Below are 132,177 nucleotides of genomic sequence, written 5' to 3'. Positions count from 1 at the left end.
TTTAACTGGTCAGTTGAATTGGGAGGCTGCAGTCTGGAAAGTCGATTTGCCATTACATAGCCATTGCCAGTGTAGCTTGCAAATACAATTTGTCTCTGCCACAATCTATGCTTTTTCTTGTGCCTTCAGATTTCCTAGAAAAATGTGTTTGTCGCACACAGTCATAATAGTATTTTGACGTACCTGACACCCGACCCAAACCCCTCGCTAATAGCCTACTTTCAATTTGTAACAAAGTTAAATGACGGCGCACCTGACCATCCCAGATTCTGAGAAAGCATTTGTGCAAATGTATAGAGTTGAGGTACTCCGACTATATATATATATATATATATATATATATATATATATACAGTGTGATTTATATAGAACTAACACATTTCTTTCTTTCATTATTTCAAAACGAACGATGCTAGATACAATTTGTTATACCTCAAATGTAGAGTATCTTCGGGAGATTACTATCCTCTATAGCAAATGTTGAAAGTTCTCTATTTATTCGGCTGGAAATTCACTTAATGACCAGTTTTTAACGTCAAACTAAGGAGGAGTTTTGATTCCCTGTCACGAGATGCGCAGATGTTTATTCTTTATTCCTTATTGTTGGCAGCTGTTTTCGAAATTTTGTTTTAGCCACTGAAAATGCAGTACACTTTAAATCAACGGCTCTTCCTTGTGAAGCAATACTGGATTACGAATTCAATTACAGCTACCCAAAGGGCATACCAGAGAGAATTTGGTGTTCGTAATCCCCCCCCCCCAAAGAAACAATACTGGAACCGGTAAACAAATTGAAAACAATTGGATCTCTAAAAGAATAATATTATTTTGATGACAATAAATATACAGAATAAAGAGTAAACATCTTCTCATCTCGTGACAGGGAATAAAAACTCCTGCTTAACTTGACGTTAAAATCTGGTCATTAAGTGAATTTCCAGCAGAATAAATAAAGAATTTTCAACATTTGCTATAGAGGTTACTAATCTCCCAAAGATACTCTAAATTTTAGGTATAACAAATTGTGGCTAGTTTCATTCGTTTTGAAATAAATAAAGAAAGAAATGTGTTATTTATATATGAATCACTATATATATATATATATATATATATATATATATATATATGAAAATTTCAGTATACGGATTCCTCGCTGACAATTATATCTTGCAATACTAAAAAGAGCAGATTTGTCTGCGTTTGTCGAATGCGCATCATCATGCTTACGAAAAGACACTTTTCAGTGACAATAATTTATTTTTTGTGCACAAGGTTGGAATTTTGAAGTAAGAAGGAAAGGAAGGAATCCATGTTCTGAAATTTATCCATATATAGTCCTCTTGCTTCGAACTACTATGTTTTACAGACAAGTTGGAATCCCCAGTTTTATGTTTATTTTTAAAAGTACTATTCTCTTAAGCCAGCTTTAGAAATTGAAGTATTTTCTGTAGTTGTGAACAGAACATAACGACGTCATCCGGGTCCTCCCTCTTTACCAACATCGTGTACTGTAATGAGAACAAAAGGCGGCCCTCCAGGCGGTATTATGGGACAGGGACGTTAAGATTTATCTCCAAGTATATAAGAAAGAAAATTCAATACTTTACTCTGAAAAATAAAACGAATTTAATAAAAAAAACTCATTAATTGCCTAGATATGTACAAAAATGTTACATTCTTTACATAATAAGTAAAATATGTAATAGTACTAAGAATATGTAAAATGAAACAACTATAACCATATCAGAATCACAAATCGCCGACATTTATCATTTTCAGTGATCTACAAGTAAAGGAATGCAATATGTAATTACATATGAATCCAGGCCCTATTTATTACAAACCATCTGCAAGTTACTATATTTCTTAATATAATTATTATATTTATTCCTCTGTTTCGTGTATTCTACAGCTAAGTAAAGTGTGGCTTGGTAGTGTTTGCTTGCAAGTGAGTCAAATGATACTTTAGATGAGTGGTTGTCAGCACTCGCTTAAATGGGTAAGGAGTGTATTGCAATATGCACCGCCGTGCAGAAGGGAGAGAGAGAAAGCATACCCACCAGCAGATACGGATGCACGCTAGTGCAGTGTCTTTTCCGCGGGTAAGAGACGTTAGCCCGAGGGTGCACTGTGCTGATGACCGTTGCCCTAGATGAACACGGGAGCGCACTCAAATTTTCAAATGTCAGTAAATAAGATGTGGACATATTTACATTATTATTATTATTATTATTATTATTATTATTATTTGTGTTCAGTACAATGCTTTTCTTCTGGAGGAAACGGTGGTGGAACTCTATATAGAATATTTTATAGAGGATGAGGAAATTATTAGTGTCCACTGCACGGAAATTTTGTTGTTTTTAACCTTCCTTTCGTCCAACTAAGACTTTCAAGGTCTAAGCGAAATTCAAAGAAAAATTGTGTTGAAAACATAGTTATTCACACATTTTTCGATTCTATGATGGAAAATGCAACAAAAAGGTGCCAGAACAAAAAGAAATAAAAGCACTAGTTCAATGTACTGTAGGCAAAACTGACCACCACTTTTAAATGTGTTTAAGCAGTTTAAATATTTTCTCCCAATAGTTTATTTTTTAATAGTACGATCTCATATTGTCTTGAACATTAACGTACATTCTAGACTGATATTACACAATTTCTTCTAAATTTCGAAAATATATTTTCTTTGGCTGCAACTTAAAAAAAAAGTGTCAGTTTGGTACATACAATTGACATTTTTTTAGAAAAATAAGATGCGCCTGTTCAATATAATAGGAAAAGAAATTAATACACGTTTCTTCGCGAATTGAAATATGAGTCGTTCAGAGCAAAAGTGACGAAAGTCAAAATTGAGTAATGAGGTTTAAAGTAAAAATTCTGGAAAATACAGCGCAAAGTAGCAATTAATATGTCCTTCTTGCTATCCACTGACTACTAATAGTTTAAATAAATTGAATATTAATTGCTACTTTGCGTTGTATTTTACAGAATGTTTACTTTAACCCTTATTACCCATTTTTGACTTACACCACCTCTGCTCTGAACGGCTCATATATCGTGTATCGAAAAGTGATTCTTAAAGAAACGAAAAGGCAAAATTGACGAATACGTGTGTTTGCATTGCATAGATAGTTAATATTATTTAATATATTTCAGTAATTATATCTTTATCTTACAAAGTTTGAGGGGTTTCCTCAATTCATGTCTAGACGAAATGTGGTGGCTCCTGAAAATAAAGGGGCTGGCTCCTGTTTTTTTTTTCTTTTAGTTTCGTCTATAGAACTGGAGAATACGCACGGTAGACCAACGTCGGTAGTGGACGTTGCTCGCTGGCCACTAGTCACCGGGCCGTACCGAGCCGTGTCAAACAAAAGACAATCGAAATGGTGGTAGTAAAATTCGCGACTATATTATTAAACATTTCACTCCATTAGTCAAGTGCAAGGTTTATACGGTGTTTTGATTGCACCAAAAGAAAATATAGATGTAGTAAGATCTTAAAGTAGGTTATCACAACGAAATAAAGAGGGAAAAAGGTGTGTTTCAGGGAATATCATTCAAATGAAGGAAAGTAAATTTTCGGTTAATGTTCGCCAAAGCGTTAAGTACGCAATTATGACCGCGTTGGCGTTTTATTTCTGATCTAGAGAAAATACCTTGTATTTTACGGAGAAAACTTTTAGCGCCCATTAATAGCTGTTTTAAGAGCGTTAAATTAACAGCTTATTGTTTTTCTGTTCTACTGGGAACGTAAAAATAATAGGAAACAATAGTAACTGAAATAATGACCGAATATTTGAGTTTCTGAAGTTATATAAAACTCACAAAGGCCTGTGGATTATAGAAACTGCAAAGTATCGTGACAGAAATACAAAGGAAGCTGCCAAGGAAGGAAGAGTTCATTGAAAATTGAACAGCAGAGATTTTAGCGTGGACACAGATGAAATATGAAAAACTATTAAAAACCATTAAACTGTAGATAGAGAAGAAGTGAGAAAGATATGACGGATTAAGAAGAGTGTTGCTTGAAGGGATGAAATTTATCGGTCGCAACTGGAATAGTTCAATGTGGCAGATAGATTTTTTTTGGGAACTGTAACAGCTTCAAGATAATCATTTTCAATTGTGGTAAATGAGACCTGCTTATATTTTATTACATTTACATCGAGAATTATTAAATCTGCTTAAAGATTCACTTATTCTATTTGTAATGGTCAATGGTCGTGTATCATTTCTCTTACTAATCTAATTCCTAACCCATACTGAACAACGCGATTTTTTCATTTCTTCAATTTATTTATCATTTGCCTGGTGGAAGCTTGCTACTACAGAAATTCCTAATTGCACAACTTCCATTGACGCCATTTTATCCTACTTGAAAACAAAATAACTTGAATATGTCTCAATTGCGACTTCAATTCAGGTTACTTGAAATCACGTGACTTGAATTCAAGTTACTTGAAAAGTGTGAACGAGGCTAACAGTGGTGCTATCTCTCAGTAATGCTCAGAACGAAGGAGGCAGAGAGAGAGAGAGAAAAAAATTCTCTTTCTAACGACGCCACAGACCAACGTCATGTCCTTACGTTGGCGACATTCTGTATTTAGTTGAATTTGGTCGTAACCGTAACAGCACGGTTCAAAGTTACCGTAGCAAATTCTCCAGTTTAGCGAAATCATCTTTTATTGCATATATTTTTTTATTTTTATTTTTTTTGGGTTATTTTACGACGCTGTATCAACATCTAGGTTATTTAGCGTCTGAATGAAATGAAGGTGATAATGCCGGTGAAATGAGTCCGGGGTCCAGCACCGAAAGTTACCCAGCATATATTGCATATAAACTACCTTTAGATATATACTTCTTAGCGCTGAACTTATAATCCTGTGGACCCGGGTTCCATCCCCGGTGTACCCCTGAGTTATAACTTGTGTTGAGAAAGCCCGTGATCCAGGTAACACAGGGGTTTTCTCCGGGAAGCTTCGGTTCCCCTGTGGCATCCCAACAAATCTCCATAATCATCTCGTCGCGGGTGTTATGTAGACCAGCCTCCTATGGCGCACTCTGGACAACGACTCTGTCGGTGAATTAATCTACATAACTGGCTTCATATGGGTGAATGACGTAAGTCAAGTACCCCGCATTTGAGTAACATATATATTTCTTTATTCTTGTTATTAAATCCTGTTGTTCACCGACTTAAACATAGAGGTACACGAATAAACAGATGTAGACACACAGTACAGGTGCATGAGGGAAGACTATCCGGTTCACTGAAGCGTGAATTGTAGATTTGCAACTTGCCCTCCGTCCGAAGCTAGTATCATCGATGCAACCTATGGAATGGAATTTACGGGATGGAGAATTATGGCCCATCACTGGGACCTGTTACGATCTAGTGCATAAACCTTCAAGCTAGCCCATTTCCAAACTCATACCGGCTGACTACACTAAGGTTCACTGCGTACCCAGGTTTCGAGCAGGCACCCTCCCTCGTGCCTAAGCCAGCTCCATCCGTGCGTCGCGTCGGGGACCGGTGACCCGAACAAGCCACTAAGCTTAAATCCTTGACTGTTTGGTGATAAATGTTATGGCATGATGACGAAATGGAGAAAAGGTGACGGAATGATATATATGCCTAATATGGGGAGAAAGGGAGAACCTCGAGAAAAACCCCAACTGCTACCTTATCAATATGGCGACCTGGACTCGAACCCTGGTCGTCTGCATGATAGACCGGAGGTCTGAACTCTCAGCCACTGCAGAGATGATGTACACATAACTTGCATTCAAAGTAACCAAACGCAGGACTACTCATGAGTTTAACTTGTATTCAAAGTAACCAAACGCAGGACTACTCATGAGTTTAACTTGTATTCAAAGTAATCAAACGCAGGACTACTCATGTGTTTAACTTGTATTCAAAGTAACCAAACGCAGGACTACTCATGAGTTTAACTTGTATTCAAAGTAACCAAACGCAGGACTACTCATGAGTTTAACTTGTATTCAAAGTAACCAAACGCAGGACTACTCATGAGTTTAACTTGTATTCAAAGTAACCAAACGCAGGACTACTCATGAGTTTAACTTGTATTCAAAGTAACCAAACGCAGGACTACTCACGAGTTTAACTTGCATTCAAAGTAACCAAACGCAGGACTACTCATGAGTTTAACTTGTATTCAAAGTAACCAAACGCAGGACTACTCATGAGTTTAACTTGCATTCAAAGTAACCAAACGCAGGACTACTTATGAGTTTAACTTGCATTCAAAGTAACCAAACGCAGGACTACTCATGAGTTTAACTTGTATTCAAAGTAACCAAACGCAGGACTACTCATGAGTTTAACTTGCATTCAAAGTAACCAAACGCAGGACTACTCATGAGTTTAACTTGCATTCAATGTAACCAAACGCAGGACTTCTCATGAGTTTAACTTGCATTCAAAGTAACCAAACGCAGGACTACTCATGAGTTTAACTTGTATTCAAAGTAACCAAACGCAGGACTACTCATGAGTTTAACTTGCATTCAAAGTAACCAAACGCAGGACTACTCATGAGTTTAACTTGTATTCAAAGTAACCAAACGCAGGACTACTCATGAGTTTAACTTGCATTCAAAGTACCAAACGCAGGACTACTCATGAGTTTAACTTGTATTCAAAGTAACCAAACGCAGGAATACTCATGAGTTTAACTTGCATTCAAAGTAACCAAACGCAGGACTACTCATGAGTTTAACTTGCATTCAAAGTAACCAAACGCAGGACTACTCATGAGTTTAACTTGTATTCAAAGTAACCAAACGCAGGACTACTCATGAGTTTAACTTGTATTCAAAGTAACCAAACGCAGGACTACTCATGAGTTTAACTTGTATTCAAAGTAACCAAACGCAGGAATACTCAAGAGTTTAACTTGTATTCAAGGTAACCTGACGCATGAGTTTAACTTGTATTCAAAGTAACCAAAACGCAGGACTACTCATGAGTTTAACTTGTATTCACAGTAACCAAACCCAGGGCTACTCATGAGTTTAACTTGTGTTCAAAGTAACCAAACGCAGGACTACTCATGAGTTTAACTTGTATTCAATGTAACCAAATGCAGGATTAATCATGAGTTTAAATTCAAAAGATAACTTTAGAAAAAGCGTGAGTTTTGTTCTAAGCATCCCAGGTAGGAACGCCCATTTAGATAGAATATTTTCTCTCATGAAGAGTAGCTAAGTAGATGGACACAAGTTCGAATGAAATCAGAATTGCAAATTGCAGTCAGTTTCAATACTGCAATGCTTGGGATAAATGGCATTAGTCAGTTTCCACAAACCATTTTTGATAATTTATTGACGACTTACACTTCTTTATGTCGATCTGATTTGTTCCTGTATGAAATATTGTAATGGGAGAAATACTTATGTATTTTTTTCCAAGCGAGCAAATGTTCCGTAAGATGTCAATAAATTATCAAAGAAGGTTTGTGAAAACTGACTTATGTCACTTTTCCCAAGCACTGCAGAATTATTCATGGAAGCAAATTTATAATTTGTTAAAAACAATGAAGAACTATTTCTCGACGCAAATTTTGTCTCAAAATGCCCTTAATTTAAGCCTAATTACCACAGTGATCGGAACAAGCCACTAGGCATAGATCCTTGATTGATGATAATTTCCGAAATATAGAATAAGGTTATTTTTGCCAACTGAACTGAAGAATTTATAAGTTTTCTATGAGATATATTGTCAATTCCTTTGTCTCCTGTATTTTTTTTAAGTTGTCAACCATACTAATATATATATATATTTTCATGTCCCTCGTTGAACACAGTGAATGTCCCAGAACAGTGGTACGGTATATTAACATCGCCATGGAGCCTAGAATCCTAGGTAGCTCTGTTGGTAGAACGACAGATTGTGAACTAGAAGAGACGAAGTTCAATTACAGTAAAGTGGAATAATTTTACCTCGCCGTAACTTCAAAAATACCTTCATTAAAATTAAGATCGTCACTTTTCCGAAGGTAAATGACGGCTGAATGTGGTGTTAACCATGTTGGTTCATTCTAATTCCGCAGTGTAGGTAGTATGTTTCTGTACGTCTCAGTGGCGGGTATGAACTATGACACAAACGTCGTGACTTTTGCAAGAAATAACTTTATATAAATTGATAACGTGGATGCAAGAAGACCGTTAACCTGTTAACGTTACTATTGCACAAATAACTGTTCTTAAATAGTAATAGTATACATTAGACATGGTTTCTTGGAAATAGTTCTTTTAATCTACCACAAAATATCTCAATATCCGGTAATTTCATCACTATAGAATTTTGTTATTGTAGGTTTAATTTGTAATTTAGTAAATACAAAAATATTCTTTGTTCTTAACTTCTATGATAAAATGTCTAGCTTTCATTAATCAGGTATTCTTGTCGTACTTTAATTTTTATTGTAATTGTAATTGTAAATTTAATATTAATTGTAATCTTATTGTTCATGTTATAGTTGTAATCCCCTGGTAGAGGGGTAGAGAAGGCCTGACGGCCTTATCTCTACCAGGTTAAATAAATAAATCTAATCTAATCTAATCTAATCTAATTATAAAATCTCTCATTTTATTACTACATAGCGTCTACTGCGCGGAGTAGTAGTCTGCATTTCGGACTGCGAAATTGCGATCCTGGGTTCAAGTCCTAGTTGGGACAAATTACGTGGTTGAGGTTTTTCTGGGGTTTTTCCTCAACTCAAAAAGAGCAAATGTTGAATAACTTAAGTCGATGGACTCTGGACTCAATTCGCTGACATTATCACCTTCATTTCACTCAGATGCTAGATAACCATTGAAGTTAATAAAGCATAGAAAAATAACCCCCAAATATTAATATAGACCCCCCTTAACATAATGTGACAGCCACCTCGAGACTCGAACACGCTTCCCGCAAGAGAGCAGGTCGCGCGTGAGTCGACACGGGCTCCGCGGAGCACTGGGGGACGGCGCTCGGCTTGGAGAGGAATGGGGCGGTTGCGACACGCTGTACTGCGGCAGAGAGGGGAAAGTAAAGCAGCTGGTGACTGAGGAGAAAGATCCAGAGAAGTCTGGATATCCGTTATCTTCTAGGCATCTGTCGACCGACCGCGAACTCTCGAGAAACTATGGCTTAGTTATAAATACAACGCGCAAGTGAACGCGAGTTATTCAGTCAGTCAGTAAGGCAGTGTTGTTAAAGTCAGTGGAGAGCAAGCCAGACAGTCTTGTGTAGCAGTGAAGCCAGCTTCGAGACCAGAGCGCGACTTGAGTTGTGTTCGTAACTGTGGAGCCTGAAGCCCGGAGTTCGAGTGCAGTGGACCGCAGTTGAGGGACCTGAGTTCGAAGTGCAGCGGATCATCTCTGAAGGTCTGGGGTTTGAGATTCTGTGAACGCAAGTGACTGAGCTAGAAGAACTAGCCAAGACAAACGAGCTGTGAACTGAGAACTGACCGTTCTGTGTTGTAAATAGTGCTTTGTAAATATTAGTTAAGATTAACAGTTCATTGTTGTTCGTAATAGTCCAAGTAAATTGTCATTGTCGTCAGTGGAGTGCACTAACGAATACTGTGTCACTGTGCGGAGAGCAAATCCCATTGTTGACGGGAATGAAATTAAATTGTAGAAAGTGAAGAGTTATTGTTGAGATAATAAAATTACATTGTTGTCTAGTACAAAATTTACAATAAGTTTACTTATTACCAAGTGTGAAGTTTTTTTTCCTAACAGTTTCAAAATTTCTATATAGTTTTTCGCAAAATCTATTGTTTTTATTAACGCTTTTATTTCACCCAGCTCTTCAATTACACCAGAATAGGTGCTGTGAGAAATTTTGAATTCTTACCTTATCTTTTGCTTGTTACTTATGCCACTTCTTGTTCTCCACTGTAAGGGACTAGGTTTACGTTAATACCAAAGTAGTTTACGTATATTTCTTTGAGACTTAAATTTAATATGTTCATCTTCAATCGGATGCATAATACTTTAAGCTACGGTTTGTCTACGGCGATCTTCGCCGACGATCATCGCTGGCGATCTTCATTGGGATTCTGTCTCGTTGATTTGAATGTGCATGGTTTCTTTACGGCGATGAACGTCAAGGAACATCGCTGGGCTCGACGAACATCGTCGGAGTTTGCCTTCGAGGCAAAAACCTGGCGATCATCGCCGAGAAACCAATTGTAAAATTACAGTAAGTGATGATCTAAATCATTTAATAACATGTGGTTTACGCATTATACAGACGTGGACAAATTATTAGACTAAAACATTTTCTTAGAAACATAATATATTTCGTCATATCAACTATCAGTATAATTCACAGAGTCTATATTGTTGTAAATATGATTTTTTACATCTTTGGTATATTTTTCCAATGTTTAAGTATATATTTTTTGGTTATGTTGGTACTACTGGTGTCTTAATTATATACTGCAGAAGATATTCTCCCATGGCCTGCAAGAAGACCGGACACGAACGAAATTAAAAATCTCTGATCTATACTGAAGAAGAAAGTGAACAAAAAGAGGCTTACAACAAAACATCGACTATTTAAGCACTGTGTGATATCTGGCTAAATGATGCTGATATTCAAAGAAAGTGTCAAACTTTGGTTTCCAGTATCCCTGACAAAATCAACGTGTTAATAAAGAATAAGGGAATGTTCACAAAATATTAGTGACCTCAAGACTCAATTTTCTGTTCATTATATCTGTGCACAATACATTTTTGTTCATTATTTCTACCGATAAATATAGCTTTGTTGCACATATAACTAATTTAGTCTAATAATTTGTCCACGTCTGTACATACCATAATGGCGGTAAAACAGAAATCTTTCTGCAATTTCTCCACTAATGGAGACGAGATATTAATTGATTATGTCTCTAAACACAAATCCCCGTTCGACATGAGCCAAAAAAAAGAATCAACGTAAACAGTAACAAATCTATATTTTGCAACAACCAGAACTGTTAATACAATTGAGTAAAATGATTCATAATTGAAGGATACACACAATGCGGCAGATTTAGCTACTGAAGCAAAAGTTTGAGTGTGAAATAGTAAGTGAAGTGGAATTCCGAGCAAAGGAGAGAAGTGCAACAACCTCCTACTCACATTATTTTTTTATTTGTAACATTATTTGCTAAATAAATGCTCCTAAATGAAAAAAAATAACATTGTAAAAAGTAAAAATAAAGTGTTTATACACTGGTTTTCACCTTAAAGTTACTGCTTATCTTTCAGCCGGGCTTATTGCTTTGTGAATATATTTTGTGAGTAATTTTACAATATCATTTTCAATTGAACTTAAAACAAAATGAAATTGTTCGGGAGAAAGTCTGAACTATTCCTTAAAATTGGTGGGATCATTTTCAAGATGTCTTAATATCAATGAATTAAAAGAGCCGTCTGTATATCTATTTCTAAACATAACATTTGCTACTTTAAAGATCCATACTTGTTTTTCAAGGCAAAACTTATATTATAACGGTATCATATAATCATCCACTTATCAGCTGATCAGACATGGTCAACTATATTAGCTAAAACAACTTACTATCTCATTTTTACTTAATTATGTTTATTTTTATTTTTAAGTTAATATTTTTATACCGGTATGTATTTTTCTGTATGTGATTTGATTCTGATTGAGCGGAAGAGAAGGCCTGATGGCTTTAACTCTGCCAGGGAAAACAAAACTATTATTATTGTTGTTATTATTATTATTATTATTATTATTATTATCCACATACGAAATTCGTCGGTAAAGAAACCACTCTCTGACGATGAACACTGGCGATTTCAATCGTCAGCGTTGATCGTTCGGCGAAGATCGCCGTAAACAAACCATAGCTTTAGATCGTTGCTTACGTGATTACGTGTGTTATCTCGTAAGCAACGCTTTAGATAATGGTTTCTGTAAAGTAAGCCTATGGCATTCGGAAAGACAGATATTTAGGCCGATGGCGTTAGTATTTCTTACGTACGAGGAAAATCAAGACGAAAACCTTTTGAGATGACTTTCACGTGCTCTTTTTTTTATATGTTATAGGTATATCCCGTAAGTCATTTTTGAATAGACTGACTCATAAATATTTTAATACGAACAGAATTCGTCTCAATTATTATGATGAAAATTAGCATACAGTCCCAGGAATAAGCCTGTCAAAAACCATATATTCTATATTATAAATTATAAATATTGAAAATTCGTGCAAATCTGGAAAGCGATTTTGTCCAGTATCAAAATACTCAATATTTTTATAGTATGAAATATGACGAACAAGAAAAGGACAAAGTAAGGTCTACATTATTTTATAATGTTCTAGTAAGGCCTATGATATGAAGTCGTGCGTAAATTTGCGACGACTATAGCGGGGCAAGAAGTCACGCACCCCACTTGAATTGAACTTCATGGGGCATATAAGTGGAAATTATTATTATTATTATTATTATTATTATTATTATTATTATTATTATTATTATTATTATTATTATAATTATCGCCGTCATAAACCATCATCGTCATCAACGTAAAATGTATCATAATCACGTCTGTAACTTAATATGTCAACTTCCTAAAACACCATAGTAACAATGCAGTATTTTCAAACCGTACTAAACTGGAATAACTGTTTATTGATGTATGGTGTAATTTCTATCAACAAACAAATAAAGGCGAACCGAACCCGCGAATTCGTTGAAAGGTGATGAATGGAAAACATTCTGCAAAATTTACTCCTATGAGTGAATGTGTAGGCAGGGCACACTGCACTGCTTTGTCCAGGGGCCTGTAATGCTGCTAAGACGGCCCTGTCCAAAGGAAGGCGCAGGGATCTATAGAGAAGCATTCGCACAATACCTAGAACTTAGTCCAAGATCTGCAGTATTTGAGAAAGAACTGATAGCAACTGCGACAGCGGTGAAACATCTTCTATATCAACCATTCATAGCAAAGAAAACAGCGATACTGGTGGACTTCAAATCAGATATAGAATAAAAGAATACGACAAGAAAACAGAAACTATAGACAAATTAGAAGCATGTATAAGATATTAATGTCACAAGGCAAAACAGTGATAATCTGATAATACAATAGCTTAGGCTACCTCTCATATCGGACTATATAGAAATGAACAAGCAGATCTTTTGTCTAAAAAGGTACTACAATAATACGAAGACCACAACAAAAAACAACAGAAAAGAGACTAAGGGGATTAAAACAAAATACCCATATATTAAGAAGACAATATAACGAGACTGAAATGAATGGTACTACTTACAGTAACATTGAAAACTATACAAAATGAATAATATCATAATCAAGAAAATCATTCACAGCTTTATTCAGATTGGCAACCGATCATGAGTGCCTCAATAAACATCTCAACAAATATGAATCATCACAACAAACCATTGCACCATCTGCCTCAGTAAAGATAATTATAATGAACAAGGACCACTTACTGCATTGCATACACCTAGACAGAGGAAAGCAGGAAAGAAGAAACCTTCCAGGACTCTAGTGGGAAGCGGGAGGATTAATGGCGTGAGCCAATCCCTAACAATTGGATACTAACCAACCGACCAACTATGAAAGGCAGACACAAGACATCATTACTGAAGGTGGTATCACAGTCTAGTATATACAGTCACGAAGCTCAATACGTAGTAAATATGCATCCATAGATATAGTTGCTAACCAGTAGGATCGTTTCTATCGCCTCATTACAGACAATGCGAAATAGTACCTGCACAGTCTATTGTTCCTACCACACTCACAACTCAAGCTTCATGACTGTATTTACTAGACTCTAGTTTCAGCCGCTCATATTGTTAACTCTGTTCACGGAAGCATTGTCAACCATCATCCAAATCATGTTTTCTGTTTTAAGTTTATGACTGACCAACAGATTTGTGTAGTAAATTACTGTAACATTGGTTGCAGTTCTGCCTTACTCTAATTCTTCTAAACCTAGAAATGTGCACACTAGTTTTTGCAATGTGACACTGAAATAGGATATACAACTGTCCAAAGGAGTATACAGCAGAGTCCCATGCTCATGTGGCACTGTGTACATTGGTATGACACAGTCTAGTACATAGTACAGTCACGAAGGTCAATACGTAGGGAATATGCATCCAATGACAGTTGAACTTTAGTTGCTAGCCATTAGGATAGTTACTATCGCCTCATCACAGACAATGCGAAATGATACCGGCACAGTCTATTGTTCCTAGTACTCTCAGTTGCTAACCATTTGGAGCGCTGTATCGTCAGAAATGCAAAAAATCACCTCAAGCTTCGTGACTGTATGATATTAGACTGTGACACAACGGAGTATCAAGACCCGGCTTCGAGAACATAGAAGAAATTGTCAGTTGGACAGATAGATAAATCGGCAGTGACAAAATATGTGTTCCAAGAAGGTGTTCATGACATCCGTTTCGAGGATACGGACATCTTCAGCAATACTTCACTTTTTTTTTTCTCTGGCTACTTCGGGAAGCTATTGTAATTCACAAATACCAGAACAACTTCAACCACAAGGAAGAAGGCCTGAAACTTAATAAATCTTGGCACCCAGCCTTAAGACGTACACACACACAAAACCTAATCACTTGGGAACGGATTTCTAGGTGCTAAAAAGAGAGCTTTAGAACTTTTAGGAGTTAAATAAAACTAACAATTGAGCACCTGGATACAATAACAGCGTAAGTCTACCCACGCTGTTATCATAGTCTAGTACACAGTCTAGTATATACAGTCGCGAAGCTCAATACGTAGTAAATATGCAAACATTAGATAGTTGCTCACCACTAGGATCGCTAATATCGCCTCATTACAGGCAGTGCAAAATAGTACCGTCACAGTCTTTTGTTTCTAGCACCCTCAAAACTCAAGCTTCGTGACTGTATATAGTAGACTGTGGTCTAGTATATACAGTCACGAAGCTGAGTTTATGAGGGTACTAGGAACAATAGACTGTGCAGGTACTATTTCGCATTGTCTGTAATGAGATGATAGCAGCGATCCTAGTGGTTAGCAACTATCTATTGATGCATATTTACTACGTATTGACCTTCGTGACTGTATATACCGTTGCTTACGAGATTATACAAGCTGGCGCATAGAGCTTGAAAAACGAGTCTGAAGTGGTTCCCTCGTAATGCCAATTCCGCCGCTCGCAGCGCTGTTCTGCCCTATATATTCATAGCAGAACACTTAAAAGACATTGACATTTGGGACATTTAAAGGACTCATCATTGCTTATTAAATGCTTCGTACAATATTTTATGGACAATAGACGTAATTTGAAAACTTCTACTCCTCAATTATATTACAATAAAAGGCTGTCATTCTTGATATTAAAACATATTACATATAAACTGAGGGACTGTCTGCTCTGTACTTCAGTTCATACACCAAACATTTCCGGAAATAAATTAACTTGACATCTTACATATACGCACTATAGCCTACCCTTTTCACCTAATATTATTAATATTGTTATTAAATAAGATATTGCAACTAATTAAGGTACTGCATTATCTTTAATTTCCTTGAATTCATAATTACGCATTTGCAAGAAGGCCTAACTTTTCCTTCTTTTTTTAAAAAAAATACGGACGTCACAAGAACTGAGAAGTATAATTATTGCGCGATTTTTTCTTGCAGTGGTGAAAACATTTCTATAGGCCTACTGATTAATCTATTGAGCATAGTAATAGTAAACGCTGTAGTATTTTAGTGCGTGTACGCCTACTTAGCTCTTGTAAAACGAAATTTTCACTTTCACTTTCAACGGAATACTCACTTATATTCAGTTATTGTATCTTGCAGTAAATTATCCATTTGGGATCATCTTTCCAATATAACCTCCCATTGAAACGACCACTTAAAATCATGAGCTAGAATTTATTATTTTAAAAACATTTCCACGTACATACTGTTATAATTGTTATGAACCACAATACAAAAGACAACACTGTGAAATTGGATTAATTTACCAAGATCAACATCAATACCGGTAGTATAAAATCACATATAGGCCTAGGCTATATTATTTCATTACTTTATGGTATTAATTAGAAGAATTAATTTTGAAGAATTTACAAATATGCTGAAATAATTTAGGACACCTCTTATAGAAATGTAAAAATATGTATGTACATTTTGAAACAATGGGTATAGCACCACTTGAAAATGTTGAGCATTTTAACAGTAACTTGTAAACTGTTCCATCACGTTGTCTATAATGTTCATTTATTGTAGCACTTTTAGAACGAACGTGGTTCACATACATAAGAAGAAATGACGATGGAATGAGTCGAACACATACAGTTTTCTTTAATTTTTAGCAAATGATGAAGTTGAATATATACTGTTACTTCATATCCTAACATAAGTGGAGTTGCCACCATAGATGTAACACTTGAAATGAATATAAAATAAATTAATGTATTGGTAATGATACAAGAATAAAAAGAAATTAGGCTAGACATAACCTCACAAAATTACAAACACATGCTAAAACAAAAAAAAAAAAAAAACTTTACGTATCCGTATATAATAAAACTAGATATTCCAGATATAATTTGTTTCACACGATAACCACCTCAGCCTATTTCGGCAGCAGCCATTATTAGTTACAGTTTGAGGTGCATTACCTAATCTCATACTAACCTTGTTAAGTTCTCTAACCTAATTCACTGATAATTACGTAACAATACACAGGTCTAAAATACAGACAAATACACATTAATTACCTAATAAGTACAGCATGAAGATAATTCATTACTTTTGTCGGTATTTTCTAAAAGAGAAAGGGAAAACAGTAACAACATTATCTTCAATGTTTACATCACGTCGTTCACATTTTCATTAGGCCTATATCAGTAATGCTTGGTAAGTGAAACAATGCATGAAATTATTTTACATTTCGGGTCACATCATTCGAGAGTCGGAAAATGCAATTCGCCACTTTTAACATAGCATTGCTTGTTATATGAGAGAACTTTGACATTTACCTTAACCTATAAAGATACGACCTGTTGGTACAGAGTTCTTCACATAGCAAAACACAGACAATTTTCGAATATAACTTAGCAGAACAAACTTCAAATAACACTGTAATATGCTTGGCGTATTTATAATATTCGTACTCAATCAGTAATGCACAATTAATCGAACTATTTTCACGATGCACAATGCTTTGTAATGGTACTATTCATCATTTCATAGGGCAGAGAGGCGAACCTAGCGGCAGAAATTGTCATGACTCACAGAGACCTACTCTCGATCGTGCTATGCGCCAGCTTGTATAATCCCGTAAGCAACGGTATATACTATAATAGACTGTGCTGTTATTGCATAAGCAGCGTTTTCAAAATCCTTACACTTTCTGCTCTCTGTCAAACCTCTTCTTAATTCAGTCCGGCGCTCCTAGGGGTCAGGAGCTTACAGAAATGGTTACCATGTGTACGGAACAAAATCGATACATCGGCTACAGCGTGATGGCGCTTACTAGTGAGACATGTGTGAGAACAGTGCATAAAAGTGATATTAATTATGAATCTGTTGTATCTAATTGTAGTGATTGAGATGTTTCAAATGTTGAACAAGATATAGATGAATGTTCTACATCTAGATGTAGAGGAGAAAAAGGAAGAGAGACATAGCATAACGTGAGCGAAACCACGGCAGAGGTTACGTTTCCCTCTCAATTTGAAATGAAGTGAAGATAATGTTTCGGAGAGTGAATAATTACTGCAGAAAAAGGTACAGTATATTTTGTTTTATTTTCTCCTTATTCAAGCCGCTTTTACTGTCCATATTCCTGATATCAGAGATGAGGTTAAGGACTGTACAGAATTCTTTGAAAATAGGTAGACCTAAGTGATTTTAAATCATTTACATATTTTGTCTTATCACAGTTATTGTTAAATGAGGAACTAAATGATTTTACTTCAATATTCCTTACAGATGGTGTTCTAGAAGAGCGTAGGGGAAAACATACCAATCGGCCAAGTAAAACAGCAGAAAATGTGTGGAAACTTGTGGAAGAACATTGGAAACCGATTCCTCATAAAGAAGCACATTATAGCAGAGCAAAGACACTCCGAAAATATTTCGAAAATCCAGAATTGAATGTTGTGAAGTTGCACAATGCATTCAAGCAGTATTTTTTATGACAAATCAGGTGAGCCATTGAAAATGTGTTGTAGTGCATATTACAAATATTTAAGAAAAAACAGTGAGTACTCTTTTCGATAGCCAAGAACAGACAATTGTGATTATTGTGCGGCATGTTAGATATCTCTGAAAGCGAACCCAGAAAGTGAGTGTAAATTTCAGTAGGCCTATATGTACCATAAGGAGCAAGTTGAGAAATATAATAAGATAAAATCAGATATTATGTCTGATATACGGTAGGTAATCACATTTCCAATATACTTGTTCTGGAATTTGATTATGCACAGAATATGCCATTGTCTCGTCTAAATGTTACTCCATGTAAATAGTTGAATGTAAATAGTTGATTAAATGTTACTGCTCAGTTTTACAAAAGGTTGTTGTGGATTTATACATTCGATGTACACTGTCACAACGATTCAGATAGTACTTTCTAATGCTACTTAGAATCCGAGTTCAAAAAAAATCCAAATTCTGTAGGCCTGTGTTCTTTTATATATGATTTCATTATTCGTAAACTAGAAAAAATTCCCAAGAAGAAAAATATCTTATTGCTATCTGATAACTGATTCATGTGGTGGTCAGAACAAGAATATTATCACAACGAAGCTTTGCAAATGACTGTCCACAATCTGAAAAGTAGAGATTGAACATCTTTTTTGTAGTGTTGTGGGATTTAATCGATTAATCGATCAATTTCTGTTGTAAGATTAATCGATCAAAAATACTTAATCGAATAATCGAATCGATTAAAATTAATCGGTTGTAGTTGATATTAATTACTATTTTGTTAATACAAACTCATACTAAAATTCCGACAATATTTCTCTCTCGGAAATTGCTTAACTGTTATTTTCTAACTGTAAACCAGGCAGTGTAGGGAAAACCTTTGCACATACACTTCAGAAAGAGATGGAGATATGAGGACAAGTGACCTGGACTACCCCTATTGAAATTTGAAACACAATCCGAAACCCTTATTAAGTTTTATGGTTTTCCAAGAAAATTTCCACCATGTTGTCAGCCCATCTTCCTAGCATATGAAATACATACTTTTCTGGGATTCGTCCCCCTCATCCCTTATAAAATAGCCATGTCTACACTGTGTGCAAGTGAGAGCTTAACTACCTTCTTCTCTTTCTAAAATCTGGTAAAATGGATTACAATAGGGGCCAGTCTTCTGTTTCGACTGCAGTTGCAGTTTCTGTACTGAATTTGTATATGAAGGTTGTGTGTTTAGTTTGATAAAGAAAAAAAAAGTATCAGTTTTCTGTGATTTGTGAAAAGTATAAACTCCATTATGTTATATGAGAATTTGAGAGGTAAACTTGGTGAAACGTTTGGATTTAAATTGCACAATCGCGGAGAAGTTCTTGATGGAAAAAAATTTTTTCGTGTTTAGTGATGCAGGAAACATTGTTACTAAACGTAGAGCGGCACTTAATTCGGAGCATGTGAATGCACTCATATGTTTAAAATCATGGATGAAGCAGTATTAACTAGATGAGTCTTCATAATTTTGGGATATTTTTTGTTATTTATGTTTTCTCAAAAATTCCCGGAGAAACTGACACAATAAATTATAAGCCTCATAATAAATATGTTAATAAATAATTACAATAGTTGTTTTGTAATATAACAATATAATATATAAAGATATACAACATTTAATACTTATGCTTATCACTGGATACAAGTTAAATTTAAAAATAATTGTGTATTACAGTATGTTAAAACATTTTTTCAAATCGATTAAAACTCGATTAATCTATCAATTAAACGATTAAATTCAAATAGTTAATCGATTAAATATTTTAATCGATCAGCAGCACTACTTTTTTCCTGTAAAGGAGCATTCTTTCAGTGAGTGTGACCGAAATTTTGGCAAATATGGCATTCTTCTGAAACAGGTTGAAAACAGAAACTATTGAAGAGTACATCAACATAATGAAAGTGAACAGAAAAATCCATTACCCTTTCTTGCATGTATGTCAGCCAACTTGATAAAAGAGGGCCTCAGCAATCAAACTATTGTTCCTAAGAGTACCTACTGCGAAAGGCTACACATTTTCAATTCAGAAATATGTGAAACTTTATTATCATAATGGCAATGTATCTGGGTTTTAAACATACACTGCCAACTACCAACCATTTACGTTCACAAATGAGGAGGTTAAATTTCTCTCTTACAATGATTTAAAATTAAATAATGTAAAGAAGCCAGGTGTAAAATCACAAAATAGAGTTGATGTACTCTCTTTAACAAAGTATTTGAAACCTGAAAATGTAGAGTGGTATGAAAGAGTCTTAACTGTATGCTGTGAGTCAGAATGTTCTGAAATTGAATCTGATTGTAACAATACATGAGGGAAATAAAAAAGTTAAACTGAATCATAATCATGTTAATTAATTCAAAGAATCATCCAAACCTGTTTTCCAATCACAGTGTATTCATGTTCATCTGATAAACTAGTCAAAACTTATATTTGAATAATATTTGTGCATTCCATGCAATAACAGCGTATGTTAAGAAAATTTAATTATTCATATCCTTGAAATCATGCAAGATATTCAAATACAAACTTCAGAAATGCTTTATCTGATTGTTAACAACAAACTCTGTAGGCCTAACATTTAACCTCACACTAGTGTTCATTGTTCAGTTATTCAAATTTAAAACTTTGTCTTTCAATTTCTCAAAATAACTTAAATCTACTTACGTTGTTATTGTATCTAGGTCTTCATTATTAACAATTTTAATGTTAGTAAATATTCCATTTTAGGTGGAATTTATGTACAAAGAACTGGTACTGAACTGAAGACTCAAATTCTATCAGTGAAAGAGACTGGTTGCTGAATGGTCAGTTTCATTTAGCATAACAGGGATGCATTGACGCGAAAACTAATACCTATGTAAGCTCTTGCCCAACCTGGACAACCTACCAACCCTTTTATGCTAGGATGGACTTTTCCAAATTAACTTCGTTTTCAGCAAATTAGGGTAAAATCTTCTTCCTTCCCCTTCTAAGACCAATATGAAACGAAATATTGCCAAGCTTGTGTTTCTCTGTAGGATATATATTTTTTTAACTATGCTACGGACAATGAAGTATACCACTTCGAAATTAGTCAGCTAGGTAAACTCCAAAAGTTAACACAGTAAACATATCATAGAGTCATTCAGTTTTGAATAGCATTTTTTTAGTTTTATTTTTGGGCATTTTTGCATTTTTAGTACCGTTTTTTTTTAATGTACACAAATACTAAGCGGCACTTTCAGGGACAAACATAGTTTTTAGGCATTTGTAGGAGTTCATTGTTCATTTAGGCTTTTTAGGTCCTATAGAAGTTTAACAGGGAGATCCTATGTACATGAAAAGTAGAGATATATGAATAACATAAGTCTAGGATGTAGCAAACAAAACAGGTACAGAACTAGAAATCCGTTCCCTACTAATCAACCACAACAACCTAACACCATTGCCCTGGATGAGAACTTTGGACCACACAGACAACAGTAAGCCACACCCTACCCACACCCTATAAATTTGGACGCACAACCAGTCACAGTATCAGTTGCGGGGGAGATCATTTTGTCTGAGTGTACCTCGCTACTGAAGATATCTGCCACAGCAGTGGACGAAATGTCTGGTAGCAACACCAACAGTAGACCACAGCTTGTCAGCTCGAAAAATCTTTGTTCCATCCTCTGTTTATCTTTGTGTACAAGGAGATAGTGAATTCTTACATTTTCGAAACAAAGAAATATACTAATTACTAAAGATGAGGGGTTTGTGCGCGGCACGAAAAACACGTTGACTCGACAGGGAGCATAGGTGGACAGGCAGGTGAACAACTACGACCAGTGCAACTAAAAGAAATGCAACTACACGCTATCCATTTGCCTACCTGCCGTCTTATCATAACAACACAGAATGAACACAGACCTTCATAGTCCAATGCACTGCAGTGGCGAACAGACGTAGTGAGCAGTAGTTACCTACAATGACAGAAACTAAGCAAACAATTGTATGTACAGTATGTGAGTATGAAATTAAAATTTTGTGTAGGAAGTATTACATAGAAAGACGTAACAGCAGAAAATATAAAGACAATATTTCACGCGCTTTAAAGGTGGTGATTCCCTCAACATCAAAATTAGTATGAAACGCAAAATCAGAATTTGCTAAGGATATATGTGCGATGATGATTAAAACACACATTCCATTCGAGGATTTTTCGAAAAATATACCAAGCAGCGCGTTCCGAATCAGACAACTCTCCATAAAGACTATGTATCTGATTGCATAGCAATAATAAAAGAAGTGTCAGAAAAAATCAAGGAAGGACCTCCAGGACCTTGCACACAGAGAATAAAGAATAAATAACAGAAAAATAAGAGCTATTTAACAATTTGTAACATGCTGAATAATGCAAAATCATCATACGATAGGATAGTATACTTGACATATGCACCGTTAACGTCCTGTGACATTGAAAGGAGCTTTTCGCAGTTCAAAACCTGTGTGAGTGATCGACGACGACGTTTGACATGCGATAATTTAAGAATGTTAGTAGTGGAGTGCAATTCGGCTTGTGATGGCTCTGAAGCTATGGATGAATCATAAAGGCAAGTTTCTTCTTCTAACTATACCAATGTTTCAACATATTCCTCATATTTGTATATTGTGATCTGCTAGACCTTAACGGAGTGTTGCATTTGTCATTTTTAGGCTGTACTCTTCGCATGGTTTGTTTACGTCGGAAGTCAACACAGGCACTGGGCACACAGCTGTATAACTTCTATGTACAGGCAACCTGACGACAAACCGCACAAATCCCTCATCTTTACTAATTACATATAGGAGATTTTATTATTTGCTGTATCACTATTTAAGTTAAGTGCAAAATATAAAAATTTTCAGTAGGAAGAAAAGACACATTTATTCATCCTATGGCAGCCTACTCGTCTACCGAATTCCCACTTTACTCTCAGCAACAAAAGAGGGATTTAAAACACTATGAACGTGGTGTTTCTCGAAATCTTTTCCCTGCACATCCCGCGTCTGTAACCCAGCCAGGGATCACCCGAATTCATAACAGAAGACCAGGAAATCCTTCTTCACGCTAGTAGTTCTCTATGTCTCTGTTAAATAGTGCCTAATATAAATAATGGAAAACTGGCTTCGATCCGGATCTTTGAAAGGAAAGGAACGTGATTATATGCTTCATTTAGGTAGTGCTAATAGTTCAGAAGCTGTGTGTGAAGATATTAATATCAGCGATTCTAGTGCCATTAAAGAAATATCTAGTCCTGTTCAAAGAAAAAATACTTTCGTAAATATTACAAGACTTATTTGGAACTTGGATTTACTTGGTGTGGCAATGAGAGTGAACCAAAACCTCGGTGCGTTGTTTGTTACGAAGTGCTTTCAAACGAGTGTATGAAACCCGCGAAATTGAAACAGCACTTAGAGACGAAACACGCAAGTGTAAAAAGTAAACCTATAGAATTATTAATATGAATACGGTACCAATATTTATTTATTTTGTTAATTAATAAGTTAAAGATTATCCAAACTCTAACAGCCTTGAATTATTAAAAAAACGAAAATAAATTTTCTTCTATGAACATTAACTTAATTAGTTAATACTAATATAAAATTAATTGAAATAAATTAATTTTAATTACGCATATCATATATTATTTCAATGTACCGAAGTACATATGATATTTCCATGCAGATATTCTGCGTCATCATACGATGAAAGAGTAATGGAACGGAGAAAAATTCTCTCCGGCGCCGGGATTTGAAAACCCGGGTTCAAATTCCGGCGCCAGAGAGAATTTTTCTCCATTCCATTACTCTTTCATCGTATAATTTTAATTAATTAATTCTATTTTAAAATATAGGTATACTGGTATTAAAATATGCTACCAAAATGATAAATTTGCTTTCGAAGGGAACAAGAGTAAGGTGGTCCGCGGAACTGTTCTGACTTAAAAAGGTGGTCCCCACTTCAAAAAAGTTTGAGAAACGCTGCACTAGAGCAATGGAAACGTAAACTGTCAATGGTAAGAGAAAAATAAGTACTGTATAGTTCCAAAGATACATAGGCCTGTTGATCTGGTTGGCGAGTTGGTATAGCGCTGGCCTTCTATGCCCAAGGTTGCGGGTTCGATCTCGGGCCAGGTCGATGGCATTTAAGTGTGCTTAAATGCGACAGGCTCATGTCAGTAGATTTACTGGGATGTAAAAGAACTTCTGCGGGACAAAATTCCGGCACATCCGGCGACGCTGATATAACCTCTGCAGTTGCGAGCGTCGTTAAATAAAACATAACATTTTTTTTTACATAGGCCTACCAGAGAGCTTTACAGGAGGTCAAGAGAAGGTGCGGTTATACTTGTTTTTTTTTTTTTTTTTTTTTTTAAAGATGGGCCATGACAGTGCCGAGCTTGAAACAACAGATTTCAGCATAGGCGGAGAGAGAACCGTTTCCTTGGGGGGGGGGAGGCAAAGTAAAACCAAAGAATCCTCATATAACAGGGTTGTGAGGGACATTATTTACCTCCTCCCCCATTATAGCTTAACCGTAGTACAGTATATCGGAATATGATCCTTTAATAAAGGTATTCTCGGGGGCATGTTTCTTACAGAGTTACACCCATATCCGCGATGTTTCGGACCGAGTTGTACAGGGCTTGAACTGTAGGTCTGCTACAAATTATAATAGCGCATAACTTAAAGCAATCTTCTTTTTGTCTTTCGTACAGAAACATATGCATGCATCAATAAAACTACGTAACAGTGCTAACAGAAACTTTCTTGTACGAAGCTTACGTTCCTGAAGATATCATATGAAATGTAAACATTATTTATTTAATCTCGTCTTTAAGTTCACACATTATACCGGGATCACTTTTTTTCTGCATTGTTGTGCATTATGTTATTCATATTTTTCCAAGTGGCAGCCTGGACACCTGAAGACTTGTAACACATGAGTACAGGTTGTTACAAAAGAAACAATATAATGATTCCATTCCTGAAATGAGGCATAAAAATTCTTACATATTCAGAAATTTAAAATAAATATTATATATAGTCCAGACACATGATCTGAAGACATTAATTCGCCAATTTAAGCATAGAAATTTAATCATAAACAAAAGCAAAAAATACATTTTGAATTCAATATTTTCTAACGTTAGTAGGAAAAAAAAAGAGTTGAGAGAAGTTTGGGGGGCAGTGCTCCCCCATAACTCCGCCTATGGATTTAAGAGAAGACGTCAGGATGCGACAAGGATGAGGGGTAAGAGATTATGCTTTCTTCACCACAGGGCAGTATTTTATCGCTGAAGGATAGAATTAAGGGCCAAAAAATTTACAAACTTAGAAGTCGGTGCATGAGCGGTATGAAGTAAATAAAATGTCAGAAAGGAATTGCAATATAGTAGTTTGGTGATTTAATGTTGTAAATCGTGTGTAGTGTGATGAAAGTGTGTTTAGGAGAACTTGGATATAGAGATCAATTAGGAAGTTATAGATTTGAAAATGATGTTAGGAAATTTAAAACTGTGGCTAGATAATTAATATAGATATCGGTAGAATTAAAGAAGTAAATTTTAGAAAGTGACGTCAGTGAGGGTAGTTACAATTTTTAGATGGTTTATTATGAGTGTTGCTGAGGAATGGATTATCATACTAAAGTGAACTTCTTACTCATGTCAATATCAGCAAGATTATTATAATGATGTGTATTAGGAAGAAGAGGATTTCTATGAGTAAAACCCTGTGAAGTGTTAAGTGTTAAATAGTAAATGTTAATATAAATAGGATAGGCAGTTAAAATTTAAGAACGATATTTTGAAAGAGTAATAATGATCAACACGAGTCCACACCTGTGGAGTAACGGCTAGCACGTCTGGCTGCGAAACCAGGTGGCCCGGGTTCGATTCCCGATCGGGGCAAGTTACCTAGTTGAGGTTTTTTCCGGGGTTTTCCCTCAACCCAATATGAGCAAATGCTGGGTAACTTTCGGTGCTGGACCCCGGACTCATTTCACCGTCATTATCACCTTCATATCATTCAGACGCTAAATAACCTGAGATCTTGATACAGCGTCGTAAAATAACCTACTTAAAAAAATCAACACGATATAATATTATCGTAAAGTAGGACGAGTAAGCAGTGGCGTGTGGTGATAAATAATCCTGGTGGTGCACAAATATTTATTGTGATTATAATTATTATTATTATTTTATTTTATTGGGTTATTTTACGACGCTGTATCAACATCTAGGTCATTTAGCGTCTGAATGATATGAAGGTGATAATGCCGGTGAAATGAATCCGGGGTCTAGCACCGCAAGTTACCCAGCATTTGCTCGTATTGGATTGAGGGAAAAACTCCGGAAAAAACCTCAACCAGGTAACTTGCCCCGACCGGGATTCGAACCCGGGCCACCTGGTTTCGCAGCCAGACGCTCTGACCATTACTCCACAGGTGTGGCCATTATTATTATTATTATTATTATTATTATTATTATTATTATTATTATTATTATTATTATTATTATTATTATTATTATTATTGGAAAAATTTTAGAACACGGACTGCACCTACCAAATTATATCTCAAAATACTAAAATGAGCAGATTTGTCTGAGTTTGTCGAATGCGCATCATTATGTTTACGAAAAGGCATTTTTCAGTGCCAATAATTTATTTTGTGTGCACAAGGTTGGAATTTTGAAGTAAGAGGGAAAGGGTGCAGTCCGTGTTCTGGAGTTTATTGTTATTATTATTATTATTATTATTATTATTATTATTATTATTATTATTATTATTATTATTATTATAGGTACTAACTACTACATAACTATTAACATATGCTACGTAGGTATAGATTTATATAATTTTGTTAGTCAAGAAATTGCAGTTAATCAGTTTCATATGTAGGTTCAGTAATAGCAAAGTAAAGTGTTCAATTTCTATTGCAGCACACCGTAAATAATATTGTTTTCGCTATATTGTGTTTTATAACACAGTTCACACGTTCACAAGCATTCGATACGTGTGTCGTCTCATCAGCCTTAACTGCTAAAAAGTCAGCAGCTTTCTCTATTTCTTTGAAATCTCATCATGGCATACATCAAAATGGCTTGAACGACTTCGTTCTGTATAGTGTTTGACGTGCTCTTAAACACTTTCCTCTTTCCAATTGTTCCTTAAGAGTGGGTCTAATTCAGAACTGAAATTGATGAGGCCAAGAAAAATACTAGCGTTTAAAGATGAGTTTCCGTCTTCGTGACCTCTTAAAGCCAACTCAAAGCTCCACAAAACCGCACGCACATATCTGTTCTTGGTAGCTTTATCATTGTGAAGTGCAACAATCCAATTGAATCTAATTGCGTCTATATGTTTGTTCGACCCAACACTGCTAATTTAACATTATTGTTGATGTGTGCAGCTGAAGAATCGTGTTTTTTAATTCCTTCATTCATGTGCTTCAAATCAATCATATCTGCAGACGATAATCAAAATTATGTAGTTACTACGCACAGTCCTAAATTCAAAGAGAAAAATAAATAAAATTCATAAAACGTACTTGTCTTATTTTTGTCAATAAATGTTCGCCGTCGAACAATAGGCAAGGAAAACAAAATACAGCGTCTTTTATATTGCAGCCGCATATTGCATTTCTCGTAAGTCCGAATGTTGAATTTTCTAGTAACTTCTCTATTACTGTTCTTCGTCACTTATAATTTTAATTCATGTGTAGGTCTACCCATCTTCTTTATTTTGATCTTTTCGTGTAAAGGTCTTATAGAAAATTACACATTTAAAAGATTTTACACACTATTCATTGTAACATTATGATGGAACGAGCTTGAGAACATATCTGAAAGTGCTCCTAACCCCTCCTACGCACACTGTACTGCCTCCCTACCATGCTCCAAAGCTGCCAGTGAAACAGTACTACTGCGCATGCTCGAATGGAGCAGTGTGCCGCAAGTGTCGAGCGGTAAACGTAAGTCCCAGGCGTCAACAAGAACAGTACACATGCAGTGTTATTTTTACATAGTATTATAATAAAGAATTATGTCGCTCACATAGTCTACTGCAGCTCATTGATATGTGTTATTTTAAGAGGTGGTGCACTGCTCCTGTGCTCCTTAAGAGAAATCGCCACTGCGAGTAAGATGGAATGTAAAAAGACCGTACTTATACTTATACTTTTACTTCAATTTTTATTGTACCTGAGTTTTTGAATGTACCTCACTCCCACCCCTTCTACGAATGAAGTTCAACCGTCTTCCACACAGATCCAAGTCATAGTAGCCTTACCGTCACAGTACGTTCCAAAAATATGTTCGCGTTTTCCAATGACGAAAGAGCTTTCAATATTGCATCATTTTCGCAAAGGTACTGTCGTCCATTTGCCTACGTCGCATTCCGGTTTTCCCCACCAGCTTCTATTCGCCTCTCGGTAAAGGCTAGTGGCTGGGCTGTCTTAGCTCTTTTCTGAGAACATTAATTTCTGTTAGGAATTGGACATATACGTAATATTATACCCATACAACTGTTTAAAATAACTTAAATAACAGGCCTCGTTAAGTAATTAACTGTCACGTGATTTCCCTCCTTTCTACGATCCTGCGACATAATCACTTGGACGGACAGTAGATAGAATGTCTGAGTAATTTTATCTTTTCGGATCGAGCAGAAGTGAAGATTGAATTTACAGTACGTAAGGTACTCTTTTATAGAGTAGGTACAGAATTATTTCAACATGAGTTAGGCCTACTAGTACGAAGGACGAAACTGGTAATTGGAATTACATACATTAATCGAAATGAACCGCCACCATTTTGAAAAATGTGTTTAAATATCCATATTATGATTATTTTTCAATTTAACTTCATTCTCTATAGTGTACGCTAATGTGCTATAGACACTCTAATATGCACTGCATAATGAATACGTCCGTATGGACAGCTCAGTTCGTGAGTAAAAACACTCATTGTTAATACTGTGCTGTATTCTGATTAAACAAAAACCTAATGAAAATTATCAAACTCAAAAGCTTCATATTTCATAGTTCACGTAAATGGATGAACTACTTTTCTTCCCTCCTATACCTAGTAAAATGATTTGTTTGTATATTACGCCATCGAACTCCAGTCATGGAAGGGGTTAGCAACCGTTGATTCAAAGGTATAGGCAGGTTAATATCATAAATGTTAGTAAAAATAAAATGATGTCCCTGTATATACATTTATGTTAGTAAGACTATAATGCTGAAGGAATGTAAGTAAAGTGTGGAACTAACAGATGGTAGATATTTAAGACCAATAAGGAGAAATGGACTGTTTGGAGTTAAGTTAGTAACGGAAGTAGAGGAGTTATTAGTTAAACAAACTGTCAGGATTGCATACTAATTCTATGTAAATGCAATAAAAAGTTATGGTGAAACTCGTATACAGAAATGTGGTGGTACACCATAACTGGTGTAAATTTTGATGACAATACAAATAAATAAATAAACATAGGCCTACCAGACTCATGAACATGGCCCCTTAAAAAATTTGTGTCCTATAAAAATTGGCAGTAAAGCTGCCATGTCGTAGGAAAAAACGAAGTAAGGAGAGGGTCACAATGTTTTCACTACGAACGCAAATGGATCCGATAAACTAAGGCCACTAGTTAAAAAAAATCACAAAAAAATTCAAGGTGGACACTTTTCTAAACGCGTCTAGAGAGAACAAGTATAAAATGAGTTTTTATGTTTAAATTAGATTTAATGTTTTTATGCTTAAAATAGATGAAATGCGTTTTATGCTCAAAATAGTTTAAATATATAGGCCTATATTCTGTTTCTCATTTCATGTGTATGGTGTCTGTTATTCTCATTTTTACGTTATTTCTAACGCACCCCTTAAAACCCTATAAACGGGGTTTTACTGTATTCCGCATCTATCTTGCACGCTAGAGTTCGAGATGACGTTATTGTCAAGTTTCCATGAAGCTGAAACTAGTTTCGCATTTAAATCACAAAACTGGGTAGAGATTTGCACAATTGAACTAAAAAGTCTAAATCAATAAGTTGGTTTATTGAAATTTGGTACTCTCAACATGAAAATGTAATGAATAGCGCCCAAAATAATAGCTATTAAAGTATTAATGTTGTTTCTAAATCTTGTAGTGATAAGGCCTACAGTTTCATGTCGAACGTCTGGCATCTGTGTTATGACTTATGACCTTCTGCTATTGATTTTAATGCATCCAGTATGCCTCCACAATAATTTTGAAGGCCCTGACGTTCTTGATGACGCGAAAACCATTGTGTTTTTGACAAACTTTGCAATGTTACATATGTTTCATTATTCACTAAGATTTCCCATCGATGTGCTCATGCAAAGAAAACGCTAGATTCTTCCGTGTACGGCAAACATTTAGTCTAAATTTTAAGCTCTGTACAATTCCCGTTTGTACGTCTTTAGTAGAAAAGTAACTTTCAGCACGAAAAGGAATAAAAAGTTACTCCTGGAATTCTGCTGGGGAAGGGAGATTATTTTCATCTAAGGGATAATTTTCGTTCAAGTGTAACTTACCTAGTACTATAGAAGAACTCAGAAAAAAAAGTTCCTCGAGGAATCGGTGGAAAAATGTTCTTCTCAGGTGAGAAGGATGGAATCAAAATTTCGTTGATGTTGTTGGAAGCATTTATTAAATGTGAGCTTAAAGATTGAAGTTTCGCTTGTTACTTTTTTAACTTAAAGATTGAAATTTGACATGTTACCTTTTTAACTTAAAGATTGAAGTTCGACATGTTACTTTTTTAACTTAAAAGATTGAAGTTTGACATGTTACTTTTTTAACTTAATGACTGAAGTTTGACATGTTACTTTTTTAATTTAAAAGATTGAAGTTTAACATGCTACTTTTTAACTTAAAGATTGAAGTTTGACATATTACTTTTTTAACTTAAAGATTGAAGTTTGACATGCTACTTTTTAAACTTAAAGATTGAAGTTTGACATGTCATTTTTTTAACTTGAAATATTGACGTTTGAGATGTTACTTTTTTAACTTAAAAGATTGAAGTTTGACATGTTACTTTTTTAACTTAATGACTGAAATTTGACATGTTACTTTTTTAACTTAATCACTGAAGTTTGACATGTCACTTTTTAAGCTTAAAGATTGAAGTTTGACATGTTACTTTTTTAACTTAAAGATTGAAGTTTGACATGTTACTTTTTTAACTTAAAATATTGAAGTTTGACATGTTGCTTTTTTAACTTAAAGATTGAAGTTTGACATGTTACTTTTTTAACTTAAAAGATTGAAGTTTGACATGTTACATTTTTAACTTAATGACTGAAGTCTGACATGTCACTTTTTTGACTTCAAGTTTGGCATGTTACTTTTTTAACTTAAAGATTGAAGTTTGACATGTTACGTTTTCAACTTGAAGTTTGAAGTTTGACATGTCACTTTTTTAACCTAATGTTTGAAGTTTGACATGTTACTTTTTAACTTAAAAGATTGAAATTTAACATGTTACTTTTTTAACTTAAAGATTGAAGTTACTTTTTTACCTTAAAGTTTGAAGTTTGACATGTCACTTTTTTAACTTAAAATTTGAAGTTTGACATGTTACTTTTTAACTTAATGACTGAAGTTTGACATGTCACTTTTTTGACTTCAAGTTTGACATGTTACTTTTTAACTTAAATATTGAAGTTTGACATGTTACTTTTTTAACTTAAAAGATTGAAGTTTGACATGTTACTTTTTTAACTTAAAAGATTGAAGTTTGACATGTTACTTTTTTAACTTAATGACTGAAATTTGACATGTTACTCTTTTAACTTAATAACTGAAGTTTGACATGTCACTTTTTTAACTTAATGACTGAAGTTTGACATGCTACTTTTTTAACCTAAACAAATATCCAGGAGTGTAGTCGTAAATAAAATAGTACCAGGGCTCAGGTAAGACGCTACCACGAGACCACAGCGGTGAACCATGAATACATACTGACATATCGGTTGTCGCAGGGGTGTTTCGGCAACTATGATAACTTAGCTGTACAGAGGGTAGAGTATCTTCAGGCGGAACATATGACCCTTACGATAAAAGAGAAGGAACTTATGAGAGAAACCAATATTACGCCCTATAACCTGTTACCTTCGAACATGAAAGTAGGTAGAAGGGATAAAGCTTGCTGAGTAGTGGTACCAGAATAAATCAGCTGGTGTCCACACCTGTGGAGTAACGGTCAGCGCGTCTGGCTGCGAAACCAGGTGGCCCGGGTTTGATTCCCGGTCGGGGCAAGTTACCTGGTTGAGGTTTTTTCCGGGGTTTTCCCTCAACCCAATATGAGCAAATGCTGGGTAACTTTCGGTGTTGGACCCCGGACTCATTTCACCGGCATTATCACCTTCATCTCATTCAGACGCTAAATAACCTTAGATGTTGATAAAGCGTCGTAAAATAACCTACTAAAATAATAATAATAATAATAATAATAATAATAATAATAATAAAATAAATAAATAATAAATCAGCTGATGCCGGGCAGAGAAGAGGCATCGTATGGACGTCGAGTATGGGAAGATCACTATATGAAGTAAACATCAGTTAGAGCAATTATTGATTTTTACATTATGAAATAAATTTTGATTAAAGCATGGGACTTTTGCATGTTCCGACAAACATTACGGGGACGCAGAACCTCTAGACCAAAAACAGGACTGTTCCGTTTTTACGGGATGTATGGTAAACTTATATAATGATGTTTTGTTTCAAATACTGAAAATTAAAGAAATTTTATTACTCTATGATGTCCTCACGGGGTTAGGTACAGCTTACAGCAGTAAAATTTTTGGAAATATTCAACATTTTTTTCCTCCATTACTGTATCTTGTACAATAATGAAAATTGGTATGTGTAAAACACTATCCTTCTGCTATATGAAAAAATACTTTTATGATTAAAAAAATATTTATGTATTTTTTTAGAACTCATAATGGTGGTAGTTCACTTTTCCCTCATAACTCATAAACTTGTTAACTTTTTCATCTTCTCTCCCTTTTATTTTATTGCTGAAACTCATGTTTGCAATACAACTACATACCTTGATAAATAATATTTGTTTTATTTTGTGTTAGAAGATAATACTGATATTTGACCATTTTTAATGAATTTATTTTTTATCAGACAATCTATCAAAGATAAAGAGTGATCTTGCATCATATTGTAGATATGGCATGCACGAATACATACAAAAATTTCATCACAGAATGTTGGATAGTTTTTGAGTTATGTGGGAAACGCTTCATCACTGCACAGTGAACTGAATTTTGAAAAAAAAAAAAAAAAAAAAAATAGGCCTAAATAATTTTTTTAAATCGTAAAAATACTTTTTCATATAGCAGGGTAGTGTTTTACACATACTAATTTTTATTATTGTACAGTCTAGAGTAATGGAGGAAAAAATAGTTGAATATTTCCAAAATTTTACTGCTGTAAGCTGTACCTAACCCCTTAACAAGTGTCTGTAATCTTTCACAGTGGAGCATATATTTATATATAACTTTTTGGTTCTGTTATATTTTATAGTTAGTGGGCATTTTATGTAATACTTGATAGGTGGGGGTGGGGTCATGCATGTAACTCGTTTTGTTTCCTTAACCATTTCATTGCAGGTGGGCTAATAAGTGAACAAATCTTTAGGATATTTCTAGCAGTAGCAGTATGCATAATAAATCAAGGGGATTGTTAAATTAGGATCTACCAAATTTTTTAACTTAATACATCCTAGTATAGGCTACCATTATATTCGTAATACATTGTATGTAAAGTACACTGCGTAATATTTTGCCCTGGATCAGCTGATCGGACAGCTCTGTTATTTTGGTGCCAAGTTCCTCCGGTAGAGTAGTATCGAACGCCCTCTCTATCTTAATGCTGAAACCTGTTACAATTCACGGTTGAATTTGTAACCCTACGTTTCATTGGATGACTTAGAAATTTCTTCCCGAAAATATTTTTCACTCTCCCCAAAAGAACATAGGCCTATGTAAATCTTGGAAATTTACAGCCAAACTATAAAGAAGAGTAGCATGTAACAACAATTCAACCTACTACTTTTTGACGCAAGCATCTTGCAAAGTACGAAAATATAAAAAAAATATATTTTAAGCTCGATTTTGTCTTTATCTTACCGTCCCTACGAATTTGCCGCCCTGGGCCCGAACTCATATGGCGCATGCGCAAATACGTGCCTGGTTTAAGTGATGCACTTACAGGTTCTAATTGTAATTCTTCCATTATGTCTTCATTAAGTTTATGATCCCATTTTGTATACCCTGCTGTGTATCTCATAATTATCATTTTATTAGCCGTTATTCTACTTTCGTCTTTCTTCCTTAATGCCTCAATACAGTAACAAAGTACGTTCTCGCCAACGTCTTGTATAGGCGAATTCTAGTATGGTTTATATTAAGGGGAGGTGGTACACCCTATCTCCGCAATGTTAAATTTGCTATCTTTATTCTTGATTTTCTCTAAAACTACCAATCCTAAGGCGATGAAATTTGGTACACTAATATATTGACGGTTTCTGTACTGATAGACATTTTTGTAAATGGATCAGGACACATACACATTATATTTTGTCCTGCCTTGGTGTACCACCTCCCCTTAAGGAAGATTCCATATTATTGTTAATTATTCCCATTGTTTTAGTGTATTTAAACATTTTCTCTGGACTGTCTACTTCATCGATGAAGTGTAATATGTATCCGAGATATGTAAATGTATTTACTCTTTGTACGAGTGTCATACAGGTCGTACTGAAAGTCATGAGCAACCCATTGTTATAAATATTAATTTTTACCTTTTAGAAAAACCAGTTACGTCATCTTAATCTACAGATTTTTCTGTCACTTTTCAATATAATCTACATTTCTTTGCATACATTTTCCCCACCATTCTGTAAGTTTGAAAATTCCCGTACGGTAGAAGTCCGTTCCAGTTTCCCGAAGAAATCGACGCACTGCCTTCCAGTTGTCCTCCAGCGTCTCGTAGCACTAGCCTTGCAGCTGTTCCTTTACAGAACCGAAAATATGGTAGTCTGAGGGTACCAAGTCGGGACTGTAGGGAGAGTGCAGAAGAGTTTCCCACCCAAATGTCCTGATTATCTACACGGTGGCACGAGCAGTGTAATGCCGAGCGTTATCGTGTTACAGGATGATCTTTCCAGGGCGTTTTCCGCGCAATGCATGACGAAGCTTCAAGAGTGTCTGGATATAGCGGACAGCATTTGTGGTCTGTCCAGGTTCAATAAATTCAACCAGAATGCATCCCAGAACTCATCAACTCTTTCCGAAAACATCTTCGTAGCGAATTTATTATTTTTTTACAACTGTTTCCTTTGTTGGTTAGGATTCTGTTCCAGTAACTTAGCTCGTAACTGTTCTTAGCAATATTTTTTATTATTAACTGAGTACTCTTTACATTTTTGATCTTCCACAAGCATGAATTATCATGATAAATTCGGATGAATTCGCCCAAAAAAGTATGGTTTACGACATAATGTCCTAGACGCAAAGTGCAAAGTCGAAACAGTTAAAATTGACGCTTGAACAGAAAACTCCACGCACACTCCAACTTGTTTGCAATCATGCATGTACTTACTTACTTACAAATGGCTTTTAAGGAACCCGAAGGTTCATTGCCGCCCTCACATAAGCCCGCCATCGGTCCCTATCCTGTGCAAGATTAATCCAGTCCCTATCATCATATCCCACCTCCCTCAAATCCATTTTAATATTGTCCTCCCATCTACGTCTCGGCCTCCCCAAAGGTCTTTTTCCCTCCGGTCTCCCAACTAACACTCTATATGCAGTTCTGGATTCGCCCATACGTGCTACATGCCCTGCCCATCGCAAACGTCTGGATTTAATGTTCCTAATTATGTAAGGTGAAGAATACAATGCGTGCAGTTCTGCGTTGTGTAACTTTCTCCATTCCTTTGCTGTGGTAGTGCCAGAGAATCAGTCCTATTCCGAGGCTTATTGTAGAGGTTCGTAACAAGCTGTTTTTATGGTGATGGGTTGTTAGCCCTTCGCCCAACCCCCAAGCTGGAGGAACACTCCTTATCGGCTGTCCACGACTGCTTATTCAATATATTCACAGCTACCCTCCATATCTGGAGGCCGTCTCCTCTATCCGCAACCTGAGGACGCGCCATGCCGTGGTGATAGGGTCCCACAATACATGGAATCATGCATGTACACGCACAGAAAATCAGTCACCTACAGATTCACTTCATGCCAAGTCTAAGATGGTACAGGAATGAAAATTCTTCCACACACGCCTCTTTTACTCTAATGCTTTAGACTTTTGACGCTGGACATGCGCAATGCTTAAATTTTCGACTTAAAAATATCCTAGTTGGACAATTTTTTTATCTATCATGCACTCCTCAAAATGGAAAATAATTATTTAATTATTTGGAATCGAACTAAATTTCTGTGAAAGTTTTGTTGATAATTGCTACAAAATTAAAATCACTCAGATTTTGCGAATGAAAGGAGACATTATGAACTGTTATTTACATATAGGCTTGCCTGTTCTGCAAATAATTTGCAACCAGAATCTTATTACAGGATTAAAAAGCCCCATAGACTGTCCGTCTTAGTGTCAGTTTTACCTGCGCAAGTCTAAGATGTCAAGTAAGACGGAATGAGAATCAGGCTCCAGTGTGTGCGAAGGGTTTCTGTAACTCATAATCACTAAACTAAATTATTATATGCACAGATATTGCTTGGGAATAAAATTAAGCCTCTTTTTTAATCCTGGACTGCTCACTCTTTTTTGGACTCATTACTGCTCACCTGGGGTATGTTGTCACCCAATGACTTTTCTCTCCTCCCTCTACTACAGGAAATTAAAACTTTTGTTGTCGTTGAATAGCCCAAGCTATTATTAGATTATTAGACTAAACTACAGAAGAAAATGGGGTCATTTGGAATAACGAGTCACCCCGGGAATCATTGCAGGGTTAACTGAAACAGAAGGCCTATTAATAACATTTTCAAACTTTCCCTTGTCCAAAATAATCAAAGCCTACAAAAAATTGGCGAGACCTATTCTCATGTATGGAAATGAAGCTTGGACCATACGTAAATGTGACGAACACCTAATCACTGCCAATGAAATGAAATTGTTAAGATTTACAGGCTATACTAAATTAGACTCGAAAAAAGGCTAGAGATATGTTAGAAAATTAAAAATGGATCCTATTTTAGAGAGAAAAAGAAATTATAGACAAATGAAATTCTCATGTAGGCGTACACAGAATGCCGCCTACAAGATTATCACGACAAATAATAAACTGCCGAACTTCAGGAAAAATAACTTTGGGTCGTCCACTGAAACGTTGGTGTAAGACCGCAACAGGCCATTAGGTCTAATACATGGTCGAAGAAGAAGAATAATAAGAAAAAAGCAGCTATAAGTTTACATTTATTTGCTCCGTTTCCACGTTTCTAAAGACATTGATGTTAATAAAAAAAGTGAATGTTCATTATCATAATTCTACAACACGATACTCGTACAAAGAGTAAGGAAAAACAAAATATAAATATAAATATAAATATAAATACTGGATTTTTAGTCTCTCGTATGGAGTTCATATAACACAAGTTCTTCAGTAGCCTGTTTCACAAAACTTTACCGCGGTAAATACTGCTGTAGGTCCAGTAAAACTACCGCGGTAGTCAAAAATATACTCCACTACAGCTTGTCCAAGTCAAGTCTGCGAGTGGGGATATCGGGATGGAATGTAGAGGCAAAACACAGTTGCCACATAGGTCACTTGACGCTCAGATTTCAACGTGTGCACATCGTTTAAAATACACTACGGAGCGCACGGATTTTTTGTCCTTATCTTCAGACCTCACTGTCAAGCAGAAGTAGAAGTACAGTCTATTTCAAAGCGTCTTAAATTGTTACCGCTCTATGAACTGAAGCGCAGTAGGAAAACTTTGCTGTCATATGAGACTGTACTGGTCTCCTCTCGTTACCGCCTCCTTTCACTAAGAACTGCCTCCAACTTCCCCTCTCGGCTCGCAGACTTAACTTGGTCGAGCTGTAAGCTGATTTTTACTGCGGTAAACTGATTGTTGTTTCATGATAATACTGTTCTCAGATTAACCGCGGTATTAAACAGATATTTCTACCCACCGCCCTAGCTGGGTAAAATATTTTCAATTGTGTAAATAATTTATTTCCGTAAGTCAAAAGTATATTGCATTTTGTTTTCGAGAGAATCTAGTGATGAAGATGTAGCCTGTGCAATACAGAAGACCAGTTGTTTTCAGACTAATGCTAGAATATGTTTATATGGAAAATACTTATGAATATAATTAACGATTCCAATTAACTGTCAACAGTTTCATACTGTATTACAAAGTATTGAGTCCTTCCTACTTCATGACAATAAAAGGAACCATTCATCATAACTAGGGACCGGATTTGTAGGCTTTTACCTATTTCTTCCTTGCTTCTGAACTCATAATTTCTTCAGTACTTTTCCGAATCATGATCGTAGGAGTCGTATATGTGAATTTTGTTGAACCTAAATTGGACCTTAGTACCTAAAAAAACCTAAATCATTGTTGATAAGCGTTAGCCTGTATTTACTGCGTTATATATTGATTTTTTTTTTTTTTTTTCATTTTTGAGAGAAATATCAATACATTTCGAGAGAGAAGAGAGAGAGGAAAGAACACACTCGACATGGAGGAGGCTACCTTAATTCCTAAGGCAAAATCTGTACTTAGCAGTAACTACATCTATGACTTCCTTCCTTTCCTCAAGGCACATTCCAGTGACCTTCCAAAATATATTGAGTACTTGGAACCTTAACGTCGCTACAACTGAAAGATGCAATTGGTGTCATTGACTCACTTCTACAGAAACAAGTACCAGGACCCGTGGGTGAAGCCGTCACATTAAAACTGAAGAAAGTATTGCAGAGGAATCCAGGGTTTGAAAATATGAAATGTGTGTGCTCCATTCTCCAGACGGAAAGCTTCAATTGTCAGTTACCGTGGGTACTTGCTGCATTTCCAGCAATTAAATTTGCACCTAAGACGTCATGTACTGTCAAAAGAACCTTTTCATCCTTCAAATGTATTTTGAGAGACAACAGAAAAAACTTCTCAATCGAGAATCTTGAAAAGTATTTGGTCATATATTGCAACCAGGAACAGTACCAGTAAATAATGTTGTTTTGTTTTTTTGTTACTTTTAAAATAATTCTTGACCAAGTTTGAACAAATTTAATTTAATTTTATCTATTGAAAATTGAAATTTAGGTAGTTATATCAAGGCAAATTATATTAGATAAAATGTTAATCGTTAGAATAATTTATTCAAACTACAAATAATGTTAAAGGGGAGGGAGCAAAAACTTCGAATGTTATAAATTTTGATAATAGCTTGGTTCTTGAAAAGGTCAGTTTCGTGGTCCATGTTGCCTTAATAAATATATATTTATTATTTAAGAATAACTGTAAGGATACATTTTTAACGATCTGGCAGTTTTTGCGACCCCTTTCACAGATTAGACATAAAACCTAAAAAAACCTATTCCACCTATACCAAAAACCTAAAATGGTCTTTTTAAAAACCTAAAAATCCGGTCCCTAATTACCTATCACCAAAGGCGCAACTTCAAATAACAATTCTTCACTGTTTCGAGACAAATGCCTCAGTCTGTCGTGTTTTTCGAAAGGTTGTCGATGGAATAAATAACACACTTTTCTTCAGCTTGTTAAATAGCCTAATCATTTAAATAACATAGTTAATAACTTTTATGAAATAGCTGGCATGCCATTATTATGGTGTGTGGCATAGTTGATGGAACATTAATTAAAATTTATGGTCCGAGTGAAATTGAAGCAATGTAAGTATGTTGATCGCCATAGTAAACATTCAATAGTTTTAACATTCCTTCTGCCATAACAGACTGCCTAAATGACAAAGAATACTATACAAGTTTAAATTTATTGATACAATGTTAGTCTTTAAGCCTGAGTACTGTAATAGTATTTATCATTTGTAACCAAATCTATGGAAACTGCGAAATCTCGCAGTTCCGCCCATTTGTTCTCCTTCAAATTCTTTGCAGTTTCCAAATAATATTTCTTTGTTATCAAGTGTTTTCCGTAGAAATGAGATTTGTTTCACGGGTTTTGAGTTTGTAATGCAAGCTATTTCTCGCATTGCTGTGCAAAAACAATATGAAACAAAACAAAACAGTAAGAAATAATCTACAGTGATGGCAAAGGTTATAAAACAGCCATTCTACGCTCTCCCAAGAAAATAACGTGGCTAACAAGTTTACCACGGTAGATTTGTTTACTGCAGTAAGAAAAGTTTTATGAAACAATAAATTTTACCCCAGTAGAAATGTGATATTTACTGGCGTAAGCTACCTCTGTAATTACTGGCCTTTTATGAAACAGGCTACAGGTCTCAAATGTCAAACATTTCGTACAATACGAAACACCTGGCAAGCCTAATCCCCTTCCATTATAATTCCATCGTAGCTATATTGTCGCATTATTTGCAGTCTTTCTTGTTCTAATAACATCATAAGAAAGTATTTTTCCTTTGAATTTATTCGTATAACAAAGTAATTAAATATACAATAGCCTCTTCCATATACGCTGACTTCTTATGTAGTTGCCATTTTGAGTCAATTGCATTGCTCTGCAACTTGCAATGGCGCCAACGCGCCAACAATCCCGCCTGTAACCCCTCTAAATGGACCATCCCCGCACTATATGCGCGGAGGATGGGGAATATCGAGCGCCGTCATCCTAATGACAAGCATCACGCCTTCGTTTGTTCGTAGTGACATCCCAGGTAAGTGCGTTATCATCGAAGAGTCGGCTTCATTTAATTATATCTATTTATTATTAGCATATATTCTTTCTGATGTTATAAACACTTACACAACATTCGCTACGTCGTTCTATCTGTGTTTATTAAATTGACAAAAGCTGGTTCTGCCCTAGATCAGAGTTCGTGACTTGTGAGTACATCAGAGTTTATTTTATAATCATTACAAAAAACTCGTATTTCAGTATGACGTTTCGCGTTTTAAGTTCGTGCAACAGGCTTGTCTAGGTAGATGGACGGACTTTCGCTACGATATCAAATGCGAACAGGTACTGTACAACGTAATTTATTGTGAAGTATCGCCGACGTGTGGTGAAATTAATAAAAAAGACTATTTCAATACGCAAACCTTCAAGACATTCTCTGTCATATCTATTTTCTTAAGCAGGATTCGTACTGATACCGGTACAGGTATATTAATTACAAAATGATTTAGCAAATTACGTGTCTTCCCAATTACATACAGCAAGCAATCTAAGCAATGTTTAAGAGGTCTCCTGAAATACGTAGTTACAAAACTTCAGTTTTGAACAAACAGTTTTTCATAGATTCAATTGTCGTAGACCTATAATATAATAAATGAACCGCAAAATTTTATGCACTCAGTGACGTAGGCAGGGGGGGCTCTCACTGGGTTGAAGCAACTCCCCCCCCATTTTTAAATTATGTTACATTTAAACCATGAAGAAATAATCTTCCATTTGCGTTGTGAATGCGACACTGAAAGAAAAATAATGTTTGTTTCTACCGACAATGACCAATATTCAGAATAACAAATCCTTTTTAACTATTCTGCTGACAGTTGTTTTAAATTGACCGATAATTTTCGAAGAAATGTTGAAGCTACCGTTTTCAACACAGTAACTACGTAGATTTATTTAGGGTCGGCGTCTGTTGATTCACTCTGTAACACGGAGAATGAGTTTTGCTTCATAACAACTTTTGGGGAGTCTAAATTAATTTCAAATGTCATAATATTAAGCAATAATTTCATATATTGTCTTTTAGATGTGTTGAATGTAAGTTACAGGCAAATTTGCCAAGTGATGTTCCCAAAACTTGCCCCTCCCCCAATCTTAAATTTCTAGCTAGATCCACTGGATTACAGTAGCTTATGTTTCATAGATTCTCTGCGGTTATCCGAGAAATTTGACAATACAAAAACGTTTGTGAGAATATATATATATATATATATATATATATATATCCTCTTGTCCACACCTGTGGAGTAACGGTTAGCACGTCTGGCCACGAAACCAGGTGGCCCGGGTTCGATTCCCGGTCGGGGTAAGTTACCTGGTTCAGGTTTTTTCCGGGGTTTTCCCTCAACCCAATACGAGCAAATGCTGGGTAACTTTCGGTGCTGGAGCCCGGACTCATTTCACCGGCATTATCACCTTTATTTCATTCAGACGCTAAATAACCTAGATGTTGATAAAGCGTCGTAAAATAACCCAATAAAATAAAAAAAAAATATCCTCTTCAGTCCTGGTGTATCGTATACTATACATAATTTTATTTTAAATTTTTTGCAGTATCTTGGATAGTTTTGAAATTTTGAATAATTAAATTTGATAGAAATGAAGAGTATCACTTTTGCAACATTTCTATGCCAGATTTATAAATTACATTCAAAATTTTGGGGCACAAAGAAGTCAAAATTTCCCCAAAATTTGATTTTCTGTGAAGACTTGATTTGGGATATTTGGAACCCCAGAATGATGTGACCTTTTTTTTCCCCCAAAAATTGTAAATTCGGGACTGAAAAGGATATATGTGTGTGTGTTTAATGTGTGTCATTGCAAGACTACTTCACTGACAAAATGAAATCGAAGTTCTTCTAATTTTGTTTGTCATTATTGGTAATTTTTCTTAAATAAGCGTGCAGCAATTTTCTTTTTCATTGGGAAGTGATCTGTGATTTCTTGTTAGGATGAATATTAAGTTGTGTAGCTACAATGGTTATGGCACTCGTAGTACTATCAAAGGTAACAGATAAAAATACCAGTTATATAACATTACATCTTAACACTAATGGGGTATAGCACAAATAATTGTTTCCAACAAGTAATATTTTTGTCAAATATATATATATATATATATATATATATATATATATATATATATATATACAGTCGACTCCGGATATAGTGAACCCCTGCGGACTTGCATATTTCGTTCACTATATCCGAAGTGTCTCTCTCCTAACCTTAAATGACAGAAATGAATGAAATTGTGAACAAGGAAATAAAAGATTTCATTTTTGTGGAATGGATTACACTGTACACTGTTACTCACAGTTGATTTACTTAAACTATGCGACCCACGTCCTCTTGGGAAAGACCACGCTCAATGCCACTTATAATATTCGCCTTATCTTTCAAGGAAACCACTTTACGCTTCGACATTTTTATACAGTACATGACTTGTATCGTCTCAAATGCAGGTAGTAAGGCCGTAAAAAGCATTACGAGAGGGGTTCGGCCGGCTCCGTGGATCGTGTCCCGGCATAGCTCAGTTGGAAAGAGCGCTCAGTGCGCAGAGCTGAGAGGTCCTGGGTCCGATTCCCGGTGCCGGTACGAATTTTTCTCGTATTAAATAGTAATAATACATATTGGCTACTTCATAGTAGCCGTGTAATATTCAATGAGATGGGCGAGACGTCATACAAAATGAATATGTGAAGTACATCCACTTTTTGGAACACTAGAAACAGACTGGTCAGGTAGAAATGACAAACGCTGTTATGGTGTGACTGTGTATATACTCAGCATTGGAATTTTCCGGGCCACTTAATGGAAACTGGAAGAAGGTTAATGGAGTTTGAAAGCCATCGAAATCTATCTTCATTTATGCTCTGGACATAATGTCCGTCCCCTTTTAATAAAAGAAGGCAATTTCATTTTCCGTTGTTTCGATGCTATCCGACATAATGGAAAAATTTCTGAGAACAAAAGGCAACCCTTTGACAGTGGAGGATTAGAAATAACAGTAGAGTGCCTGAGAACAGAATGTCAACCCTTCGACAGTGGAGTGAGGCAAGGTCATCACGCGTTGCCTGAATTTACAGTACAGCTCATTATCTAGGAATCACTAATTCTACCTTTGTCCTTTGACTAATGGAGTAAGAAACTTAGAATGTTATTCTCAACCCATTCTTACAATTTTACACAAGAAGGTCTGACTTCAAATACGAATTTGTCAGGATACAAGGTTCACTATAACCGAAGCGAGAATTCACTATAAACGGAAATATTAATGTACTTTTTAATGTATGCGGGTCGGGACCAAAGGTTTAGGTTCACTTTAGCCGAATGTTCACTATATCCAGAGTTGACTGTAGACCATAATGAATATTTTCTTATATAGGCCCTATCGTTCGGAAATAAGTCTTAGGTATCTTAATTTGATATATTATTTGCACTTTTGAAAATATTTCGAGCAAAAGAGAGTTATTTTTCGAACATATTGTTACTAATTACTATCCATAATCATTTCTGATACTGATAAATGTGGTTTAATTGAAATCGTGAAAACGAAATTTCAATATTTTGAAATGGAAAAAAAAATCTTATTGTAGAAATCCTAAAGATGAATTATTATCACGCTGGAAAAAGAATTAAATACCGATACTTTCATTAAAGAAAATAAACGTTTACAGCCGTGAATTCTGGCATACCGTCTGTTGTCTGTGTACAACTAATCCTTGTAATAATAATAATAATAATAATAATAATAATAATAATAATGTTTTATTTTCGCTGGCAGAGTTAAGGCCATAAGGCCTTCTCTTCCACTCAACCAGCCTTAATCAATACAATACATATTTAAATTACGAATGTTTACACTACACTTAAAAGGTTCTCCAGCAATATTCTCAGTTAAGTTTTAATGACTAGTAGACTACAAATTTATTTAAATTTAGATAAACCTATAAGGTAAAGTAGTAACTTAATTTATGAGCTAATTTAATTCAATCAATTATAATTAATTTGAGATTTGAGATAGCTAGTAATATGATGAAAATTAATTTAATATAAGCTTACTAGAACTATGTTACAGGGAGAAAAAATACATATATATAAATCTAAAATATATTTCTATAATGAGAATATTAATGTAATTGCCATTAGAGGTTTTGTAAATCTATTTAGAGAAATTAATGATAATAATAAGAATGGACAGATGTTAGTTTCATTATATGTAATAAATATTAATCACAATTAATTTGTTAAGTAAGAATTTATGTAATTTTGACCTAAATGAAGTTATTGTCCAACAACCCCTTACATCACTCGGTAGCGAGTTCCAATTTCTAGCAACTGAAACTGTATAAGATGGAGAATATAAAGATGTCTTGTGGTAGGGTATAATGAGTAAATTGTTATTTACACTATATACACTAACGGGTAGATTTCGTTGACATTCTGTAGCCTATAGAGTAGAGGTTATTTAATTCAACACTGGATAATTCCAAAAAATGTTTATCCCTCTTGAAATTCTTTTGTAATCTTAGGTTATCTCTAATTTATTTAGGATTTTCGAAAGTTACAAGTGGCTAATTCGAAGCCAGGACTTCATTGATTTCAACGAAAGTATGTACTGTGCTATTTGGAATTATAAATTCCGAAAGCGTTTCGGGTAAACCTCTGATATTAACGATTTTAACAATTCAAATTCTATTCTTAAACTTCGTATTGATTGACAGATTGAGGGAAAGAAAAAGATTGTCGCTGTTACTAGTAATAATAATAATAATAATAATAATAATAATAATAATAATAATAATAATAAAGCTTTATTTTTTTCTGGCAGAGTTAAAGCCGTAAGGTCTTCTCTTCCACTCAACCAGAGGATAAAAAAGGAAATACATGATAAAATAATGTTAATAGAAAAGGAAGTTATAAGTAAACCTAAGACAAAATCGAAAAGAAAAATATGCATAAGCCAGAGGATTATTTATCGAACTTGAAAACTTAAACTAGATGACAACTTAAGTTAAATGATTACTTATAACCTGCAGTGCTTGGGAAAAGTGACATAAGTCAGTTTCCACAAACCTTTTTTGATAATTTATTGACAACTTACGGAACATCTGCTCGCTTAGAAAAAAACACATAAGTATTTCTCCCATTACAATAATTCATACGGAAAAAAATCAGATCGACATAAACCAGTGTAAGTTGTCAATAAATTATCAGAAAAGGTTTGTGGAAACTGACTTATGTCACTTTTCCCCCAGCACTGCAGAACTCATATAAGACTGACTTCCTCTATATAGGACACCGAACGTTTTATTTATTTTTTTTTTTTTTACTTTGTTGTGTAAGATTTTCACAGTTGGCAACCATGATACCCTAATCTTTAGGTGTTATAAATTGGCTTCAATTTTTGTTCTTAAAGTTCAGTCTGTCATAGTCATTGTTGTGAATATATGTGTGTGAGTCATAGCTGTGAAGCAGAACGTGTTATTCTCGAAGTCGGTATATATCGCATGCTGTAGGTACAGGGACATCATTTTGTTTTTACTAACATTTCCGATATTAACCTGACTATACCTTTGGATTAAAGATTAAGAACCGGAAACACTGTTTACTTCCACAACCAAAATTTGACGACACTAGTGTAAAATGCAATACAAATAACTTTACTAGGTATAGGAGGGAAGAAAAGTAGTGCATCCGTTTACGTAAACTAGGAAATGTTACTATTTTGAGTTTGATCATTTTCGTCGGGTTTTTATTTAATCACAATATAGTACATTAACAGTAAGTGTTTTTACTCAGTAACTGAACTATCCAATCGGACGCATTTATTATGCAATGTACAGTATACTGTCTACAGCACATTAGCATACAATATTTACAGTGAATTTGAATTTTAAAAATAATCAAAATATGGATATTTAAATAAATTATTGAAAATGATGGTCGTTCATTTCGATAAAGACTTCAGTTCTTTTGTGCATATTATCAAAAACGTTTTCAAGCATATCTTCTGAAATTGAATGTATGGTTTCTTGAATGTAATTATTTAATTCTATTGCTAAAGGATGTTTAGAAAACACAATTGTTTTACAGTAACCCCAAAGAAATAATGCAAAGCACTCAAATCAGGCGACATGGGGGAGCCATATTCCTACGTCTATTGAAATAATTCTGTACCTACTCTATAACAGTGTACCTTACGTACTGTCATTTCAATTTTCACTTCTACCCGATCCGTATAGATAAATTTACTGATATATGCTATTTACTGTCCGTCCATATGGTTATGTAGGAAGGTCTTAGAAAGGGGGGAAATCACGTGACACTTACTTAACGAGGTCCTTTTATTTAAATTATTTCAAATAGTTGTATAATATTACGTAGAAGTCCAATTCCTAATAGCAAATGATTTCAGAAAAGAGCTAAGACAGCCCAGCCACTAGCCTTTACAGAGGAGCAGCAGAAACGGGTGGGGGAAGCCGGAATGCGACGTAACTAAACTGACGCACAGTACCTGTCGAAAATATGATTCAATAGTGAATGAATGTTCTTTCTTCACTGAAAAATGCGATCATATTTCTGGACACATACTATACTCACACACTCTGTGTTGTTTACCATGATCGTAGACTACTTTAACTGCATTAAATACAGTATTGCGGCTTTGGTTGTGTGTAGAAGTTTGCTACTGGCAGTGGGAGTGAAGTACATTCAAAAACTCAGTTACAATAAAAATTGAAGTAAAAATAAAATGATGTCCCTGTATAATGCCTTTGATATTGATAGGGCATACTCGTATGATGTACTTCGTATATAATAATGCATAATTGGATTCAATTTATAATTTAAGATTATCCCATATCATGGTAAAGTCAGGCGTACTACATGTAGTACGTCAGTCATAAGAGGGGACATTTCGTGAGACTGGTAGTACTTATTTTATTATCGGAGGTTTTCACTAAATGAAGCCTTACAAATGATTCAGGACGACCAAGTTGCTATACCCAAGTGTAATGACATTTCCATCACCATTTTAACACCAACAAATGCGTGTGGTAACGTAAGTGATGAGGATTCTGGTGATGAAAAGAACCCTACAATTGACAATATGCCTAGTAGTCAGTTGCGAGCTGAGACGTAAGTAACCCTCAACACACAAGGAAAGAGAATGGATGATTACAGTGGCGAAAGTTATAATGGTGATGATGAACATAGTAAAGGCGATGATGAGAATGACAGTAGAACTAGTGATTCAGCAACCGATATATCAAGCGCACTTCATACAGGAACTCTGATGACATTTTCTAACTACACAAATGGAGTAACAATTAAAGGAAATTTACTTTTTCTAATTAAAAAACGTGTTAGCTTTAAATAGGATTATAATTGATTGGACACTTTGGTTCATTTACCTTTATATCTAATATATAATTCAACTAATGGACACCGGTGACAGCAAAGGAAATAAGCGTAATGCATGGATTAAATCTGATATGTGAACAAATACAAGAATAAAATCAATTACAATTACTTACAAAATAGAAGAGCAAATAAGTATACACGTTCATACTTTAATCTCAAAATGCATATGCTACCTCTAAAAGAGTAGTTGTTAATATAGCCTATGTCTTTTAATTATTCTAAGTGGATGTATTATTACTTCACTAATAAATCGTTTTTAAGGAGACTATTACACTCTTACTACGTCATACTACTTTTGACCAATAAAACGGTACGAAAGGACGTATTTCAACCAATCATGGCTGCTTATCGCACAATTTTATCGCGTCCCTAGCATTTGTTTAATTTTATCGTGTCCCTAGCATTTGTTTCTTTGTTTGCCAACATTTGAAACTGCGCTGGTCTGGACGTCAAAAATATATATAAAATTACAAACCACTCCAGTCGATGCACAGCAGTTTCAAATATGACTCGCATTGGCATTCAAGAACAAGAATTAATAAAAATCACTGATCATACCTATGCATCTTCTGAAATCCAATTTACAAATAAATGAAGAGCACCATTCGGAAATCCTGAATAAGTTGAATACACCATGTAGGCCTAAATCAACGAGTTCCACTTCTATTATGCACACGTCCAATATAACAGCAATTGAATCACCAACCACATTCAAATTTGAAAATTGTACATTCAATAATTATTCCTTTTAAAATTATTCATGTTTATTTTTTATGTCATCGTCGTAAATTAAAACTTTTCTAACACTTGTGTATATTAGTTAGGTTATGTTATAGCTTCTGCTCTGAGAGGATAAAAAGAACTTCTGCTATATGATATTATGGATAGTCACGTATCAGAGATTGTTTAATATTTAGATTTATTGAATAGTAATCATTACAGTGTCTGTATAAAGACACTACTGCCATCTAGCATGCATCTAGCGTAATATCTGTAATGTTGAGATGGTGCAATAATACATTTGAAGACAGTTGTATTTTCGTAAGTCAATTAATATTTTATTGTATTGGAGTTTCGTTATTTCTAATCTTTATATACTTTCTTCTAATCGTGTAATAGTCAATTAAATCCCACTCGAGTTTTGATTTTCTCTAGATAAATCAAAACGTCTAGTGAGATTACTGTTGATAAAATGTTATTAACAAAAATAAAAGCACTATCAAGCTCTAGTAACTGTAGCTTCATGATGCGTGCTGTTGCAATACCTGGACTGCTGAATGAATGAATGAATGAATGAATGAATGAATGAATGAATGAATGAATGAATGAATGAATGAATGAATAGATCGATCAATCAATCAATCGATGGGAAGAGGAGGAAATATCAATTGAAAGGTACACGATGATAATCGCGTCCTTGCAACGATTCTTGGAACTCCTGGATGGCTCAACATTATCTGTCTTTCATGACCCAGAGCCGTCCACTCGAGAAAGACTCGGACAATCGTTTAACCGAACATTGGACTACTCCGCGAGATGGAAGAGCTTCGCATACTGTCTATAGCGCCAGGCGTTCAGTAGCAATATATCATTTCTATTTATCCGTAACCGGTTATGCACGACTCTAACCGATAGGCCAATCGCTCAGTTGTCTGTATTCTTTCAGTTGTTTCGCGTTTTGTGTCATTTCTAATTACTCAAGAACGCGAGTTCGATTCCCGCTTGAGCCAATTACCTGGTTGGATTTCTTCCAAGGTTATCCCCAATTGAAACTGAATGTTAGGTAAATCTACAGCGCCAAATACTACCCCGCTGTCACCAATTCCATCGACGTTAAATAACCTGGTACTTGCTACAGTGTATTTAAATCAGCGGCGACCAAAACTCGAGCTGCAGTGATTACATGCGACAGACAGCCTATGAAGTAAGGATACGGAGGAAAGGTACTTGGCACGAAAACTACAACCAGTGGTAGTTCCTGTACTAACATCTTGATCAATCCCGCGGATAAATATCTCAAGCTTTGTTGTATCAGTAATGTCACTGCAGTCATCAAGAGCCAGTGAATAATATACGATTTTTCTTGCTTCTTTTTTTAATTTTCCTCTTGAATATAATCAGGAATTTTTAAAATTCTTCTCTCGATACTTGGTCAAGAAATTCGTAGTTTTTCAAAATTAAAAACTTCTTATGGGCAAGTTTTAAACATATTTTAATCATTACTCTTTTGAGAAATTCTGTTCTATTAAAAGGCTTTAGAGCACGAGATATTTCAAACCCAATTAGGTAGCTGACTTCCTTACATCTATTTATCTTATCTTTCTCTTCCTGGCTATGATTTAAGACATGTCAATTCCTGGCGTTTAACAGTTCGTTGGCACATAATATTGAATCAGTTTTTCTACAATATTATTATTATTATTATTATTATTATTATTATTATTATTATTATTAAATGAATAACTAATAAATAGTGCTGTCATAGTAATTTTTCTCTTGGTCATACGCCCCACCCCTTGTTTTCTCACTTGAAATATAATTTACTCTCCCCTCTCTATCTCTCCGACTGTCATTTAATGATTGTTTTAATGTTAAAGAAGTAAAGAAATTGTTTTGCTCTACATTTTAATTGTACAACAAGTTTGAATTAAAGAATACGCCATGTAACCCCACCAGAGATGCACACTTGTCTCGAAGAATCTTGGAGTATTTATTTGTAGCACTTATTATTTTTCAACCATTATTTTATATAATTCTGGATTCCAGTGCTGCAGAGGTGGACAATCTTTGTTTATGAACATCAAACAAAATGGGAACTGCAAGAAACGATCTAAGATCTGTACAGGTCTCCGCGTACAAAACTTAGGCACCCATATGCCGTATGGTTCTGTATAGACAAAATTTTCTTTTCCCCATACGATTAATTAAAACAATTGTAGGTTCCCATACGATGTATGGCCCCGTATGGCCTCCATGACACCACTGCCCTCATGTAAAGATTAAGAAGATTAAAATTGAGATAAATCCTTATAATTTTATCCTTCTAGGGAGATCTAAAAATATCAATATTCATGCACGTACAGAAGAATTAAAGAAACACATACTTAGTGGTCAGTAATAATAATAATAATAATAATAATAATAATAATAATAATAATAATAATAATAATAATACATTATTCAGCGTGGCAATTAATGTTTCTATATAATAATAATAATAATAATAATAATAATAATAATAATAATAATAATAATAATCATACATTATTCAGCGTGGCAATTAATGTTTCTATATAATAATAATAATAATAATAATAATAATAATAATAATAATAATAATAATCCGTGGCGCTACAGCCCGTGGAGGGCCTAGACCGACCAGCCGGCTGCTGGCCTCACGCCCACATGTCGAAGCAGAGGTGGACGATCATCCAACCAGAATGAAGGTATCGTGTGGTTAGCACGATGATCCCCCCAGCCGTTATAGCTGGCATTCGCAACCGGATTTCGCTACCTATCGAAGGTCCCCAAGTGCATCACGATGCTGGTTGGGCACCGTTCCCATACACTGGCCGAAATTTCATGAGAAAATTTCTTCCCCCATGAGGACTCGAACCAGCGCGCATTCCGTAACGCGAGTCCTAGGCAGGATACCTTAGGCCACGACGCCACGGCGCGGGACAATGTTTCTATATACTCCTAATTAAACCGCTGAGGAAAGTAAACATATTGCATTTTGTCCGACAAAACAATAAAAAAGTCTCATTCTTTACGAAACCACCTCTTTCTGCTTGTAGCGCGACATGATGCCGCCACTGCTTGCCTTCATTACGTGAATGTAACACACATCAATGTACAGGAAACTCCTCGCTCCCGTTTGAATGTCTGTGATTACACGATGTAAATCACGACACCCGCTTTTTGTCACCGCTGTTTTAAATAATAAGATTTCGTAACCTTTTAACTGCCATAAATTACGCATCGGAAACACCGTGACCTACTACACAGCGGGTGAGACGCGCATGCATGCCATCACCCGGCCCGGACTCGAGCTGGACGCACTGTACTATTAAATAAATATAAACCTGGTAACTGATTGCATTGTGTTACCAAATGTATTGTGTCAGTCTGTAAATCTGCTTCTTCCAGATAACAAACCAATGGCGTCAACAGTTCAACAGTCTCCTTGTGGAAAGCAGGAATAATCGTGTGAGTATTGCCAATATTCACTACATTTTGTTTTCCTTCCGCTGTAACTTGTACCATTTGCCAAAGTAAAGAACTGTACAATAGAACAAAATCCAGTCTGGGAATATTTTATTTGAGAATAATAATAATAATAATAATAATAATAATAATAATAATAATAAAAACACTGAACATCAAATTTTTACTTTTTGTCTTGCTCCGAAATAAAAATAGGTGAATATTACTAATATGTGTGCCCTAAATCTGAATTTAAAATACAAATTGCCCCATCACGTACCATTTTCCGGGGAAAATGAATTGAATTTTTTAATGACAAAACTTATTTGTTTTTAATTTTTCACTGCTAGTGATAAAATTACAACACAATACGGATTCAAAATGCCTCATAATACTTGGAAAATGTGCACTGGATACAAAAATAATGTTACATAGTTTAAAACACAACAATAAAAATTGTTCATGCGTATAATGAGAAAAATCTCGGAATTTGAACTTACATTTAAAATAATTTTCTGGATGACTTCTATTTATAATTAGACCAGAGACTGTATTTTACAAGAAACCAACAATAGTCTGCAAGCATGCTGGATGATGATCTTCCTTTATCACGCCTTTCCATTTCAGATATTTCTTAATGAAATCTTTCCCCATGCTCGTCGCTTACCGCTCCAAAGTTAGGAGGAAAGGAATTCAAATAAGAATGTAAAAAGTATATTTTAGGGACATATTACACTCCATTTTGTCATATGCATTTAACATAGTTTCCACAACAAGTTCTATGTAGTTGTCTGCCCTACAATTCCCAGGGAAATTTGAGTAAACGTCTTTGAAAGCGCGCCATGCCATTCTTTCTGTAACGGAAAGTTTTTCTTCAAACAAAGTGTCAGCCATTAATTTGTGAATTTGTGGACCGATGAAAATGCCCTCTTTTAACTTGCCTTCACTCAAACTAGTAAACTTTTCCTTTAAATACTGAAAAGCACACCCTTGTTTGTTCATTGCATAGACCTCACTTTGAACCGTTATGAAATTTACTTAATAGAAGGGACCAATACCTGTTTATTTATTTGAAGTACTAAATAACTAGCCAACAACCATAAGAAACCGGAAATAAGTCATAAACTCATAAAATGCATTAGCTTTTGCTTTGGTTTATACCCCCAACCCTCGCCAGATGTTTCCTGGAGGAGCGCTTATCGAAAAGTGAAATCATAGTATATCTTACAAACCTTATGTGATACGAAGAAAAGAGACGCATCAGCGCACATCAAACCATAAGGGACACATTCTTTTAAGGCGGAGCAAAATTCTTGTTGTTCAATGTAATAATAATAATAATAATAATAATAATAATAATAATAATAATAATAATAATAATAATAATAATAATATAATAATAATAATAATAATAATAATATTTCTGCGAGAATATTCCCACATCCCAACACTATGTGTGATCGCTTTTTTTCGTATTCTTATCTCCTTCTATGTAGGCTATGACGTAACGATACAACAGTTCCAAGTAGGCTAACAAGCAAACATAGGGGTTCAGATAAAGTATTTTTTTCTTCCATCATGTTAATAATGTCAAAAGTACTTACACAAACTTTGACTACTCGAGCGCAATTACGAGAGTCCTCCAGAAAGTAAGTTTCCTTGGGGCCGTTTACAGAAGAAAACACAATTTCATGGAAAGATTTATTGGAACATATATAGCAATATTTTTTAGTTATTTTTAAACATATTCCCCACTCGAAATGAGACTTTTCTCATACCGTGGGATTAACAGAGAGGTGCAGATGGCTGTCACGCACTGGTTCCAATCACAGGCGCCAGAGATACAAAAGTTGATCCCGTGGTATGATAAATGTCTTATTCCGGTGGAGAATATGTTGAAAAATAGGTCAACAATAAATGTATCTGTTACAATAAATCTTTCCATGAAAGTGTGGTTTCTTTCTGTAAACGGCTCCAGGAAACTTACGCGCTCGTGTGGACAAAATTTGTATAAGTGCTTGTTTTGACATTAACATGGTAGAAGAAAAAGAATTAATATTTTTTATCTGCCCCTATGGGTATGTTTGCTTGTAAGTACTTTCGTCCGTTCACAGGTAACTGCTCCAGTCTTTTGGAAAACATTTAAGTTCTTGAAGCAAGTTGATGTGTGTGAAATGATTTTTTTTCTAACCAGTACTTGGCATATAAGTTTCGTTTACTTTTTTCTAGCAGTACACATGCGATAGCTGCATATGCAAAGAGTTCATAATATTTTAACAACTAAACTTAGTGTATCTGACCGTGAAACTAGCGGGTTCAGGTTGAAATCCTGGTTGGGGAAAATTAACTGGTTGAGGTTTTTTCCGGGGTTTTTCCTCGACCCATTAAGAGCAAATGCTGGATAACTTTCGGCGTTGGACCCTGGACCCACCTTGGTAGCATTATCATCTTCATCTCTACTCAGACGTTAGATAACCATAGCAGTTGATAAAGCGTCGTAAAATAAAAAAAACACCTAAATATAATCGCCGTCCACTCGGCGATAGCCTGAAAAACTGTTTATCTATGCCTTTATGGGGAAGGAACGTGAGAAGACAAACTATTAAAGTTTCGCCTGTCAGGTCGATCGGAAAACCAAACTGTGAGTATGGGGGATCTAAGGCTCTGTGCATCAGTGGTGGATTTTAGGCGACCAGCGAGAGCCGAAATTTCGTAAAAGCTATGATGCCCGCCTGATACAATCCGTCACTGACCATCCTGTCTGCACGTACCGTAATGTCTCAGCCGGACAACGTTTAGTGGGGAGTTAAGGGGTGGTCTGCAGTGACTCAATTCAGCTACTAGCGCCCAGTCCTGGTTCAAAGTGTCTGTCATTTTCTTGATTACACAACTCAAAAATCGTCTTCGAAAGGTGGTGCACCAGTGTAAAGTAAGGCTGTATAAATACTGGGTATAATCGTCCGCCATTTTGGCTCATTCGTTGCCGTTCACAGCAAGCAGACGAGAACGATCTTTATCATGTCGTAGCTCCCATGAAATTCAATCAATCGCGCAGTAATGCTTAGGATACATAGATAAATGTCTAAGGAAAGCATAGAAAAACATTCTAAATCAATATATATTTTGAAAAGTGAGAAAAAATACAAACTTCGAACTGATTCGTTAAAAATAAACAATGACACTCTCAAAAGTTTATAAGTGGCAAACTTTTTTATTTTTCACCTTAGATGGGGAGTTAAAGCGAGAGAAGTGTTTAGGAAGAATGGAAATTACCTATAAAAATGGCTGCTACTCAAAATCTTAACCGGTTTACGAGTTACGGCGAGTTAAACAAAGGAGCGTTTTTGCTTCATGGAGAGTTGAAGACTCAATTTTTATCTGTTAAAGTAGAAAAGACGATTGTTTCTTATAGAAATCTTCTCGCTGCTTTCATTGTTTACAAAGTCGTGGGCTGAGAGAGTCAAAGTTCTATTGGACATTTTTGGCGAAAATGAGTTTGTTTTATCGAAATGGATTATACTTTTCATGTACCTTTAACACACAGAATATTAGTAATATTCGTTATTTTGCTGCAATTAATATTTTTCCAGAATTTTCACGTTATTTGAGAAATAGAAGGTTACATCTCAATCTTTCTTGCATGAGCAAATTTCACAACAATACAAATTTTAATTCTGCGTTCTTATAGGAGCATTTGATTGAAATTACATAATTCCTGAAGCATTACATGCATTAAAAGTATTACCAAGTTATTGCTATTCAGTATGTAATATTAGTATATTACGTATTACGTTCACCTCAAAGTTTATGACGACCCAGGAGTAAATATCCGAATAAATTTTTTTCAGTCCATATATTACACTTTGACTTAATGTGTTCATATTTCCATACTTCTACTGCATATAAACCGCCATAGTAATAAATATATTTTTACCTTTCGCCTAAATAATTTGAATGATTAGAACCGAAGATAGATCCAAGGAATTGGTACGAACGATTTTTCGAAAATTTCGTAATTTAATATCCAACAAAATTAGGTTTCTAGAAAAAATATACATTGATCAAATTTATTTTAGGGTTAAATGTGCCCGAAAAAAATTAAAAAAAAATCGAATATAGTAATATCAATTCTTGATGGGTTTGCAGTGAAATGGCTCTTGTGCTAGAGCAGAAAAATTAAACAAGAGAGCTTCACTCCATATACTACTTAATTACAAATGGTTTTTAGAGAACCCTGAGATTCATTGCCGCCCATACATAAGCCCACCAACTCACAATATGTAATTTTCCGAATCTAGGTGAATACAAATCAAATTTCGACTTGTTTACTTAGGCATAGATGAATATGAATTCATGTTCTTTAACATTTTGAGAATGTTGTGAGGAATAGCTTTTACTGTTTTATCAGCAGCAAGCTATTTTAGAAGGATATGAACAATGAGTTCTTTCTAACATTTCTCGCTACTGTTCAGTCGTAGAAAGAGAGGCTTACAATGTGGGTGAAAAAGAGTAAATTGATAGTGTTTTATTGCATTGAGAAATATGGAATCTGTTCAGATATGAACGTTCTTACTAATGTAACTTCAATTTCAAGTTTGTAAAGTGTTTTTCTTCTTACAGTAGGATTTAAATATTACAATTGAAAATATATATATATATATATATATATATATATATATATATATATATAAAGATCTCCAAACATAATGTGAGTTTCAATCAAACTTTCAATTCTTTAATCATTTAATACAGCATCATTTAGAGTGTTGAATCTTTGTTTTAAACTTTGCGCGTTCTTGCGCATTTATCAGTATTTTTTTTTTCAGTCGTGAGGTAATTATACGGTAACGTGGCGGCAACTGTTTCATGTTTAGCTTTATAGCAGAAAAGAATAATGGAATAATGAAATTTTTAATCACTGTGTGAGTGTTTTAGGCCTGCAAAATTATTCACACGATATCGAACATCAGGTTAAACATGCATTTGACACATTTTTATCTAACCTTAACAAACGCACCGTGGATCAGAACGAAAAATCTAGTAGTTGGATAAAATTAATAACTTCTCTGCATTCTAACGGATTGTTATAAAATTTTGTACAGGCCTTACAGATGGCACATATTTTTTTTGTACAAACTCTGATTACGTTTGCACAAAAAACTACTTCTTTATAGCGGGTGAATTTTGACAAAATTAATAACTTCTCTCCTATCTAACACATTTTTATGACACATTGTACAGAAGTTATAGGTAGCACATATTTTTTTGTGTACAAAATAAGAGGAATTATCCCTTTAAAGAGGGTGAATTTAAACAAAATTAACAACTTACACAAACGTAATCACAGGTTCTGCACAAAAAAACATATGCCAGCTGTAACTCCTATAGATAGTTACACAAAAATCTGTTAGAATGGAAAGAAGTTATTAATTTTGTCTAAAACCACATCCTATAAAGGGGAAGTTCCTCTTACACAAGCATAAACAGAGTTTGTACACAAAAGGTATGTGCTACCTATAAGGTCTGTACAGTTTCATAACAATCCGTTAGAATGCACAGTTATTAATTTTGTCTAGCAAGATTTGCGTTTTTGCACACTCTGCATCGGTCCCTATCCTGAGCAAGATTAATCCAGTCTCTAGCATCATATCCCACCTTCCTCAAAAAATTTTAATATTATCTTCCCATATTCGTCTCGGTCTCCTTGAAGGTCTTTTCCCCTCAGGTCTTCCAACTAACATTCTATACGCATGTCTAGATTCACTCATACGTGCTAAATGGCTTGTCCATCTCAAACATATGGATTTAATGCTCCTAATTATATTAGCTGAAAAATACAATGCGTGCAGTTCTGCGTTGTGTAACTTTCTCCATTCTTCTGTATCTTCTTCCCTTCTGGCCCCAAATATTTTCCTAAGCACCTTATTCTTGAACACCTTTAACCTTTGCTCCCCTCTCAAATTGACAGTCCAAGTTCCACAACCATACAGAACAACCGGTAATGTAATTGTTTTTATAAAATTCTAACTTTCAGTTATTTGAAAGCAGACTAGATGACAAAAGCTTCTCAACCGAATAATGGAAGGCATTTCCCATATTTATTTTGCGTTTAATTTCCTCTCTAGTGTCATTTATATTTGTTACTGTTGCTCCAAGATATTTGAATTTTTCCACCTTTTCAAACGATAAATTTCCAATTTTTATATTTTAATTTTGTACTATATTCTGTTCACGAGACACAATCACATACTCTGTGTTTTCGGGATTTACTTCCAAACCTATCTCGTAAATGCTTCAAGTAAAATTTCCGTGTTTTCCCTAATAATTTGTGGATTTTCTCCTAACATATTCATGTCATAAACAAGTAGCTGATGTAATCCATTCAATTCCAAATCCGTCCTGTTTTTCTGGACTTTACTAATGGCATATTCTAGACCAAAGTTAAAAAATAAAGGCGATAGTGCATTTCCATGTTTTAGCCCGCGGTGAATTGGAAAAGCGTCAGATAGAAACTGGCCTATACGGACTCTGCTATATGTTTCACTGAGACACATATTAGTTAATCGAACTATCTTCTTGGGAATACCAAATTCAATAAGAATACTAAATGAAACTTCTCTCTCAACAGAGTTCCGTATAATAATAATAATAATAATAATAATAATAATAATAATAATAATAATAATATTAATAATAATAATAATAATACTTACTTACTGGCTTTTAAGGAACCCGGAGGTTCATTGCCGCCCTCACATAAGCCCGCCATTGGTCCCTATCCTGAGAAAGATTAATTCAGTCTCCATTATCACATCCCACATCCCTCAAATCCATTTTAATATTATCTTCCCATCTACGTCTCGGCCTCCCCAAAGGTATTTTTCCATCCGGCCTCCCAACTAACACTCTATATGCATTTCTGGATTCGCCCATACGTGCTACATGCCCTGCCCATCTCAAACGTCTGGATTTAATGTTCCTAATTATGTCAGGTGAAGAATACAATGCGTGCAGTTCTGTGTTGTGTAACTTTCTCCATTTTCCTGTAACTTCATCCCTCTTAGCCCCAAATATTTTCCTAAGCATCTTATTCTCAAATACCCTTAATCTATGTTCTTCTCTCAAAGTGAGAGTCCAAGTTTCACAACCATAAAGAACAACCGGTAATATAACTGTTTTATAAATTTTAACTTTCAGATTTTTTGACAGCAGACTGGATGTTAAAAGCTTCTCAACCGAATAATAACACGCATTGCTCATTTCCTGTGTAATAATAATAATAATAATAATAATAATAATAATAATAATAATAATAATAATAGTTTGAGGGGAAGAAAGGACTACAAGGACTAATGTGTTTGGTTTTATCTGGCAGCGTTATTATTATCATTATCATTGTCGTTATTATTATTATTATTATTATTATTATTATTATTATTATTATTATTATATTTATGTTATAAATTTTGTATTTGTATTAATTGTTGACCTGGTTCAGTAGAAGAGAAGGCCACAAGCACTTAACACTGCCAGATAAATACATTCATATTTCCATATTTTTATTGTAGGCTATATAAATTTCCATAGTATTAAATATATTTTTACCTCTCATCTGAGCCCAAGACTCAAGAAACTGTTAAACGTGTCCGAAAAATTTAAAAAAAGGAAGTCGAAGATAGCAATGTCAAATCTTGATCTGTTTGCAGTGGAATTGCTCTTCTACTAGGGCAGGAAAGTGAAACAAGATAGTTTCATTCCATGAAATAATAATAATAATAATAATAATAATAATAATATTATTATTATTATTATTATTATTATTATTATTATTATTATTATTATTATTATTATTATTATTATTAATTCCAGAAAACAAACGTGTTGGAGTGCGCTATGATCATTTGCAAAACCTACTCAGAAACCAAGCATTTCCGGACCCATGTTGATTGATGATATAACAATTTTTTCTTATATACATACAAGAAAACCATGCCTGACGTTTCGCCCACTTTTCTGGTTACACCATGTATAATTATATAAATTTTATAATTTTGCATCCAAAATTGGCTGATAAACGATTAGCACTCCCAGGGTGGAGGATGGCAGACAATACGAGTACAAATACAGTAACTGTCTTCACTCGATGATCTCGAGTTTAACATTAAGTTCACATGTCCAAATCCCGCCGAGAACAATGAATTTTAAATAAAAACTTTAGCATGATCTTTTCTAGAAAGGAAGACATTTTTGGGTTTCGTATCGTAGATTTACGGCACATAAAAGAATCCTGTCCTTTGTAGAGTGCTAAATCAAGATTTGGTAACCATTCGTTACTCGTTTAGATGCTGCATAAATACTTCAGTAATAAACGTCGTTAAGTTAATTAAAAACTTGGCTACTTTTAACACTATTTGGTTTGGCTTGGTTTTTAAGTGGGCTGGACCTGGAACGGGTCCGTGCTCCATACACTTAGACTCGGTTTGGCCCATTGAGCGCTCTTATATACGATGATTGCGATCGTAATGGCATTAGTGAATCCAACACTGACAGGTGGACCATCCTGAATCAGCTCCTGTTAGAGGCAGTCCCGCTTCGAGGACGAGTAGCCTGATAAGCCCCAGGGGCACTAAGCCCTTCCTGATCAGCCGACGCTGACAGGTGGGCCATCCTGCCTCAGTTCTGATGGAGCTAATTCCCGTCCGCATACGAGTAGCCTGATGAGCCCCAGGGTCCCGGAGCCCCAAGTCCCAAATCTTTCCTACATCAGCATCGGAAATACCCCGAAGACTTCACCTCACCGCATTTTTAATACTGCGGATGATAGATGAAACGAGAGGGAGTTGGAGTGTGTTGGTGGAATGATAAAGGGAAACGGGAGTACCCCGAGAAAAACGCTCTGCAACAACTGCTTTGCCCGCCACATTTTTCATCACGACCTAGCCTGGGATCGAACCTGGGTCGTCTGGATGGAAGGCCTACTACTGTCCAAATTTCACGAGAGGATTCCTGCGATGGGAGTATAGTCTTCGCGAGGTAAGAAGAGAGGGAAAGCTAGTAACTCAGTATCTTTTTTATTTTTAGTAGGTTATTTTATCAACATCTTAGGTTATTTAGCGTCTGAATGAGATGAAGGTGATAATGCCGGTGAAATGAGTCCGGGGTTCAACATCGAAAGTTACCCAGCATTTGCTCATATTGGGTTGAGGGAAAACCCCGGAAAAACTTAAACCAGGTAACTTGCCCCGACCGGGAATCGAACACGGGCCACCTGGTTTCGCGACCAGACGCGCTAACCGTTACTCCACAGGTGTAGAGTCTCAGTATCTTTGAAGGAGTAGATGGATGGGGGTAGCGTCATTGGCCGACTGGGACAAAGAAGGCTCAGTCAATGGCTGGCTGGTAAAAGCAAGGCTCAGTCATTGGCCGATCGGTTCCGTGTCGGACTTGGTTATAAGAGTGGGGGAAAACTCGCATTTCTTGCTCCGATCTTCTCCTGAAATGCGAACAGTAGTACTACAACAGTCTAGTATATAGGCCTACAGTCACGAAGCTCAATACGTAGTAAATATGCATCCATAGATAGTTGCTAACCATTACGATCGCTAATATCGCCTCATTACAGACAATGCGAAATAGTACTGGCACAGTCTATTGTTCCTAGCACCCTCACAACTCAATCTTCGTGACTATTTACTAGACTGCGGTACTACTACGATGCATATAAGCAACTAAGTCGTTGAGAGCAGAAGTGGTGTATGTCAAAAATAGGTAATGAGGGTTAAAGTGAACATTCCGTAAAATACAGCGCAAAGTAGCCATTAATATTCCATTTTATTGAGGAATTACTTCTCAATAAGTTTATTACGCACAATATATTTAACTTCATTTCAATCGGTAACTATGTATGAAATTATAGGATGGGGTAGCTCATTTAAATCCAATTTTAATCCACTTTATTTATTACAGAAGAAAATAATTAAAATATGTCTTCATAAACCTATTGATTTTCCATCTCAAAATTTGTTTTTAGACTTTAATGTACTTAACGTAAGACAAATTTATTATATTGTATTAATAAAATTCATACATAAAAATCGAAATAATTTTGAATTGTATTCTCATAGTTATGAAATGAAAGGTATGAATTCTTTAAGATTGTTTGAAACAAAATGCAACACTGTTAGAGTATTTAATCATAGTAGTAATTTAGACCCAAGAATATATAACAAATTTATATTTAAATATCCTAATCTTGTCAATTCTAATAGTTCTAGTATTAAATTTTAAAAGTTATGTATGGATTTTATAAAAATTGAAAAATTGTAAATTTAAATTTATATACTATAATTGCATAGTAGACATAAACAAATTGTATTGTATACTTATTAATTTCAATTCAGGAATCCGCCCCTGAGCACGAGTTCTCCTCTTTCAGGGGCGAGCTAATTTTTTTCTATATATAATATATGTTATGTTATAATTATTAGCAAAATAATAAATAAATAAATAAATATATTTATTTATTTAAACTATTAGTAGTCAGTGGATAGCACGAAGTACATATTAATTGCTACTTTGCGCTGTATTTTAGAGAATTTCACTTTAAACCTCATTACCCAATTTTGACTTAGCCTACACCACTTCTGCTCTGAACAGCTCAACTATACTTTACATCAAGAGTATTTCTTCTCTGAACAACCTCGTCCGCAGCTTAAAGCAACCAGTTTTGTTGTATTACCGACCATTTTTTTTTGTTCATACTATAGTGATACTTTTTTATGTTGCAGGACAAATAGCTATGTTGGTGCGGTAACACTGTCTTAATCCAAAATGGATTACATACGAGAATTTGACATACGATTGGATCGAGAGATGTATTATGCTGGAGAGACTCTTGTTGGTCATGTGGTTCTAGACACAGTTGAAAATTTTAAACTTCGGGGTAAGTACTTCGCATGTATAAGACAAAATATCTCTATGCTGTGATTAATGTATTTTATTGTTAAGGAACTTGGTATTATTAACAATCGCAAGACAACAAAATGTTATTTCAGTTTTATTGCATACATTATGAATATTAAAAAAAGTGATAGCCTACTTATTTTCTTTCATATTCTAATTCTTCTTAAACGGTTATACTATAGGCCTACTATCTGCTTGCATTTACGCCTGAAAACTTTTCATGAAACTCTACATCAGCCGTGGCGAGAACGTGACTCGCGAGACATTGTGGCTCGCAGTGATAGCTGTACATTTCGCTTGCTTCTAACCTCCGCCAGCCCCCACCCTCTCACTCACTGGAGTCAAACTCCGTTCCATTTGTATTTGTCTCTGACCTGCGAGTGGCATATGTCTCTCTCGAAACCATGTACGAAAGTTCCAAGTAGGATGGGAGGACGCATTTTTTTGCTGTCAATATGATGAGAATATTAAATGTATGATTTGTTCACAAGTATTACGAGGAAAACGGTTGTATAACATAAAACGGCATTATACTACATGTTACTGATGAAACATTAAAAGGTTAAGTGTTATTGTTGTTGTCATCATCATCATCATCATCATCATCTCTGTACGTCGACCCTTTTTCAGCAGATGTAGGAATAATGCGGTTAGCTCTTCAATTTGAACTCACTGATTTACTATGTGATGTCAATTGAAAGTTAGATGTAAGGACTTGACAAATGTTGAACTTTCAAATCTTTGCCAAAAAATAAATATCCGAAGCTTCGTTCTTTCGCTTGCTCTGTTGAAGCCATGTTCGCTACAACTTACGTTCGTGAAAAATTATTTTCAACATTTAAAATAGTAAAAATCAAATTTAGATCATGACTGACAGACAAATACCTTCGTGATCAACTACGACTGGCAGTAAGTGACATAATTCCTGATTTTGAAACTTTGTCGCAGAGACATTCTGAAGACAGTTAATTTTAGCTTATGATATTGTTCATTTATTGATCATTTCTTTCTTCCTTACACGTACTAAACATTAGTTTGTAGCCTTGTACTATATAAAATTATATTTAAGTGCTTGACGTAAGGAAAATGGAAATCCGTTAATAAGTCAGACAGTTGCTTCACTTTCCCTTCGGGTGTCCGCCTCCCTCCATAGGTGCTATGCACGTTGCAGGTAACACAGTGGCTCGGCGCACGATTACATTTTCGCCACCGCTGCTTTACATCAACTTTCTGGATTGCAGGAAGCCTTGATATCTTTATTTTATAATAGGCTACAGCCCAAAATGGCACGTGATCTATAACTGTAATACGTGAAAGTCACAGAAAGCTATGGATTTCATGCATTATTTGTAATAATGGTCAGTATTTGGTATATTTCGGATAAAACTATGCACACAATTTAAATTTTCACAGGACAAATACAACTTTGGTGATAATTATGACGCTATTTTGTAATTATATTAACAGGTTTTCAATGCATACCATCTTCTTGTATACAAAATGTATGGCATTTAATTTATCTTTCCCACTCCATCCTGTCTTCCGAATCCATTTCTTCCAATCCTCTCTCACTCATCCATATTCTGACCTCATGTAACCACGTCATCTTAGGATGACCTATCTTCCTTCTCCCAGGTGGAAACCAATCTAAAATTTTCCTCGGTAATCTTTGGTCTGCTTCATCTTACGTGCCCACATCATTCTAATTGAAGGGTTCAGAACCATAGTGGGCCAAGTGCCATTTACTAAAACCGTAGAAAACGAGGGTTAAGATGAAGTTATTACCATCCATTTACAGGAGAGCAAAATAACGAATTTTTGGTGTAAAAACTGCATTTCTATGTTTTGACATCTTGCGCTATCTGTAGGCTTTTTTACATACTAAACTAGGACATAGTTTTACACAGTGCTTCTTAAATACATAAAGCTTTCTTATAGTTGCTAAGAAAACAAATGAAAACTTTAATTTACATTTTTCTCGAAAAACACATAATGTAATATCAATGTTCTATAAGTAATATATTAAAAACTATAGCACCTAGAACCATGAATTTAAAAAATGCTCAGTATTTCATCCTCTCTTTAAAACCACAAACAAAAAATTAAAAATCCGACTTTAGGTCCCATTTCCTGCAACTAGTCACATATAGCAAATAATATAAAGTATACATATTAAAAGTAAATGATATGTCAATCTTCATTAACCTATTACATTTAATTAATTATATATTTTATTATGTAAATGTTTTACTGTTGTAAAAAAATATGCAAATTTGATATTATTTTGCATGTAATTATTAGCTATTTTAATATTCTGAATAGTGTTTTATAACGTGTAATGTACGGTATGTACAGTAATTCCGGATATAGTGAACCTCTGCGGACTTACATATTTCGTTCACTATATCCGAAGTATCTCTTCCCTAACCTTAAATGACAGAAATGAATGAAATTGTGAACAAGAAAATAAAATATTTCATTTTTGTGGAATGGATTGCACTGTACACTGTATACTGTTACTCACAGTTGATTTACTTAAACTATGCTGTTGATCCACTTCCGCTTGTGAAAGACCACGTTCAATGTCATAATATTCGCCTTATCTTCCAAAGAAAACACTTTTTTCGCTTCGACATTTTTATACAGTACATTCACTGTTCTGCATACTCAGTCTTGGAATTTCCTGGGCCACTTAATGGAAACTGGGAGAGGGTTGATGGAGTTTGAAAGCCATCGAAATCTTACCTTCATTTATGTTCTGGACATAATGTCCAACCCGTTTCAATAAAAGAAGGCAATATCATTTTCCGTTGTTTGTATGCTATTAGTCACAATGAAAATGTTTCTAAGAACGAAAGGCAACTCTTTGACTGTGGAGGGTTAGAAATAACAATAGAGTAGAGTGAGAACAGAATGTCAACCCTTCGACGGTGGAGTGAGGCAAGGTCGTCACGCGTTGCCTGGATTTACAGTACAGCTCAGTATCTAGGAATCACTAATTCTACCTTTGTCCTTTGACTAAAGGAGTATTAAGAAACTTAGAATGTTATTCTCAACACATTCTTTCAATTTTACACAAGAAGGTCTGACCTCAAATAAGAATTTGTTAGGATACAAGGTTCACTGTAACCGAAGCGAGGGTTCACTATAAACGGAAATATTAATGTACTTTTTAATGTATGCGGGTCAGGACCAAAGGTTTAAGTTCACTATAACCGAATGTTCACTATAACCGAGTTCACTATATCCAGAGTTTACTGTATATTACGCATAAAAAGTTTTGTTCGCTTAGCTTTATAGTAGATGAGATATAAAGAAACATTTATTTCACTACATTTTTGCAGGCCAATACAGTAGCGGCTGGTGGTCAAAATAATGAGTGTGCTACAATTTCTATATTGGCCTACTGTATACACTTATATGTATTTATCTTAATTTGAGACTCGCCTAGTGACGAATTATGAAATCCATACGACGTTCCTTCCTACTGCAGAACCTGTCAATTACCCTGGTGTTAAACCCTTCAACTTGGATATCATACTCTTTTCTATTGACAGTGTTACTTCACAGAATGGATCCTGTGAATTGTTGGAGGCTATGTATCGTAACAATTGAACAGCTCCATCTATATTCCGGAAGGCAGGTGTTCCGTATAGAACTCAAAGTTGCCTTTAACACTCTTTTGTTCAGTACAATATAGCTGTTGACAGCAATTTCAAGTTCGCGTTCAGGAAAATTAGGCTATCCAAAAATTGCCAGACAATTTGCTGTTTAACAATTTTGTTGCATCTAGATAGCTTAGAGACTGGAAACGGTGAGTAGTTTTCTGAATTATACGGTCACATACTTCCTTGGCTTCAGTTTTCTGGGATTCCATTCTCCTTCGCTTGCTGACTGGTTCAGGAGGAACCTCAAAAACCAGGTAGACGGCAGCAGCAGTAGGACACTTGAATTACCAAATAGGCCTACATTGTAAATAGTTCCGAGTTCTTCCACAAACAAGCATTCTCTCGTTACGCTTTACTTTTGCAATCTCCAAGCTGTGTTGTGCTGAAGCTGACTACAGCACTTCCCCGCGTAAAAATAGCCAATCAGGGCAGTGATTTCAGCTTCGCACATGCGCATTAATTGTCTACATTCTCATGTAGAGTTTTGAGTAGCACAACGTACCCCCTGAGGCACCGAAGAGCTAAGAGCGAAGACTAAACACACTATAACGCGTCATGAACATAACCACGGAAAATTGTCAAATGGCAGATCAGATACTATGGTGGTATTGCAAATACATTATTTGAGCAAAAATTATCATTGTGTTGTAGCACTGTAGCACATAAGGACGGGCCGCCCCTGGGCCAATGGTATACCTTCTCGCTTAAGTTAGCCGCGCCTATGACTATACAGTGTTCCGCAACCGGTGTGCCTTCACAAGATGAAAGTTGTGACGCGAAAATTAATTGAAATTAAAATAGTATGTTAATAAAACATGTCCAATCCCTGAGTGTGTTGTATGTGGTGAAAATCTCACTAATGCTATGGTTCCCAGTAAATTGAAACGACATTTGGTAACAAAACATTCTTTTCTGTCAAACAAAGATGTATATTATTATCGTCGGTTGTTGGAAAAAAAAAAAAAGGAAGACGATGACGCTCATGACGATGTCGGTACAGGTTTCACAAAATGTACAGAAAGCTAGCTATAAGGTAGCCGAACTTATCGTAAATGCCAAAAACACACACATACATAATAGCTGAAACATTGTAATGCCTGAAAATGGGTCGTTCAAGAATTCTTTGGAGAGAGTGTTCAAGAGTTTTTTACTGGGTTCGTGATTCATTCATTCTGAATTCAAAACATCTTCCAAATAATATACTCGTACAAGAGAACTAGCAGACTTAAAGCAGACAGAATATTGAAATTAAAACTTCTCGAAGTGCTTTTGGAATTTTGGTTGTCAATAAGGAGTGAATACCCGGCTGTCTCCGAGATGGTAGTTAATATGTTATTGCCAATTTCAACTACATATATGTTTGAAGTGGGCTTCTCGACGTTAACTGAAAATTAAAACATCAAAGAGGGAGAGACTCAAATCCAGTGATGAAGAAATGAGGCTTGTACTGTTAACGATTCCGCAACGGATCAGCCACCTGTGTGCAGCTAAGCATGCCCAAGTATCACATTGAAAGGTGTGAGTAAAGTTATTTACTTTAATATTAGTAATAAAAATGCGTATTTTCTACAGTGAATTAAAGTTCATAAATTCTTAATAAATGCAAGAGTCGATTTCTGTTTTATAATAACGACGACGACAACAGTAGTAGAAGTAGTAGTAGTAGTAATAATAATAATAATAATAATAATAATAATAATAATAATAATAATAATACATTTAATTACATTACGTGATTATATTAAGCAGTGGCGGCTCCTGCGTATTTCTTAAGAAGAGGAAAGAAGGTAACAGGACGAAATTACATCTTCTTGAATGAAAATGCCACAAATTAGCCTACATGTAAGACCAGGTAGTGTTGGGGTTGGTCTTCCCTTCTATATAGCAATAATCTGTTCTTGTAAACTGAGTTTCCTAAATTTTCCAAAATATATAATGTTTTCACTTCCATTCATTGTTGAATAATTGCACAAATTAACAAATACAAGGAAATTCACCTCACAGCATTTTTCGAGCAAACTACAGCATCACACGTGTTCGAAGAGACTATAGCTACTAAAACGTAATCGGAACCGCGGAAATGGGAATGGAAAATAATCTGAGGGAAGCGAGAACACTGCACCCACGCACGTGGTCTGTGTTGCCACATGTATATTTTACAAGTTCAGTATCACATGCTTTTGAAGAATGTCAGTTCTTGTAAAGTCATACTACCATTATTGTTCAAAGTTGCCGGTGGCCAATTAATTTTTATGTTAAAAATAATGTAGTTTGGAGTACTACTTTCAATTTCAAATATATATGTACAAAACTGACAACTTGGCTGTTGTCCTGTCTAGTACACAATGAATGGAAGTGAATTTCAGGGGCCAAAAATATCTGCGATACTAACGTAGAACTACTCCCTCTTTGTTTTATATAAACCCGACTTTAACTTTCAAATATCCTTGAAAGTTTCAAACAATGAATAGTAGCTTATATAAAGTGCAATGAATAATATTTGTGATTTATAATTAAAAAAAAAAAGTTTATATGGTGTCTTTCATAGCGTGCGTTAAAACTGTTTTCATTGTGCCTCCTCCTAGATGCGTTACAGTCTGGTTGAATGCAAGATCGTTAGATGGCAGTGGTAGCGAGCTTGCTGCACGATCAGTCGGTTCTATTTCCCGCCCATGCGCTGATTCAGAGGAGGATCTCCTCCCTCTCCGTTCATTTACTCGCTTTAAAACTCTGCTTCTTTCTCTGGCCGCTAGTGCGTTGTTGTCTATGTGTGCTAACTGCAGTAAAGGAGGAATGGATTGACTTTCCTCCACACAAACAATCTCGCATCTTTCTAGCAGCACATGAGCGAGCATCGTTTAAAACTCGATCAACCGAGGTTTTCTTATAGTTGTGAACTTAAAAATTATCGGATCTTCCTTGAATTTCAAGGCATATATTTTATTTGGTATTTACTTTCAAAATAAGAAAAATGTGAGGAGGACGTTCCTCCCTTCCCTCCCCCGAGGAACCGCCACTGATATTAAGAGAGTCACATCATATGTTTCTGAGGGGATTAATATTTTAGTGTGCCGTGTTAAGTCTAGGCCCATCTAGGGTGTGCCGCGAGTATAAAAAGGTGCGAACACTGGACTATAGTGTTAGGGTGCGGCCCGGGTTCGATCCTCGTCCAAAAGGTGGACAAAGCAGATGTTGCAGAGGATTTTTCTCGTGGTACTCCCGTTCCCTCTCTCATTCCACCAACACTCTCCAGCTCCACCTCATTTCATCTATCATCCGCAATAGTAAAAGTAGGCTGGGGTGAAGTCTTGGGGGGGGGGGGGTAGTACGGATTTCCGATACTGATATAGGAAGGTGTTTGGGGCTACTCGTATGCGGACGGGACGTGGCTCTATCAGAGGCCAGTGGCGGCTGATTGGCTGAGGCAAGTGAGACCGGGCCTCAGTCACTTGGCTTCCTTAAACTCTAAATTGTAGTGTTTTTAGTCGTACAGTATATAACATAATACAGTCAACTCTGGATATAGTGAACTCGGTTATAGTGAACATTAGGCTACAGTGAAGCTAAATCGCTGGTCCCGACCCGCATACATTATGAGGTACATTAATATTTCCGTTTATAGTGAGCCTAAAACTAAAACTTTCCCAAGAAAATGTAATTTTAAAATGGCCAAAATGATAATTTATGAAACCCTTCCTCCTATTAACTTCCAAAAATATGTTCAGAACAAAATCTCAAATCATATACTCGTTATAGAATGAATACAATATTTTATTTTCGCTGGCAGAGTTAAGGCCATAAGGCCTTCTCTTCCACTCAACCAGCCTTAATCAATACAATACATATTTAAATTACGAATATTTACACTACACTTAATAAATTCTCCAGTAACATTTTTCAATTAAATTTTAACGTCTAGTACATATTTAAATTTAGATAAAACTGTAAGATGAAGTAGTAAATTAATTTATGAGCTAATTTAATTTAATCAATTATAATTAATTTGAGACAGCTAGTAAAATGATGAGAATTAATTTAATATAAGCTTACTAGAACTATGTTATGGGGAGAAAAAATATAAATCTAAAATATATTTACTGTATAAAATGAGAATATTAATGTAATGACATTTTGCCATTAGATGTTTTGTAATCTATTTAGAAAAATTAATGATAATAAGAATGGACAGATGTTAGTTTCATTATAAGTAATAAATATTAATCAATAATTAAACTGTTAAGCAGAAATTTATGTAATTTTGACCTAAATGAAGTTATTGTCCAACAACTCCTTACATCACTCGGAAGCGAGTTCCAATTTCTATCACTGAAACTGTACTGTATAAGATGAAGAATATGAAGATGTTTTGTGGTAAGGTATAATCAGTAAATTGTTATGATGAGACCTGGTACTTAGCTGATGATATGCGGATAAATTTTGAAAACGAGAAGCCAAGTAGATTGGGGTAGCGGTGCGCAGAATTTGAAATAAGAGACTTATGTGCATTGAAAGACAAAGGATTTGTTCAGCTTCCTGGACAGCTTGAAACATGTTAAAGAGAATAGTGTACGCAGTGAGGGATAAGGGAAAGATTAGTTCTGACTCCTTTAAAAGAGGTTATTAGAAGAATAGGAAGAGAAAGTGTTTTCTTTTGTGAAAGGGAGTGGAATGATGACCGAAGGTTAAATACAAGAAGGATTACAAGGATTACAAGGATGATGGTCCTCAACCCTCCCTCCCGCATCTTTGTAAAAGTGAACCCGGGGAAATTCCGAGGCCGAGTACGCAGTAGGCATACCTCTATTGGGAAGAGGTGCGAAATCGGTCAGTGCCTACTACTACATGGTCACATTAGATGAGGAGCATCGTTTCAAATCGTATTATGTCCACTGTTGGACAAAATTGAGTTTGATACATTTTCGTATAGTTTCGGATACGGTATTTCACGTTGTGAACTCTGGTTGTATCAAATCGTATTCGCTAACAGTGTAAATGACTGCTTAAAAGTAGTGGTTGTTTCAAATCGTATTCAGTCCTTTATAGTGTTTGTTTCATATCGTATTACGTCCAATATTCATGTTACAAAATTGGTATAAATGAAATTAATTAATTACTTTCTTATGTTAGTTATACTGGCAATCTGGCGCACTTTTCTCGACAATGCTACATATTCAATACGGACAATACAGTCTTTTCCTTACGAGCTGTGTGTGATGGAAGTTGTTTCCAATATGGAACAACAACTATCGTAGGGACAGTTCAGGAAGACGCCAAAAGAAGCAAAACATGCACATAAACTGAAATCAGGGGCAAGGTACGTAAAAATAGATTTTAATGAAAAATGCAGGGATTGTGAGACTCTCTACAAAAATTTATCATACCCCGGCAATATTTTAATCAATGTAGAAATTCTATAATTTTAATTTAATTTAATTTAATACAATACTAAGTCAACATTCAAATCTTCAGGGTTTTACCTCTTTCTTACGCATCAGGGTATTTACCAATTCGTGGGGGGGGGGGAGTTGATGTCGGAGAAGTGAAATGGGCTGAAAATACCCTCGAATTTTTAAAATGTATAATTAATTACTTTTTCATTTTTTCTACAGTATGACCTATAGTAACTTACAGCAGAAAGGAATAGTTAAAAAAAAAAACAGCGGCTTATTTCAATTGCGTGAAGCTTTATGTTTCTATGCTATCGTCATCGATGAAGTTACTGTGGTAACTGACAATGAAGATGATAATAGTATGGCAACTTGTGACTTCTTAGAAGAAGGAGGATTCGAAAAAATGTGAAAAAGATTCAAACACCATGAATCCAGCCGGATGGATGTTATGAACACCCTGTAGGTCTACATCAAAATGTCTTTAATGTGTATATTTATTTTTTGTATTAACAAAATAATGTTTTCTTCAATAATAACATTTATAATGATTTGTATGCATTCATTTATCTCTTTAAAGACATTATGACAGCAGAAAGAACTTATGAACACTCTATATATCAAAATATTTAATGTGGAAATTGTAATTTTATATTAACAGATAGTGTTTCTCTTTAATAACAACAATAATTATTGGTTATTTTATGTATTTGCCTCATTAAGAATTTTTAATTAGAACATCTGTACAATTATTGGATCAAAACGTATTATGTCCAACACATTTTCCTTCAATTTCAAGAACAGAATTGAAAAGTGATTTCATTTTTTAAAGTTCCTTGAAGTATTCCTCAAGCATAATAACTTCACATTTTTCACTTTGTGAAAAATTACCCAGATTAAGAGTAATCAGTTTTTCGTTCTTCCTGTAAAATGTTGTTTTTTGGACATAATATGATTTGAAACGATGCTCCTCAGATTCAAGTTTCGAACTGTGAACATCAGGATGACGAAGCATAAAGTGTTTAAGTTGGAAGATAAAGTGAACATTATTACTGATATTGAACGTGGTCTGTTCCAAGTGCACATTAATATTGTATGTATAACAACGCCAATAGTATAAAAACACATTTCGGTTTTAGTGAGCCTCGGAAATAGTGAACGAAATATGCTGGTCCGCAGAGGTATAACCGAAGTTGACTTATATTAGTTATTTGAATGACGTGTATAGAGCAAAGACGTTATATAGTGTATAGAGTTGTAGAAGTAGAAAACTTTGTGATGTATATAGACCTATCTTGCAGTAAAATTTGTTCCTGAGGCCCGAAATGTTTTGGCTGGGTCTGGCTTCTATACATTTCGTATGTTTCCACGGGTTTTAAAAGGTTGCACCAAAGATGTTATATAGTATAGTTTGCACCACAGTCTAATATATACAGTCGCGCAACTTCAACACTCTTTTTGCCAACATTCACGACACTAGCGCTCAAGCGGCAGGCAAGGCACTGGTCATAGGGTTGATACAGCCAGCAAGTGCTTTGAAGGTATGCGAGATGTTATAATAACGTTTTAATCATGCGTCTGAATAAAGGCAATGTGTGCAATGACGAAAATTGCAGTAACAACAAGTTTATATCTCCGAATTTGTCGTTCTTCAGATTCCCTAAAGACCAAGAGAAAATCATAACTCAGTCATAACCTATAATCCACGCTGTAGGTAGCCTACGTATTGTGTTCTATAAAACATTTATTAGTTATCAGTTGCCTATTTGTATGTCAGGAAATTGAGTTTAAATAAAAACAAAGTAAATACCTGTTACAGTATATTATTGTTTTGCAGAGATCATGTGTAAATGTGTAACCATTCCGAGTTTGGATAATGTATCTACAGTTTTTAATGCAAGTAATTCCATAATTTTTGTATTCGTGTTTTTTTCTTTATATTTTTCAAAAGTTGAATGTTATATTGCATTCAAGTAGGGATTATGGTGTTAATTTTTCAAGAATTCATGGCGTATTATAATCCTTTAGCAAAATATTCATTTCTTGAATAAATCCAGACTATGTCGATAAATTTCTGATGTGTTGGTGTAGATTCATGTGACGACGTATTAGGTTCTCAAGATATAAAAGAGCCTTTTTAAATTTAATATAAAAAGCAATCTTTTCTGTAATAATTTGCATGACTGTTGTTGATGTTGATTTTACATTACCAGTGATTATTTGAGCTGTTCAGAGCAGAAGTGGTATAAGTCAAAATTAGGTAATAAGGTTTAAAGTAAAAATTCTTTAAAATACAGCGCAAAGTAGCAATATATCCTTCAGTAGTAGAAAAGTTTTCCGGGCTATGAGGCCGTGGTCTGTTGGTTGTGAGACCAAACGTTTCGTTCACTGCTGCGGTGAACATCTTCAGTGAACGAAACGTTTGGTCTCACAACCAACAGACCACGGCCTCATAGCCCGGAAAACTTTTCTACTATTGACGCCGGCCGTGAAAGCCTACACTCCAATATAATATATCCTTCGTGCTATTCACTGACTCCTAATAATTTAAATAAATTCAATATTAACTGCTACTTTGCGCTGTATTTTACAGAATGTTTATTTTAACCCTCATTACCCATTTTTGACTTACACCACGTCTGCTCTGAAAATAAAATTAGGCCTACATTTTCTGAGTTAATTGAAGTTACAATTTTTTCAACAAAATTGTGTATTCATTTGTTCTCACCTACGTCATAATAACAGTAAGTGGATGTAAATTACGTATTATATAGGTAGGGTAAGTTAAAATTAAGCTTATGTGTGAAAACGGGAAATGTAATGTAAAATGCGGCAAACTTTCCATAAAAATTTAAACCATAATATCAGCACTATTAGCGACTCAAAATAATAAAAAAATGAAAAAATAATGAACTTCATAAATCAATTTCTGTCAAATTAAGGTTTAAATCTTCCCCTTTTTCATTTTTAAGTTTACCTCAGCGGCCGAGTTTACCCCAATTTGCGGTATGGAAAATAGTGAATTTCTCAGGAAATAGAGAGAGGAGTTCACCACGCGATGTACCCTACGAGATATGCCCTACAATTTTGACTCTTCTCACAGGAAATATAGAATTCCAATGGTTTATAAATATATTTAGGAATGAATTGAATTAACCGTCCACGTACAAACAATTATATTATTTCAAACCATGATACGTGATCAGGGCCATGATTCAGTTGTAAGGAGCAGAAAGAATTACGTTTATTCCCAGCTTCTGAAACTTGTAAATTAACTTGCGTGTGAAATTCTTCCAGGATTCTAAAGTAGAATTAGTGAGAACCATATACACTTATTGTATAACATAAAAATATAAAATAAATTACGCAAAACCCGTTTTCTGATGTGTTATCATATGTCGTGTGCACACTTTTAACTTGCCTGCCGCCAGAGGGCTACTGTCGCGCCAGCTGTCAAATGTTGGCATATTTTATACGTATGAGTTGCGTGACTGTATCTATTAGACTGTGGTTTGCACTCGGAAAGCTATAATTGAGGCACGTTTCTGTGGCCTCGTGGCCTAGCAGGTATTCGCCCACTCATTAGCCTCCAATTCTCCCATTCAGAACCCGGTCTTTTGTCAATGCCGGGGTGAGAATAACAGTGGCGAATCGTCATGTGGTGCAGTGTAGTTATGTGTTTCCGGAAAATAAAAATCGAAAGAGATGCGAGAAACAATTATGATACTCGTAATTGTAATAAATTCATTGTTAGAGTAGTCTATCCTTTTCGAGAGGAAATAATATTGAAATAAGAGAAGTTTTAAATTAAAACAGACCTATGCCGTCACTGACAATTTTTCAGAAAGATTATATTACAAGTGCATGAGGGTTAAGTTGGCGTGATTTCTACTGTCCTTGTCTGCGGTTCTTTTCTACCGACCGTCAACAGATGTAACGGGGAAAAGGTTTTCTTTTGTAGAATTCTTGGAAGTCCCTTCCCTCCCTCTCCCTTAGCCCTTCAAGAACACACTTTTGCAAACCCAATTAGTGGATCTCTCAGTGGCCACTTGGCGTTGTTCGAGTTTATTTATTCGGTAATATTTTGTGAACAGTGAAGTAAGTGTGTGTCTTGTTGTATCAATTTAATATAACATAATTGAAGGGCTCAGAGCCAAAGGCGACTAACCCACAATTACAAAATGAGCAAATAAGGGGTGAAATTAAGAGGATCCTGACAAAAAATGATTGGTTTCACAATTTATTTTAATTGGTCTACATTGAATAAATACAGTGCTCTAACATTAAATACCTTACTCTACGCCGATGATCAAGTCATAATTTCCAATTCAGAGGATAATTTACAAAGAGGATTGTATACATTAAATAAAATATTAAAAGATTTTGGGATGGAAATTTCAGCACAAAAATCAAAAGTAATGGCATTTTTAGGACAAGACCCAGTCAGAAGTAAGATAATACACAATAACCAATGCCTCGAACAAGTGCAAAATTTCAATTATCTGGGTTGTGAAATATCTTATCAAAATGAAAAAGATGTGAACAAGAAAATTACCAAATTTACACAAATTCTAGGAATAATAAACAATGCATTAAAAGCTAAATTAGTACAAAAATCTACAAGAATAAAAATATATAATACACTAGCATTACCCACCCTTTTATACGGAAGCGAGATTTGGTCATTAAAGAAAAAAGACGCGAACAGAATCAAAGCAACGGAAATGAAATTTTTGAGGAGGACAGCAGGATATACTCTTTTAGACCGAAAAAGGAATGAAGAAATTTTAGAACAATTAGAAGTAGAGTCAGTAGAAGAAAAAATCAGCAGATAGGAATTCAATTGGCTAGATCATGTAAGAAGAATGGAAAATTCAAGAATCCCAAAAATTATGATGCAGTATAAACCTAGAGGACATCGTCGACCAGGAAGGCCTTTAAGAAGACTGCTAGATGGGGCCGAAACAGGTCTACAGAGGCCTAATTCGTGAAGGATGATGATGATGATGAATAAATACAAAAATATAGCATGAATCTATAACAACAATGTATAGTTTTGAAAAAAGGGTTACAATTAACAATACAAAATTGTGGGTTGGTCGCCTTTGGCTCTGAGCCCTTCAATTCACAATTTAAACAAAATGTTTTCGGAATTGCATTGTTTCCCTATTACCTTAAACATTGTAATTAGTGTTGTGCTCATGTTTTTAATAATCATGGTAAGCAATATGGGAAAACGCGGGAAAGCCTTGAAGTCGGACAGTATGAACATGGTTATTAATATACAGAAATTCTTTACCGAAGAATATGAGGCACAGAAATGCGGAAAGCAAGCAATATCTGTGTCGAGAGTTACCGGAAGAACTGCTGCAGCGACAGGTATATCGTCTCGTAGTGTTAGCAGGATTAAAAAAAAAAACAAAACAAAGGGAGGCGCTAGAAAGTGGAAGTGACCTGCGAACTCTAGGAAAGAAACGCCCAAACAGGACCCCTCAGAAAACTGCAATTGACTCATTTTCTGCCGCCACTATAAGACGAGTAATTTATTATTTATATCGGACTTATTTGTTGCCTAGTTTGAAGGATATAAATGACGCGTTAATTAAGGAAAACTTATTCACTGGAAGCATATGGAGTTTGAGAGAGAAACCACGAGGTGATGAACAGTACTGTATTTAAGAACTAGTTCATTAATCAATTATTACCAAACATTCCTCTCAATAGTATCATTGTTATGGACAATGCCTCCTATCATTCAACAGAACTCAATAAGGCACCGATTTCATCAACGTCGAAATCTGAACTGCAGTCCTGGCTTCGTAGCAATAATGTTGAACTTGATTTACGATCCATGAAACCTGTATTGTATGAACTTGTAAAAACTATAAAAGACAATTTCAAAACATACGAAATCGACCAAATTGCGACAATGCATTTCCATACTGTAGTGAGACAGCCACCATACCTTTGTCACTTACACGCGGACGAATTAATATGGGGACAGGTTAAAAATGGCGTTGCGAAGCATAGTATTTCGCTCAAAAGTAAAGATGTGAAATTGTTCTTTGAGAGCACTCTTGCAAAAGTGACGGAAGATAATTGGAGAAAGACCTGTGAATACGTAGAAAAAGTTGAACAATTTTATTGGGAAAAGGACGGACTAGTAGATGAAATTAGTGATCGGTTCGTAATAAATTTGGACAACACGGACACGGACGAGGAACTTTCTGACGGAGAGGAGTCAGAATTTGAAGAGAAAGAGAGTGCCGCCGCTGCTAACTCGTGGTTGTTGGAAGGAGTGTTGACCATATCGCCGTCACAATAAATGAGTGGAGAGAGATGGTGAGTATTCTTTCTCTTTCTAAAAGGGACTAGACAAGTAAATCCTCATGGATTGTAAAACGCGAACTTTCAATGCTTCCTGGTGTGGGGAACATAAATGCGTCTTTTTGGTAATGTGGCGCGAAATAAACTGTTCTGTTGTCCGTGCTTGTGTGTGTGAGAGACGGAGGGAGAGGGAGGGAGGGAACAGCGTGGCCTACCGACAGCTTCAACGATCGGAAAAATATTTCCAGGGGAATTTCAACACATGCTTCTTCAGCTGAGCATAATATGCGTTGCTTTATAAAAATTAAACCTTTACTGAAACAAACTCACAGCATAGAAAATTATTTGGTGAATGACATATTATTTTTCAATAATAATAATAATAATAATAATAATAATAATAATAATAATAATAATAATGTCAATCATAATAAAATATCATCAATAATAAACTTTTGTATGTGTATGCATTTATTCTCACTGCAAATGGGATATAGGCCTACCCTGTGGCAGTGGTAACTAATTACACTCGATAATGACAATTAATAATAAACACAATTAATAATAAATTAATAATAATAATAATAATAATAACAGGGAGCATCCTAAATTAAATGAAGCACGATTACTTAAGCTAACATTTAAAGTAAATCTAATTTGTATCTTAACTCTAAGTTCGAAATAAACCCACGAGTATGATATGTTCATACCTGCACAAGTACCTTTCAGCACTACACTCATTTCGCTGACAACTCACTCACTGCACTGGAACTACGACACATTTCACTGATTCTACCCTGATTTCACTAACACTTCAAAAACATTTTACTGTTCAAATACTTTGCACTGCAACTATAAACTATAAGGGCAGTATTCATAGACATTCTTAGTGCGGGCTTCCGGTGGATGATCAGCGAACTAACGTTTTTCGTATTCATAAACCAGTGTTAGCGATATGATATGATATGAATCCTGTACAAGTAACCAGTCGATAGACGGGGCTAGTTTAGCACGCTCGTAGCGCGGACTAGCGAAATGTCTATGAATAGCACTCTAAAACTTCACTGACACAAACACACTTCACTTACACAACACACTTTACTGACATAACACACTTCTTCACTGATACATTTCAAATAACAAAATATCAATTACACCCTTTAAATAATGTGTGTAATATAGGCCTACTACCGTCTATTAGTAAAGTCCTTAAGCCTATTTTTAAATACATCTTTGGTTATTGGTAAAGCCTTTAGTAAGCCTGCAGGTAAAGCATTCCAGTCCCTGATAGTACGATTGAGAAAAGAATACTTTCCAGTGTCCGTCCTCTGTCTTCTTCCCCTCAATTTATGTGAGTGGTCGTTCCTTGAAGAGTAATTTGGCGGCTGCAACCTATTTTTTATTTCTCTCCAGGCAGGCTCACCTCTGTATAATTTGAACATTGCGCATAATCGAATTCGCGTTCTCCTGTCCGTGAGTGTGTCCCATTTTATGGTGAATTATTACGACAACGCTTGAGAGTCCGTTTTTGAATCTTTTCCAGTGTCTTAACATGCAGCACCATATTCCATTACTGGACGAACTAGTGATTTATATGCAATCACTTTGGATTTATCAGAAGCTTTTCTTAATAACCTCATCACAAAGTGTAACGCTATCCATGCTTCTTCCGCTGTGTCAGTAACGTGTTCCCCCCAGCCAAGATCGCTGCTAAATATTGTATGGGAGATAGCCTACTTAAACTAATTACATCAGGCCTCACTGAGGATTTCAGTCACCGGCCGCTACTGGCTCCAACATAATGGCCTTCCTGTAGCTTCGGCTGAACAGGAAGGGCTTGGGGCTTCGTGCTATTCGTCCGCGAAACGGGACCTGGCTCTCTATCAGAGGCTGATTTAGGATGGTCGACCTGTCAGCGTCGGATTCACGAATGCCAACCAAGCCACATGTCGGACTAGGACAATCAACGCATATGGGCCAAACTGTGTCTAAGTATTCGGACCCGTCCCGGATCCAGCCCACGTAAAACCAAGCCAAAGCCAATCTTTAAGTTGATACTGTACATTTGTGCACCCCTGTAGCCCCGCCTCACGAGACGAGCCGTACATTCGGACGTATAAGATAATACCAGCATGATATTTTCTAAAGCGTAATCTCAGTAGATAATTTATACAAAGCCTATACAAGCAAGCTTAAACCTATTATGATTACACAACAACAGCAGGGATTACAATGCCTTTTGTGTATTGATATGTCTTTTGTTTCCCATCCGAAGTCCCCGTAAGACGATAATAATTCAAGTTGATATCGACTTTGACCGGGAATACTAATTAATGCTTCTGTAGTCCCACATTAGACCCACTGCCCTAAAGTATAGACCTGTTCAGGGCTCACAGTTATTACGCAAAAGGGGCTTTTAACAACTTAAAACATTCACCGCTTTGGCGTAACTGTTAGCATGTCTGACTTCGAAACGAGCAGGCCCGAGTTGAAATCCTGGTTGGAGAAGTTATTTGGTTGAGGTTTTTCCGGAGTTTTCCCTCAACCCATTTAGAGCAGATGCTGGGTAACTTTCGGTGCTGGACCCCGGACTCATTTCACCGGCATTATCACCTTCATCTCATTCAGACGCTAAATAACCTAAGCTGTTGATAAAGCGTCGTAAAATAACCTTAAAAAAAAGGAAGTTCGCAAGAACTTTCACTTTCAGTGAATATTCGAACCTAAAATTATTGTATTATTTGTGTTGTGTGATGTGTTTTAATAAAGAAAATCCACACAGTATAGTGCTCCAAAAGTACTATATGATATTCTGATTGAGGTTCTGACAGATACGTACTGTACAGCTATTACCAGGCAGTGCATCTCACTTATTGATATGTGTCAGAGGAAGAACAATTGTTTGTATACGTAACATCTTAAGTCTGATTAGTGAAATATGTTCCTGGTCAGCAAGGGGGAAAGGAACTAGCCACACTACCCCATTATCTCCGGCTTAGTTGCATCATGAGTGATGCCTTACTGGTGTCGCTTATGAGGTTCCAATCTGTCTTTGGACAGTTGACTAAACAATTAAGTTATGACCTAAATAAGGTTGTAGATTTGGATAAATTTGTTTTAAATTAAAAATAAAGGATAAAACTTTTGCTAGTGTAACTCTATTTCGAAGTGTCATTAGATAGGCTGTTTTTCTCCGTTTTATATAAGTATCATTACCTTTTGTCCAGTTTAATATTGTAAAATACAGTTGAAGACTGAACATAAAAAAGGCTGTAAGTGCCAAAGAGATCAACCATAGAAAACAGAGCTTTCTTGTGCAACTAGTAATGTAACATCATACGTTTTATAAGTCTGTGGGAGAAGCTAGGCTCTAAATAAGATGAATATGGGACTTAGCATTTTTCTCAATGGACTGAGCAAGGGACATACATTTTTTTTTCTTTGTAGGAAAAACTAATTTTCAAAGATATTGGCACTTACAGCCTTTTTATGTCCAGTCTTCAGTTGTTTTTAACAAACACCTTCTAAACTTGTCCTGTGTATTAATTCTTTTTTTTTTTTTTTTCTACATTTTGCGTTTTTATTAGTTCATTTTCTTCAGTTTGATTTAAATTTATTTCTTGTTGTTGTTCAGAGGGCCATTATCTTTTCATTTATTACTTTTAAAGTGTATTTCATAATTTTTCTTCTTTAATTATTTTTGTACCGGTACGCATCCCATTGTGATGTTATGTTTTTGACGCTTCTGGTTGGGTGAATGAGAAGACCTTAACTCTATCAGAGTAAAAGGTAAATAATAAATAACATAGTGTTATAGAAAATGTGGCACATTACTTGTCTCCCCCTCCAAATTTATGATGCCCCCCCCCCAAGTTTAAGAAGCTGGCTATGGACCTGTACTACTATATATTTAACTTTAAAATCGATTTTTCTCGGAACTTCTTTATGTGGACGTCGATTGTTATTCCCGTGTGTCTTCCATTTCTAAGTTTTTTCAAAGAACTTGATGATTCATATACCATATATACATAACCAGAGACCAGAACTTTGGCAGAATGCCTTATTAAATGTGTTAAATCTATCTTCATTTTGAAAGTAAATCTGTATCAATTATACCTTTGGGATTGAAACGTCATAGTTTTATGTTGTCCTTTTCTGCCTTTTTTAATATAAATGTCGAATTTACAAAATAAAAGCTTTTTTGCCTTTATTTGATTATTTATATATTGTTTATTAATTTATTATTAAAAATTGCCCAGGTATATTTTAATTTATTTCTATAACCGTTACAATGAAAGTGACTTCACTGAATGTATATTCTCTTTGCAACAATGAGTGCTGCCGTGCAAAAATGTATAACAGTAATCATTTTAATTACTGTACCAGTATCGTTTGTGTTTATTTGACAAGGCAACAATGAGTGCAGGTCTAACATTATTTTTAACGGTTATTTTTCTTTAAGTTTTCATTGCGACGTTGTTGTAGCTAGCTAAATATTTCATATTGCAACATATCAGTATAACCAAACACAAAAATGCACTTTCCAAGGCTACTGGGAAGAAGATTTCTTTGCTTCCAACGGTAATTGTAACATCGAGTCGAAAATCTCAATTTGAATTCGACTTATGTAAAGCTTTTCTTGCTGCCGAAATCCCTTTGTGGAAAGTGCAAGGTTGTGGGTCTAGTGCAAGGTTTTTGTAATTGCCTTTTATTGCGTATTTTAGCTATTTATAATGCCTTTTTGCCTGCCTATTTTAGCTATTTATGATGCCTTTTTGCCTGCCTATTTTAATGATTCATAATGCCTAAACTTCCGGTCTCTGTACATAACTATATAAAACATTTTTTCCAATCTATTTAAAAATATTCTGTGAGCTTATTGCGTGACAAAAAATAATTCTAATTTAACTTACGCTTTGTAGTTCTTTTAAAAAATATAAAACTACAACACGTTAACCAAAACAAATGTTAAATGCTAAGGGTATGATAAATACACTTTTTAAGAAATCATGCAATTTTCATTCGTCTCACATGTCAGTACTTGAAAAAATGTAAGCCTAATAAAATTGATGCTATAATAAAATTTATATTCAAACATAACTCAATGTACTGTCTTACTCAAGTGAATTCAGGATCACACATGATATTTCTTTTGTTCCAGCGGTTCGAGTTGTTTTGAGAGGAAAAGCTCACGCAGAGTGGAAAGTCGTCGTCAGTGGGGACAGGAGAACTGTTAAAGATGACCAGTACTTCATTGATGACAGAGCTATTATCTGGGGCAAAGGTTATTAGTCTTGTTTCTGTGAGAAAATGGAAGCATGAAACTCTTTAAGAATTTTATCTTACAAGCTACTTAATAGCCTATTAAAGATTTATTTTGAGTCCTAGTATTTACATTTTACGAAAAAAAGTACATGAGAATTCTATACCGATTAGAAAGACTGTCCTTCAGTACATGAACAGACTTAAGTCAACAAAAAGTGAAAGATCGCCATGAAAATCAGTTGTGTGTGTTATATAGGAAATCAGATCAATATTCCAAAATCTTCAGCATATCAACTAAGTTATTGAAACTAAAACCATTTAAAATAACATGTTTTTCTTTTTTTTTTAAGTATGTGCGATCCTGCTTAGTGAGTAAATTAGGTATTGTATCCAGCTTTCCGGAGAAATGTATGATGGTGAAATAGACTCCAATTAATATATTCTCCAATGAATCTTGGTTAACATTTCACAGATATGTAAATTCGCAAAATAGCCGATAATGGATTTCGGAAAATCCCAGCAAAATGAAATGTGTTTTGCGTACAATAAAATACGAAGAGAATAATTACTTCCATGCTTCTTATGGAAACCATCACATCCCCAAATACTAAACCCATTTTTATCATGCTTATGAAAGAAGAAAGATAATTTACATTATCTTCAACAAATGACAGTATGGCAATACTAAGAAATGTGTTTCATGACAGACTCAAGTTCACAACCGAAGGGGAGAGGATGGTATTTTTTTAAACTTTTTTCCTATTGGGTGTAAAATATTAATTTTTTGTATGTAGAGAGCTCATAACTGTAGCAACCCAACCAAATATAAATATTTTGAAAAAAAAAATATTTGGGGGCCCAAATTTGAAAAAATATATACCCATGCAGGATTGTACTAAAACCGATATATATAAACCGTTTTTAAAGATAGATTCAAACAGTTTTTTGCAATGTATTTGCAAAAGCATGTTCTACAAACTATCTGTAACAGAATTTTGATATTAGTCCCTACGTTTGTAAAATAAACAATTAAAATTTAATAACAAATTTCTGATTTCCTTTCTTGAAAACAAACGGACGTATTTTTAAAATGAAATCAAGTAACAAAATTCTGTTACAGAGAAAAATTTCCTAATAGTGTAAAGAATGTGTGTTCTAAATTTCATGCATGTATCTTTAATATATCAGAAATTATATCCATTTCTGTCTGGCAATGTAGCAAAAAAAATGAAGTTACTGAAAACCGATAAAAGGGGGCGTGTGATTTAAAAATCCATAGCGCAGGAAGTTTAAAAATAACGTCTCAACATCCGATAAGGGCACAAATACCCACAAAATGTTATGCAATGCATTTCACAAATATCAAAGAATATTTTAAAGAAAACATTTTTTTTTAAATTTAATTTACCGGAAACAACAATAAAAGTGGGCGAGTGATTTAAAAATCCATAACGCAGGAAGTTTAAAAATGACGACTCAACATCCGATAAGGGCACAAATACCCACAAATTGTTATGCTATGCATTCCACACATATCACAGAGTTTTTAAAGAATTTTTTTTTTTGAAAATTTACTCATTTTTCACCAAAAAATACCATCCTCTCCCCTGAAGGGGAGCATGTGTTTTCTGTGGTACCACTGCACCAACTTGTTTCTTGAGAAGTTGAATTCAATGTATGTACCAGTATTAGTTTGTTTTAGAAAATTGCACTTAAAGTAATACTGAACAGAACAGAAGTATTAAAAATGATTCTCTGATAAAATTTGAGTAACGCCACTGGTCCCACATTAAGTTGAGGACAATTACAGATGTCTGTTATTAGAGGTCTACTCTGAGAGAAGGTATGTGTAATTGTTCTATAATAGGCGATGCTCTATCTTGTAAATTTATATTGGCTCATGTTATCATTGTATTTCCTAATAAAAGTTTTAGAATTAGGCCTACTTTATATAAGGGGCTTAAATCCGTTGCACTTATGTGCCAAAAAATTAAATCAACAACATATAGCCTACAAAAACAATAAATTAATTTTAATATAAATAACAACATAAATAAATAAATTATATGGTCAATGTTCTGAAATCTGTGAAGTAAATCATAGATTTATACCTATTGTAATCGAAAGTATTTCAACAAATATTGCTTATACACGTGTTATGAAGCTGATGGCTAATTAAAAATCGATTTTCCTTATTTTCAGACAAACCAGAAGGCAATGTACCAATACTACCTCGTGGTCTCCATCAATTCCCATTTCAGTTTCAACTTCCTGAGAGTTCTCTCCCATGCTCATTCGAAAGCAAACCTGGCTTCATACGCTACTACATCAAGGTATTTGTTTTCATTTTATGTTCATCAATAATTAATTACTTAGATTGTCATCAACAGTTAGGTGACCAAATAATGGAAGAGAATAAATAATGGCAAGGTAATCTAAAGTAGGCTACTAGTTACAGAAAATCAATGACTGAGCATATTAGTGTACCATAATACATCATATTAATGGGCCAAGTCACTGCTGAGCAATAAGTAAGGTTGAGCATGCAGCATTGTGATTGAAATAAATTGAAATACAGTTTCATACTATAATAAGTCTTTTAGTAATGTTAGTTGCATGAGTTAAGACTATAATCAAAGTGATATCTAGATTTACGGAGGTTTCTTTTTGTATGTATTTATTTACACTGCAAGTGGGCAAGCACCCCATGGCAGTGGTATACACAATATAAACAATACACAATAAAATTATAAACAATACACAATAAAATTTACAATACACAATACAATAAGAATACACAATACAATTTAACACAATAATAATAAAACATAAATAAAATACCTAATTTTACAATACAACCTACATAATTAAGTACAGGCCCTACATAAGTTTCAATAGTCTTTCACTTTACTCTCATCTCACTCACTGTAGTGGCACTATGACGCATTTCACCGACACTTTAGGACACATTTCACTGACACTCTATAACACATTTCACTGACACTATAGAACACATTTCATTGACGCTATAAATTATCACTGATCAGCAGTGGCGTAGCGTCAATGTAAGCTAAAAAGCTTAGCTTCCCCAGTTAATAATAATTTCATAATAAACCTGCAGTTTATGCAGAAAATTATTTTTTAATTTTAATAGAATTTATATTTACGCGTTAAATATTGTGATGCGGCAGCTCAGGATGATTTGTGATGCAGCAGTAAACAAGAAGCCTGCACACACCAGCTTCCAAGCAGACCGGTTTCTTCTGTGTAATCCACCCCGCAGATTTTCCATCCCTTTCTAACTAAACTACCCTAGTCGCAAGGCTCACAAGAAGCTAGCTTTAACATTTAAAATAAGTAGTTTCCGAGTTATCCCTTTTCGTCAGTTGTGTTCAGTTGAAGTGTTAGTGTGCATTGTGGCTGATATAATAAATAATGAGCGAAATAACAGTTCCTGACACTAATTTACTTGAATTTTTTAGGACAATTGTATTATCAAGACTGACTTACGAACAAAAGTGTGATTTAAAAAACAAATGACCGACTCCCTTGCTGTCAATGAAGAACACAACCAAAAGACAGACGCATACTTACGTAATTATACTAATATTGTGATGTCTGTAAGTATGACAGGGAGTGAGCTAATGTTATACGTATATATGTCTATTTGTTAAGAGATATGTGTAAACCGTGAAATCATATTTTACTATGTATCATTTGAGGTCATGTCTTATTGGTGTTACTTACGATGTTCCAACCAATCTTCGACTGCTGACTTGACACTGACTACTATTTATTTTAAGACTGTATTTTTGTAATACGTTTTCTCATATTGCATGAAAGACAACTTGAGTTAGCTTCCCCTGCTCAAAATTTCATGCTACGCCACTGCTGATCGGAACTATTCACTGCACTGTAAAACCATAACTTCACTGACTCATCTCGCTTCACTGATACAACAGTTCAAATAAGTCAAATAATTACACCCTTATGCATACTTAAAAACAGAACTACATTTAAACTAAACATTTCTAGTCTAAGGCTCTCTTACATCCTATTTTTAAATAATTTACAATTCAAACCAAGGAAGTAACTCGTCAGGCTAAATAAATACATGTCACCTTAAAAAATTAAATGTTAAATGTCGCCTTAATTTTAATTTGCACTTTATACACAACTTTTTAAGTTATTCTTGAATCTCCTTAAGGAAGGACAGCCCTCAAAGACCGCTGCAGGTAGGTCATTCCAATCATTTATAGTTCTATTTAAAAATGAGAATTTACCTACATCCGTTTTCTGTTTCCTACATTTGATTTTAAAATCATGATCATTCCTACCATTAGATCATTCCTACCACTTGTATACAGAGAAATATTTTAAATAAACAAATTTGCTCTTTTCTGTTTGTCACATATGTCGCTTAAGTTTTCGTAACATATATTTAGTTTCCAAATGAGTTTGGAAGGAAATTTGATTTTCGTTGTCTAAAATATGACGTAGAAGAATAAAAGAAGAAATTTCCTTTCTAATCTAACTTTGATGTGTACCAGTACCATTATAAATTGTCGGCTAAGAATGAAAACCTCGTATCAAAATTCTTAACATACATACAGTACACAAGAATTATTGATAATGACATAAGTTATTCTGACAGGTGACAGTGGACATTCCGTATGCCTCTCCCCCTCAAGGCATGAAATATTTCACTGTGATAGGCCCACACATCGACTGCATGGACGAGCACTACTTGGTAAGCAGTCATTTTAGCTGTCATTATGAAATTGGATGTTTGATATTAAAAGTTTGTAATATAAAGAAAAAAATCCTTTCTTTTTCTATCCCAAACAAAATACCACTTTTTAGAAACCGATGGTGGGACAGGACAAACGAACTACGTGTTGCCTCTGTTGCGAGAAGGGTCCTGTCGTTCTTCGAACGCAGCTGGAGCGATCAGCATATGTCTGTGGCGAGTCCATAAAGTTGCGAGCTAGCATAGATAACCAGGGTGAAGAAGAAGTGAGACTGAAAGTCAAGTTAATTCAGGTGAGTAGAGTGCTAGGAAGCAAATACAGCGAGTATAAGTACAGTAGAACCCCGTCCGTTTATCCAAAAACAATGGGGGGGGGCAGAGGTTATTTTAGATAAGCAATTTTTCGGATGAACCACACATTCCAGATATCCTGCTTATCTGTGAAAGGAAAAAATGATAATTAAAGTTCTCTTTATTGTTATCCAGGTACTCTAAAAATTTATTAATTACGCCTAACAGCACAAGATCTACATAAAGTACAGTGAAACCTCGATTCTGGGTTTTTCGGGGAACTAGATAAATTACACCCAGAATCGAGAAAAACCCAAAATAGGGGTTTTGCCAAAATTGAAAAAGAAACACATCAACATATTTAAAAACTAATTTTTGTGGTCTAATCTCAACTAAAAGAACAAAAATGCTTTAAAGAGCTTCACAACATTAAGTACTTTGGTTGGTTACATCAAGTTTATCTGCTACTTCTTGAAGAAATCAAGAATGGATGTCTGTTTTGCTGGACATCTTTGATGGAGGAAGAGTAACTTCCTTTTCACCTGGATTCATCAATACTGAAGCTACACATATATCTTCATACAGCTTCCAGTCCTGCTAGCGTTCATTGATGCAGTCTTCTTCATTCTCCATGTTGTCACCACTGACAGCCTTCATAAAGCCTGCTTTTCTGAAGCAATTGGTGATGGTGGCTGCTGACACTTCCTCTCATGCATTGCAGATCATATGCATGGCAGTGAGGATGGAGATTTTGAAAACAGAATCTCCAGTTTGTCTGTCCACGGCAGCAATCTGTTTCTGCACCAGTGAACGTCTATACTTCCCATTGAGGGCATGAATTACACCAAAATTCAGGGGTTGGAGACAGCTATACAGTTAGATGGGAAGAAAGCAACCTTCACATTCTTCAGGAATGACGTATTAGGGGGATGTGGCAGACACTTACCCACTAAAAGAATTATCTTCCTGTTAGCAGCCCCCTTTTTGCACGTCCAGGCTGTCTCAGATAGCTGCTAAAAATGTTCATTATCATCCAGGCAGTCCTGTTGTTCTTGTAACTGCATGGCAGTGTGAGGACATTTTTAAAACACCTTGCTTTTTCATATTTGCAAACTACCAAGGATTTCAACTTCTCAGAATCATCTGCATTTGTACAGAGAAGAACAGTGAGCCTCTCCTTACTTTTCTTCCCACCATGGCAGGTCTCTCCTTTTATGTGGAGGCTCTCATCAGGGAGTAGAAGACCCCCATTTCATCGGTATTAGAGATATCTTTGGCATCATAGCCTTCAATGAGACGTGGCACATCGTCTTTCTGATGATCCACCGACTCATCTGGAACAGTTGCACCTTCATCACACACATTTTTGTATGTAATGTCATGCTACTTAAAGTGATGAAACCATCCATTAGAAGCCCTAAAATTGTCCATTTTCAGTCTTAATGCGATGCTTTGTTGTGAACTGATTCTCATGCACCGCAGCACATGATTAACACGTGGTTTCTGGCACTGTGTTGCATCAGGTATCTCACCTGGGTACGCATGGTAGATAAGGAGAGGGATAGGAACTGTTACTGAAACGACCTTGGACAAGGAAATAAGCATTTAGGGCTGAAAAAACACACAATCGAAGCTAATTTGCTTTGTTGGGACAAAAAATTTGTTTCTTAAATGCGGGTAAAACACTAAATCGGGGTAAAAATGCGTATAGGGGACTTCTGCCGGGACCGCAAATTAAGAACGCAAAATGCGGGAAACCCAAAAACGAGGTTCCACTGTACTCAGATACAGTATTTTGATCTGGGTTTTATTTTCGCGACACTTCTTCGCTGCTATGTCCCTCTGCTTCTTTATTAGTAAAACATCTGCTGGTGATGCCTCCTCACAGGCTGTAAAACAGTCTGTATTGGAGAATTTCACCACTTTTTATTCTGCTCGCAGCCTCAAGTCTTTCTTCCACTGTAATCTCTACAAGTTTCCGTTTATTCGACATTTCAATAAAAAAAACATACCATATACTGTAATGTTCGAGCAAAATACACTTGCATACTACTGGAATATTCTGTAAGTAATACTTCGAACTGCAGGTCAAGAATTCACATTGTTACTTTACTGAATTATGTTCGCTGAAAGGCTACTAGTTCTACACAATTGAAGCAAGTACCAGTAACTTATAGGCATTTCATGGGTGAATAATAGCGCCTCTAAGGCAGAGAGCCCACTAACATGATAGTGATACGACAAAAACACTGATCCAACACGAACTATGATAGATACATGACAGCAAAGTGACCTGGTACTCACTGGACTGATTGATTCATACAACATGTCGTCGGAGGATGAGGACGTTCTCAATCTAGTTAATTTAGCTAATATCAAATTACAGGGACAGAAAATATAGGAGACGATTCTGGGTGCATCCTTTTTGGCATGCTAATTTAGAACAACGCGGTGCTTTTAATCTGTTCAAAGAATTAAATATATACCCAGAAAGATTTAAAATATTCTATAGAAAGAGTAGAGAAACATTTAATCTGTTGGTACAGAAAGTTGGATCTGCATTTTATAAAACGAACACTAACTTCAGAATTTCAGTCAATGCTGAAGAACGCCTTCTGATAACTATCAAGTAAATAGGCCTATATGTTTATACATCAGATAAATAATAATTGTTCGTTTCTCGTCTACATCAAAGTAAACATGTGTTTACAATATGTTTATAGGGTAGAGGGGCCAATTACCGGACAGGTCCTATTTATGGACACTCCTAACATTTTGTCATTTTGTGCTTACACAGAATCCTTTATATATTCCTTTAGCTAGTCAACGGAAAGCAGTAATATTCTAGAGCTGATTGCGACACATGGGAGTGAGATAGTGTGTGAAATCCGAGCTCCAGACAGCGGAAAGTGAGCAAAGGTTATTAGAATATCTTTATATTTCGCCCTATTATAATATTGAGCGGTAAATTATTCTGTGTAAATAAGATAAAATGATTTTGCAATAGGTTTATTATGTTTTCAATCCGAAAAATAGATGTAGTATCAAAAGACATGGCAAATCTTTAATAAGTTCAATAAAGGCTATATTGAAATTAGGATCGTCTCTCATCTTAACCCTTGTATTACCAACTCACAACTGATACAACAGAAAGTGGAGCATACAGCACTGTGAGCGACACAACACAACACAGATAGTGTCGAGTTGTTGTCTGATGAGGTGAGTGGGCTTCCGTTCATTTCATATTATGGATTATATAAGAACATACACGTTAGCAACAAGCAAAGCATCAAATCCGTGTCGTGTTGCTGTTGCTTGTCATTCCAGTGGGCACTCTGCCTAAGGCATTGTCAGATGTCAATCACCTAATGAGCAACCCTATTTAAGAGTGAGAGAGGAGGGAAAGAGTTTTCTTAGTGTGTCCCGTTAGTGACTGGCAATCCTGGGGTTGCTGGTTTCTTCCCAAACCTTCCACCATGTTGCAGTACATTGAACTGAACAAGTAAAGGAATCAACAATCTGTAATAAAGTACAGATACTGTAGTTTCCTCAATCCTTCAGAAATTAAAGAGTGAGTACAATATGTATCTTGTGTGTGACAAAAAGATGTTTTGACTAACCCACGTTTCAGTGGACCAAAGTTCAGATAAACGAGGCTCTACTGTGTAGGTTATAGCATAACTTCTGCCTCACATTCTATACATGGACTTTAGAACTGTTAAACATAGTGGAGAAAGTATTATACAGTTTAGGACATAATGCAGGTGTGGAAAATCTCTAATTTATAGTGAATGCTTTCGTATGGCAGATATTCCTTTCAAATAGCTAAATTAGAAAGAAATTTCGCAGAAGACTAGAAACAATATTAACCCTTTCAGACCTGAATTTATATTAAACAAAATTGAAAAAAAAAAAAAAAATGGTCACATAATCATTCTGGGAATCCAAAATTCCCAAAGCAAGTCTTCACAGAAAATCAAAATTTGGGGACAATTTTGACCCCTTGGGCCCCAAAATTTTAAATTTTATTTTCAATTTAGGTATATAAATGTTTCAAAAATAATATTCTCCATTTCCATCACATTGAATTTTTCAAAATATTTAAAAGTATCGAAGACATTCCAAAAAAGAAAAAAAGTAACAATGTACATTATAATGTACATCAGGCCTAAAGGGGTTAATAGATAATGTAGATAAATAGAAAATCTTAAAGATGGATGTCATCAAAACTTATGCAAGCTCATTAATTATTGCTTGCTTCTTATACTTATACTTAATTGACAACTTGTTAATGAAATAAGATTTTTAGCCTTTAGCGTCTGAATACTGAAATGAAAGTGCATACCTCCTTACAAAGACAAAGAATTGGTTGAGAAGAATCATATATAGTATTTTAAATGAATTAAACACTGCTGAAAAATAACTGTAGTGTGAAATGTAATCTGGTGTTAATTTTGAAAATAAAAACTACTAATCTATGCTACAAGGTTTATGTACCATAGCAAATTCGGGTTCCTTCATAACCTTAAAATATTACATTGATATATCCATCCAAGAACTGCCGGGCTGTTACAGTATGTGGAGTACTTCATCGACAGAGGGGTTCTGGGAGTCAACAAGGAGGTGCAGCACCTCGTGCTCGAGTACAAGGGCGAGGCTGTGCGACCCAACACACGCTCCAAGTGGGACTCAGCACAGAGCTTGGTTGTACCAGTTATGCCTCCCTCACTCGTTGGTGTCTGCAGACTTCTGCAGATATATTATGTGCTCAAGGTAAAGTAGCTTCAGCCTAAACAGGAAGTAAGTCTGACCTCTTCTTGCTCACAAATTATATAAAAAATAATACGGAATGTAAGTCCGCAATGAAGACGAATGCCAGAATAATTAAGTTTATTTTCTTGTTAAAATTACGATACTGGGAAGCAAGAAGGCAAATGGAAGAACTCCAATATGGCGAGCATTTGCAACCGACCATTTTGTTGTTAAAAATACATTATGGCAGGCTTGTTATTGACCAATAAGTGAATTAATACAAATATAACAATAATAATAATTATCATCATAAATGTGCCAGTCTTCCCTCTAGCTCAGAGATGTCAAAGTTACCTACTGGTGGCTGTGGCATGTCTCGTGCTACAGCAGATTGCTGCTACCCCATCAGCACACCCCTTGGTCTGAAACTGAAGAAACTACTCCACGTTCAGTATTTGTACTTGTACAGTAACGACTTGTGCATGAGGTGCTATTAAATATATTGATCCTGTGGGAAAAGCTGTTGTATGTTTGAATTTTGGTACACAAGTTAAATGAAGTTTTTTGCTGCATAATCAAATGCAAGTAAATTAATAAAATATGTGCATATGGACTTGACATTATCAAAATATGGACTAAAAATTCTATAGAAATGACCCAAATAATGCAAATAAATTCCGCATTTTAACAGTTTATCATGTATTATTTTCATGCTATCAAATTATACAAAAAAACTGAAGAGCTTATTGCATAAAGATGACAAGTCACAGAATAGTACATTATGCAACGAGCCTATAATGAAGGTAATTAAGAAGTGAGTATGGATATTTATGAAATGAGCGCAAGCGAGTTTCATAATTTTCATATGAGCTTCTTAATTACCATTATAGGCGACTTTCTATGCTCGACCATATTTCTAACTTGATATTATTAATTTTATTGTATCTGACCTGGAGCAATGTCCCGTATGTTGTGAGATGTGCGCAGACGCGAAAGTATTGATTTTTTCCGAGGAACATATGTCCACATTGACCTTGCTAGGCCATAAGAACCTACAGATATAACATTGAAATAAAATGAGACATTGAAAAACGAGATGACAAATTGTATTTATTTGAATATTATTTACAATTAACGCTAATTATTATAGTAACAGAACATAACCTTCTGCGACAGTATTGGATTTCCAGCCTCCATGACTTTTCGCTAATTCTCTTTCGATTGCATATCCGAGAATAATCGATACTTGCGGTTTTATAACGGTAGAAAGCTGACCTGTCATTGGCTGAACAGTTGTAACCTGAGTCGTCATTGGCTGAAAGACCTGACCTTTAATGAGTAGGTGTACTTTAATGACATGCATTAAAGGTCTGCTACCAGGTGTATAATTACTACATTTCGGCATGGTCGAGCATAAAATAAGTTTAAAATAGCGACAATTTACATTAAAATATATGGGGTATTTTCTGTGCAATAGTTAAAATGGAAAAACCAAACCAATATCTTTGAAATTCTCATTCTAGTGAAGTAAATTTTAAATACTATGTGACAAGAATTTCGAAACAATAAAACATGGAAATAAAATGTTGAAATTTGTGGAGATAAGCGAGTTTTCCTCAAATAAGTAAAATACGCACTACATCTTAAATATGGCCTAATACGGAGAATAAAATGTATTTTATATCATTCCAAATATCAGTATTTGCAAATATATCATAAAATTTTAATGGCAATGGGTCAAACAAATATGTGTTCGCACAGAACTTGGGATGATACCTACCTTAATGCAAATAATGGTACCTATCACATTGATTAAAAATTGGCTTGATTCCAACCTACTTGTCTTAAATCGTACAAAAACTACAGTTGTGCCATTTTCGTTAACATCTGTTGGTATGAAATCTCCTCATTTGCTCTTATATTTAAAAATTCATACATTCAATTGTTTTTCTAATTATTGTAACTGTCCTTTTCTAAATGAATCTCAAGTTAAGTAGTATCTCGGAATAACAATCGACCAACATTTACGTTTGGATAAACATGTTATTTTTTTTTTTTGCAGTAAATTAAGGAAATTATTCATTATTATATTATCCTACGGAATTATTTGACCATCCATACTTTACGAATGATTAATCTCGCATTAGTACAAGCTATATTACAGTATGGTATTATATGATGGGGTTGTGCTTTAAGTATCTCCCTCTTCCAATAACACTGCTACAGAGAAGAAGAATAAAAATACCAGTATGTCTTAATAAGCCTCTTGATTATCTCTCAGAATTGTATTCTGAATTTAAAGTATTTGATATCCATCAAGTTTATAAGAATGTCTTATCGAATTTTATTCATAAAAACCGAAATATATTTAATTTGTATTCACATAAATATAAAACTAAAATTTCAGACAACCTATTGAGGTAGCCTTGTAAGATAACTAGATGTAAACATGTCCATTAAGAATGTGATATGCTCCACCATATTAGGCTCGAGACTGGAAGACTAGAGACAAATAGAGTGAGGAAATGGCGTGTGTTGTAATATTCAGTGCCAGCAATATTCAAGAGTTTTAGAAGCGATACAAAAAATTATAGAATGACAGCTACTTGAATTTATTACTTCTCTGAAGAAAAATTAAAGTTTTGAACACATGAATTTAGAAGAAACTATAAACATTTGCAAAGGACTGTTCTTATATGAACTATGTCCTTTCTTGTGACTGTACGAGATGCATTCAATCAGTCTAATTAAATATGTTTGTGTACACAGAACTATGCATTGAAGAATATAGATTCGAGTAACAAATGCAAAGTAATACATACTTGAGATTAAATCAGCTTTTCAGCTAATGTAACTGGCATATCTAGTTCCGAGTATACCATTTGTTAAAGTACTCAACTACTCATCTACCCTAAATTTTTTATTTTCCTTAAACAAATTTTATGCTTTTATTTTTGTCATCTGAAAGGAACTTAAAAAAAATAAATTACATTAAAATTATGGTTTATTTAATGACAATCGCAACTGCAGAGGTTATATATCAGCATCGCCAGTATGCCAGAATTTTGTTCCGCAGGAGTTCTTTTACATTCCAGTAAATCTACTGACATGAGCCTGTCGCATTTAAACACACTTAAATGCCATTGACCTCGGCCAGGATCGAACCCGCAACCTCGAGCATAGAAGGCCAGTGCTATACCAACTACGCTACTGAGGGCAACAAAAGGAACTTTGTAGTTTTCAAAATATATCAGTTTTGTCTCTATGATGTTTGGTTAATTAATTAGCTGAGTTTTTATTGATCGAAAGCACCCTTTCTTTAAACCGGAAGTGCAGTTTTGCAAGTATCAATCTGTCACATTCCATAAATTTTATACATTTTTCGTGTAATAACAATTCCAATTTGGCGGTAGAGTTGGACTGTATTATTTTTCATACATTCAGAAGCTGTGTGTTTGGTTTACAATTTTTCATAACCTCAGGATGTAATGACTTTTCACCCTTTCTTTAAACAGAAGTGCAGTTTTGCAAATATCAATCCGTCACATTCCATAAATTTTATATATTTTTCGTGTAATAACAATTCCAATTTTGCGGTAGAGTATGAATGTATTATTTTTCATACATTCAGAAGCTGTGTGCTTGGTTTACAATTTTTCATACCCTCAGGATGTAGATGACTTTTCTCCATGTTCAGTTTGACAGCATTTTACAACACTTATGCTAACACAAAGTGCACTAAGAATTGAGATATTTTCATCATTCTTGCACCAAAATGAAGCTGATTAACGTAGTTAAGTGCCAAAAAAAGGTTGATTGAAAACTCCAAGATCTTAAATTTTTATTTTTATGTTTGAAATTTTCAAAAAAATAAAATGGCATTTTTTCTTAATGGAATAAGATAGGGAAAAACTGTTTTCACAGCTTATTCTGTGTTCTTTTAGGAGTGAGAGAGTGAAAGAAATTTTGCTCTAACATAAAAACTGTGGGCCAAGGACTAAAACAAATTTCAGTTTTCAGTCTAAAAAATTGTCCACCTGTCCTCCCAAAAATATTTGAGGGGTTTATTTTGTGTGAAAATCCTTAATTATGTGTGAAGTAATCAGGGAAAAGTTTTAAAATTTGGATAAAAACTGCGAATTTTTCTCTTAAGGGTAAATAACAGGGGCATATATTGCGGATGTTCAAGGTGTGCGCTGGACACCCTGTAAATTCGGTAATCTCACTTTTTATTTTAAGTTGTTTTATATAATGCAACAATAATTTTAATTTATCACAATTTAAATGCGTGGTAATCTCATTGGAAGTTGATGTATATAGTTCAAGACTAATTTTAATTCATTACCATTTAAATATTTTAAATGTCTGCTGATTGAATGTGCACACCATCCCCAGAACGGCTTTTGTTTTATAACGTACACTCTGCCTGACGAAGTGGGATGAGTTCTGGTCTGGTTGTCCTGTCCGTACAAAAGAACATCCCCTGCTGAGAGTTACTGCTATAATTCTCTGCGAGCGCAAGGTGGCATGGCGGGGATACTCGCTTCCCTCAAGCTCGCAGGTCGTCCTGTGTACAGGCAGCTCAACTTGTCAATAGCGTTACAAAATATTGTGTTTGACGTGTGTGTTTACTGTTTGTGTGAGTGAATTTACTGTGTTTAGGTTTTACTAGGGTTCACAGTTGTGTATCAGCGCAGGTGAACAATTTAAATTACTTATTTAATGATAATAGCACTTGGAAATGTACACTGTAAAAGATCTTTTGCAAAAGCCATTCTCTTCTCGCCCACTAGGAGAGAAATTACATATAGTGAATAAGGGTAGACCTACCCCGCCACTTCCGAATTTAGTGCAACAATATAAAACAAAAAGTGAACAATATACTAGACATTTTTCTATTTCACAATATGAAAATGTAGAATAATTAGCGGGTTGTGGAACTTCAAACAGGTTATTTTGCTGGCCATGCTTATTGTTTGATAAAAAATAATGCAATTTTGAATAACGTTATTTGTAGTTGCCTCCTTTCTCCGGCATTTGCAGGGCAGTCATTGAAATAAGGTGATTAATTTTTAAGAAGTTGTGGTGCGAGTACTTTGAATAATATTTAAATGTCATTTTCTTTTAATTTTATGTCATTTTTCCTTTAGTTTAAAGGCACTTTAATGATCATTTTAAGTAGATTTTTAAGTCATCAACATTCGCTCCATAGTTATTATTTATAAATAATACTAAATTATATATTAAAAATGGCAGTTAATGTTGATCCGATACTTCACTTACGCCTATAATAATTTGTGAGATAGACCAACTATATATTTTTAACAGAACACCCAAACTCCAGGTTCAGCATACGCCACTGGTAAATAAGTATCTTAAGATTCAATTCAATTAATTTGGTGCACTGCAGTACGTGAAGATTAATTCAATTTTGTAAGTCGCATTTTCAGCTTTCAGCTACTGTCAAGCCCAACTCTATTTGCAGTTGTATTCTTTTTCTCACTTCTCTTGTTAACTTATAGGTCAATCTGGAGTTCGAAAAGTCTGGTGATGACCTACAGATGCACTTTCCAATCACGATAGCAACAGTTCCATTTAGAATACCCAACTCGAATCAGCAACCCAATATCCACTATGGTAAGTAAACAAATGATCTGCTGCTAAACAGTATGGCTGAGTACATGTATGTCAATTCCGTCTGTTGGTGTGCTTGCAGAAGTGAGTTGTGAACATGTCGAAGGAGGCCTGTACATCGGCCCAGAATTCCTCCTAGGTGAAGTGTATGATGGCACCAACAGTCATGACTCACAGAGGGAAACCGTAGTCTTGTATCGTCCGGTCTACGTGTCGGTTGTGAAGCCTGGAGCCCAGCAGGTCTAACACACGGTCTATGCTGTCTAGAGACTTGTTTTGATATTAGCAGTAGTGCATTTTAGCATTTCAAAATCGCGAAGAAAGCAATGAAGTCTGACAGCCAACTGTTAGGACAGTGGGTCCAAAGAGAATTGTAACAGAATATCCACTTCCCATTTCCTGATGAGATGTGAATTCTTCTTCTTAATCATCGGTTGTCACTATATTGTGGGTTGACACGAACATACATAATAACTGTTAATGGATCACTGTTATGCTACTTTAATTGGAGCCTCTCCAAACAACCATATTTATGTTGGTGTGGTGGTGTGAAGAAGTTATTATTTCGATGTTAGGTATTATGGAAATCAGTGTATATTTAACTGCCCAGAACACACAATCTAACAGGTTAAAGTGGTTTTCATGATTATGTCAGTATTTTGTAAGTTCTGAAATCTTTCACAATGTTAAATTTTCCTTAGAAGATGACGCGACTACGACACTAATAATTTATTGAATAGAAATTTGTTACATGAATAACACTACTGAGAACTTAGAAACATCCGTTACCTTTATTTTTATTTTCACGACTATTTCTTCATGTTTAGGCTATATTAATTTCAACTGCATCCACCACAGACCATTAATTAAATTTACATGAATTTGGAACACACTTACTTGCTTAACAACCCGTCTTTGTCAGCAAAAATACAATGGCACCACTGTCCTGGTAGGCTCTCCAAACAAAACAATTTTGTTATCAGAATATTTCTTGTAGCCTTCTGTAAATTAAATTAGTTGAGACCATATGACGTGCTTGAATCATAGAGCTATCATATTATAGACATGTATTCCTCATCTGCTACTCTCATATATGAAATTCTTTGAGATTAACTACCTCTCAATCATTGAAAACAAGTTGGGAGTATCATCTCACAGGTGCTGTATAAGAGACAGTTCTCTTAAGCACAATTTGCGTCAGTATCTTCTATCCCACCATTCATCTCTCAGTAATTGAAAACAAGTTCAGAGTATCAACTTACTGATGCCAAATAAACAGTTTTTGTCTACACAACTAGCATCAGTACCTGCTGCCCCACCATTTATCTCTCAATCATTGAAAACAAGTTGGGAGTATCATTTCAAAGGTGCCGAATAAGAGACAGTTAGCGTCAGTAACTGATGTTCCACCATTCATCTCTCAATCATTGAAAACAAGTTGGGAATATCAACTCACAGTTGCCAAATATGAATGTTCGCTCTTCCACCATTTATCAATCAATCATTGAAAACGAGTTAGGCGTATATCTCACAGACAGTTCCCGTTTGCACAATTAGTGTCATTATCTACTGTTCCGCCACTCATCTCTCAATCACTGAGTGTCATATTTACTGTCCCAACATTCATCTCTCAATCATAGTGGCAGTATCACTTCTCAATCACCAAGTGTCAGTATCTACTGCCTCTCCATCATCTCTCCGTCATAGTATGTCAGTATCTGCTGTCCCACCATTCATCAATCAATCATTGAAAGCAATTTGGGATTATCATCCCACAGATGCTAAATAAGAAACAGTTCCCAGCTGCACAATTTATGTCAGTATCTGCTGTCCCACTATTCATCTTTCAATCACTGAGTATCAGTATTGCTGTCCCACCATTCATATCTCAATCATAGTGTCAGTATTTACTGTCCCACCATTCATCTCTCAATCATAGTGACAGTATCACTTCTCAATCACCGAGTGTCAGTATCTACTGCCTCTCCATTCATCTCTCAGTCATAGTATGTCAGTATCTGCTATCCCAACATTCATCAATCAATCAATCATTGAAAACAATTTGGGATTATCATCCCACAGATGCTAAATAAGAAACAGTTCCCAGCTGCACAATTTATGTCAGTATCTGCTGTCCCACTATTCATATTTCAATCACTGAATGTCCGTATTGCTGTCCCACCATTCATATCTCAATCATAGTGTCAGTATTTACTGTCCCAGCATTCATCTCTCAATCATTGAAAACAGGTTGAGAGTATCGTCTTAAAGATATTGAATAAGGGACAGTTCCCATCTGCACAATTAGCGTCAGTATGTGCTCTTCCACCATTTCTAATTATTGCGTGTTTAATTTAAGTTCTGATCTGTAACCTTTAAAAAATTAAGTTTACACATTATATTAAATGTCCAATATTATACCGGTATATATTTTCCAAAGTAAGAATTCCAACATGAATAGAAAATTGTGATACATCACTATTCCAACTACAAAAGAGGATAAGGAATTGGATGTAGTCATATAGTTGGTAGGTTTAAGCACTGTGCACAATGAACAATTTCATTACATGAATGTAAGTTTTGTACAAAATTATTTTCATAAAAAAAAAAGAATATTTGTGAACTAGACTGTGTGCTTGCACATCGGCACAATAAAATGAACTGTGTTTTGATACACAATAATGGTGGGATTAATTTTATTAGTCAGAGCATTTTTTTCCATCAGCAAAGAAAGTTGCCAAACTGGAGTGAATCCATACAGCAAAGTTGGTGCCATATTAGTACGTTTTATTAAAGACCAGTAAATATAAATTTTTTACTTTAACATACATGTTTTAAATCAACATTGACAATAGTTTCATTTATGGTATTGAAATATACTGAAAGAAAAGTTGCTGTATGTTGCATACATCACAACATACAACTTATCTGCGATAATGATAAGTACTTGCTATGACAATAAGTTTATCATGTTTGCTTTCTTATTAAATATATATCACCTGTTCTTACCAGTCCGTGACGTCTGGTTTCGAAAATTTAACATGTTACAATAATTTGTTTAAAAACAGTAACGACAAAATCATATGAAGGACGTCAACATTTACTGGGTATCACTTAATATTTTACTGGATTGAAGATTCAGCATGTTACAGTTTGAAATGAATGACTTGCTTGGTTATTGTTTTAAAATCAATAAATTATAAATATATATAGCCAATTGTTATTTAAAGAAGTTGTTTGAAAATCTCTAAGAATTGTTACAGATAAAACCCTTGCTCATCAGCGAATCTGGGGTATCTTTTACTTAAATGCTGCTTGCAATTGTTTGCCACGAGAATGGTTAAGCAATCCTTTTACCCTTGAAACGTGAAGCTCAACATCTCTCCGTCTATATGGCAATGTGTGTTCCTACTGGTTATATTTGGACCCATCACACCATTTCGTCTCGTATTTTTTTCTTACAAAAAAGAATACTGGGTTCATCACACGACTTGTTTTATAATTTTATATTTTATTACTTTCCAAATCTACATTCCATATGCTATACAGACCTTTAGCTGCTTACTAAGTAATCTTAAAACAAAACATGAGGTGCTGTCATTACATGACACCAAGAATGTAGGTTATAAAACTGTCCATCTGCATTTTAACCATTAGAAACGTAATAGCGGAGTTTACAAGGTAGCCGTCATTTGGCACAGGCTTTCACGGTGCCTTTCTTGTGGCAAATGTTTTGAGTATTTCTCCTGTGTCTAGGAGAGAACTTCTTTAAACATTTTTTGAACAACTCGAGACAGTGTCTCCTTGGCAAGAACCCTACTGCCAATTTTTTGGCAATCTGTTCTGAACAGGCTGTAAAAATTTAATTGAAGTTACTTTCTTTGGAGAGGAGAGTAAGGGAGGAAATGAAAAATAACCCCAAATAATACTATGTAAACTTCGGTACTTAGAAATTTTTGTTGCACACATTAAGTTTATTTCCAAATATGTATCAAGTCGAACACATTCTCGAACATAAGTTGTAAAAATTACTGAGACATACAAAATTCATTTGACACGAACTAATTCAGAAGTAACTATCAAATAGATGCAGATTTTATTTTAGTAAATGTCCCTTAATTTAAAAAAAAAATGTTTGATACAAACACTGTAGAAATTAGCTAAGTATTTTATGTAATGTACAATTTTTTTATATGATGAATCGTTTTGTCGTAAATAAACAATCAATTACTCAAGTAATGCATTTGTCATTTAGAAGTTTTTCACATTAACATTCAGTTTCTCCATAAAACTTACCATTTCCACTTCACTGAAGTTTTATACTGAAGCTCAAGAAACAACTGATCCCTCCCACCATTTCACTAAATAATGTGATAAGCAACGTGCGTCATTTATAAAGAACTCTTACTGCAATCAGATGAATACTTCAAAACCTACAACTTGGGAATACTGAAATCTGTACTGAGCTCCTTTTAGTGTTCCTGAAATAACTGATAGAACAAGGAGAACAGACTATCATCACAGTCTAGTATATACAGTCACGAAGCTTGAGTTTATGAGGGTACTAGGAACAATAGACTGTGCAGGTACTATTTTGCATTGTCTGTAATGAGGCGATAGTAGCGATCCTAGTGGTTAGCAACTATCTATGGATGCATATTTTATACGTATTGAGCTTCGTGACTGTATATACTAGACTGTGCTAACATTACTTTTGTCTCATTTTGTGATTTGGTTATTCTGTTGCTTGTAATTTTTTTAATTTCAGTTAGACAGTGAAACCTTCATTAATAGAAAACTATGTTAAGTGATCCTTCGGTATAAAGATTTTTTTTATAGAACCTGAAAATAAATGAATCCGTTCTGAATACAAGCCAGAATGAAGCGATTATGAAACACATTCCTCAGGAACACAAGATTTCCAACACTGAATTTTGACACAGATCAAATGGAGATATTGCTCAAGTATTGAACGTCTGTGACACTTAACCAAGTGGATTTATGTTAAATAGCATTCACAGCCTGAAAAAGTGGACACGTGGCTTACATTACATGTGAACATCGGGGAATTATATTAATGTATTTTAGTAATGGTTAGTACCTGAGATAAATAAAAAGACCAACGTTGAAAGATAGATTAAGAACAATTTACAGAACTGAGGAGGAAATAACAGAATGCATATCAATGTGTAAAAAAATTGAGGATACATAGGTTCAATAAGTTTTTCAAGTGAATGAGATGCTGATAAAAATGATGGATGCAATGAATACTGTATAAATAAGAGGTCATAAATGCTGCTGGTTTTTAAGTGAATACTTGCATTCTAGTGATAAAAAAATTCAGTATGTAGTACTATATTTGTAAGTACTGTAATTTTAAAGTCGGTGGTACCATACTGGTACCAATAATTAGTACTTATTGAGTTTAATCATTACTTACTTAAAATTGTGAATAAAAATACTTACCAGTACTTGCCTATGCAAATAAGTACAGTACTACAAAATGTCGAATTATGGTAAAGACCATGCTTATGTTTTGAAGTAATTTTATTGTAATAATAATAATAATAATAATAATAATAATAATAATAATAATAATAATAATAGTAATAATAATAATAATAATTGGCCATTTAATAATTAAAATTACAATAGGTTTTGCTAAAAAGAACCATTACAAATTAAAAATTTAAAGACAAAATCATTCATCTTCACATTAAAGAACTCGTCAACAGTGTAAAAAACCTTATCAGTTAACCATTTTAAGAGAACTTTTTTAAAATGGGGGAAGAGCAACACATTTGGCAATAATAGGTAAGGCATTAAAAAATTTTATTCCCATAGTTTCCCAAATTTTCAGTGCTTTGGAAGTACGACAATATTTAAAACTCAAATCATCACATGACCCAGTGCCAAAACCATGAATGGTTGATCTTCTACAATATTTATCCACATTTTCTCTCATAAAAATTAGGCAAGCAAAGACATAAATTCCAGGAAAAGTTAGTATTTTATAATTATTAATTAATAAATAAGCTTTTACAATGTTCAGAATGAGATTTTCTTGCCATGTAACACCTTATCCACAATGACAGCTTTTATGATAGTAAGAAGATATGAAATGTACAAAGAATGAGTCAAGATTCGAGAAGAAGATTACCACAGTTTTTTTTTTTTATTTTTACGGACGAAAATGAGTGGCTTGCATCTTATTTCTTGGAAGAAGATAATTGAACATGAGGAAGTGCTTTAACCGAAAAACAAATGATGGAAATTTGTCATGGACTTTCAAATGAGCCTGGCTTTGAAATTTATTTTTATTTTAGTAGGTTATTTTATGACGCTTTATCAACAGCTTAGGTTATTTAGCATCTGAATGAGATGAAGGTGATAATGTCAGTGAAGTGAGTCCGGGGTCCAGCACCGAAAGTTACCCAGCATTTGATCATATTGGGTTGAGGGAAAACCCCAGAAAAAACCTCAACCAGGTAACTTGCCCAGACCGGGAATCGAACCCAGGCCACCTGGTTTCGCGGCCAGACGCACTAACCGTTACTCCACAGGTGTGGACGAAATTTGTTTTCGTCACACAACATTATGGAAGGCATCCTTATTCTACCCATATTTTTAGAGAAGACCAATTTGTGGCTAAAATTTCCCATGGAATGACATCAATGTTGCTAGGTTACTTTGAGGACATCACTATTTTCTTTGAGCTATTGGTGTCATTGGCTGCACTCACAGGAGCAAGCAGCAATGTTCAAGCTACAAGTAGTGCTAAAAAGGAATTCACCAATACTGATGCTCAATGGCCAGGATCTGTGCACGATAACAAGATCCTAAAATATTCTGTGGTCTATGCAATGAAGAATCGTCAAAGGAGTGGTGATCTCTTTGCTTGGTGTCCATGTTTATGGCATTATTCCCTGGCTTATGATATATTGTAATCCTGCCAATACAGAGGAAGAATATTTCAGTGCTCTCCTCAAAAGAGCACATAATTACTGAGAGATAGGTTTTCGATACTCCAATAACTTATCAGAGTTAAACTTCACAGGGTTCTTTCAGTTGTCATTTTCTGTGTTACTTACTTACTGACAAATACCTTTTAAGGAACCCGCAGGTTCATTGCCGCCCTCACATAAGCCCACCATCAGTCCCTATCCTGTGCAAGATTAATCCATCATAACCCACCTCCCTCAAATCCATTTTAATATTACCCTCCCATCTACGTCTCGGCCTCGCCAAAGGTTTTTCCCTCCAGCCTCCCACCTAACTCTATATGCATTTCTGGATTCGCCCATACGTGCTACATGCCCTGCCCATTTCAAACGTCTGGATTTAATGTTTCTAATTATGTCAGGTGAAGAATACAATGCGTGCAGTTCTGCATTGTGTAACTTTCTCCATTCTCCTGTAACTTCAGCTCTTTTAGCCCCAAATATTTTCCTAAGAACCTTATTCTCAAACACCCTTAATCTCTGTTTCTCTCTCAAAGTGAGAGTCCAAGTTTCACAACCATACAGAACGACTGGTAATAAAACTGTTCTATAAATTCCAACTTTCAGATTTTTTGACAGCAAACTAAATGACCAAAGCATCTCAACCGAATAATAACACGCATTTCCCACATTTATTCTGCGTTTAATTTCCTCCTGAGTGTCATTTATTTTGTTACTGTTGTTCCACCTCTTCAAAGAATAAATTTCCAACTTTTATATTTACATTTCGTACTATGTTCTGGTGAAGACACATGATCACATACTTTGTCTTTTCGGGATTTACTTCCAAACCTATCTCTTTACTTGCTTCAAGTAAAATTTCCGTGTTTTCCCTAATAATTTGTCGATTTTCTCCTAACATATTCATGTTACCCGCATAGACAGGCAGCTGATGTAACCCATTCAATTCCAAACTCTCTCTGTTATCCTGGACTTTCCTAATAGCATATTCTAGAGCAAAGTTAAAAAGTAAAGGTGAAAGTGCATCTCCTTGCTTTAGCCCACAGTGAGTGTTTGAAAATTTAAAAAAATATTTTAAATAAATGTGAAAGTTTGAAAAATTGTACCGTTGTGGTAATTTCCTCGACTGTGTCACTATGATATGCTGTTTTGACCTAACGAAATAATTTAAATACAATTTTTTGACAGTATGGTGGCCATAGGCTTAGAACTATTATGCCCGAATATTGTCTTATATATTCTATACTATGATTGACTACACTAACATTGCCTTTGAAAATGAGATAAGCATAGAATTTCCACCAAATGAGTGAAGACTTACATGGTACTTACCATTACATGACAGACCTTTTTACAAACATTAAAATAATCAATTACTGTTTTTGTATTCACATCGATCTCTGAAGCAAACACTTTTCTTGCACTTTGTTAATTAATGTAAGAACTTTTTCGATTACTTGTTCCAGGGTGCATGCATTCTTTATTGAGAATCAGTTGACAATTTATAATATAGTTGGAGCACAAATTCAAGAAACAACTTACCTTTGCTGCACTCAAATTGCCCTGGATTAATACATTGCATTTCGAATATGGCACTTAATGTAACTAATTATTTATCAAGTTGTAGTAACAATGTTTTTGTTTTTAAAAATCATACCATTTTTTAATATCTTTTATCCTTATTTCGATAAAAAAAGTAACATTTAACCATTTATGTGTAATTTGGATCGAAACAAAATAAATATATCACTATTCACGCATAACTTCCTTCATATATGCCACTGTAACTAAATGAGGAACAGTTCAGATTATAAGTCTCAATCTGGTGTTGTAATGTAGTGGATAAGAAGTTGGCTTACAAAACAGGGCATACAATTGTAGTTCGGGTCCTGGTATAGTAGAGGAGGCAAGACCTGTTTCGTGATCTTATCGGGTGCCATGGCTATATCATCAATGGGTATGGAAGGGGAAGATAGGTTTTAGTCTGAGATGAATTTCCGCATCTCGTAAAGCTCACAAGCAAAGTCTCGCCTCCTCATCTATAAAATGTTATGTTTTATTTAACGATGCTCACAACTGCAGAGGTTATATCAGTGTCACCGGATGTGCCGGAATTTTGTCCTGCAGGAGTTCTTTTACATGCCAGTAAATCTAATGACATAAGCCTGTCGCATTTAAGCACACTTAAATGCCATCGACCTGGCCTGGGATCGAACCCGCAACCTTGGGCATAGAATGCCAGCGCTATACCAACTCACCAACCAGGTCGACCCTCAGCTATATCTTGCTTATAAAATGGTAAGTTAAGATAATATTATAGTAAGCAAATTAGATGAGCTAATATTAGAATTATGATAAGGATAATGAAAAAAAGGAAAAGTGAAAGGGAGGAGAACGTGGAAATAAGTATGGAAAAATAAAAAGAAATAGAAGGCATTGACATCTAGCAGTTAATTTATTAATTATTTCAATTGTCTTATTAGAGAAAAATTTACATATAGGAGTAACGCATTCTAAGAAATTACTGTATACATATATACAGAGTGGATGAGACGAAACATCACCACTCAAACGAAGGTCTAGCATGCCCTCCACATGCTACACAGGCAGCCCATCTCCAGACAAACTCTGATCGTAATTTTCAGCAAGATAAACTCAAAAAAGGTTACCTTGTTGTTAAAAATGCTGGAAATGGTGCCCTGAATTCAAGCATGCTTCACATCTCTTCAGCACATTCCTGGACACTTTCTGTAGTTCATTTTAGCTTATCTCCCGTATTTCTTGTTGGGAAGTTTTCCTTTATCCTAGTCGTATTGTCTGGGAGCAAAAGCACTACACATAATGTGTATAGTTTTAACTCGGCATGTTGAACTGTGGATTTAGACATCCCTACCTGCTGAGCTAATCAGCAGAATAATTTTTGAGGGCTTTGTATTAATTGAAATCCTATTTTGTCAAATTTTCCCTCTGTTAAGGCACGTTCATTCACTTGAACTGAGCCTGACTTGTTAAATGTTTTTAGGAGTCTGTAGCCTATATTGTTGTCTTATCTGGCACAAGAAAATCGGGAAATTAATTTTTGGAGACATTTTTTCTATGAAGATTTTTGCGTGAATGTAGTTTCAAATGAGAACGAATTTTCCTGCAGTCAAGGAGTAGAAGCAGGATATATTATGAGGGTGTGTAGTCATAAAAACCAAGAGCATATAGGAGTTCAGAACCGAATGGTTTCCTCGAACTGCAGAGCATTTTGTGTCATCCAATATGTGCTTGATCTCTCTCTCACACATACACACAGATGCAGCGGCGGTTCTCCATATGAGCACAGGAGCACGTGAACACCTTAAAAACCAACAATAATCATAAGTATTACTGTATTAATATTATTACATCTATTACTTTCCAATGTGCAATGACGTTCCTAAATTTTTCGTCTTGAGAGAATGTCCTGTTCGTGTGTCATGTGTCTTTAAATCTCCATTGGACAGGTTGACAGCAGCTCGCACAATTTTTCTCTTGCAGGATGGAATAGCCTGAGGCGAGAATATTTTCTGGTTTGTTGCAATAGCTCTGGCTTGCACAGGTCTTAACGTGCTAATGACAGAGAAAGAGAGATGCTCTATCTCTCTTGTGTCTGGCACTCTGTTCCCTTCTCCCTCTTTCCTCGTTTTCTCTCTTTACTCTTTCTTTTCAAAATACTGTTACGCACTGGGGCTGATTCTGTTGTCTTTTGTTCAGCAAAGTAGGGAAAATACAAGCTATATTGGTGCGTATTGAAAGTTTAAATATATAATTATCCATGCAGTAACACTTGAAGTTTGGAGACGGACGTGTTTGAAATTGTGTGTTAAATTAAAAGAGGATTAAAACATTCCTCCGTAACACAAGGACAGAAGACCGATTAAGCACATTGGCTGTGTTGGCAATGGAAAAAAAAAAAAAAAAAAACTTGTTAACAACATTAGAGACTTCAATAATAAAGTTATTGATAAGTTTGCGTCTCTCAAAACTAGGCTCGTGGAGTTTCTCTACAAATAAATCTAGATCTTCAACACCATCTACAACAGCAGTGAAGGTGAGTCCTATGAATTAATTTTACTCTACTCTTGTTTAATGGTTTTAATTTTGGTTTATATGCGTAGATTTGGTACATGCATATTAGAACTCGTTTGTCTCTGACGTGCGACTCAGCTATAAGAGAATATATCAGTGTGTTCATTACCAACATTTTTTTTTGTGAACACCCATCCAAGAAAGGCACGAGCCGCCACTGCACACATGCATGCACTAAAACACTTGGTTCACAGGTCAACACCGATGTGATCCCTTCGCAACAGCCAATATTTTCTTCTGTAAACTCATGGTGCCACAACACTTCAATGGCATTCCTCTGCACTTCTCTTAGTAAAGTTATGGCATAGTTGCAAGCTGTCTCGAACTGTGGACAGATCAGTTGTGAGCTATACCACAGTCTAGTATATACAGTCACGAAGCTCAATATGTAGTAAATATGCATGCATAGATAGTTGCTAACCACTAGGATTGCTAATATCGCCTCATTACAGACAAGGCGAAATAGTACTGGCACAGTCTATTGTTTCTAGCACCCTCACAACACAAGCTTCGTGACTGTATATACTAGACTGTGGTCATACTTCATTCAGAGCAGTGCAGTAGTGTGTTGTGTTGTAAAATGGTTAGATATTCAATGCGTCATCATATATACATTTAGAAGACATACATAAAGGGCAAGAAATCGTGTGGTATAACAAGGCAAAAATTTAGACGTATACTTCCTAACAGTCCAAAGTAAACTAAAGTGCATGCATCTAATCCTCGCACTCTAGGTGAACTAAAAGAAAACATCTGAACAGAATTTAGATCCATTAGTGCAGAGGAAGTGACGCGTGTCAATGATGTTTCTTAAGTTGTATAGTGTGCATCACACAAAATGGGTAACATTTTCAGTATTTCAGTACTTCCCGTGAGAAGGATGAGAACCAAATTATTTCATGTATAGTATACTGTAACTGTATAGAGAGAAATGCAGGTAAATGCTGGTGAAGTGTTGTGGTGTCATGAGTTTATGGAAGGAAATGCCAGATGTTGTGATGGGATAACACCAGTAAGCAGCCAACTTGAAAACCAATAGTTAAAAAAAAATTATGTGTTTGTAAAAAATATACTGTGTGTTTTTCTGGGTATTAGGACACAGGGATATGACATTGGTTTAAGAAACCTAGGTATAAAAACAACGAAGAAATAATTTAAGGGGTCTCATACAGTAGCGGTTACACTTTTTACAAAATATTAAATAACTTGACTAACACTTCATATATTTTCTTTAAATTGTACACACTTATTCTACATGATTTTAGTTTCAATTTGATATATAATACATCTAGTAACCATGAATATGTATGACTTGAGGCTTTCCCGGCATTTGATGTAGAATAACTCTTCTCAGGTTCTCAGCACGGTGAGTTGGAGATTAGCTTCCAAACTTTCGACGGCTAGCTCTGCCATCTTCTTCAGGGAATGCAGGTAAACTTTATTCCATGAAGAAGATGGCAGAGCTAGCCGTCGAAAGCTTGGAAGCTAATCTCCAACTCACCTGGCTGAGAACCCGAGAAGAGTTATTCTAAACCATGAATATGTTTGAAAGTTTGAATTAAAAAGATGTTGTCTTTTACAAAAAAAACATGATTTAACCTAAGCTGAGAAAATAATAGCCTTTACCATCTTTTCTCTTAAATCTGAGATCATAATCTAAAGACTGGTCCTCAATGAGCATTACAGCTGACTTCACACTAAATTTATAGATTTTTAAATTTGCATTAAAGAATTGTTTCTTTTTCAATGTATTTTTACTAGAAAATTGCTCACTTTTCATTCAAATTTAACCATTGTGGTCCAACCTCTAGAGATTATTACAAAGGACAAGTGTACAAAATTTGAATGAAATCAGACAAACGGCTCTCGAGATATCAGGTTTTTTGTATCATAAAATGTAATTACTGGGGAAAATAAGTCTAAAGTTGGGACATGCTTGTACTTACATCCTGCACTAAAAAGTACCTGCTGCATATGTTACACCCTCCCTCTCAACATATATATGAAAATTTGGAAATGTATACAGAAACGTATACTCTATCGATTGAGACAATGAAAATTTCTCAAATTTTTTCACGATTCTTACTGTATCCCCTCAATCAGTAGCCATGTTTAGAAATTAGCAGGGCTTGACAATTTGTAAAACAATAGAACATCATTTGCGGTTGCTAAGTCAAAGCCTGATGTTCTCTTATTTTACAAATTGTCAAGGCCTGCTAATTTCTAAAATGGCCCACTGATGGAATTATTTCTTCACTGATTTTATACACAGGTTTCTTACGGCAATGTTAAAAATCCCTTTACAAATTGCCAAGGCCTGCTTATTTCTAAAATGGCCCACTGATAGAATTATTTCCTCACTGATTTTATACACAGGTTTCTTATGGCAATGTTAAAAATCCCTGTGTCCTATATCTAGGAAAAAAACACGGTAAATACATATAATATTAAAACAAATACCACTTTTTGTTTATACGCATGTAAGATGTATGTATTTGTGCAAAGTTACCGCCCAATCAGGTTAAAACTGTTAAACAAGAGACTTTTTATACTGACTAGTAATTAAAAGGAAATGCATGCTAATAACTTGAGAACCATTAATCCTAATAGTGCAAATTTGGTACAGTATTTACTTGTAAGTGTATGAACAAGAGTTAAAAATTTCATAATGATATTTCAAAGCATAGAAGTTGAAAAGTCAGTCATGACTACCTCTATAAGTGTCATCCCAGGTGGTCTAGCAGGTACCATGCTAGCCACTGAATCTCAGGTTCTTGGGTTCAAATCCAGCCGAGGGTGATGGATTCTAATGGCTGATCAAATCCTTAACATGCTTCCTTCAGCAGGGAAATAAAGGTGGTAGAGCCTTTGTCAGAAAGAACTCTGTCATTGCTGACAGAGTCCTCAGCCAATTTTTGTCAAAGTTGAATTTTAACAATGAATACCAGTAACTACTGTAGTTGAAAGTGTAAAGTAAAATACCACCACCAGTGCTGTCACCGCCCCTCACCATTAACAATTCAACCTATTCTGCAATGCAGTAAAAGAGTGCTGGCATGCTGTAAGAATCATTTCATTTGTCCCATTGCAAAAGATGAACAAATTTTCGTTGCTTCTTGTGGCAGATACGAGTATATTTTTGGTTCATAACAGTTACCAATAAGAGCCCTAAGTACCAGTACACAACAGTAAGTATTGGTGAACGATTTTCCAAATTATTTTTCTTTTAAAATTTCTTAAATTTACTGTGCAATGATAATTATTTTTAAATTCTTCAAAAGGAACACAAACCAACAGTTTATTCATAAATAGCTAATAATTTTCTTCTTTTACATAAATACACTATTATATATGTAGCAAAACTTTCAGAATAGCAATAGTTTCTTTTGTACAAAACTGTAGGTCATATAAAAAGCATCAGATAAAGATTACATATCATGAAAATATTGATATTTTTTGGAATGTATCTAAAAAGTGTCTACTCATTTACATACTATATACTGGATATATCACGTTCAATTTTGATTATTTGAAGAGTTGTGTTCCTTAGCTCAGGCAACAATCTGAAGTTAATACACAACATTTTAGTGAAGTCACAACAAAACAGTTTTATAAGATTTTTCTTGGTGCTGCAATTTCAACGAATACTAGTACAGTTTCAGGGGTGACTGTGCAAAAGTTTTTAATTTGAGTAGTAATTATGTACAGTAGTGGCAAAAAAACCTGACTGACCCTTGTAGCTGATTTCAGAGCCTTGTTCACAGTGATAGCACAATAGACTGGTAACTAAGACTTTCGTGGTTGAATCCTGCCTGAGAAGGAAACTTTTGTTCCTTATTCAGATTTATTCCCAATACATTTCGATTGCAGTGATATTTTACTACTTAATTAACTTATTATTCCCAGAACATGAATTTTACCAGCTTATTTTCTAATGGCTTTCGAAATGGGCTATGTCAGCAGTCGAAACTACAATTTCAATAGATTACTCGCTATCTTGTTAATGCGGGTGTCACATGCGCAGTGGCTCATTTCGTGGACTTTGATTATTCCGTCGGTCCAGTTTTTTTTGCCACTACTGTACCATAAAGAATAATTTACATCAAATAAATGACGTCAGGATTAATTTGTCTGTTCTATTTCACAATGTATTAAAATGGAAAAGAATGAATTAAAAAAAATCGTTAGAAGCTGACACTCAGTAAATTACAGTTTTGTGTTACTGTTCTTCAAATAAAGAGCCCTTCATTTTCTGCAACAATGTTTCATAAGCATCAATCCTAAACGAATTGAACTGCAGGTACTGGATATGAACAAATTTCGTCCAATTCATCAACAAAAACAAAATAATGTGCTCTTTCTGCATGATGCCAGGCCGCACACCAATGCACACCATACAAAGACAATAGCAAAATCAGGACAGACTGTATTGCTTCATCCAGTATACAGGCTTAATCTAGCACTATCAGACTTCACCTCTTTGGCCTGTTAAAAGAAGACCTTCAGGATCATTGTTTTGAAGATGAAGAGGCTCTGAAACCTACCAACTTGCAATAACTAAAGAAGGAGAATTTACAAAATAACAGAAACTACACTGAGAAGTGGCTATCTCCTCTTATAAAAGGTTAAAGCTTCATCTTGAGTAATTTTCATTTGATTTTCTTATAAACAAATATGGTAAAATATAGGAGGTTAACTTTATTACTATCCCTCGCATTTCAGAGAGATTAAATTAATTACGTCTAACCAGAGGCACACACAAGAACACTTGCCCAAACACCCTGAATAACAAATTGTTGTAGTTATTATAGTACATGTTTCTTTTTATTATTTTTTTTTACATAAGTAGATGAATTATTAATTTTATAGGTAAGTAGTTGAGTTATATGCCTCCAGTCAAAAGTAACTATAAAAGTTGTACATAGGCACAAAAATCCTAAAACAGAAAATCAAGGGGAAGATGCCTATGAACTGAAAAATGAGTTTGTCTTTAATTATAAACAAGCATATCAACACAGTGCATCCAAGGTATAGGCCCAGTGGCCTGTTCCGGTCTCAGTAGCTGTCGAGAAGTCTTTTCATCGGTTTGCCCTGGGTTCTTCTTCCGTGTGGTGTATATTTTACAATTTGGAATGGTAGCTTGTTTCTGTCCATGCATTGTACAGTAGTGGCAAAAAAAAACCAGACCGATACTTGTAGCTGATTTCAGAGTCTTGTTCACTCCAGAGCACGATAGACTGGTAACTAAGACTTTCGTGGTTCGAATCCTGTCTGGGAAGGAAACTTTTTTTTGTTCCTTATTCAAATTTATTTCAAATACTTTTCGATTGCTGGTAAAATTCATGTTCTGGGAATAATAATTTAATTAAGTAGTAAAATATCGCTGCAACCGAAAAGTATTGGGAATAAATTTGAATAAGGAACAAAAAAAATTTCCTTCCCAGGCAAGATTTGAACCATGAAAGTCTTAAGCCTGGTTCAGATGGTGTTAGTTAATGTGATGGATTCCAAGGTGGCTGTGCTGATGGCTGCCCTGTGTGCTCACTTGGTGGCTCCTGTGTTGGCTACGGTGATGGAAGTTGTTCACACAGCGCTGGCTCTTTTCACAGTTCAAATTGGAAAATCATCTGCAGTTTCATCTGTTGCCAACACTCATGGTCAAAAAGAAACTAAACCGTGAGTGGAAAACAACTAAAGTCCTACACTAACAGTAGTAAATGTCGTAATAAAGTAATTAAGTCATAAGTGCAAAACAGCTAAGTCTGATATTAATTGTTGTTTCTTAGAAACTAAAGAATATAGAAATAAACAGGTTTAGTTGGAAAACAACAAACATGGCGACATGGTTTCAGTGGTGATATTATATGATCATCTTTGGTTCCAGCCTGCAAACCATCACGAAAAATAGCAAGGAACCTACCCTCGAAATCCAGCAAGCTAGCCATCCACGGAGCCACCAGAGCACATTACTTCCGGAAAGTGAGCACGCAGGCTACCCATCAGCGCAGCCACCTTGGAATCCATCACAGAAACACGCACCGTCTGAACCGGGCTTTAGTTACCAGTCTATCGTGCTCTGGAGTGAACAAGGCTCTGAAATCAGCTACAAGGATCAGTCCGGTTTTTTCTTGCCACTACTGTACAAGTACATGGTGGATCCAATTTTCTCTGTATTTTTTAATTTTGTTAGTGACTGGTTTGATGTTGAGTTGTTCGAATTTCCTCATTGGTTTTATAATCTTGCCAAGTACAGTTTATTGTTCATTTCTGCTGTGGTGATTCTTTAGGTATCAGCTTCTGTAATTGTCAAGGTTTCACATTCATGTAAGAGTGTCAGTGTGGTAAGGGAGTTATATATTTATATATTTTCAATCTCGTGCGTTCATATTTGGGTTGGCCTGAATGTTTTGTTGATGATCCCCGTTATCTGAAGAAATTTTGGTATTTTGTTTGTTATATTTTTCTCATTTTTATATGATATTAGACATCCGAGTTAATTAAAACAGTTAACTTGTTCAATAATAGTATCATTTATGACAATTCTGCATCTACAGTGAAACCTCATTAATACACTCCCGCTTATAATGCTATCCCATTCATTACCTCTTTTATATAGTCCCTGAACATTTCATATTATAATCCTGTATAATTTTACTATCTTGTAATGCTTCCAAATCCCGCTTGCAGCAATTTTTTGGATCGGAGATGAGTAAAAAATTTCGTATAAATTGCGAAACTTGTATTGTTTTAAAAGCACGGTGAAAAAATATGTCGCTGAGAGTGTACTGTAGGTCACTGTACCACGGGTACAAGAAAGAAATTTCACTCTCTACCTGAAAAAACCCTCTGGTGTACATTGCCGGAAGTTGCACTTACCGGTACTTTCCTTTGTATGAAAGAATTTTAACACTTAAAATACATAAATTTCTATAGTTTCTGTAAAATTTAGTCATACTTTGAATTCTGTGGAGTGTGCAGTAAGTTTGCAATGCGAAATGACATAACAACCTGAGAAATTAATGTCCATTTCATAATGGATGATGACGAGGATTGGGCTGCTGTACAGGAGAAGTTGGGGGAAGTTAACATGAAGGATTTTGTGTCAGTTGACAATGGTCTAGTGACCTCAGAAATCCTTGGTGCTGACGACATGATTGTGAATCATGCTGCCACTACAACCCAAGATGAAGAATTGAGTCTGTAGAGGAAGGTGTCCCCACACCAAAGGAAGCCCTCGAAGCAGCAAATGTACTTCGAAAATGCATCAGTGTTGCTTCTAGTGGTGTATCAAGTGAAGTTATCTGTAGTTCCTTGGAAATGTTATCATTCATAATAGTAGTAGAAACACACGGTAAAGAAGAATCAAAGATTTTTTCATATCAAATTATCTCTTATTTGCATTTTACACTGTTACTAATGCACAATTCCCTATGAAGTGTTGTCAAAATTGTATTCACCATTTCATAACTCATTTACCATCTATAGCGCTGTACTGCTTATTTTGCTTGAAGGTCACAGTCCCTTGATGGGTGCATTAACGGGATTATACTGCAATTGGGTCTCTTCCATTGATTGATTTTGTTTTATTTGTTGAGATTTTTAAACATATTTAATAATCACTTATTACAACTTGGTCATCTGCAAAAAGAATTGTTTGAATTTCCTTGTTTCTTGCAAGCTGTATACCACTTATATTTTGTTGCTTCCATTCTGTAATAATTTGGTTTATGTCTATATTGAATGATCTGGTTGGATGATCGTCTGTTTTGGCATGTGGCTGTGAGGCCAGCAGCCAGCTGGTCGGTCTTGGCATTTTATGGGCTGTAGCGCCATGGATTATTATTATTATTATTATTATTATTATTATTATTATTATTATTATTATTATACAGAGTGATTTATATAGAACTGACATATTTCTTTCTTTCTTTATTTCAAAACGAATGATGCTAGCCACAATTTGTTATACCTCAAATGTAGAGTATCTTCGGCAGATTACTAACCTCTATAGCAAATATTGAAAATGCTTTATTTATTCGGCTGCAAATTCACTTAATGGCCAGTTTTTAACGTCAAACTAAGCAGGAGTTTTGATTCCCTGTCAGGAGATGCGCAGATGTTTATTCTTTATTCCTTATTGTTGGCAGCTGTTTTCGACATTTTGTTTTAGTCACTGAAAATGCAGTACACATTAAATTAAAAGCTCTACCTTGTGAAGCAATACTGGATTAGGAATTCAATTACAGCTACTCAAAGGGCACACCAGAGAGAATTTGGTGTTCGTAATCCCCCCAAATAAACACAATACAAAATTGGAAATACCTGGATCTGTAAAAGAATATGACAAATATACAGAATAAAAAATAAACATCTGCGCATCTCATGACAGGGAATCAAAACTCCTGTTTAATTTGACGTTAAAAACTGGTCATTAAGTGAATTTCCAGCAGAATAAATGAAGAATTTTCAACATTTGCAATAGAGGTTAGTAATCTCCCAAAGATACTCTACATTTGAGGTATAACAAATTGTGGCTAGCATCATTCGTTTTGAAATAAAGAAAGAAAGGTGTCAGTTCTATATAAATCACTCTGTATAATGATTGAAGTGGAGGACATAAGGCAGCCTTGGTGAACTCCTTTATTAGTATATATTCATTGTGTCAATTTTGAGTTAAGTTTTATTTTTATGTTATTGTCTTCATAAACTGTAGCGTTTACTATGCATTTTATCAGATCTTATTGTTTTTCCACAATATTCTTGTCTTTATGCTCATAGTGTCACTATGATATGTTTTGTGACCTGATGATGACACTAATTGGTGAAAGTGCTTATCATGTTTTAATTGCATAATATGACCTACTGTAATTTATTTGTATCATTCTTTAGGTTGAATAAGACAGTTATTTGAAGGATTTTTATACTTATTTTATTTTACGCAGGTACTGGTTGTAAACAAAATTCACACGATATTCTTGGTTAAATTTACCATACGGACAGAAAGACAGACAATATTTCGTAAACCACTTTAGAAAGGAAGATGAAACTTCTGTGCAGTATAGCAATGCTAGAGGATGAACAAACGCTGCTGAAATGAAACCTGAAACAAAGTTTATTTAAGTATGCTCCCATTACATCTTGCAATGTGAAAAGATGTTTCTCTCACTACAAGACAATATCAGTGACAACAGGAGAGGGTTTTCATTCAACAACCTTAAAATGCGTGTTGTCATCAATTGCAACAATCCAGCTGATAATGAAGAATGAGATCTGGTATAAATGGTTTTTCAATACATTGATATTCTTACATGTCGAACAATGAAAAACGAGGAAATAAAATAATTTTACATTATTTCCTCCTCTACAGAGTCCATGCTGTTTTGGAGAATGCAGTTAAAGAAATTATGAATGCTGTATTGTATTACTATTTTCAAGACAGACGTTTCAATTAATTAATTAAATTATAACACCTGACAGGTTTAACACTATATTTTATTAATATATAATACTGAGAATTTTAGACAATGTGACAAACATGTGTTACTGATAAAGTCATAATTTGAATTTCATCAGTCATATTTTTATGTTTTCAGGACATAAAAGCATGCATATATTCAGTGGCAGCCCGTGAATTATAGTGTAAGGGAAGCAATTTTACTACAGTTGCTAGATTGCAGGTGCACTGCCCCCCACCTCGTTTCTCCATTCTTTAAGGTCAATCACCACACCGCATTACCTCTTGGCTTAGTTGCCTCATGAGTGATGCCACTTATGAGGTTCAAACCTGTTTTTTGGACAGTTGACTAAACAATAGGCTTACTGTTACCTATGATACTTTTATGTATGTATGTATGTATGTATGTATGTATGTATGTATGTATGTATGTATGTATGTATGTATGTATGTATATATATATATATATATATATATATATATATATATATATATATATATATATTAGAATTTATTAATTTTATATCTTTGTGTTTTAGTATTCAGCATGATTGTGCCATTTTATTCTTTAATTTCTTTGCCTCATCGCATGATGTCACTGATGAGCATAATGCTCCAATAGTAATAAAAGTTTGTGATGAGAATCACCAGGTTTCGAATCCTATCAAATCTTGACAACCCTATGTAACAAACTTAAACTTCAAACTACAGAACACTGTAAAATTATCCACCTACTTTTGACAGTATTGTACTTGTTGTTCCTTTGTTGTTTGGCAATAGCCCTCATGGGTCATTCTCTGAATAAGGTACAAAACTGAAGAACAAAATGAGATTTACGATAAATGTACAAAAATGTTAAGCTGACTGGTCAGACGTCTTTATTAATTAACTTAATACCTCCAGATAACTGACCAAGTTTTTTGAAATTTTATTACTTAAATATTAGGCATTTTATGTTTTCAGTTGTCCACGGAGTGGACGTGTGTGTCAATGGAGGGTATCTGTCTTCACTGGTGTTGCAGTTATGCAGTCATGGAGATCTGTTATCACATTAATTATGAAAAGGGAAAAGATAATCAACAGTACATAAAGCAAAATATAATTATTGCAGTAAGAAGTTCTAAAGAATAATTACATTAACAATACTTTATAAATTTATAGCTTAATGTAAAAAGGATACGATATATCCAACATAAGTTTTCCTTTTAAAACTGGATCACGAATTTTGTCATTTAGGTACATTTTCTGTGATGTTAGTGTGCAAAAATAGTTTAAGTAACAGTATTTATTAACTATTTTTCCACTCAGAAGTTTAACTATAGTCTTCTTAACTTTCCGTGATTTATATTCGTTAAAATTCTCCTGTATTTGCTTTTCAATAACTTCTGCAAACAACAACAACTGTCTATATGCTAGACGTTCCCTGTTTCTACTTGACTATGGAGCAGTTGGTGGGCTATCTTTCTTGGGGTTTCCTGTAGGACTTGCTTATTTTTCTTTAACTGACTCAATCTCTTTTTATACTTTTCTAGTCTTATGTTAGTTCTTCTATTGAACTCCTTCAATTCCTTTATCTTTTGCTGTAGCTTCTATCTATTTCCTCTGACTGTTCTCTTCTTTTCTCTCAGTCCCACTTCTTTCAGTGTCTCTTCACTGTTAAGCCTGGTTCAGACAGTGCAAGTTTCTGTGATGGGTTCCAAGGTGGCTGCGCTGATGGCTGCCCTGCGTGGTCACTTGCTGGCGCCCGTGTTGGCTACGATGACGGTAGTTGTTCACACGGAGCTGGCTCTTTTCACAGTTCAAATTGGAAAATCATCTGCTGTTTTATCTGTTGCCAACACTCATGGTCAAAAAGAAACTAAACCGTGAGTGGAAAACAACTGAAGTCCTACATTAACAGTAGTAAATGTAATAAAATAATTAAGCCATAAGTGCAAAACAGCTAAAGTCCGATATTTAATTGTTGTTTCTTAGAAACTAAAGAATATAGAAAAAAACAGGTTTAGTTGGAAAACAACGAACATGGCGACATGGTTTCAGAGGTGATATTATATGATCATCTTTGGTTCCAGCCTGCAAACCATCACGAAAAATAGCAAGGAACCTACCCTCGAAATCCAGCAAGCTAGCCATCCACGGAGCCACCAGAGCGCATTACTTCCGGCAAGTGACCACGCAGGCTACCCATTCGCGCAGCCACCTTGGAATCCATCACAGAAACACGCACCGTCTGAACCGGGCTTTAGTCCTTTCTAAGGAAGTCGTACCTCGTGGTGTATTTTCATTTATATACTGTTCCACATTCTCCTGTTCTCTTTTCTTCTTACAATAACTTTTTGCCTTCTCTTTCCAAACTTTCCTTACTGCCCTCTTTTCACGGTCGTTCATTTTGTCAATAGTCTTTATCTTTCCAGAAGCCTTTCTTTGATTATAGCATTCTCTCTCTTTTCTTTTAGCCTCTTCATAAAGGATAGGGTTTTCACGTGCCTTCTGCCTAGATCGTCTCATACTAAGTGTTTTCTGTTTTCTTCTCTTCTGAGTTTGAGCATCTGACTATTTAGGCTTTTTCTTTTTTGTTAGTGTCATTGATCTATAATAACCAAGAAAAACAAAAACTATAGTTAAATATTTAGGCTATAACATAATTCTAAGCACAAATTTAAATTAATTTCAAACTTGTTTACCCTCTGTGTACAGTATTATCCTCCATGGACCAGTTTAATTTAATCCACAGAGGGGATGTCCACAGAGCAGACAAAATTAGGCATTTCATTTTTTCATTGCTTCAGTTTTGAGGTTACAACATTGGTAGCTCTCATACATTTGAATTACACCCTAATACACATGCAAAATTAGACTAAAACATTTAATGACTGGTTCCTACCTTAATTATTGTGACCACAGAGTATATAGAAAGAACTTTGCGAAACTCAAAATGATAATTGAGATTTATCATCTACAACACTAGATACACTAGCAAAAACAAGCTGTCACCACAGTCTACTATATACAGTCACGAAGCTTGAGTTTTGAGGGTGCTAGAAACAATAGACTGTGCCGGTACTATTTTGCATTGCCTGTAATGAGGCGATATTAGCGATCCTAGTGGAGAGCAACTATCTAATGTTTGCATATTTACTACGTATTGAGCTTCGTGACTGTATATACTAGACTGTGCTTTCACTGTCAAACAATATGGCTTCCATTCTCATTAATTCCAGAGGCACACACTGAGAGTTGCTGCACTCTATGAACATTTTACCGCACTTTTGTAGTTATCCATGAAGGAAGATTGTTTCTTAGGAACAAACTTTTAAATTCAATAACTCTGTTCACTTTTTGAAAGGCCGAAATCTTTCCTGGATACGGATTTTTTATATTTTATATCGCTGAAATAGTGCATTTTTAAAGAAAATTTGACAAGCAACAATGCCCAGACTCTTACAACTCGAGTGTAGGGACAGTCCACAGAGGGGACATTATTACTGTTTGGAGAGTCTAAATATACTGTAAATTAAGACATATTCAGTAACATTTTCCAAAATCCCTCGTGTCTTAGTGACCTAATTTAATAATTATTTTAAAAAGTCAACATTATATTTTTTCTATAATTTTTACTAGATGGTGACAATAAATACTACCTTATTCAGAGAATGACCCTCACATGTTACTTAAATTCTAAATCTATTCTTCTGTCTTTCTTTTGTTCGTCGATAATCAGTTAGAAAAATACGCCCTCATTTTCACTTTTTTCATTTTCGCCAGTTTCGTTTCTATAGCTGATACTGATACAATTCAAAGTCTATCTTGCCCTTCATTATTTATTTTCTACAATATATGTGAGTAGTACGTTGAAGTCCAAAAACGAGCATTCATCAGTAGCACTTCTAACTGCAATAGTGACAACTAAAGCACACAGTTTAAATAACTCTTTAAAAGCGACATATTTGAATTGAGTTCTTTCGTTTTTCCATTAGTGACCATGTTTGACATCCATAGAGTAATACAGAATACACACAAGTCTCCATAGCTTCAAAACTGATTCTCCTGCTTAGTGTTTTGTCTAGTAGTATAAATTTAAGGGCCCAGAAAGTTTTCCAAGTTAGCGAGATTCTTCTTTTTATTTCCTTATCCATTCTGTCCTTGAAGGAAATTTGTTGCCTTAGGTATGTACATATGGTTCGAGTCCTCATGGGGAAGAAATTTTCTCATGAAATTTCGGCCAGTGTATGGGACTGGTGCCCACCCAGCATCGTGATGCACTTGGGGAGCTACGATAGGTAGCGAAATCCGGTTGCGAATGCCAGCTATAACAACTAGAGGGATCATCGTGCTAACCACACGATACCTCCATTCTGGTTGGATGATCGTCCACCTCTGCTTCGATATGTGGGCGTGAGGCCAGCAGCCGGCTGGTCGGTCTAGGCCTTTCACGGGCTGTAGAACCACGGATTATTATTTAGGTATGTACATATACTCCTTTACATATGGGATGACTGTTCCATCTACTGATACTGAAGTTTCTGGACCATTTGACATTAACTGTGTTTTGAGTTTGTTTATTGAGAGACCTCCAGTTTTGCTGTGTGCACACAGTTGTTGGAGCATTGTCTCTAGGTCTCCTCGAGATTTGGTGAACAAAACCACATCATCGGTAAATCTCAGATTTGTTATTCAGCTTCCACTGAAGTTGATTCCATATTTCTTGTTCCAATTCATTTTCCAAGGGAGAAAATAGGAAAGATTGGAGAATGCTGAGTTTGCAGTGAAAGACCAGAACATTGTGAATGAATGAATTAGTAGAATTCTAAATATTAACATGCAGGTCCAATCCCTCTCCAACATTATTTGCCATGGCTTCAAATGGAGAGGTATAATTTCAAGAAAAGCATTCCTTTCACACCTTTCACGTAATAGTTAACAGTACACTGCAGCATAATTTTGTACATACCTGAAAAAGAATATGTATCTTGAAGAATTCTCAACCAACCTTTAAACAATATTTTATTGTCAGTGATTAAAATAAATTAGGTACTTAAAATTCAATATATACTGACACTAACACTTACTATTTGCACTTGAACACGAGAAAGAAAATAAACTTAAAGCACGCCACAGTTGAGCGAAAGGGAATTTTGGGAACACGTTAAAAAATGATTCACAACTCCCAGCAGCTACCAAAAGATCACAACATTACACAAGCATCAATTATCTCTTACTCCCAGTTGTCCTCCAGCAGAATGGTAAACTAACAACTCCCTCATTCGAATATTATAGTACAGCGTTTCTCAAACTATGGTCCGCAGACCACCTGTGGTCCTCGAGGTTGCCCTTGTGGTCCTTCAAAAAAGGCAGAAGAAAAAGTAAAATTCAAACGAATTGCATATCACTCTATAGCTGAAAATCTCAGAGTTTGGAAATGACACATGACAATCGCCTTTCACTTTTTCTCTCAGTACTGATATTTTATGAAATTTGTTACCCTATCCATCTACTGACTTCCCACTCTACTCTCAACAACAAAAGAGGAATTTAAAGCACTATGAACGTGGTGTTTCTTGCCATCTTTTTCCTGCACATCTGGTGCCGCCCCTATAACCCAGCCAGGGACCACTCAAATTCGTAACAGAGGACCGAACCTTATCATGTATTTATGAAAGTCATAGTTTTGCCTACACTCAGTCTGGACATTGAAATGGTCACATACTGTACGTCGTACACCAATAATACAACTCTGAGGTCACAATTTGAAACTTATTTTCCAAGTAAATATGACGAATATTCATGGGTTCGTGATAACTTTCATTGCAATATTGACACTAACAAACTTTCATTGAGTGAAAGAGAATAGTTAATTGAACTCTCGAATGAGACCGGACTTAAAATGAAATTCCAAGCGGAAGGTATGGTTAATTTCTGGACCGCATCACAAGTGAAAAGAGAATACAGTGAACTGTGCAATGGTGCTTTAAAGATTATAATTCAGTTTGTTTCTACATATCTGTGTGAGAAAGGGTTTTCATCACTAACTCTAATAAAAACAAAGTAGGCTACCGAAATCGATTTGATGTATGTGACATTCTCTGACTTAAGCTTACCAGCATATGTCCAATTATAGAACAACTGTGCAAGAATCGGCAGGCTCATCCATTTCATTAATGCAAGCAACAACATTTATTTTTTTTAGTTAATAAGTTAAAGATTATCCAAACTCTAATAGCCTTATTAAAGAAATAAAAATGAATTTTCTTCTATTAACATTAGCTTAATTAGTTAATACTAATATAAAATTAATTAAATAAAATTAATTTTAATTAATTCTATTTTAAAATAAAAGTTTATTGATAATAAAATATACTACAAAATTATAAATTTGCTTTCGAAGGGAACAGAAGTAAGGTGGTCCGCGGAACTGTTCTGACTTAAAAAAGTGGTCACCACTTCAAAAAAGTTTGAGAAATGCTGTTATAGTACAAGCAAACATACATTTATCAATGATGCAAAAACAGTTACCTAATTACAAATGGGTTTTAACAATAACAATAACAATAATAATAATAATAATAACAATAATTTATTTATTTAATCTGGCAGAACTAAGGCTAGTAGACCTTCTCTTCTGCCCAGCCAGACTCTAAATCTAATTCAATAGAATTGGCTCACAATAGCTTTTAGAGAACCCGGAGGTTCAATGCTGCCCTCACATAGGCCTGCCATTAGTCCCTATCCTCAGCAAGATTCATTCCAGTCCCTACCATCATATTCCACCACCCTCAAATCCATTTTCATATTATACTCCCATCTATGTCTTGGTCTCCTCAAAGGTATTTTTCCCTTTGGCCTTCCAACTAACACTCTATATGCATTTCTGGATTCACCTGTAAGTGCTACATGTCCTGCCCATTTCAAACGTCTGGATTTAATGTTCCTAACTATGTCAAGTGAAGAATACAATGCTGAATATTAAGGACATTCAATCAAATAAAAATGTTATAACAACAGATTCAGAATTAAAGCTAATAATGTCCCACTCAATAAAATAAATTATATCATTAACAATAAATTAAAAACCTATAAAAACTAAAATAATTCTAAAAATAAATAAAAAAATAAATCTGTGCAGTTCTGCATTGTGTAATTTTCTCCATTCTTCTGTAACTTCATCCCTCTTAGCCCCAAATATTTTCCTAAGCAAATGTCCCATTCAATAAAATAAATTATATCATTAACAATAAAACAAAAACCTATAAAAACTAAAATAATTCTAAAAATAAATAAAAAAAATAAATCTGTGCAGTTCTGCATTGTGTAATTTTCTCCATTCTTCTGTAACTTCTCCCTCTTAGCCCCAAATATTTTCCTAAGCGCCTTATTCTCAAACACCCTTAGTCTCTGTTCCTCTTTCAATGTGAGAGTCCAAGTTTCACAATCATAAAGAACAACAGGTACTATAACTGTTTTAAAAATTCTAACTTTCAGTTTTTCTGACAGCAGACTGGATGACAAATGCTTCTCAGTCGAATAATAACAGGCATTTTCCATATTTATTCTGCGTTTAATTTCCTCCCGAATGTCATTTATATTTGTTACTGTTGCTCCAAGATATTTCAATTTTTCCACTTCTTCAAAGGATAAATTTCTAACTTTTATATTTTCATTTCATACTACGTTCTGGTCACAAGACATAATTATATACTTCATCTTTTCGGGATTTATTTGTTTCAAGTAAAATTTCCGTGTTTTCCCTAATAGTTTGTGGATTTTCTCCATAAACAAGCAGCTGATGTGCCCCGTTCAATTCCAAACCCTTTCTGTTATCCTGGACTTTCCTAATAGCATACTCTACAGCAAAGTTAAAAAAGTAAAGGTGATAGTGCATCTTCTTGCTTCAGCCTGCAGTGAATTGGAAAAGCATCTGACAAAAAGTGATCTACACGACTCTGTTCTATGTTTCACTGAGACACATTTTAATTAATCGAACTATAGGTTAACAACTGGGAAAACTCCGTTGTATGAGGTTATTAAACCTTACTGCTGCATTGGAGGCGGAGTCGGAGTTCCCCTCCGTTAATCTGAACCATTATCGCTGACTACTGACTAACAAGTCATCTGATGCATCACTGCTATCAGTTAAACATTCTCCTAACGAAATTATTCTGTCAGTTTCACTGTCTATTACATTAGCACTAGAAAAATATTGTTCTTTGTCATTTTTAACGTGCTCAACACATTTCTTCCACTTGTCTTTTCCACATTCTGCGAAAAGGCTGCAACACAATCATTCCTTTAGGCCTACATTAAGTGGGGATCTAATTTCTGTTACAAAAATCCAATTTAAAAACAGGAGACAACTGAGTAAACATTTTAGTCTGTTCCTTTAAGTAAATGAAACCAATCAAAACAATAAATGCTTATTTTTAAAGCATGGTTGAGTTTTGAAGATAGACAATGTTTATGTACGCACTACTTGAAGGACCAATGAGCAGTCAGATATAAACTTAACAAGTGATGATATCTTGTTGACTCATCCTATTAACATGGAGTTTTTGCAACATAAAGTAGAATCTATTTAGAAGATTTCATACACTGCAATTACCCACTCATCTCTTGAAGAAAAATATTTTATCTCTGATCAATTTTCTATTTCAAAAACATATTTTCCCATGCTACAGAAGTATAAAACAAACCTCAATTAAAAATTCTTACATTTGTTATATTGTGGTGACTCAAACATCTTAAAAATCTGCAAACAATACCGTTCAAAATGCTTTTTTCCTTATTAGAATCTGACTACTACTTTTTGAGTTATTATTAAGCATAAAACATGGGAAATATTCTGCTTCATTGAAAGCCTATGTAAGTAATGCCTTCTCCAGTTATTGGCCGACAATTAGGAAGGAGGAGGTGAACAGTATATTGTGTCACTCTTTAAGATTGATGCATGCAAAGACCAACGGAGTTTTCTAAGTTGTTCCCCTATAGTTTCTTGGGAATACCAAACACAATAATAGTATTATATAAAACTTCTCTCTTAACTGAGACATGTTTTTTTTTTAATCCATGAATAACTGATGTACTGTGACCTTATACTCCCATTTTTCTCCAATATCTGTCGAATACAAAAAATCTGATCAATAGTTTATCTATTACACCTGGAACCATACTGATTGTTGTTTGTTGTTTATTCAACTGTTCAAAGACAGGTTTGAACCTCACAAGTGATATCAAGAAGGCACCACTTATGAGGCAACTAGGCCAAGGGATAATGGGATAGGGTGATAATCCCAAATAATTTCATCTACATATGGAGTTATTCTTCTCAAAATAATATTGGACAAAATTTTGTATGGCATCAACAAAAGTGATATTCCTCGATAGTTACTACAGTTAATCTTTTCCCCCCTTCTTAAAGACAGGTACAATTATGGACTCCTTCCACTGTTCTGGTACAATTTCCTTTTTCCAAATAGCAAGTACGAGGTTATAAATTTCGCTAGATAATGCGTTTTCACTCTCTTGTATTAATTCTGCTATAGTTTGATCAATACCTGGAGATATGTACTTTTTCAGCTTTTCTATCGCAATTTCTACTTCAAAAAGTGTGGGTTCGGGTATAAATGGGTCAGCAGTTTGTATTTGAACTTTGTTCTGATCATTTCTATTTGGCCTATGTACATTTAGTAGTTGCCCAAAATAGTTTTTCCATCTGCTCAGAGTTGATTGAGAGTCTGCAAGGAAGTCACCATTCTCATCCTTGATCACGTTTACCTTGCCTGATATCCTTCATTAAATTCCTTTATGCCCTTATAAAGAGAGAGGCAGCAAAAAGTTACCACACTATATAGGGGACATCAGGGAACAAACTGCCTGCAATCCATTGCTCCACACACCAGTAAGCTGTAGCAGTGCAGGCAGACATTCAGTTTCATTACCGTAGGCCTAAATCATTAGTTACCTAATGAATGAAGTTGAAAAGAAATGTAGATCTTACCTTTATCAAAGCAGCTGTTGAAAATGATGTCCAGCATTCTCGATATAAACACTGCACCATTGTTAAAATATTCTGAAACACTCGTATCTCCGCCTCTGAAATTTTAGATATCACTCGTCTGATTTCATTCTCCAGGGCTTCAAGAGTATGTGGATTGTTCTTGTACATTTTCTGTTTTAAAGTTCTCCACCGACAGAAATTTACGTGGGCAGCTGAATGAAAGTGTAGTATTTCCAGTCCCCATAATGCCGATCTTTGTGAAATACCACATTCCTGCACCAATCGACGTGAAGACTTACTCGGGCTGGTTTCAATTCTTGCTTGAATATCTGCAAGCTTCTTCTCTATTAATACCTTCTTCTGTGGTTTTCTCTTTTTGTTAAAAACAGACTCTGTTTCTCGCCATTTTCTGAATAATTTGGTTATGTATTATCTCGAAGGCATTGCAGCATCACAGAACTGACACAGAAACTTGCGAAGGGTACCGTCATAAGATTTCTTCTTTAGGAGACATGTCTCAACTAGAAATATCTGTTGTGCAATACTATACGTCACCATACTGATAGTGAACACAAATAATTTTCAATAACAAGTATAGTAATGCAACACCACTCGGGAATTTTAGGCCTCCTGTAATGAAACTGTATGACTGCCTGTGCTTACCAGTGAGTTGAGCAATGAATTGTGGGCAATCTGTTCCCCGACTTCCCCTGCATAGTGCAGTAACATTTTTTGTTGTCTCTCATTGTATAAATCTCTAATGTTTTTATTCTTGTTATTTGTTTCCACCTCATTCAGTTTTTCCTTCAAGTAATTTCTATTTTTTATTCCTAAGTGTACGATTTTCTTCCCATCTTTCATTGAAATAATTATCTCTATTCGTCTGGACTGGATCCTGTAAGAATTTCAATTTTGCTTGTTTTCTTCTTTCTACTACCATGTAACAATCTCCATCAAACCAAGATTTCTTTTTCTTAGTTTCATAATAACCTATGCTCTGCCCAAAATAAATTCGAAAAACATATGTATTACTATTTCCATTTGTGTATAATATAAATATAAATATATACCTAGAATAAGTGTTAAATATAAATTTTTCTCTTAAAATCTAGGGGTACGAGTCATTCCCTTCATTTCATTCACTGACCGCCACTGCATATATTATTTTTTACGTCATTAAAATCCACTACTACTCATCAAATATGTATGAGTGCAGTCCATCTAAGTCACTAACTCCGATCATAATACCAATTTTTATTGTCATACTGAAACAGGACAGTTATTCAGATCGAAGTTGAGTGCCAGATTATCACAACTAAGGTCTCTGCGACTCAGAAAGCTATAAAATGATTTGCCCACACAAGGTGGTTAAAGTACGAGGGTAATCCAGGAAGTAACGACAGTTTGGCTTTAATAAATTTAAAAAAAAAAAAATTCATTAATCAAAAACATATCACAAATTTGAAGCTTACTTTATTTCTCCACATAATCACCTCCATTATTTAAGCATTTGTCATATCTGTCAATGAGCTTTAGAATTCCCGTGTTGTAGTAATCTGCCGCCAGTCCTTTAAGCCACTTGTTCACTGAAGTCTTCAACTTGTCATAACTTCCAAAACATTTCCTGCCCAGGAACTCTTTTAGATCCACAAAAAGGTGAAAACCACTAGGAGCAAGGTCCGGACTATACAGTGGATGAACAAAAAGTTCCTTTTTTGAATCTTGTGTACACTACTTTTAACACTTGAATATACGTAATTGATTAACTAGTGGACTTACT

At 35.1% G+C, this 132,177-nt stretch overlaps 1 protein-coding gene and 1 long non-coding RNA gene across 3 annotated transcripts; both read left to right on the top strand.

The window, feature by feature from the left end:
* Positions 1 to 17,416: 17,416 nt before the first annotated feature.
* On the top strand, positions 17,417 to 20,623 carry LOC138708068 (uncharacterized). The gene is made up of 2 exons (XR_011334565.1): positions 17,417 to 17,818; positions 18,023 to 20,623. It is a non-coding gene; the product is annotated as an uncharacterized lncRNA (long non-coding RNA).
* Positions 20,624 to 41,058: 20,435 nt separating this feature from the next.
* LOC138708067 (arrestin domain-containing protein 2-like) lies at positions 41,059 to 104,112 on the top strand. Of its 2 annotated transcripts, XM_069838200.1 has the most exons (10): positions 41,115 to 41,190; positions 52,785 to 52,842; positions 63,629 to 63,783; positions 84,347 to 84,469; positions 86,653 to 86,783; positions 89,105 to 89,200; positions 89,314 to 89,493; positions 94,067 to 94,264; positions 99,766 to 99,880; positions 99,960 to 104,112. In XM_069838200.1, the coding sequence occupies exons 3-10, from the start codon at positions 63,672 to 63,674 to the stop codon at positions 100,121 to 100,123; spliced, it is 1,119 nt and encodes a 372-aa protein (XP_069694301.1). In that variant the 5' UTR covers positions 41,115 to 41,190; positions 52,785 to 52,842; positions 63,629 to 63,671; the 3' UTR covers positions 100,124 to 104,112. The 2 variants fall into 2 exon arrangements, with proteins under 2 accessions (XP_069694302.1, XP_069694301.1); XM_069838201.1 differs by lacking the exon at positions 52,785 to 52,842 and having other exon boundaries at positions 41,059 to 41,190.
* The last annotated feature ends 28,065 nt before the right edge of the window (positions 104,113 to 132,177 follow it).

The sequence above is a fragment of the Periplaneta americana genome, chromosome 10 (assembly GCF_040183065.1).
Source record: "Periplaneta americana isolate PAMFEO1 chromosome 10, P.americana_PAMFEO1_priV1, whole genome shotgun sequence".
Lineage (NCBI taxonomy): Eukaryota > Metazoa > Arthropoda > Insecta > Blattodea > Blattidae > Periplaneta > Periplaneta americana.
This window is presented reverse-complemented; position numbering and strand designations above follow the sequence as displayed.

Coding starts and splice junctions, on each gene's coding strand:
- LOC138708067 (XM_069838201.1), top strand. CDS start 63,672: ATGGATTACATACGAGAATTTGACATACGATTGGATCGAGAGATGTAT. Junction 94,265..99,765: donor AGATATATTATGTGCTCAAG/GTAAAGTAGCTT, acceptor GTTAACTTATAG/GTCAATCTGGAGTTCGAAAA. Junction 99,881..99,959: donor GCAACCCAATATCCACTATG/GTAAGTAAACAA, acceptor GTGTGCTTGCAG/AAGTGAGTTGTGAACATGTC.